The following is a 125,178-nucleotide window of genomic DNA, read 5'->3' as shown; positions in this document are numbered from 1 at the left end:
GATGAGGGCTCTCCCAGAGACCTGCTGTGGTTGGAGGGCTGCTCTCCCCTAAATCATCCTCCCCTGCTCTGCCCAGCAGCAGCTTCCCGGCCCCAACAGTGAGCCAGTTGCATTAGGATAATAGTATGAAATCCCAAATACTCTGGGCCGTGGATGTGTCTCCCTGGCCTCCATGTCCTGTGGCAGTGACATACAGTGTGTCCTTATCCCGACCAGAGAGTGGGCTGAGGGTGGGAAGGGCTAATTGCCTTCTTTGCCTGGCTGGGAGGGCACAGGGATGGGATGGGATGGGATGGGATGGGATGGGATGGGATGGGATGGGATGGGATGGGATGGGATGGGATGGGATGGGGGTGGGGACAGATATGGGGATGGAGATGAGGATGGGGACAGCGATGGGAATGGAACACGGGCAGGGATGGGATGCGATGAGTATGAGACAGGGGTAGGGATGGGGATGAGGGTGGGGTTGGGACAGAGACAGGAACGTGATGGGATGGGAATGGGGAAGGGGAAGAGAATGGGAACAGGGATGAAGAGAGGGTGGAGATGGGGATGAGAGAGGAATAGGGATGGGATGGCATGGGGACAAGGACAGGGATGGGGGCACAGCCACGCACTCGGAGCTACCCCGTGGCTGTGGCTGCAGCCGGGGACGGCGGCTCCATTTGTCTTGTTTGCTCACCCGCCGTAACGGCGGCGCCGATATTTATGGCGTGGCGGGAGGGGACCGCTCCGTCACCGGCTGCGAGCGGCTGACAGCCGATCCAGGGAACAAAGAGAAATTGGGACAAAAGGAAATTTTCACAGAGGTTAATGTTACTGATGGGGGTGCCACTGCCTGCCTGCGTGTTAAAATTAGTCCGTCTGGAGGAAGATCTTCGCTCAGATCCTTGTCATTAAAGAGATGCCACATCAAAGGAATGTGAGGCTGGAGCGCGGCGGGGCTGGCGGGTCCCTCTGTGCTGGGCAGCCCCTCCCTGGGGGTCCCCCAGCGCCCAAGGGGGGACCCTCCCGAGGCCGTGGTACACGGAGCTGCACTGGGGGCTCCGGGAAAAACTTTGCTCCACCAGCAGTGCCCGTGGGAGGGGGATTCATTAGCGCTGCCTCCATCAGATTTCCCAGCTCGCCATAAATCAGGACGAGCGGCTGCGAGCGACGGCGCGATCCATCTTGCAGGTCTCCAAGTCATTACATTTCATTAGGAGGTGCGCGGGGTTTGTATTATTTAGCAGGTTAATTCTCCCCTCAGATCGCTCCTCTGGAGGAGGATTTCGCTGTGCACGGGGAGACTTCAGCTGTGGAATGCAGAATAAATGGGTCCCTCCTTGGTGGTTCCTGCCTCCAGCTGCAGTGCCGGCCCTGGCGGGCACAGGTGGGCACGTGGGGACTTAAAATGTGACAGGCACTCCTGGGAGATGGAGCAGGGACCACCGAGGTGCATCCCAGCACCCAGGGCAAAGCTACCACAACCCATCACCCTCCCACCCCTGTGGGGCCCAGCTCCCCATGAGGGCTGTGGGAACGTGCCAAGGTAAATGATGCTCTTTCTGGTCTGCAAATATCTTCCTATTCAAATAATAATAATAATTGCAATAGTAATAAAAATTTCTAAGGCAGGTGTGCATGAGGCTGATATTAAACTTAGCGGCTGCCTTTGCTGTTTGGGAGCGAGGAGAGACAAGCAGTATAAATTGCACGGCTGCAAAAGGACTTAAAAAACCCCATCTCTCATTTTGATTGATATTAGCTTCACAAATTAAGCTTTAGATTTATCTAAAAATAAATTTGCTTCCGCGCTCCGCGTTCTGGATGACAAGTGCTTTTCTCTTCCCTTTGTTGGGTTTGTCATCCCTGGCAGGGCGGGGAGGGAAGGGGTGGGAGGGGGCCAGGACCCAGAACCCCCTGCTCGCCGGCCCCCAGGGTGCCCCCAGCCACCCCAGCTGAGGGTGCAACAGCTCAGGGCTTGGTGGGGCAGGGGGTAAAAGGGCCCTGCAGCCCTGAAGGCAGCAGAGGTGTCCTGTGCTGGGATGTCACTGTGATGGCCACAGTGTCCCCGTCCCCACCGAGCCACTGCAGGGTGATGGTGCAGGGTGCTGGGGCGCAGTGACAGCCACCCTTCCCACACCCCAAATCCTTTTAAAGCACACTCACATGCAGCCCCTCAGCTTCGTAACATCAGGATTTGCACAGGAGGGGAAAAAATTGGTTTATATCTAATTTTACTGGAAAATCCCATGTCTGGTGCTGCAGCCCAGGGCAGCTGCAGTGGTGAGCCCATCTCCAGCACGCTGGGTGGCTGAGTTCTCTTCCAGGACTCCTCCAGCCACCCCACATGGCCCAGCCGGGACTGGCCACTGGACCTGTGGCCACCCAACCAGGTGAAAGCCAAGTGTATCGTTTTCACCCAAGAACTGGCCTGGAAGGGGAGCAGCTCAGCTCCTCATTCGATTATGCAGCAGGAGCTGCCACCTCCGCCTCTCCCAAGGAGTGATAATGAAACATATTCATCCCTCACCCTGGGGAAATACTTAAACCACAATATGAGAGATGTATGTAAATCACATTTAAACAGAGACGGTGCCGTTAACGCTGACGGCGACTCATCACATTTGAAGATGAAGTGTCCCCATTGCTGCTAAAGCGTTTGCTGAGCGAGCTGGGCTGCCCCCAGGGCCCCGGCCACGGTCTCTGCCACCGTGTCACTGTTGCCCACTTAAATCGCTCCTTCACAGCTGCACAACGTCCAGCTGTTAAAGGAAAGCACACCTCTGAAAGTGAATGGAAGATGAGGAGGAAAGGACTTACAGAGGGGCGATGGATAGGATGGGATGGGAGTAGGGATTCACGGGGTTGGGATAGGGTGGGGATAGGATGGGGAGCACTGGTTTGTCTCTGGTTCCACTCCCCCACCCCGGATACCCAGTTCCCCCGCCTGCCCGTCGGGTGCGGGTCGGGACCAGCCCGGGCTCCCCGCGTTGCCGCCGCGGCCGGTCCCGCATCGCGCGGTGTGTGGTGCCCTCCAGTGGAGCGGCGGCCGCGCAGCCCCGGCCCCGCACCGCAACCGTGCGCTGCACCTGCACATCCCACCAGTGCACTGCACCTGTAATCCCATCCCTGCACTGCACTTGCAATCCCATCCGAGTGCTCCACCTGCACATCCCATCCCTGCACTGCTCCTGCACATCCCATCCGAGCGCTCCACCTGCACATCCCACCCGTGCACTGCACCTGTAATCCCATCCCTGCACTGCACTTGCAATCCCATCCGAGTGCTCCACCTGCACATCCCATCCCTGCACTGCTCCTTCACATCCCATCCGAGTGTTCCACCTGCACATCCCACCCGAGTGTTCCACCTGCACATCCCACCCGAGTGCTCCACCTGCACATCCCATCCCGAGCACTGCGCCTGCACACCCAGGCCCTGCACCACATCCATGTACTGCACCTGACCTCAGTGTGACGAGTGGCCACTCACTGCCCATGGCTTGGCACAGCACAGGCTGTAACCGGCTCCTCCATCCCTCCCCAGGACCTGCTGGCAGAGCGGCTCTCCCAGCCGGATCAGTCAATGCCAGGAGGAGGCAGCGCTGGCGGGTCAGTCTTTATTACTAAATAAATAGTCGTATAAATCCTGTGCAAAAATCTGTGGCAAAACCATTGGCCTTGGTGGGCGGTGGGGGTCGTGTTTCCCACACCCAGCCTGCGGCCGAGGCTCCCGGCACGGCACAGCCGATGGCCCCGGCGTGGTGAAGGGAAGCGGTGGCACTGGAGCTCATCGGTGAGAGCCGAGACCTCCAACACGGCCAGGGCAGGGCCAGGACCCCCAATCCAGGCTGGACAGCCAGCAGGACAGCAGCTGCTGGAGGGACAGAGGCTGCACGAATCCCTGAGGAGCAGACAAGCACCATCCAGCCCAGTCGCAATTCCGGAGCTGCTCCGGGGGCCCAGGCAGAGTCCATGAGCTCCCAGCACCACTGTGCTAGAGTGGGGAGGTCGGGGCCTGGCCGTGCCGCCGCTCCCGCGGCTCCGCTGTGCCCATGGTCCCCAGCGGCACCACCACCTCCTCCGGCTGGCAGCTCTTGTTGAGCTCCACCACGCGCGGCACCACCGTCGACCAGCGATCTGCAGGGAGGGTGGGAGCTGGCAGAGCCAGGAGCCTGTGGCTGCTCCCTGGTCAGCCTCATGTCACCTGGCCCCCAAATCTGCTTCCAGGGCCCATCAGAAGCTGCAAGCAGCATCCCAAGGGATGCTCCCAGTTCACAGCACCATGCTCACCTTCCCACAGATCCCAAGGGATGCTCCCAGCCCACGACACGGCACTCACCTCTCCGCAGCCGGCCCATGGTGTGGGAGAAGCCGTAGTACTGGTATGTTTCATTCTTGCCTGGATCCTCGCTGATGATGCCCAGATTCTGGTTCCAGTGGGACCAGTTCACCTCGTCCACCCTGGAGGGAAGGTCAGATCCAGAGGGGCTGCAGAGAGCTCCTGGGAGCCAGAGCAGCAGCTCCAGCATCCACCAGCAATTCCACCTGCCTCCAGATGAGAACCAAGGACCCCACAAAGGAGTGCATTGCACTGGCTCCCCAAAACACTGCTGGCCACGGTGGGAGAGGCTTGGCTGCTCCCCAGCCCCTGAGGGCACCTGCCTTTACCTGAAGCACCAGCGGCGGTCCGGTGTCCCATCCGTGCCCTTCCCCACGGTGACCATCTCTCCCGAGCGGAAGGCTTTCCGCAGGAACACCGGGAAGGAGCGCTCGATGTCCAGGATGGTGGTGGCCCACTGCCAGGGACACCAGGGACTGCTTGAGGATGGAGGTATGGAGGTGCCTTGCCCGTGGTGCTTGGGGCACTGTGGTGTTGCAGCCCCTCGAGCGCAGGCAGCTCCTGGAGCCCCTGCCCAGCAGCCCCTGGGGTGGTACCTGCAGCTTCCAGATGTGCTTGCTCTCCTTGGAGACTTGGCCCACGGTCTCACCCATGAGGGCGATGAGCATGTTGAGGAGGAGCACGAAGGTGAGGATGATGTAGGTGACGAGGAGGATGATGAAGACGGCGGGGTACTTGGCGCTCTCAAGCATCTCCAGGTCGCCCATGCCGATGGTGAGCTTGAAGAGGTCAAGCAGGAAGGTGCTGAAGGTCTGGCTGTCCCGGCAGGATGGGTAGGTGGGCACGGTGCAGTTGGACTTCTCACTGCAGGACTCGCTGCTGGGACATGGGTTGAGGAGGGACACCAGGGCTGGGGGAGGGGGGGAAGAGAAAATGAGTCTGTGGGGGCAGCAGCAAGGACGGGGTCCACAGTGGGCCCCAATGTGGTTCTGTGCCTGCTGAGACCCTCCCCACCACGGGAGGAGGCAAAGGCTGGGTCCACAGGTGGGTGGGATGAAGGGGGGGGCTTTCAGCCCCCTGCCCAGCTGTACTTATAGGGCTTGTCCTTCCCCCAGGTAGGACTCACCAGCCAGGCCCTACCTGATGCGTAGCCAATCATGAAGAGTAAGTAGACCAGGAGGAAGCGGAACAGGTCTTTGAAGAGGATCTGCAAGTGATGGAGAGCAGGGTGAGGTGTGCTGGACTGTGGCACCACCACTGAACTGTGTTGCCAGGCAGATCGGGCTGGGAGCAGGGCAGTACTGAGCCACAGGAACCCTACAGAAAGCCTAGAGGACTCTCTTTGGGCAGCACATCTATGGGAGGAGCAGCCCTGCTGAGGGAGGAGAAGACCCCGGACCCCATCAGACCTTCTGGATCATGATGCTGTAGGTCCCTGTCAGCTTGAGCCCACGGGTGAAGTACAGGGCATTCATCCAGCCCAGGACCAGCGCAAAGACCATGACGGCCAGGTACGCCTCGATGCCACCCAGGTACAGCCCCGCCGTGACAATCACCAGCACTGAGTAGATGAAGCTGGGGGAGAGTTGGGGTCAGACCCTGCACCCACGAGCCCTGGGGTGTGGCAGCTCGTGGTGGTCCCAGGGGTTCCCTACATACTAGAGCAGCTGGAAGGAGCCATCTATGAAGAAGGAGTTCACACCTGGGCACTTCTTCATGAACAGGTCTTTGATCTGCAGGAGAGAGGGGCAGGTTGGAGGGGCCAGGGGGAGCGAGCCCTGTGTGTCAGGGTCCCTGTGTCTGGGGCCACCACAGCAGGAGCAGGTGCCTCTCAACAGGCCCATCACCCATGGAGACCCCAGGGGCTCAGTGGCCCCATGGGAGGACCCCCTGCCTCGCCACACTGACGTTTGTGCAGAAGAAGAGGATTCCAGTGAGGAGGGTGATGATCTCCCCGGCCAGGCGCAGGTAGTCAGCGGTAGTGGTGTAAGGGTAGGGGGGCTGTGGGGAGAGGACAGAGCTGAGCTGCTGCCCCATCCCCATCAGACCCCCCTGCCAGGCAGTGCTGGCCCGTGGGGCTGTGCCACGGTGCCAAGGGACTCACAGGGCCTTCCATGGGGCGGTAGTAGGCGACAAGGGTGAAGATGATCATGGCACTGAGGTAGGAGACCACGCTGATGTAGAAGGAGACGGCCCCGAACTTGCGCCACTTGTCGCGCAGCAGCTCATTGATGGGCTCCACGGCCAACATCTCGTGGCGGTTCTGGTGGGAAGTGGGTGCTGTCAGAGGGTATCTGGTCGCCCAGTCCCCCCCAGCCCCCTCCCGGTCCCCCCAGCCCCTGCACACCTCAATCTTGCTGTTGTAGACGAGGATCTCCAGCACAGACACCTCCTCCCCACAGGTGTCCAGTGAGGAGAGGTCGTAGAGGGAGGAGTAGACGGGGCCGTACGCCCAGTCCTTGAACTTCCGCGAGAGGTGCCGGGCGTCCTCGTCCGTGATCTCCCGCCGGATGATGTGCTGGAAGATCTGCCAGAGGGAGGACTGCTCGCCAACAGACCTGGCCCTGACCTGCTTGGGACACCCCACTTTCCTCCCATCCCATCCCATCCCATCCCAGGCACATCACCCAATCCACCCCTTCACCATGGTGGGCCTGGGGTGCTCCCAGGGGGGTTCCCAAGGTGCTGCAGGGGTGCAGGGACACTGCCACAGTGGGAAGTTCCCCAGGATGCTGCAGCTTTTTTATTTTTAATGATGTCCCTGCCCACCCCATCAGAGGTTGAGGGCAGGTCACGGGAGAGGATGGGCTGCGCCAAAGGCCTGGGGTTAATTAAGGAAGGGCTGGAATGCAATAGGGGTTTCCACCAGCATCTGCGCAGAAGCTGTGCTGCCAGCAGGGACATGCCCCAAGTGTGACAGGGCTCAGCCCGTGCTGTGGGGATGGCAGGAAGACATCTCCCCGCCGCAGGGGGTCACCGTACCCCGATCTTGCCGGTCTTGGCTGCCATCATGAGCGGGGAGAGGCCGTCGTTGTTGAGCAGCGCCTCCAGGTTGGTGTCGGGGAAGAGCTTGGCGCACTTGACGAGGAGCAGGTCGTACATCTTGGTGACGAACTTGGTGTTCTCGCGGGTGTTGTCGGCGATGGCCACCAGGGCGTGCAGCACCGTGTTGCCTCGGGAGTCCTGGCGCCGCAGGTCCGCCTGCTTGTGCCCGTTCTCCGTCAGGTAGTGCACGATGTGGGGCTGGTTGGTGCAGGCAGCCAGCGAGAGGGGCAGCTCACCTGCCGGGACATCGGGGCTCCCGTCAGCCCTGCCCTGCTGTGGGGGCATCCTGAGGCACGGAGGTGACCCCTGGGCTCCCTCCCTGCTCACCGAAGTAGAAGTATCCGCCCTCATCCTTGGGCTGGAAGAAGCGTCCCCGGGCCTGGGCATGGACGTCCGCTCCCTTCTCCACCAGCAGCTCCACGTAGTGCTTGCAGCGGCGCTCGATGGCGATGTGCAGGGCGGTCTGACCTGTGACGCCAGTGCCTGTCAGCTGCTGCTCCAGTCCCAAATCCCCCTGGAGCCCCCCAAGGTCCCCACTGCCCCAGTCCCCAACCTCCCCAGCATCCTCCATCTTCCCCAAAGTCTCTGCTGTGCTGCTCCCTGAAACACTGCAGTGTCCCCCATGCCCAGGCAGGGCCAGCAGTGGTCCCACATTCCCCCACCTCGGTAATAGACGTCCCTGAAGGGCGAGTTGATGAACTCCCTCATGTTGCCCGTCTTCTCAGCGATGTCAAGGAGGACGGGGATGGTGTCGTTCTTGCCCCCGCTCAGGTTGAGCAGCGCCTTGGGCAGGCAGGTCTTCCCCGTGGAGGGCTCTGCAATGGGAGGGTGCTGAGGAGGATTCGGGACCAGCCCCCGTGGCCACGGGGGTGCCTAATTCCACACCCTGCACTCCCTGGACAAATCCCTGGCTTCTCCCACGCCCTGCACGTCACAGCTTCCCGTGTCCGGGCTGCGCGTCGCCATCCCCCCAGGAATACAGGGATCAGCAGGGGCATGGCACAGCTCACCTCGGAACTCCTCGTCTGTGAGGCGCTTCTTGTGGGTGAGGAGGAAGGAGAGGAGCCCGTCCAGGCCGGCCGGGGACCCCCGGGAAACGATGTCGAAGAGAATGGGTCTGTTGAAGACCTTGAGGACAGGGGGCGGGTTGGGAGCCGGCCCCTTTGCCGGTGCCTGCTTCCTGTGGGAGAAACCCCAGCGTTAGGAACTGGAACCGCTGCCTCGGCTTCCCACCACTGCAGTGAGCTGGAGCCTGAGCAGCTGGGCACAGGCACCTGGGGACACACCGGGGACACCCCCTGGCTGGGGTCACCCCCGGGGCCGGGGCAGCCTCCGCACCCACAGCAGCCCCGTGCTCCCGGCATCGCCCACGGGAGGTGGTGGGCGCCTTGCCGGCTCCCACCGGTGCTACAGCACTTTGGGTCCCCAGCTGTGCCCCCCAGCAGGGACGGGCCGCGGGTTTGGTCACACTCCAGCACCACGGGCGAAGCTAAACCGGTCGGAGCAGTTGGCAGCAGCGGGATGGACTGGGGACAACCGGTCAGCTCCGGGCACCGGGAATTGGGTCAGGAGGGACGGCGGCTGCCCCAGAGAGGGATCCCCAGGCTGAGGGCTCACGAGGCATCCCGGCCCCCCTCCACCCACCTCCACGGGAGGACATCCTGCTGTCCCTGCCTGCTGCACCCCTGGGTGGGGACACTGGCGGGGGGCCACGGTGGCCGCCCCAGGTGCCCGGCACAGAGGAGCATTGTGCGTCCGGCCGCGGGCTGCCCCCCCCGGCTCCGGTTTCCTGGCGCGGGCAGGGCGGAGGCCCTCCTGAAAAGCCCTTTCATGCCGGAGCCAGACGGCCGCACCGGCCAGGGGAGCGGCCGGGCGCACAGAGCCTCTTTCATGGCGCCGGTAAGGGGGAAGGGGGCGCGCTCCACCGCTCCCGGCCCCAGTGGTAAGGCTGCAGACCCTCATCACGGCATGGCACGGCATGGCACAGCCCAGCGCTGCCCCTGGGACTCACTGGGAGCTGCTCCCTGTTCGTGGCACCCCTGCCCAAGGCATCCCAAAGTGACACTCGAAGGGCTGTCCCCGCCCCCAGTTGCTGAGCATCTCCATACCCACCCGGGGGCCCGGACCCCAGAACCCCCCGCCGCACCGGGGGTCCCGTACTCACTCCGCGACCCTCCTGCGCCAGCGCTTGTTCTCGCTAGGATGGTGGCGGTAGGTACCGTAGTCGAAGAGGGAGTCCATGGGGGCTTTCTTGGGCGCGGGGACCACGGGGGACTCGTAGATGGTGGCCTCCAGTAGCTCCATGGGCTTCGGGGCGCCTTTCCGAAAGGCCCCGTGGAATTTCATGCGGAGGTTTTGCTTTCCATCCACCGCGCCGGGGGGTCCCCGCGCTGCCTCTGCGGGCGTCGGGGTGTCCTCGCTCTCGAACAGATTGGCCAGCGAGGAGAGCGGGAAGGAGTCGTTCTGGAGGGAGCCGTCCTCCCCCGCGCCCTCCCCGCCATCGCCCACAACAACTCGCGGGGGGTCCTCGGGGTCTGCCATGGTCCCCGAACCGCGGGACGGGCACGAGTGACCTGCCTGGGTGGCTGTGACCCCCGGTTCCTTCAAGAGAGCAGGAGACCTGCCAACGAAAACCCCAGTGTCAGCCCCTAAAGACCCTCCCCATTCTCTCCCCGGGACACCGAGCCCAGCGGCGGGGCAGGTCCCACACCCACCCTGGCAGCGGCTGGGGCCGGCGGGACTCCCTGTAACTCAGCGTCCCGGCTGGTCCTGTCTGTCCCTTGCTCTGCTCGGCACTCACCTACGCGGTTGCGGGGACCCCTCACGTCTGCAGGGTCCCCTCCGGCTGCGGCGCTGCCGCGTTGGGCGAGGGCGAGCCCGGCCCCGTTGCGGTCAGCCAGGGTGCAGCCCAGGACAGGGCACAGAGCAGACCCTGTGCACTTCGATCTGCCGCCCAAGGAAAGAAAACATTCCTTGGGATACTTCCCACGTCAAGGGAAGTATCCAGGGAAGCGCCCAGAGGCAGCGGGAGCTGCCACCGCAGCAGGGCTGGGAAAGGGGCCAGGGCTGCTCGCGATGCTCCACAGCTCCCGCCGCACTGGGGGGCTCTGTGGGACGCGGCTCTGGGCACTGGGAGGGGACAGACGCGGCACGGGGGGGCTGCAGCCCGCGGGAGGGCCGGAGCAGCGGTTGGGAGAAGAAATTACGGGTTTAGTTTGCCCAGAGGGACGTGGGGCTGAAGGAGAGCTGCACCACCAGCGCGGCCAGCAAAGCTCTGCGCTGTGCCACCGTGTCCTGCCCGCACATCCCTGCCCGCACGGACAGGTGACCGACCCCAGCGCTCCCCCAGCCCCGCTTTTCACCAAAACCCACCGGCAAACCCCGGCAGCGTTAGGGCTCGGCTCGCTCCTGCCCCCGGCGAGCTCAGCCCTCCCCGCGGGTCCCGGGACAGAAAAAGCAGCGGGAAACGTGTCATTTAGTGCTGGGCTACAGCTCTGTGCAACAAGCCACAGGGGCAGGCTGGGCCCTGCCGGGAGGGCAGCGCAGCTGGGAACGGTCTCGAATTCGGCATCGGGTCGCACAGCCGCGCCGGCAGCCCCGCGGTGCTCCCGTGGGAACGGGGGATAGGGGTGACAAACGGCCCCAAAACCCCGCAGCGACTGGGAAGGAGCTCAGGCAGCGGTCCCTTCTCCTCACCGCCCTGGGAGACACTCGACAGGGACAGTGCAGCCCTGGGGGACACCAAGCTGAGACGGTACAGCCCTCGGGGGGGTTGTCCCGGGGTAAGCCACGGTCACACGGTTTCTCCTCTTTGCTAGCTTTCCTGCCATCCCCAACTCTGCAAGAAATTCCACAAGCACCTGCCAAGGCCCGCAGGTCCCACATTCCGACCCCACGCAAACGGGCGGCCCGTGCATGGCCGGTTTGACCTTGGAACACGGAGAAGAGGGAATTGCCAAGCAACTGATCCTGCGGTCTGAGAATGGGGACGGAGCACCCGACCCCTCCGAGCTGCGCTGGGATCCGGGAAAGTGCAGCTTTAGGGAAAACCCGCACACGGCCGGACTGTCACACACCTGCTGTCACCGGCCAGGGCTGGAAGGTTGTGTGGGAAAAGAACGGCTCGGGGCAGGCACCGCCAGCCCAGGCACTTCCCCGGGCACGGCCGCTGCCAGGAAAGGTGCTGTCAGAGGGGTTTGATTTGGCCCGTTAGTTATTTGGGTTTGGAGTTCTCAGACTTCCTCACCTCATGGAATAACTGAGTCAGTGTGCAGCTCTTGCATCCAACACAAACCCCACCTGTGCTCCCACCTCTCCCCAGCTTCCCACCAAGGTACCTCCCAGCCGGACCAGTATCCCCAGTGAGTCCCCACTCCAGCCCACCACGGGGGCACGGACACTGTCGCCGACACCGGGATGTGCAGCAGGGACATGCCCTGGGCGGGCGGCAGGGATGGTGTCCCATGACATAAAAGTGTCCCTCAAACTGAAACCGGAAGGTCTCTGGTGGGAGTGAATCACTGAAACCACAGGAGGGTCATGCTGGCAATGCTTATCCGGAGTGATGCAGACACTTCATAAAGCCATACACACACCACTGAGGCCGTGCTTACCTGGGCGAGAACCGGGACCTTGGTGTGGGCAGCACTGGGGGTTCGGAGCCGGTGGGAACCCCCTCCTCAAAGCTCCCCCTGGGAACGCACCCGGCACCCCACCCTCAGAGCGTGAGCCCCCAAACTGTCCGGACACGTCAGGACCCCGCGGGGCCAGGAGGCCCTGCCCAGCTCAGCCCACGGCCCCGGCCTCACCTGGCGGCTCCATCCTGTCCCGGTCTCCGTGTGCTGCTCCAGAGGCTGCATCCTGCCCTGTGTCCCCCGGCCCGGGGGGCTTCATCCTGCTCCGGTCCCCGTGTCCCGGCCCGTCCCACCCTCGGCCGTGCCCCCCCTCTGCCCGCTCCCCCCGGTCCGTACCGCGAAGGGTCCCGCGGAGGGTCCCGTCGGCTCTGGCGCCGCCGAGTCTCCGCGGGGCCGGTCCCGGAGAGCTGCCCCTCCCCGGCCCGGCCCCGGCTCCAGCGGCGGGGGCGGCACCGGGACCCGCCCGCGGGATCGGCCCCCGCCCGCCCCTGCGGCCCCCGGCACCGGCTCGGCCCCGGGGGGAGCCCGGAACGGCCCCCCGGGAACACCCGCTACAAACCAGCCCCCAGGAACAGCCCTCCAAAATACCATCCCTGAAATAAACTCCCCTGGAACAAACTCCCTGAAACAACCCCCCCCCCACAAGGAACAGCTCCAAAACATCCTCCCCAAAACAGCTCCCTCAAGAACAGCCCCGAGACACCCTCCCCAAAATACTCTCGCTGACACAGCTTGCCCAGAACAGCCCCAAAACATCCTTCCAAAACAGACCCCGCAGGAACAGCCCACCTCAACACCCTCCTCAAACACCTTTCCCTAAAACAGCCCCTTCAGGAACAATCCCCTGAAACAGCCCCAAAACACCCTCCCCAAAACAGCACCCCAAACTCTCCCACAAACAGCCCTTCCTAGGCACAGTCCCCCCAAAAACCCTTGCACCAAAACAGCTCCCTCTAGAACAGCCCCAAAACACCCTGTGCAAAACAGCTTCCCCCAGGAACAGCCTCAAAGCACTCTCCCAAAACAACTTCCCCGGGGACAGCCCCAAATGAGCCTCCCAGGCCGTGGTACCGTCAGTTTTTATTGAGAGCTGCTCCTGCCCCATGCAGGGGATCGGCAGCGCCGAAGGCGAGGGGGCTCGTAAGGCACCGCAAACACCGCCGGGACAGAGCCGGCTGCCTCATCCCGGCGGAGGGACTCGCTCCAGTCCCTCTGCCAGCACCAGAGGAATTGGGGTCACCCGGAAAGTCATCGGTTCCTCTGCTCTGGGCATCATTCTGGATGATCCAGTGCCAATCGGCACCGGTGTGCCACGGGATCCGGGCGCAGTCCCAGTGCCAGGCAGGTCCCAGGTCGCATCAGCAGGATGCTGCCATCACCACACTTCATTCCCTGCCCCACTGGAGACAGGAATCCGGGAGCTGGGACTGGAAACACTTGGTTTTCCTCTTGGGAAATCCTACAGTGACACCCACAATTGTTTTATTGCCGTGTTCTTAATAGAAAATTAATGATTATTATTTTTTGGTTAGAAAACAGGTTATCCACTGCAGATCCAGACAGGAATCGAAGTCATCGGAGAGCCGGGAGCCACCCTGGCTGCCTCAGTGATGAAGCACAGGTAACAGCCATCACACCTGATTTAATCCATGCCAGTCCTCTGCCAGCTTTAGGCTTTGTAGCTCAGCTCAGCATTCATCTTCGTGTACATCTCATAAATGGCATCCAGGATCGGGGTGACCCTCGTGAGAAATTGATGGATTTTTTCTATGCTTTCCTCCTCCTTCACTTCTCTACCTTTCTCCAAGGCCTTCAGCAGATCAGATTTGTAGGGAAGAGCATAGACTGAGCCCTATAACACAGGGAGAAGGCATTAAGACTTCCACACACCCATGACACAGAGACCATGGGTTGGGTTGTGCCGTGGGGTCTCTGGACGCTCATCAGCACGTGGGAACAACCTCAGGGATGGCATTTGGATACTTGGAGCAGGGGGAGCGCTCACCGTGAAGAGCTTCTGCAGCATCCAGCCATGGTATTTCTTCAGTGCGATCTCATAAGCCTTCATGGCGTTCACTCGGATGAGGTTGGGATGCTCCTCATCCCGCTCGCCGTCAGAGATGCTCTGCAGCAACACCAGCATGAATTTCAGGCCCCTGGGGGAAGAGCAGAGATGTTGGAGTGGGGAAAGGGAGTGCTGCTTCCCAGCTTCCAGCCCTGTGTGTCCAAGCATCCCAAAAATCCCACAGTCTCAGCAGCGCATTGCAGCCCTTGCAGGGCTGGTGCCCGTCCCTGTGGGTGCAGCCAGGGAAGAGAGAGAGAAGGGCAGGATTGAGCTCCCCAGGAAGGAAAGGGACAGGATGGCCCCTGAGGAAGCACACAGGGATCTGTGTAGGATGGAGCCCTGTGGGGTAGCACATGGGGATTGGAGCAGGATGGATCCCCTGTGGGAGACATGGGGAGAAGGGCAGGATGGAGCCCTGAGGTGAGGCTGGGCCCAAGGGCTGAGCTGGGCAGGGCCAGGTTCAGCCCCATTGGGGTCCCCTGGCACCACAGGGTCCTGACCTGTCCGGACAATCCGAGAGCTCATACTCTGAGGCTGAGTTTTCACATGTGTTCCCAGGGGAGCTCGGAGAAGGCAGTTCCCAACAGCTGTGCTCCCCAAAACAGCCAGACCCCCCAGCTCAAGGGAGCAGCTCGGCCTACGCAACCTCCAGTCGGCATTCACCGTCTCCCCACGTGCTGGGACAGGGCCCGGAGCAGCTCCCAATGCCGTGAGTCACCTTTTCAACCACATCAGCGCAAGCGTCGCACCCGTCTTGGGCCAGGCTGAGCCGTGCAGCTCCTTCTCCACCTCCAGGATGTTCTGCAGCGTTTTGAACTTGGCAGGGTTGGAGTCATAAACGGCCCGGATTTTCTGAGGGCAGAGAAAGGGGTTGGCTCCCAGGAGCTGCCGAGCAGGGTGGCACCAGAGTGGAGAAACCCGGCGGCTGCTCATGGGGGTCTGGGCAGGAGCCCCGGGAATAAACATGACACTGAATGAGCCGCCACTGAGCCCGCAAGTCCCCGTGGGAAGAAGAACCCTTTGAAACACCTCCAGGTCCTGTCTCTCCAATCCCACAGCATCCCTGCCCAGGGGTTACCCCCCTCCAGAGCCCTCCTGAGCCCCTTCCTACCTTGATATTTCCAGTCAGGTCTGCTTTGACTGGCGAGTAGACGATGGGAGTCCCCAGGCAATCTATGGAAAGGTGGAGGGAAGATGCTTAGACGTTGGTGACAGAAGGAGACACACGAAGTCCCCTTAACCAACAGGTTTGATCTTATAAACAGCCTGGGCGCTGAGACACAAAGCCAGCGGGGCTGGGACGGGATCGTTGGGTTGCTGGCCCTTCGGACAGCCCTGCCACCCACTGCGGCCTCAGCAGCGACCTCCAACCCCCCCTCGGCTCCAGGACACAGCCCTGTCAGAACGTCCTGGAACAGCCTGACAGGCTCTGGACACGGCCCGTCCCCAGCCCGGCAGCCCCACGTCCTGCCCTTCCGGGGCTGCCACACAATAGCTGACATTGTGGAGGGCAGCGGGCACGCCGGGACACGAGGGCGGCCACGCCGACACCCATCCCATGTCCCGACACGGGTGGGATCCATGGCTGGCACGGGAGAGCCCCTGCCCCGGGCGGCGCCTCTGGATGGGGTGTTCCAGGACGCTCCCCAGCGGCGCTGCTCGGCGGGTTTGACGGGACCGTGATGCAACCCCGTCCCAGGCAGAGCAGCCAAGCCCGGGGTGAGCCCCTCGATGGGGCTGTGAACCAGGTAGAGGGGGTCACCACCCAAGATTGTGGAGGGGGGGGGCACCGCGGAGCAGCCGAGCTCGCAGCAGGCCTATCCCAGCCCGTACCTCCCAACCCCGTCTCACCGAAGAACGGCGGCAGGTGCGCCACGGCCTCCAGGAAGGGCAAGGTCTCGATCTGCTTGTCAGCCGGCAGCGGCTTGAACTCATGTTCCAGCAGCAGCGCCATGACCGGCGATATATCCCCTCGCCCAGCCTCCCCCTCACCGCTCCCCGGCTGAGGGGGCTCTGAGGGCAGCGGGGGCCGACTCGGCAGCGCGCCCACACCACGCTCCGCCCCCCTCCGCTCCGGCCAATGGCCGCGCACCGCCCATACGGGCGGTGCGCGGCCATTGGCCGGAGCGGAGGGGGGCGGGACTTGCTGCCCGATGAGGAGGCCACGCCCCCAGAGCCCCCTCAGCTGAGGGGAGAGGCGGAACTCACAACCCCGCTCTGCCCTGCCCGCGCTCCGTGTGCCGGGCGGGCCGCCCTGAATTATTTACGGGAGATGAATGTTTCATGGGGAGCAGATGGAAAACAAACCTCGGCGCGCGCGGGGGGCGGTTAAATACCTCAGTGGAAGGGGTTGGGTGGGAAAATGACACCGAGCGGGGGGGACACGGAGAGGTGAGGCGGGGGGAACGCGTGGGAGCGCAGGGAGGAGCAGCCCGTCCGCAGCGCGGGGAGGGATGTTTGCTGGCGACAGAGCCCCAAACGCGGTGTAATTACCGGTTATTCTGGAAAAACAGGTCGTGGGGCGATAGCGATCGGTAGTTCGAAGGGAGGGTGCGGGTACAAGGCGGGTGCGGGGAGCTGCTGCCACCGCTGTCCCCGATGCCACACAACCCCCACCCCGTGGTGCCTGGAACCCACCCCGGGATGCCCAGAGCTCATCCCGTGGTGCATTGAGCCCCTCTCGGGACGCCCGGAGTCCACCCCACGGTGCCCATCCTGTCCCAGCGTGCCCAGATCCCCTCCTGGGATGCCCGGAGTCCACCCCACGGTGCCCATCCTGTCCTGGGTCACCCAGCCCAGCTGGGCGACGCGCTGGTGCCAAGGCGGGCAGAGACAGAAACCTTTAACCCCTGGGATATTTACAGCGCCATAAACCCCGCGCGTCCGGGCGCTCCGACCCGGCACAGCGGCGCCTCCCCGGGCCCGGCTCGGGGGCCGCTTCTGCGCGTCCTGCGAGCGCTCTGGTCGCGGCGGCAACCGCCGGGTCGGATCGGCATGAGCATCCTCTCATCTCCCCCGTCCTTCCACCCTCGCCTCGCTCCGTCCCCGCCTCTCTCCATCCCGAGTCCCTCCCTCCGTCCCCGCCTCCCTCCCGTCCCGCGGAGCCCGTCTCGCCGCGTCCCTCGGCGCTGCCCGTAGCGCCGGGCGCGTTGCCGAGGCAGCGGGCGGCGATGTGGCTGCCGTGGGGCCGCAGCCCGGAGCGCCGGGCGGAGCGGCGGGAGCGGGAGGAGCGGAGCCGGCAGCAGTGGGAGCGCACCAGCCGCTCCTTCGCCCGCGCCGCCGTGTGCTGCTCCCGCCAGGCGCGCTGGAGCGAGCCCCGCGTTCTCCCGCGCAGGTACGGCCGGGGGGCCGGGCAGGGTGCCCGGGGGACCCCGGCGTCCCCCTGACACCCCGGTGTGCGGCAGCGCGGTGGCGGAGCGGCAGCAGGAGCGGCGGGAGCGGCTGGAGGAGCGGCGGGAGCGGCTGCGGCGGCTGCTGAGCGAGGAGGGGGAGGCGCTGGCGGCGGAGCTGCGGGAGCGGCGGCGGGACGGGATGCGGAGCGAGGAGCCGCGGGACAGCCGCGAGGAGCGCAGGACCAAGGTGAGGGCGCGGCCCGACCGGGCTCGTCCTGCATCCCTCCCCGTGAAGGGCCGCTCCCGTGTTTCAGCTGTGCCGGCGGGACTTGCTAGGGGTCCCCAGGAGTTCCCCGCTGTTCAGCACTTGGTACTCTGAACCCTGGGGGGGTTGGGATGCTGAGCCTTCCCGTGTCCTGACCTGACCCAGCTCTCTGTTCCCAGGTTGCCGGGCAGCTGCTGCAGGAGCACTGGAAGGAAAACAATGCGGAGCTCCGGGAGGTGATGTTACTTTCCATTTAGTCCATGCTGCCTTAGACTTATTAAACTAGTTTTTAACTGGAAAGTCACTCACATTTTGTTATCACTCATATCACAGCAACTGCCTCAAGTTCATATAAGTAAAAGGCAAAGTGAAATTGTTTAACTGTGTAAGAAGCCCCCTCAAAGGTGGTATTTTTAAAAAGTCAGAAATCTGTTCACTCAGCGCAGGTTTTCAGATTCCACAATGTAAATATCTCAGGTGTTTTTTACAGCCGTTCCTGCCATGCTGTGGTACTTTCTTATTTTTCATTCCACCCACCTGCTGCTCCAGCCCTGTGGTCAGTGTCACACTGGTGTTTCCCATGTGACACTGACCCTCAGCTTGGGACCTGGTGGGCACTGTGGACACCCAGAGGAGCTCACCTCTGCAGAGGCACATCTTGCTGGGACTTCAGGGCTGTGGCTGGGCCAGATGGTGCTCCAGAGAGTCTGGAAGATCCCAGAGGACAGGAGAACCTCCGGCACTGATGGCCACACCACATCTGTTGTGTCTCCAGGCGGAGTCGCAGCTGCACAAGAAGCACGTGATAGAGGCCTGGGGTGATCAGCTAACAAATAAAAACAAGGTATGGAGGGGCAGCCCTGGCGTTTCTGTCAATGGGAGGACTCAGGCCTTTTGCCCTGACTGGCAGACATCTCGTCTTCCCATATGGACACAGCTCAGAGGCAGAAGGAACAGGCATTGCTGTTTGTTTGTTTTCTTTCAGTCTTGAATCAAATAATGACCAAGGGCATGGAGCTCATTCCCACAGCAGTAGAGTTCTGCAGGGAGGGAACTATTACCAAACCATCCAGCTTGCAGGAGGATGATTTGTGGATCTGAGCCAGAAGCTGTTTGTTTGCATTAGTCTAACCTGAGATGCTGTGTTTTCTTTTGGCTGGGAAAGGAAGAGGTGACTGAACTCGAAGAGAAGAAACGTTATGAAAACAAGTACGAAACAGCACGAAGGGAAGAGCTGGAAAGAGTGAGACAAGAGGAAGAGAAGCAGCAGCTGGAGAAGAATCAAGCAGAGATGTTGCTGCAGCAGATAGAAGAACTGAAATTGCAGGAGGCAGAGGTAATCTTAAGTTTTTCCTCATTTGAGGCAGGAATTCACTGCTTCACTTGGAAATACAGCAAGCTGACCTCTTCCTTCTGGGTTTGCACTGGATGAAATCTGGGATGAAGATTCTGTGACACAGTTTCTGCTGGTAGTGCAGACCTCTGTCTTGAATGCTGCCATATGGGCTGAACCTTTGTAGCTTGTTTGCTGCTCTTGAAGTGTTCAGGGAAGGCCCTGAAAGTGTTCAAGGCCAGGTTGGATGGGGCTTGGAGCAACCTGGTTTAGTGGAAGGTGTCCCTGCCCATGGCAGCAGGTTGGAACTGGATGATCTTTAAGGTCCCTTCCAACCCAAACCAGTCTGAGATTCTATGAAGTGCAAGCGCTGTTTTGTGCTGCATCAGATGAGAAAAGGATTTGTAGGAACTTCTAAGTGTGGCAGGCCCAGGTCAAAGGATTTGCCAGCTGGAGCTCCTCTGTGTCTCTATGCTGTGAGCCACAAGGCACGAATTAAATGAATGTGGAATACGACTGCAGGGGGGATTTTCCCTGCCTGCAGAGGAGCAGAATGGGGCACAAACTCTGGTCAAACAGGCTCTCTGGGATGTTGCAGCTCTCTGATGTACTCTGTCCTGGTGGTTGTTTTTATCTTTTTAGACAAAAAAGCTGAAAAAAGAAAAAGAGAATTTATTAAAGCAGCAGTGGGAGCTGGAGAACTTGGAAGAAGCAAGGAAACAAATGGAAGAGCACCGAAGGCAGAAAGACCTTGGGTATGACACCAAGTGGAGCTTGTTCTGGATAGAATCTGTTCCTGAGTCCACAGCAGTACTTGAGGCATGAGGAGATATTCCAGCTAGCAGTGGTAGGATGTAAATGTTTGGATTTTGATGGACTCACCCACAACAGCCACGGAGCAGATGCACTGGTGCCTTTTCTTCTTTTTGTTTGTTGCAGCAGGTTCCTCTGCTGTTTCTAAGTCATGTTGTCACACATGTACCTCCTTGAGTGCTGGTGTGGGCTTATAGAGTCAGTTTGAATGTTTGGTTTTTATTTTGCCTTTTTCTTTTCCCCTTCAGTCGCTTTTTGAGGCATCAGTGTTGTGCCCAGTTAAAGAGACGAGCGCAGCAGATACAGGAGGAGCTGGTAAGGGGTTGAATTATACTTTACTGTGTGGTGAAAAACCTTGCTCTGTGTGTTGTTTGTGTCTGCCTCCGATGTCTCCAGCTAATTAGTCAGGAGGCCCCTTCCAGCTTGTGCACAGCGCTGGGGCACAGAGCTCATGGGGAAGGAGCAGATGGAGCATCTTGCTGAGCCACCCTTGCCACTGTCACCAGTTATGCCTGGAGAGGAGCCCTGCACACGGGCTGGAAGCCTGCTGGACAGTTGTTAATCTTGTGGTTTTTCTCCAGGAGACAGACAGGCAAATCTTATCAGCCCTCCTCGAGAGAGAAAATGAGAATCACCTCCGGCAGTCGGGGCGTCAGGAACAGGCGGTGGCAGACGTGGCCTGGATGAAGCGTGTCATCGAGGAACAGCTCCAGCTGGAAAAGGAGAGGGAGGCAGAGCTAGAGACTCTTTTTACGTGAGTCTGTCCACCTCTGAACGTCCCCTGTGTGTGCCGAATGTTCCTGGCCAGAGGGCCTCAGAGGCAAAGGCTGGTGGACACACCAACTGCCTGAAGAGAACAAACATGAAGAGAAACCCAAATGCTTCTCTAAAGCACAGGGTAGCCCCTCTATGCCTGTGGAGTACACAGGGGTTTTAACCTCCTCTCTCCTTTAGGGAAGAAGCTAAAAAAGTGTGGGAGATGATGAAAGAAGAATGGGAAAGGGAGAAGGTGGCCAGAGATCATCTGATGAAAGAGGTGATGACCCTTCTTGATGAGGTTTCTCCCTTGTCACGATGAAACCGTTGTTGCAGTTGTAACCCTCCACCCTCCAGAGGGTCAGAGCCTTCTGTACCCAGGGCAGAATTTTTCTGCTTGTGTGATGTGTCTTCTGGGAACTGCTTAACCACCATCCCTCCATCCTCTGCCTTCACACAGGTCTTTGCAGGCAGACAGCACCAGATCCAAGAGAAGATCAAGTTAAACAGACGTGCCCAGGAAGAGACCCTGAAGTATCGAGAGCAGCTGATCAGAGAACTTGAAGAGGCAAAGGAACTGAGTCGGAGGGAGAAGGAACAGGAGGAGGAACTGAAGACAGCCCACAGGCAGGAGCAGGAGGCACAGGTAGACTGAGGTTCCCACAGACACACAGGAATGGTGAAGGTGCCAAATCTCAGCCTTGATTTCTCCATGTTTAGGGGACAGAGCGCCGCTGGCAAGAGGAGGAGGAGCAGTGGAGGGAGGAGGAAAAAGAGGAGAGATGGGCCCAGCAGCGCCACAAGGAGCTGGTGCAGCGGGAGGGTGAGCGCAGGGTACGGTGACCCAGGGGTCACCCTGACAACACAGGGGTCCCCCTGGCCACAGGGGTCACCCCAACACACAGGCCACCCTGACACAAGAGCCCACCACAGAGGGTGATGGCATCAGGGTACACAGTTCTCGCTGTGCCTGATCCCCACCTTAGCTGTCACTCGGTGCTAGGGCAGAACACTGGGCTGTCCTGTCCTCTAACAGAGCTCTGTAGTTCTCTCTTAGAAACTGCTTTCCTCTTTTGCTGATGTTGATACTTTAGCCCCTAGTTTTGAAACAAGGTTTGAGGCAGATGCATTGCTAGTGCCTCAAATGTTATTCAATGCCGACAATAATTTATGGGCTGCATTAAGGCAGTGGGGACAGCACATCTCCACTGCTCGCTGTCTTTGGCGTCTGTCCTGCTTTGCCTGGCTCTATAAATGGAGCTGAATTTGAGTAACCCTACCTAACCACCCCCTACCCAGCAGATCACCTCTGCTGCATGTTGAAGAGTGTGTGTGGATTAATTCTAGAGCCCATAAACCAGTTCTGGTCTTTGTTCTGACCCCATTAGGTCTACAGTTACCCAAAGGCACCATGGACCTGAGGAAAGAACACTAAATGCAGCTCCAGATTACAGAAGGAGATCTTTGAAGACTCGAGGAACTCTTGAAATAATGGTGGCTCTGGGACAGGCTACAGTAGATTTGTGAAAATATTTAGCTGTGCCCCAGTTGAACAAGAGGAAAATTTCTACTGCCTTCAAGAATGTGGGGGCATGAGCACCCTCAGAGAAGTGTGCTGATGTGTTTTTGTAAGAGCTGGGCTGGGGCAACACAGCAAATAATAGGGCCCTGTGGATCTCAGCCATGAAAGAATACGAGGAATGGGAGCTGCAAACCAGGATGTGCTGTGTCAGGCTCCCACCTCTGAGGATCAGGATGTGCCTGAGTGCCCAGCTGGCTTTTAGGAGTTAATTCATAATGCACTTTGCACATCAGTCAGATACTGTGTGCTGTGGCAACAGTTCTTAATTTATCCAATTCCTCTCCAGAAGGTGCTGAAGACTTCATTAAATGTTGTTTTTCACTCTGTAATAAAGAATGAATGGAACCTGAACAAGGATTTGTTTCTTTTCATGAGCAAACTACTGAAACAATAGGAGGGGAGACTGAGTTATTACACTTGATTTCTTGCCGTTATCATTGGCAACTGCACCTTGAAATCAGTCCTGTCACAGCACAAGGAGCTGATACAGGACTGTGACAAAGATGGGAGTCACCCCAGCACTTTTCTCAACTAGAGAAACCTTTTCCAAGATCTTTACAGAAGCAGCAGTCAAATAAGCCCAGATTATTTCACACAAAGAAAGGGTTTTAGCATTTTATAGTAATACTGTAAACAAAAGATTAGGTCAAAATATTGTACAGACAGAATGACACTGATAAATACAAGGTTTTAAAAAAGGCAAAAAAGCTTTTCCTTTGCAGCATTTTGTAAAGGAAGAGCAAGTTTGTTTACAGGGGAACAAGAGGAGATCTAGTAATAAAAGCAAAAAAACACCTTTGTTGTTTCAGGTGCTATAAACTTTGTGACTGCAGTGCTGTGTGCTGGGAGGGTTAATGAACGTGCTGCTCGTGGGCTCCCCCGCTGGGTTTGAACCCCTCTGATTTCAGCATAGCTGGAGCAAGGGCTGGCAGTTACCAAAGTGTCCCTTGGGTTTGGATCAAAGGCAGGTTTAAATAAGAGATAAATGACACCATAACTCAGTGTCGCCCTGCTTTGGAAAGCAGGTAAGATATGTTAGAGAACAGCACACAATGGAGTCCTGAGAGACTGAAAAAGACCAGCTGCTGCCTTTCAGTGATTCCAATTTAAGGAGAAGATCCTAGAAGATTCTTACTATTTAATTGCCAGGAGCATGATTTTGAAGGAGGTTCCACAAAGGTCTTTTGCAGTTCTAATCTCAGCCTGCCTGTGTTCCCATCAGAGATGCTTCTGGGAGTCAGAAGGGCAGAAAGAAAATAAAACCTCACAGTGAAGAACATTAATTTACTGAGTTGTCATCTCCCTTCTCCATTCCTTCTCCCTCAGACTCTGGAAGCCAGTTACAGCATCAGGAATCCAGCAGTGTTATGGCACTTGTGTTTGGATATCCATGCAAACACACCATAATTTAAAAAGGAACCACCCTCTGCTGCAGCTCCTGGGCAGTAACAACACACTTCCAAATGGGACACAGGCAGAGCAAAAATTAGTGATTTCCTCTCCCACCTGAAATTCAGATTCCCAAAATGTCTCATTTTTGAAATTATGGACTGACACACTTTTGTGAACTGTTAAGAACGAAGAAACCTGGAGCATATGTGGCCACTGGGGACCACCCACCCTTGGGCCAGGTAGCCTGGCAGGGGTTACTCAGTAAGTTGTCAAATTCTGAAGGAGTTGCATAAAAAACTTTGGAGCTAAAAGAAATGTTTTCACATTTGGATATGTTGAGGTACAGAGGTTATATACCATGGCAGACTCAGCTGCTCTTGCACTGGCACTCTTCTAACTTCCTTTTTTTTTGTTAATTAGAACAGAAACCTTTAGTGAAATTGGATGTGGAGTTACTGAGCAAGGCTGCTGCAAACAAGACGGTGTCTTGAAGACGACGGGAAAATTCTGTAGGAAACTTAAGAATGAATTACTAACTCAGAAACAAAGGATAATATTTAAACCACTAATGCCCTAAAAGTAACATCAAACATATATATTAATGGCATAGTGACAACTAAAAGAAATAACTATTAAGTTTCAAATTCCTTCCAAAACAGATAAAGTGACAAAGACCTTGTAGAGTTACACGTAACAAGCTCGGATGCCCACAACTACTATTGGTTTAGCAGACTAAAAACGTATTGCACAACAGTTGATATGGGAAGAGAGAATATTCGGCTTGTACCCCGTTACCAGAGCGACAAACCTCCTTCCTGCTGGTTGGCAGTGAGGGTCCCGGAGCCTTCGGAGCCTCATCCAGCGGGATCCTGGCAGGTGAGGCTCCAGGATGGACGGAGCGAGGCGGACACTGCCCTCCCATCCGTGCAGGTGGTTCCAGAGGAGTCCCACAAGCAGGACCTGAAAGCAGAACGTGGCCCCCAAGGAAACATCTACAAGAGCTCAAGACAGCGCTGGGACGTGGTATTGGCTCGACAGCTATTTGCAACATGCTATTATCCATAACTACACTGGCAACACAGGCACAAAATAAGGCAGTGGGTTAAATTAATCATAAGATTGTTAGAAAACATGCAAAAATAATACTGAGTTTAAAAAAAAAAAAAAAAAAAAGTTTCTTGCCCCTTTAAGTTTTTCCTCATAAAAATTCAAATAGTCCCACACCTAGGTGTCGAAATCCAACCTTTAAAAAAAACAAGCCTAAAAAGCCCCGAGTGACTCAGTTGTTGTTCTCTTTGGTTGTGATGGTGACGAGCTGCTTGGCAGCCTTGGCGATGTCGTAGGCGCACTGGATGACCTGCTGTGTGACCAGCTGGATGTCCGTGCTGGGGCTGCTCTCCACGGGAAGGGCCTTCCTGCACTCCGACTGCAGCCGGTAGGCACTGGAGGTCAGCAGGCGCAAGGACGTCCTCACCAGCTCCGACTTGGGCTTCTGGGGAGGGAAAGCAGAAGCTGAACTAGGCAGAACAACAAACCCTTTTCAGCAGCTGGGAGTGCTCACAAGGGCTCTTTGACGGGGGACATCTGCTGCCAGGCCCTGCCCTTCTGCACAGGCCTCCTGGCGCGGCAGGAGACGCAATTTCTGCTCTCTCGTCTCAGGGAGGTTTCAAGCCCCTGCCAGGCGGTGCACAGGGAATGCTGCTTCACTCTCCCATAGGAAGTTACTCATACACATTTTCTGGCTCCTGTTTCCTGCTCCCAGCCCATGTCCTGGCTGGCAGGAGGGGACAGTGTGTCCAGGACGATCAGTGCAGACGGGCACAAACAGCCTTAGATCTTTGCTGGCAGTTTCAGAAAGGTAGGTAAGGCTTTACAAGAACTCAGTCATGGAGTAACTGATCTAAACATGCCTGCAAGTAAGAAATCTAGGCACCAGCACTCAGATGGAAAAGGAGGCGATGAGACTGATGAAATTCCCACATAACCCCACAACTCTTCAAGCTCGATCCAAGTAGCCTCCAGTTTTGGAGGACCTCTGTACCATTCTTAAGAATTTTAAGTTCAAGAGTGCAATTAAAGGCCTGGATTTGCACTTCAGCCCTTGCCAGTTGCCATGTTAATAAATGCAGAGATGCAAGGTGTAAAACACCTCATAATTTCTCCCTTCCTTTGGCTTTTGTCTTTTATTCTGAAGGGAAATCTACACACAGGGAACGAGGCCAAAACCATTTTGATGCTGGCAGGTACTTACTTTTGGGAACAGAGCTGCCATTTCTGTTACTGCCACATGTATTCTCTCGGAGCACGGTATATAGCTGCAAAAAGATGCACTGGGTTATTCATTATGGAGAGACTCTCCTTGCTCCTCCAGTTCACTAGTCAGTGGCTATTACTCTAAAAACAACTGTGTAACTTCAGAAAAAGCAAGAGCTTAACCAACAGGGCAAAATTAGTTCTTAAATTTTCATCGTTCTTCAGAGTTGGTTTGAGGGAATAACTGTTTGCACCTGTTATACCAACTGTTGTCAGGAAAGTCTCCATTTGTATGCATTTATGGAAATGTGAATATTACAGAATCACAGACTGGTTTGGGTTGGAAGGGACCTGAAAGCCAATCCAGTCCCACACCCTGCCATGGGCAGGGACACCTTCCACTAGCCCAGGTTACTCCAAGCCCTTTCCAAGGGCCTTGGACACTTCCAGGGATGGGGCAGCCACAGCTTCTCTGGGCAACCTGTGCCAGGGCCTCCCCACCCTCACAGGGAAGAATTTCCTCTGTATATCTCACCTAAATTTCCCCTCTGTCAGTCTGAACCCATTCCCCCTTGTCCTGTCACTGCAGTTCCTGATGAACAGTCCCTCTCCAGCTCTCCTGGAGCCCCTTCAGACCCTGGAAGGTGCTCTGAGGTCTCCACACAACCCTCTCTTCTCCAGGCTGAACAGCCCCAGCTCTCCCAGCCTGTCTCCATAGGGAAGGTGCTCCAGTCCTCTTACTGACCTCATGGCCTTCTCTAGACTTGCTGCAATGGTTTATTAACTGCATATTAATGATTACTCACATTTCTCAAGTTCCCCCCCCCCCAACTGTTCAGATGCTGGAATTCATCTCCAAACTGTACAGAAAGTGGCTCAGCTCACTGTTTGGTGGATTACTGCTGTGTGCAGGACACCCACGCCCAACCAAACTGGTTCATGTCAGTCAGGCACAACATAAAGTGAGATTCTGCAGCTTGCAAATATTTAAACAAAATCTGGTGATACAGAGGTGCTTGGGGGAAAAAAAAAAAGTAATTTTTTTTGCAGTCTTGACAACCAAAAGCAGACAGAAAAAATAAAAAACATTTTGTATGTGGGACCTGAGTAAATTTATTTCCACCCCTGTGTCAGTTCATGACCAGGTGAAGCCAGGAATGCCAGCACCATGCATTTCCCCTTTCTCATTTCCCAAATGGAAAGGCCAGACTCCTACTGAGATGGGGCTGCACCCAATTTCCCATATGGAATTCCAACCTGACTTTTTGGGTGAAGTTTAACTAAAGGTAAAACATCACATGAAGGCAAATTCAGAACACCAAGATGCCTTCCTGGATTAATTAATACACAGTAAACAAACAACACACAATTCTCACACAGCAGTTTACACACACATGCATCCCCAAACTACCAACTGCTTTCACCACGTATGAGTTTGAGGCTAAATATTCCATAATTCTGGTGACTCTTCAGCATTTGTAGGTTATGGTAGGTCAGTGCCCTTTCAAGCAAAAAGAGCCCCAAAACCCACTCCCCAGTCGTTATTTATTCAGTCATCTTGCAACACCAAAGGTGCAAAAATCAGTCACTTGCAAATGCACTGAGAGAGAAGCAACACACTGGGGTCATTTTGGCAATGCAGGAAAATTGCTGTAAAAGGAGTATTTCCATGTGTCTCAAATGTGTCTCAAATCACATGATTTGATTTAAAAGTGGAGAGAGGTCTTCCAAGTGTACCATAGCTCCCATTCTGCTGTTAATGATTAATCTGCTCCCTGACCAGCCACACTGACCAGCACCCCACCTCATAAAAGGGAAATTTGATGATTAAACCTCTTGCTGACAAGGCAGAGAAAGCCCTCAGAGTAACCTGAATGAAAGACCCAGGTTAATGATGTGTTTTATTGTTATGTTCTCTAGGTCAGCTGCAGTGTCCTGGAGAAATGGCTTTAGTTTATCACCTAAACACTCACTGTGAGCTCGTGAAATACTCTGACGTGTGTTGGGTTTACACACATTGCAGTGAGGCATCACGAAGATATTCAAGTAGTGACAGCTTGGAAAAAGAATCCATCATTACCAGTAACTTGTGTTCATCTCCTCCTCTAATCCTGACCATTTGTCAGCTGGGGTTTGAACCTGAGAAATTCTTTTAAAGAGCATCTCACTTAAACATTAGTTTTATGTGAGGCACTTATAAACAGTATTTTGGTCAGGTTGGAAGATCCTATATAAACACATATTTTTTCACTGATTTGAGATACAAATGATCTCATCTGGCCCCCAGCTGTACAAACACTCAGCTGTCAGGTGTGAATGTTCCACACTGGGGATGTGAAACTCCTGCTGCTTTTGCAATGGTGCACAGAAGCAACAACCACATGTTGTGCTGTTAGTTCATAAAATCACAGAATGGTTTGGGTTGGAAAGGAACATAAAACCTCAAAGATTTCTTCCTAAAGGAAGAAATTGTTCCCTGTGAGGGTAGTGAGGCCCTGGCACAGGTTTCCCAGAGAAGCTGTGGCTCCCATCCCTGGAAGTGTCCAAGGCCAGGTTGGATGGGGCTTGGAGCAACCTGGGATAGTGGAAGGTGTCCTTGCCCATGGCAGGGGCTGGAATGGGATGGTCTCTAAGATCCCTCCCAAATCCAACCATTCTGTGATTTTATGGTTCTGTGATCATCCAATTCCAACCAAGTTGTTGTAATTTAATTTATCTCAAAGGACAATAAATGGAACAGAGAGAGGAGAATCCTTTACACCAGAGCCATCTCCAGTTCAGGCTGTGATTATGTTCCCCACCAAATCAACACTGGGAGCTGTCACTGCAGGTGCTGTCCCAGGTCTGCAGGTCCCTGATCACCCAGAGCACTTCATGCATCGCCCTCCATGACCCCCGTGCAGACGGAGCGGGAGGGAAAGAGGCAGCAGAGAGAAAGAGAAAGGACACTGTGCCTGGGAGGCAGGGACAGAGGCCAGAGTACCAGGAGGCAGGGCTGGGCTGCTGCATGGTCAGAGGCTGCAGGGGAGCTCTTTCAGCCCAGGGGAGCCGCGTGCCGGAGCAGCCGAGGCTGTGTCTGAGCTGGAGTGTGCCTGCACGCTCCAAGGGTCTGCTCGGAGCATGGGAAAAGGGGTGGGAAGAGAGCGAGGAAAGAAAGGAAGAAGTTGTTTCATTAATAGATGATATTCTTGCATAATTTTTTTACTCTCCAATTACCTACACAGCACATGATTTCTCCCTACAGCATTCCCACCGCCAGCTTGGAGGATGTATTATTACATCCCCAGTATCTCATTTTGGTAAGGAAGCACTCCCCTGTGTTAAGGATGCCAGGGAATAGGAAAACAAAGAACAGCAGTTTCACAGTTCAGTGTTTTGCAAGATGACACTCATCTAAGTAGAGGCAAACACCCCACTCCATACATGGTACAAGAAAACAAAAATGAACTTAACAAGTTGTTTAAACATCTGATCAGTTTAACAGTGAAAGCCAGGTGTGTTCTATTGTTTCTTTCAATGATTTTTTTTTAAATTCAAATACTGTAAACGCTGATATACAAAAAAACTAAACTCATTTAAAGCTTCTCTTACTGTTGCTTCTCTGTGAGAAACAAGTAACAAGGGATTGCAGTGGAAAAGGTTCTGGCCAAGCACACTGAGCTCAGCACAAGCACGTTAGAACTCACCATTCAGCGTGAGGGGGAGAGGCCGCCCTGGCCCTTCTAAAAATAGAAAAGCACAAGGAAGAAAAAACACAGAACCAAAGTGGCCCCATTGTTGTGCACTTCTCTGAGCGAGGCAGGAAGTGAGGGCTCAACCCAAACTGCTGCTGCTCCTCACAGGCACAGAGGGCAGAGGGCATAGGGGCCGGAGCAGAGTGGGGACCCGCCCGCCTGCAGGGTCTGACTTCCTGGAGACCAAAGTGTTCCAGCTCTAAAATGCACTAACACCTGGGAATATGTAATTCTTATTTACAGCCTTCTAGACGAGCTGTGCGGGAGCACCACCTGATGATCAGCAAGGGCAGTATCACTTTTACTCATGCACAGCTACGCTGGATATTAATTATTCAGGTGGATCCAAAGTTCCCTGAGGGAGCAGAAGCTGCTGCACCCTGACATCCTGAGTCAGTGTCCTGCTTACTCATCTGTATCTAAACTCAGTAGTTCACAATACTTTTTATTGGTACATTATCTGTACTAACACCTCAGAAGAAAGGCAATTTCTCCCTCCTTTGCAATTTTCTCCTAAAATAAGCCTTGGTCTACGTATCAAATTTGTGTGGGGTGTCCTTACCTACAGACACGGAGGTATGAAGATCCAAGAGGAACTTGCAGCAAATTCTCCATAACACATTTGATTTTTATCTAATCCAACACTTATTTTGCAGCAGGACTGCACAAGTTAAGGGTAGCTGCCAGGGCAGGGCAGGGCAGGACAGAACAGGCAGAACTGCATCCAGAACACACTCGCAATGAGGCTGGTCACTCGTTCCCACTCACCCTGTGGTGCAGGGACTAGGACACCAGGAAACACCAGACCTACGCATTTTATAGGTGTAAAATGGAGGGGCTGTACTTTTCACCTTCCTGTGTACTACAGGTGAAAACACCAGAAGAATTTTCCTTGTTTCTCACCAACTGCAGAGTTTTTCCAGCACTCACCCCTTACCTGTCATGCTTGTTCTCCTGTGCCGCTCGCAGCAGCTCCTGAATGTTCTTGGTGATCTGCTCAGTTTTCCGAATCACATCTTCTGTACTGGGCAAACTGGAGCTGGGGGCTGGGTCTGTGTCCTCAGGGATGGATCCCTCCCCCTGCCAGACGACGCTCCGCTGTCGGCCCTTCCTGCCAGACCTGCAGAGGAACAGAGGCAGAGGTCAGCCTGGGGACACATCTGGCTGGGGGCACACGTGGAGCCAGGTGACAGCCCAGTGTCACAGCACCTACCCTGGCTCCTCCAGCTCCACAGGGGTGGTGGGGTTGTCATAGTCACTCTCAGACACGCTGCTCTGCTTCTCCAGCTTCGAGGCCTGCAAGGAACACAGACTGATTTCAGCCTGTGCAGGGAAGAGCAGCCCTGGGCTATGCCAGTGCCGTTTCCGTGTACATGGGCTTGCTCTCAGCACAACAGCTCCTGCACCAGCTGCTTCCCCAGAGCCTGCTGTGCCCCTCACCCCATGCCAGGCTCCTGCTGCAGCTTGTACCCGAGGCCCTGGGCACTGCCAGCACAGAATGGCCCCACCAGCCCGAGCGCCAGGAACCCAGCAGGGCAGGACAGACAGACACAGCTCCTTCCCCTGCCAGTGAAACTGCCCTGAGTGCACACAGGGAGAATCCCATCAGGAGGAGAGGCCAAATGGAGAGGGTAGGACCATGAAACAGGAGCCTGAACAGTGAGCAGGAGCCCACTGGAGAGGGGGAGAACCCCAGGGAGAAAGAGGCCAGACCAAGAGTAGGAGGCCCACAGCAGAGCAGAGGCCAGAGCCCACGTGGGAGGCCAAACACAGAGTGGAAACCAAACCCAGCGTGGGAGGCTGAAACAAGAACTGAGGCCCCACACAGGGCATGAGGCTGAACCAAATGAGGGAGGCCATGACAAAACAGAGGCCAAATCAAGCACTGGGGTCTGACATCAGAGCAGAGGCTGGCCCTGGGAAGCCCACTGCGAAATGGAAGACCAAAATGAGGGTTGAAGACATGGTAATGGGAAAGCCAAAATAAAGACAGGAGACAGATGGTGGCTGGAGGCCAAACTGTGGGTGGAAAACCAAGAGGTACAGAATGGAAGAGACTTGGAGCCCATTACAGTTTGGAGGCTGACACAAGAACAGTTAAGCCCCATTGCAGACCAAAGCCCAAAACGGTATGGGGAGCCAAAACGTGAGGAATTGAGGCCACTGAAGGCTTGATACTGATGCAAGGCTGGGAGGCCAAACAAGTGAGAGATGTGGCCCAGAGCAGAGCACAGGATGCAACAAGGGTGGGACGCTCAACGATCAGGAGTAGTTGGACATGGGAGAATGGTATCAAAAGGAGGGCAGGGCAAATTTCAAAGTAGAAGCTGAAATGAGGGCAGGGGGGAGGAAGGGAAGCTGAGACTGAACACTGGACAGAGCACTGTGGGCCCATTGCAAAGTGGGAGACTGATCCCAGAGAGAAGGTGGAATGAAGAATGGGATACCAAAATGAGCCTGGAGGCCAAATCCGCAGCCAGGCCCCAGGATCACCACACATCCACCTACTGTAGTCTTTTAAAAACTGCACAGCCCACCAGAAGTGCCCACTGCAGCTTGTCCATTTGCAAACAAGTCACACCAGACATGTCACTCTGCACAGAGATCAGCAGCTCAGGGTCCTCTACAGACCCTGCTGAACAACCAGTCTTGGGGCTCTACAGAAACCCTGAAGTCATGAGGAGGGAATCTCAAGTGTTGGACTGCAAGGGACACCTCCAACCTGTATCCCTGATCCACACACTTAGGAATCTGCTTACGAAATAATACTTCTACCTCAAGAACAGAGCAAAAATGTGAACAAGAACTGGTTTTCATTGGCTCAGATCCAGTAGGTTTGTTAAGCACTCATTCAACGCTAAACCCAGCAGTTCTCACTGAAGTACCTGGAGTATGAACCCTTTAAAGTTACTCTGCACAGAAAAAACCAGCATTTTTTGAACACTCGCTAGAACAGCTGGGAAAGATCAACTGTAAAAGTGACACATGTTTTGAAGATAAGAAACTATAGTATGTAGGGTCTGACCTTTCCCCTCTCCCAGATGTAGAGACAACAATACCAATAGTGCAGAGCTCTATTATACATGGTCAGAAAAACAAACCACAATGAAGAATAGGATAATGTGGGAATCACTAATACAGAATCAGCATAGAATAAAAAAACCACAACCCCTCTGTAAGTTTCTAGTACCACACAGCACTGCTATCGGCTGGAGACAAACCCAGATTTCCTTTTGACCAAGCAGGATATTCCCTTGAAATTTTTATCATCCCTCCCTACTTGCAAATCTAATGTTTTCTGCAATGATATGTCCAAACACTGTACAATCAAAATAAAATGGGGACAAGAAGAAAATAAAAAGGAGGTTCTGTGTCCTGGCAGGGAGAGGTCAGAGTATGGCCATTCAACATCTAAACCCCCAAACTTGTTATCCATAAGACAAACAGTCAATCAGGCCCCTCTGGATTGGTGCAAAGTGCAGCCCCCAAGGAAAGCAGCTTTGAAGCTGGGCCTCATGCAGTGCTTTTAGTCAGCAGGGAGAGTCGTACATCGGCTTAGAAATACCAGCGAGTGCCTGGAAAAATCACTGTCCAAGCAGCAACCAACTTGTCTTCTGGCTGCTGTGCAGCTGAACAAGTGATCTGAGAATGGTGCGTGGTGTTAAACGCCAGAGATTGTGAAGTTAGAGAGAGGCAAGTGCCCACAGTGTGTGGCAGAAGGAATGAAGGGATGAGTTCTGCTCCATGCAGAAGGCCAGGCAGCGGGAGAGGGGGAAGAGAGAGGCATCTGGCTCTGGGGAGATGTCACCTCCTCCAGGGAAAAGGTGGGCAGGTACTTAACCCTTCGTGTGCTCTCATCCCTTGACCAGGAAAGCGTGGAGGGGAAGGAAGGTAGAGATGAAGAGGAGGTCACAAACGCACTCCTCCCGATCTAAAAATGGGAAAGAGAAAAACACTCGGGAAAAACCACAAACAAAACACAAATAAACTCTTAACTGAAATAAAGGAATTCTTAAAACCATGGAGATGACAAAGCAAGAATGATTTTGAGAGTTCGGCTCAGCCTGAGTGGACTTAATTCTTTCAAAATCCAATCGATTTCACCCTAATATTGACATTCCAGAGGTGCCAATTTCCACGGAGAACAAAATATATTCACCACAATGCCAAATTAACTAACTCCACATAACAAATCAATGTTCAAACCAAGTGACCAAAGGACCTATACGGGGCACTGTCATGTTTTGCAAACACTATCACACATAAATGAATTTTGACATTTCTTGCTGCCAGAACTGCCTTTGCATCAACAGGCCAATATAATTCAAAATGATCCAGATGTCAATAGTTTAAATTAATTTAACTGGAGGTGGGGAAAAACCCAGCAGACAAATTTCTGCACTGATTCCCTGGTGAATTCAATTGTCCTTTTGGAATGTGCATGGAACATTTGCCCTCCCTCATTTCATAACTTCAAAATATATTTTAAAAGTCTTAATCAAATAACTGGAAGGAAACACAAGACAGCGCTACCAAGAGGGAAAGATACTGTAACAAATCCACAAATTTTAAATATGTGTCTAAAAAATACTGTCCAGTGGTCCTGCCCATGGGGAAATCTAAAAAGATACAACAAAAAATTAACTGTATTAGTTAATTAAATGCACTCATTAATTAAATGCACCAGTGTGTGTTGGGTCACTTATGCAAAGTGTGAAAACCTCAGCACAAAATTCCTTTAGTAACAGGGAGCTCCCTCTCCACTATTTGCACATCACATAGGAAAACACTAAACCAGAAGAATCTGAATGACAGATCTAAACCATCTCCAGCCTCCAGTTCCAAACTCAGAATAAGAAACTGGTGGTCTGGGGAAAATTCAGCTTCAATTTTATTTTTTCAAGGTGGTTCTGCAGTACCACAGATTGGCACCTGCCTGTGTATCTGAAGAAATCCATGAATTTTACCTGCTTTCTTGGAATACTATTTTCCCCCCTTTCTGGTTTTCAAACAGTCACATATTGATATTTGGCATATATACTGTGGTCAAAAAAAACAACCAGCTGAGCAGAAGCCAAAAGCTCCAGTTTACATGTTCCAGAATTGCTATAGCTTCTACTTGTCAAACCATCAGGGTCCTGCAGACATGTTAATACAGCAAACATCAACAATTCTCACAGTTCTTATTCCCTCTTGTTTTTTAACCCTCTGAGGCAGAGCTGAGCAGCGTCGGTGATCGAGCAGAGGTGAAAGAGCCAGGAAAGCTGAACATGAGAAGAAATGCAGAAGCAGCAGCAGTTTTACTCACGTGTGGAGGGAAGGGCTGCAGCCTTGGGCTGTTTTCCTCTGGGTAGGTGACCTCCCCCATGGGCAGGTAGGGCTTCTGCCCCGAGCCAGTCTCGTACATGGACATGGGCCTGCTGCCCCGGGCCGACGGGCGCCGCTTTAAGGAGGAATTGGTGGTGGGGTCTGGGTACTCAGAACCACTTTGGACCTGATAGATATTGGTTGTGGCCTGTCTTCTGAGGTTGGTATTTTCACTCTGTAGCGTTTGAAGCTGAAAGAAATGTTTAGCAGTGTTTGTTTCCTAACAGCAAGTGCCAAGAGCAAACTGCCCATGCAACACACGCTTGTCAGCTTTACTACCAAATCCAGTTCCTGGTAGCTGGGAGGTTATTTCTGTTTCAAAATCTACTTGACTTGCTTGGTATAAGCACAGAAACATCTGTGTTCCAGATGTGGAAATATTTAGGTGCTGATTTCCAGCACTGCAAGCTAAGTTAGATCTTAACATTGGGTGCTGTAGTTCAAAACACACGATCCATTCCTTCCAGTCTGCTGTACTGGCACAGGAATTATGGGATATTATGAGGTTGTGAGGGGAAGGACTGATAACACAACAGTTTTCCAAGCAAAGTGACCCATTTCAGCAGCCAGTACAAGAACTTAGTAGACTTTAACATAAGGCCCATGAAATGTGACAATGCCAGAACTGCAGCACAGACACTAGAGGCAGCACAAAGGAACTCGAGCTTGCTCTGCAAAGCAAGGAGAAAATTTAGCTTATGAAAATTAAGCATCAGCTACTGCTTTCTAAGAAGCCAAGAAGAAAGCCTTTTAAAGCATTTATTACTTGACTGATAGTAAAAATGCACCAATTCTGGTTTATTTGGTGGAGTTACTTGGAGTAAGTTTGCTATATTAACACATCAGAAAGATTCAGTAAAGAAAACTGCAGCACAGCAACGATCTTCCCTCTGCTACACCACACAAATAAAGCCTCATTAATTCATAGGCTCTGAAGGCATTTTTTACCCTAAATACACTATATCTGCTTAAAGATATTCAATATAAGTGGAAAGTTAATTCAGTTGATGGAAGAGAAATGTTCAACCAGTACAAGCTGTTAAAAGACCAAGGAAACACCGCGAGATCCCCCAGTATTCACCATTCCAGCAGATCTGAACACAACAGAAGAGAATGTTGCCCTTAACAAACAAGGATATTCCAACCTGGTGAATTAGCCTGGCCTCAGGTACAAAGAGCTGAACAGTCCCACCACCCTCCAAAGCATCAACCTCTGCACAGAACAGCAGGTTCACCTGCACACGCACAGCCTGAACAACTTTCTCTGTGTGTCACTCTTGCAGGATTTTAAGTCTTCGAAAAACAGGATTTTTAACACTAATTAAAGGGATTAATCTGAGGAAGCAGGCAGTCCTTTCTAGCTACCATGTCAGGCAGGAGATTGAACTCAGTACAGACAAAAATTCTCCTTAACCCCACAAAAACCTCTATTTGCAAAGCACACAACACATTGTTGATTTGTTTAAGTAAGGAATTAGAGGTCTGGCTTCCAAACTGAGATTTTTGAGCTTTTAATTGAGGATTTTAGCAAAAATGCTCAGTTTTCTATTTGTATCAGACCATCTACGCATAGTAACTCATACTGTAAATGAGACACCTCTACTTCATCTTTGTCCAAACAAACCCACAGTGTAGGTTTAAGGCTGGAATTGAGTTTACCACTATATCCTGTAAGTGCTATTTCCCACAGATTCAAACACAGGCAAACAAATAAATCTTGGCCTCCTGGTATACAAGAACTTCATACTGTGTTGACACATTGCAGACTATTTTGTACTGCCAAACTAGGTTGGATTTTAATTTCTCTTCATTCCAGCTAGGCTTAGTAACAGGAAAAAAATCCCAACATATTTACTGGGAAAGTTGGAAGCGCATTACATAGATGGTACTTACTTTCTCACTGTTTAAAGACAATAAATACCTACAAGACTTGCAAAAAAAGTGACTTGTTTTGTGACTTGGAAAACTCATGTCAAAGTTTTGACATAAGTCAAATCATCATCATGATTTGTTGGGTCAGATCAGCATCAGCTCCACAAAAACAACATTCAAAGCATGTGTTGCACAAAAATATTTATAGTGCTGTATCTGACCCCAGAGTAGCTCTTTAAAATGAGTTTTCTCACTATCCCAATATTGGGTTATTGCATCCTCAGTTCCAGCAGTTTTATTCTAATAACTTCAGACACCCCAAGAGCTGAGGGGTTACAGTGTTGTGCCTGTTACCTTTTTCTGCATGATCCTCAGCTCATCGCTCAGGTTGATGTTCACTTTCATTAACTGCTGAATCTTCACCTCAGAAGCCACCAAAGCATTTTTAACTTGCATATATTCCTGGGCTGTCACTGGTCCATCTGACAAGTCTGAATCCAGGCTCTAGGAAGAGGAACAGAAAAATACTTAAACCATTGAGAAAGAAGGAGACAAAACAATGACATTTCTACAGCTTTTCATGTATTTACTTCAAAAGAATCACAGTTCAATCTAAGTTAAATGAATAAGATCCATTAATTAGCATCATTTTAGTCCACTATAAAAGAAATCTGCTGTCAATCAACTCTTAGCTCCTCTAAAAACATTTGTCTCAGCATTTCAGAGAAAAAACACTCTTTTCATAAGGATTTTTTTAAGTATGCAATAAAGAACTGGAAAGTCATAAAAGACAGATTGCTAAATATCCAGTGTGCATATCACCAGGGAAAAATAAAGCAGAATTAATAGGTCTATTGTCCCTTTTTCACCGTTCTGCATTATTTTCAGGAATGGTTTAAACAACTTGTTCAGGTTGGTCTGCTGTAAATATTTCTTCAGTAGGAAGCAGTAACTTCATGAAATACAATGGAACCACCGATTGAGGGTGTTTTGGTACATGCAATTATTTCATCTCTGCAATTTGGTCTCTGTCTTATCTCCAGACATACACATTACTTTCCTAGAGAAGCATTTTTTTCTACAATAAAAATTCTTCAAGTCACAACACTTAATCTTATTAGCAAATTCACAGACTGAGGCATGATTATGAAATTAATTTGAAAATTAATTTAAAAATCCATTTTCTAATCATTTATGCAAGTTAAATCCCTTCACAAGGGGAAGGATTGACTGCAGATTCCCTTTATGAATAACATTTAGGGTGTGTATCACTATTTCAAGCCTACCTTCTGTCTGTTTGACTTAGCTGCATTTGTTTCCAGATCAGTGTCCTCATCTGAAGCAACACTGTCATAATCAGGCTGGTCGTTATCCTGACTCTCACTGCTGTGCTGATTGCTGATTGATTTGAGTATCAGTTCCACATTTTCTGCAGATCAACACATTAAAAAAACACACAAGGGAGTTTGGAGAAGAAATGGAAGTGCACGTTTAAAAAAAATTAATTTAGATCCACCTAAGAGGTATGAACTACCATTGTCCAAAACTAGTTTGATGGTTTTGCCTTTTCATTTCCTCTAAGTGTTTAGGCAAATAAAGTAAGTGGTGAGAATCATGCTTTAACAGTTTAATAAAATTCACACATATTAAAAAAACCCAACAGACTATACTGGACAAATGGATGTCAGCATTCAAATGAAAAACATAGGGAAAAACTAAAAGTTAGAAAAGATTTTTTTGTGTTTTCTCTCCAGAGGGAGAATTAGTGCTCCAATGTTATTTCATACCATCATGGCTAGAATTGTAGCTCTGTCTTGTTGTTAATGTGAGTATTTGTAATCTTTGCTATCTGTCATGCTCAAGAAATACAGAAAATAAACATTTTTATGAGGTGAATTAGCAATAAGATCTAAATTACAGCCAAGTCCTGCATGTAGGGAGCAGCCAGAAATTCCAACATCTAAATCCCTGCCATTATCCCAGCTGCCAGCCAAAACAAGTATCACTCTTGCACTGTTCAGGAGTATTCCAGAAAATATTATCAAATCGTTACAAAAATCACAACCATCACAAAAGAGTGTTCCTAAATTGCACATATCCCCCATGATTTGTGTTACAAATACCAACTTTAACAGACTAATCTTCTGTATTTGGGCATTATTTTGGTGGTCTGTTGTCAGTAGTCTGATAACCACGAGGTAGTTTCTATTTATAAAAACAATTTCTCTCTCTCTCTCTCCATTGACACAGCACTGCTGAAAGGGTTCTGGGAGTGACTGAACTACTGAGGAACTGCCTTCAGAGGAGCTGACAACTCACCTTTGGAACCAGTGAGAGGATTCCCTTGTTGTCTTCGTTTGGCATCACTTAAAATATCTATGACCAGTGTAGCAAACTCATGGGCATTAAATCGAGCCAGTTTCTGTCTTCCCTAAATTTCAGAATAATGCAGGGAAAATAAAAGTACATCCTGTATTAGATGAACAGCAGAGTTCCCAGAAAAACTAAGACTATACACTTAGAGTGAGTTGACTATTCAATTACCTTTATTGCAAAAAGTGTGATTTAAAAGCAAAATGTAAATTACTTTCACCTCTTTCCAAGTACATGTAACTCTCCTATAGTAATGAAATATAGTAAAGCAATATTCCTTAGGCCTACTAAATTACCTGGCCTATTAGGTTATTTTTACAGTATTAAGAAGATTTCATACCTGATTCCTTGTTGAGGAATATTCAGGATTTACGGGAAGAAAAGGGACCACTGTGGTCTCTGTCACAAGTGTGCTGTGATTCTGAGTTGCAAGCCAAACTGCTCCAGAGGGAAAAAAACAAAAACAGGGAATAAGCTTCCTGTATTATTTGACAGCATTTCTTGTCAAAGAATAAAAGACTCCAATTTCAAACACAAACACAATCAATTCAGAGGAAGGCTTTTTCCCCAGAGAGTTCCCTACTCTGTGAAAAACACGGGATTTTTCGAATTAACATCCCCTTCACACAATGCAAGACAAAGAAACTCCCATCAGCAGTAATTACTGAATACAGAAGCATTTCAGCAGAACATGTGGCTGGATTAGCATCCTTTTTGTAATGTAACAATTCAGATTTATTTTATTTCATTCCAGAAAGCCTCACGCACCTGCATCTGTTTCCCTCCTGTCAACTTCATCATACACATCCATGGCAAGTTCTTCAAATAAGTGGTTGCTTAGCTAAGGGTGGAAGAGAATAATTACAGCTTGAAAATAAATTAAACCCAGTAAGATCTGTGCAACAGAGAAAATGTAAGAGCACAACTCTGCTCTCTTTTCTTCAGCCTATATAATTCATAGAAATGCTCCTTTCTCAGCCTGCCCAGTGAGGTAAATCCATGGAGCAGACTTGGATCATCACCCAGTTTCTGGGTACAGAGACAACAATTGTGTTCTACACTTTTTACTGGTTAATGGATTTTTCTCTCCTATCTGACCACAAAAAGATCCCATGTGTTTGGGTGAAGCAGAGCCACCGTGGGAATGAAGTACCAAACACCACTGTAGATTTGGGCTTAACTGAACAGTGAAGGTCCACAAAATATTTGTGTTTCCAACTGTTCCTGCAGCGGGTGCTTCATGAGATCCTTGCGCTAAGAAGCCTGAAAGATGAAGTGAGAAGTTTGCCATGTCTAGAAAAGGAGTTTTACTTACAGACTGAAGCTTCTTCTTGGCTGCTTTTGCCAGTTCTGATACATCCAGACTGCTATGAAAACAAGATGTGATCATTAAATCTACAGCATGTCATGGCTTAAACACAAATTCTACGTTCCAGTAACTCAGTGATTAAAATGTCACTTTTATTTGAGACCCCTTAACATTTTAGTATTTTTAGTATCACTTGTAACACACTCATGTTATAATACAGTATCACAATTAGCATATTTATAAGCTTTCAAACACAAAAATCTTAAATTTAAAACAAAAGAATCACAAAAACCCTTTGGAATATGAATACACACAAGTTTTTACCCATATAATTTTAATTTTATTAAAGCTCTTCATAGAAATTTTGCAAGCAGTAGGTTGGACAGTAGTTTACTTACAGCCGTCTTATTTCCAATTGCACAGCAAGAAAAGAGAAACAGGGACTTGTAATTAATACTTGATATGTTTGGTACAAATATTATTTCATTGATTCACAGCCAAAACTTAAGAACACTCAAATGATCAAAAGTATAAATATTTCCAGAGGAAAACACAGCTTTCTTGTAAGTACTACTTTCAAAAATCAGGAAACGACCTCAATTGTTCCTTAAATTATTACACAATCTGTTTCTTAGGAATTCCCCTGTGTGTTCCTTTAATAGAATTGTCTCACCTTCCCCCTGCATTTTAACAAATACAGCAAACTTCTATAATTTTCTGATTTTGTTTGTTTGACAGTATTCTTTCTAGGAAAAAAAAAGCTTACAAGATTAATAAAGGCACACATAAAAAGTTGGAATGGCAACAAGCTTAAAAGGTGTTTCAGAAAGATAATGAAATTTAATCATTAGGGTTTTTTTATTTTGATGTTTTCAGACATTCCATGGAATCAGCAACTTACCTGTCTGCCATCTGAGGTATAACAAAGTGCTGCCCATTTTTGTGCTCTAGAGTTGAAAATAAATTGCACTTTAATAGGCTGCTACTGGTCTATCATTTTCAAGAATATAAGCAAAAGGCAAACACAGAATAATTTATCTTACATGCAATTACCCAATTTCCAATTACAGAGAGTTAGCAAGTCTTAAAAGCAGGCTCCTACAACAATTTCCTGGTGTTATCAAAGATTCCATTTAAGGCTTATTATCTGTATTAAAATTCTATTAAAAAAGAATATTAAGTTCTAAACTAGGTAACTTTATGGCACCTAATGGCTAAAAACTTGTAAGTGTGCTTGTGTTCAAAAGGAACCCATTTAATTAACACTCCCTTGCCTTTGCATTTCAATTGCAAGAAACTACTTGGAAGAGTTTCTACAGTTTATACGTAGAACATGCATTTGTGACAAAAGAGAAAGGAGTTTAATTTTAAATCTAGGTATCTTTAAAACCTTACAGTTTTAACTGAAATTTAAATGCATCATCACTAATCTTGCATCTTATACTTTCTTTGGTATAATTTATAGAGAATATAAATATTAGAATATCTGAATATAAAAAGTGCATTAACACTGACACAAACATCATACACCACAGGCTGAACTATCCTATAACTAAACAGACAGATCTCAGAGTGCAGTTTCTTGTGCTTACCTGGTTTTCTGCCACAGAGATAAAAAGCCAACCTGTCTGTGAGCTCGTACTGGATCTCCACCAGCCGCTCTGCCAGCTCGTGGTGCCCCCCTTGTCTGGGTCACAGAAACACAGAATTAAAAATGGTCAGAGAATTTGATTTAGAACAACCCAGCACAGACCCACAACCTGGTTCCACCTCATGTGCTCTGACCCATCTGTGCAGTTCAGTCCTTTCCCACAGCAGTTCCCGAGTTAATCCACACCCCTGGAGCCTACTCAGCTGGCTGAGCTTGCAGAAACTCTTCTCCTCAGATCGCTTTTCTGAGAGCTGCTAGACTGGCACAGCACAGCCCGTGTCACTGAGATCACAACTGTCTCAAGCACCCAGAACATGGGCTATGAAATGATGAAAATGCCTGTTTATTTTCTTTATGCCTCCACTCTTTCTAGAAAAAGTATAATTAGCATTTAACATTCAGATTATTTTCAGGACAGAAATGTATCTAAGCAGGTTCCTCATGTGATTTATGAATGTCAGGTAATACATGTCAGAGCTTCTACCTTGCATAGTCAACTGGAGTTTTTCCATTGGAATCTTGCGTGCCAGGATCAGCACCGTAAACCGTCAACAGTTCTGCCTGCAAAGTCTGTCCCGCCTTAGCAGCAACGTGGAGAGGGGTGTTCCCTTTCTCCTACAAGGGATGAGGAAAGTATCTGCTTAATCAACAGGCCTGAGTAGAAGATTGAGCTATAATTGATTGTTTATCAAAACAATGAAAAAAAGTGTTCCTACGGGATGAAAGAAGTTGGCTTGAGCTCCTAAGGAGAGCAGTCGCAAACAGGTCTCCAGGTTCCCTGTCCTCACACTGGAATGGAGTTGCTGGAAAAGAAGCAGAATTATATTTAATACAGCAGCAACAACTGTGAATCACCATTTGCTATTCAGCAATCCTTAAAAAAACGGTGTGCAAGAGTTCTTCTCCAATTAACCTAAATTATTGCCTCTCAGTCATCACCTCCAGTATCCATACATATTACCAAAAAAAAAAAAAAAAAAAGTGGCTTCAAGGTGAAGTTAAGCTCTATTTATTTATGCAATAGTGCAGAAAAACTGCAGTAGTTGAATCAAAAGCAGCTAACTGAAGTGAGTCAGGTTTGCTGTGCTGTCCCTGCAGGTGCCCCCTCACCTTGCTGAGGTCTTTGGCAGTGACACTGTCGTCCTCCCGGCACGGCAGGCGATGGACAAACGCTAACATCTGATACTTAGCTCTAATGAACTCGGCTTTGTTGGGACTGCAAACAGAAACCCAGGCAACAGAAGGGAAAGGAAAGAAATATTAGTGCTTTCATAGTAATACAGCTGCTCCAGAAAAAAGGAAAATCCACAAGTGAAGATGGAATCAGATCTTTGCCAGTGGCAAAGTCAGACGTGGAAAAATACTTTCACTGAAAAACAACCCAGTGCAGATTGTCTGACTATGCAGAGCAAACTTCTGTTAAAAATATCAAAGTATCTGCAGACAGACCATGGCATGTGGTGTGTATTTCTTAAAAGAAATTATGCCCACTACAGATCTATACTTGCTATATGTAGTTATTTACATTTTAAAATGAAGCACTGTAATCAGTGACAGAAATCTCCCAATTTTTGCTTAATTCATCAGCCAAACTCGGTTTAGTTGGCAGCATTCAGATAACTGAAGCACATGGCATGAGAATTAAGAGTCTTTTCATTCAAAGACTATTCACTATTTAAAGTGAGAGGTCAGGAAACAATAGTTCAGGGAATTCAAGCAATGAATTTTTGCAATAAATTTTAAAAAATTAATCCTTGGAAAGTAAAGAAAAAATAATAATGGGTAAGCAAATAACTAGTTTAGTCTTGTTCTCCTCCAACAACATAACACACACAGTTTCCCACGGACTCCTTGCTGCTCTGTCACTGCCGAATAAAATAATTACAGCTCTATAAAATAATAATTCTGCCATTTCCCACTTACTGCACTTTGTCCTGCGGGCTGGCCTTGCGCCGTCCACTCATGACAGAGGCAGGGTCCAGCAAAGAGTGCTCCCAGATGGAATTAGCACCATTGTTGTACAGCGTTTCCACCATCTGAAACCCAGGATACACACACAGGCATTGACATTGTGCTGCTGGCTGCACTAATCAAATATCTGTAATTATTTCCAAGCAGACATCAAGCCAACAGATTCCCATGTTGTGTGCCAGCATCCAGAACCTACTGGGATATCAGAACTGGGCACATGCTGAGGAGGTTATGATGCGGAATGTAGTAAGAAGCCCCTTAAAATTCCCTGCTCTTCCCAACAGCAGCTCTACTGAAAACCTTGCCATATATTGAAAATTTAGGCTGATGCAGATCTGTTGCAGAAGTGTGAAAGAAAAGCTGAGGTGACCTTCCAAAGCAAAGGCATCAAATTAAAAAGGCAGAGACAATTCTGATTTCAGTGGTCTGGTATTAGTGGTCCATCACAGGAAACAAGAGAAACAAAAGGAGACTAACTTAGAAAATGAAAGATTAAGAGGACCAGCCCCTCTCAAACAACAGCTTAGTGATGTAAAAAAAAATCAATATATCCAAAGGATATATTAAGGATATTTTAACAAAGGAAAACAGTTTTCCTTCCTACCTGCAGCAGCGTTGGAGGCCACGGCGTGTGTTTGAGGTGCCTCACTTGGGAGATGTGGCGGCCCAGGCTCCGGTGGACACTGCAGCACTCGTCACAGATCAGAATTCCCCTGTTTATGGATGCCCAGCAAGGATCTGGAAAAGAACCCATTAATTACAACACAGGAGGCAACACGACCTTATATTTCAAACACAGACTCTAAAAAGAGGAGCTCTGCCTTCTTCTCTGCTTGGCCACTGTGTGAGCCTGTAAATGCTACAGCCGGGGGCTCTGGGTGCTGGGAAAATGGGAAACACCAGCCCTTGAACTCCTGGGGCACGTGGGAGTCCCAGGACAGCGAGGAGATATGTTGTGGAAACTTGGGAAAACCCCCACTGCTTCCAGTTCTTCCTATGAAAATAGTTTCCTTTCCAAGTATAACAGGACACTGAATTTATCACCGCCTTGAAGTGCTTTACTTGGTATTTCACAGAGTCCAACATTCCTAACAACAGCACCTACCTATTCTTTGGAAAAACTCTAGTTGGTTTATTTTGGGGAAAAAACCACCACAAACCTGTCACAAAAATCTTTATTTTTTTTTAAAATCACCCAGTCCATACACACAAAGTGGGAACAGCAGTCAGGCTTCTTCCCCTACTACTCACTCTTCACTTCTATATTATTACAATGTTCCTTCAACTTCCACTTTAAATAATAAAAACACTCGAGAGTGTCATAATCAAAGAAAAAAAGGTACATATGTGTCAAGTCAAAGGCTCAGTAAAATCCCAAACTGTCAAGCAAAATAACTTCATCTCTCGTTAGATCCAAACTGAATCATCTCACAAGCAACGCAGAAAGACAACTGAGGGGAGGTGAAGTAGTAAATAATACATATGAGCAATTACGGAGCTTCAAACATCAGAAGGCATAAAATCGAGCAGGAATGGTACATCAGGCTGAAACAATAAATGCCCAACAGGACACCAAAGGGGTCCCTCGGCTGCTCGGAGCTCAGTGTCCAGAAGAAACTCCAATTTCTGCCCGTGACACGTGAAACTCAACGTGCCAGAACTCTGCAGGAGCAGGCAACTGAGCAGCCAGAGCTCCTGACCTAGCACATCGCAGAAGAACAAAAAAGGAAATCAAGGAATTCTCTTTTAATTTCTTAATTTCAAATGCAGAGATGAGTCTGAGGCCAAATAAGCGAGTACAGCGTGAGCCTGGTATCTGATGAGAGGGCTTCTGAGTGCTGTCAGAACACATCTGAGCAATGGTGCATCAGGGAAAAGGCTTCTCTGACCCATGCAACAAACTGGCTGAATCCTTGAACATGAGATCTGATCATAGCTGTGGTTTCTGAGCAGAGCTGATGTTGCCTGTGCTGAAGGCAGTGCAGGCAAACCTGTTTGGACCCCAGGCCACGAGGGACGGGAGCGCCTATTCACCCACGATAACCATCACAGCCCAGAGTCCAATTAAAGATGATGTTTGAAGGAAAACCCTAACTTAATTTCAAAACAAAATTAATAACAAGCATACAACCTCCTTGTTAAATCATTCCATTATTTCAACAGCTTTCACTTCCAAGAAGGAAAAAAAACAGCAATGAAGTGAGAGGTATCTGTTGTAACCTAAAGACACAAACTGAGGCAGCCTTCCAGATTAATGAGCCTGGTCCCTTCTTGTTAGAGCCCAGCTCATCACACATAGATCAGATCCTTCGGGATCCTTTCCTTTCCTGTTCCTGTCACTGCTCCCAGGCTGCTCCTGAGCATCACTCACTGCACAACCAACAATCAGCACTGGGAGTTTTCTTTACATCCAACCCAGTACCCAACTCAGCTGGCCCCAAACAACAGCAACTCACCCCAATAAATTCAGCCACTGTTTATTTGGTCATTTCATAGCAGAAAAATACACTGCTGAAGAATAAAAGCCAAGGCCTTGCTTGTGATTTCAGCTTGTACATTGTACCTACGGGAAATCACATCGCTAAAAGGGTTTGTGTTTAGGTAGAGTCTGTGAAAAACAGGCACTGCTGGAAATGCAGAAGGTGGGATGCAAATAAATGCAATAAAAGGAAAACAAAAGGAAAGACAACAGATGGATTCAGCAAGGAAGCTGAGCAGCTGAGCACACTGGGCCAAGAGAAGGCTCTTTGCTCCTGCAAAGGCTCCAGGAGCCCAAAGGACACAGAGCAGAATGGATTCGGTACCTTGTCTAGTGGAGAACATTGATCAAAAAGAGGGAAGTAAAGCACTGCAACCCTGTTTCCTGCATCTGTGGCCCCTCACTTCAATCCATACCCGGCTTAGCACCATTTACTCGTTCCAACGAACAGATGGGGATGGGAAAGGGAGAAGGAATGAGGTATTAGGCAGGCTGAAGAAGCAGGAAGTGCTCTTAGTTTACGGGAAAATGGATATTTCAGGTTTAAATTTAATGGCATGAAGCATCTGTGCTGGAAATTATTTGAGTCATTTTTAAGAGAGATACAGTTATGGACTTGATCAGAATATGCTTAAGCCAGTACCAAAACACACAGAATCCCAGAATCATTTAGGTTGGAAAAGTTGTCCCAAACCATCAAGTCCACACTGTGACTGATCCCCACCTTGTCACCCAGCCCAGAGCACCGAGTGCCACGTCCAGTTGTTCCTTGGACACCTCTGGGGATGGGGACTCCACCACTTCCCCAGGCAGCTCCTTCCAATGCCTGACAACCCTTTCCATGAAGAAATTCCTCCTCATCTCCAACCTGAACCTCCGCTAGCACAGCTTGAGGCCATTTCCTCTCATCCTGTCCCTTGTTCCCTGAGAGCAGAGCCCAACAACCCCTGGCCCCACCCTCCTGTCAGGGAATTCCAGAGAGCCAGAAGGTCCCCCCTGAGCCTTCTTTTCTCCAGGCTGAGCCCCACCAGCTCCCTCAGTCATTCTTGGTGTTCCAGACCCTTCCCCAGCTCTGTTCCCTTCCAGCCCCTCAATGCCTCTCCTGCCGCGAGGGGCCAGAACCAGACACAGCAGTCGCAGTGCCTCAGCAGAAGGACGATCCCTGCCCTGGTCCTGCTGCCCACACTGGGTTTGAGACAGAAGACATGAGGGGAGAGGCTGCAGAGCCGGGGCCGAGCACTTTCAGGAACCTGCAGGGTGATTCAAAACAGGAAGCGCGAGATGAAGACAAGCCCAGCCGCGGATCTGAGAGTGAACTCCTGCCTGGGATAGGAAGTGCACCAGAAGGGCTCCGGCAAGATCAGCTCATGTAAAAGAAACCCCTCCACATTCTGCCACAGAAACAAAGGGAGTATTGAGGAAGTCCCAGGGGAAGCACTAATTAATGCAGGTGTCAGGCACACCCGAGCTGGTGCAGCTCCCAGGGCTCCTGACACAGCCCACACGCAGCCCCCCAGCATCCCCCGACAAACCCCTCTGCTTAAGGGAAAGGAAGGGTTTCATTTATTTTATTTAAGAAAGGATTAAATTAAGGTTTCTTTACATCCATGGATCAGCCAGCCGATTTGCACTAAATAAATAAATACCAGACAATGCTGTCATGTCACGACATGACACAATAAAGGGATGGGTTTCAGGATTGTCCCAACACTGATTCTGATCCCCTGATGAGCTTAAGGAACACAAACAGACCCACAGCTTTATCTGAGTCAGAACACCCTGATGTTTAAAAGCATAGATAGGCTCCCTTGTGTGACAGGGACAAGTGCCTGCGTGAGAGATGCCAGATCTATTTACTGCAGAAACAGAACTTTCATCTGTGAAGATACAAACAGAGTCACAGAATCCCAGATTGGTTTGGGTTGGAAGGGACCTGAAAGCTCATCCAGTCCCACTACGTGACATAGGCAGGGACACTTTCCACCAGACCAGGTTGCTCCAAGCTCCGTCCAACCTGGCCTTGAACACTGCCAGGAAACGGGCAGCCACAGCTTCTCTGGGCAACCTGTGCCAGGGCCTTCCCACCCTCACAGGGGAGAATTTCTTCTCTAAGAAGACTGGGATTTTTACTATTCTATATTTTTAAACATAAGTCCCATTTAATACAAGTTGTTCTTCCCTTTCCCACATCCTATCTTCTGGCCATTCAAACATTATCTACTTTACAGTGTTTTAATTCATTTCAGTACATACATAATTAATTAATTATATTGGAAAAACCAGCACAGAACACAAACAGCAGAAACTACAGAGAAGACAACCTGATTAAAAAAAAAATAAATTAACCAGGCCAGTTTTAGATGTAAGAGCAGCAGAACTACAGATGGTCAGGAGATGGAACTGCCTTTCTGAAGACAAGATCCGTCTCCATAAGCTCCAAACCAATCTGCAGTGAGAGACGTGTCAACACACGGCAGACGCTGCTCTGAGCCTGCTCGACCCGCGTCTGTCAGAGCCCTCAGCACCACTTCCCTTGGCAGTCCGGGACACCAACACCCAGCCCCGGCCATGGGACAGGGCTCAGCTTAACCCCCCCCGACCCTGGAACACGGGAAGGGCGGAATGGCCCCAACCCCTGCCCCGCTCCCACCTCCCCAGGACAGCCCCGTCCCTCCCAGGGACACACTCCCAACCTGTCAGCCGTACCTGGGAGGGGTATTTCTGCCAGCCCTCATCCCTGCCGAGCTGGGGAGCCCCAGGTCTCCCCCTGCTCAGCCGGATACCCACAGGACCTTCCCGGGGCTCTGCCCCCTCAGCCCCCCGGGAGGTGCCGGCGGCACCCGGGCGCTCCAACACGGAATTTATCCCACCCCTGGAGTGACCGGGGCCGGGCTGGACGGCGCTGGGAGCGCCCCGCTCTGAGGGGAAGGTGTCCCCGCCCGTGGCAGAGGGTGGGACGGGGGTGAGCTCGGGGGTCCCTTCCCACCCAACCCACCGCGGCCCCCTCACGGGGGCGATGACACCCCCGGCCCCGGGAGGGGCGGTGCCGGGGGGAGCGGCGCGGTGCTCACCCTGCGCGCTGCAGTCGGCGCACACCTCGCTGCTCCTCAGGCGCTTCGCCATCGCGGCCCCGCCGGCAGCGGCAGCGGCAGCGGGGCCGGTAACGGGCCCCGCCAGCCCCGCGCCGGCACCGCGCATGCGCACCGCCTCACCCGGCGCCGCGCCGCCGGCGCTCGGCGCCCCGCGCCGCCATCTTTACTCCTGGCACTCCCCGCAGTATCAGCCCCTCGCAGGGACCTGCCTCGGGCGGAGCGCTGCCTCAGCGCGGCAGCGCCGAGCGCTCCCGCCGCGCCCTCCCGGCTGGAGGGCGAGAGAGACGGCGCTTCGGGAGCCTGGCGGAAGAGGCCGCTCTCCGGCAAGCCCTGCCCTCAGCCGCAAGACCTGCCCTTACCCGCCATGGCGGGCGGGTGGGCCAAACCAACGACGGGAGGAGGGGGGATGGCAGCTAGCGCAGAGCGCCGCGTCCGCCCCAACGCCGCGGTACCCCCGCCCCCCCCTCCCGCGCGGGGAGCCGTGGGACAGCTGCGGGCGGGACGTTCCATCCGCCCGCCCGCGGAGGGGGGGGGAAGGAGTAGGAGCTTCCGCTTTCCGTGCGCTCGCCGGTAGCGACGGAGTGAGGGGGACTGTGGGCAGTCCCCCCCCGCGCCGGCCGCGCTGTGGTTCGTCCCGACCTCCTTGGAGGGCCGGAGGGGCGGCTGAGGGGGGAGAGCGGGGGGACCCCGGGGGTGACGGGTGTGGGGCACGGGGGCAGGGGAGAGCCCGGCAGTGACGGGTGTGGGGCACGGGGGCAGGGGAGAGCCCGGCGGTGCGGGCTGTGAGGGTGCTCAGGGCGAGGAAAGACCCCTCCAAGAGTTTGGGCTGGGGCGGTGTCTCCCCAGGGGAGACCCTCAGGCTGCAGGGGGTTGCTCAGGAGCAGGGGAGCCCCAGGAGCGGAGGAGAGCCTGGGGAGCGGGGGGCTGTGAGGAGGCGCTCAGGGGCAGGAGAGATCCCCAGGGATTCGGGCCCGGGGGTTGCCCAGGAGCAGGGAAGCCCGCCAGGCGTGTGGGGATCAGCAGGATCACCGGGAGCAGGGGAGCCCGCCAGGCGTGTGGGGATCAGCAGGATCACCGGGAGCAGGGGAGCCCGCCAGGCGTGTGGGGATCAGCAGGATCACCGGGAGCAGGGGAGCCCGCCAGGCGTGCCGGGTGTGAGGTCTGGGGGGTTCCCCGGAGCAGGGCGTCCCCAGGGGTGGGGTTTTGCATGGGGCTCCCCTTGGAGCGGGGTGAGGGGTTCACAGGGGCCGGGAGAGAGGAGGAGCTGCGGGGAGTCAGGACTTGAGTAACTGGGGGGTCTCCCGAATCCAGTGAGGGCCCCCGGCTCCCCCTGCCCACGTGTGAGCCGGGATGAGCTCCCCGGCAGGGCCGGCAGCGCCTTCCCCCTGCACGTCCTGGTCTGGAATAACGACTACAGGCGGCTGGAGCAGGAGCTGCAGGACAAGGTGAGAGGGGCCCGGGCACTGGAGGGACCGAGGCTGGGGGCGGTGATCCCGAAGAGCTCCTGCACAGTGCAGAGCTCGGTGCTTCCCACTCACTGCTGTGCCAGGGAGAAGCACCTTGGTGGTGCTGCCGGGCGTGTTGAGGGATCCCTGCACTGCTCTACCTGTTTATTTGTGGTGTGGAAGGGATGTAAGAAGGCTCAGGAACATACTTTATTGTAGATAGTAAACATTGGCTTTGCATCTGTTAAACGCTGCTCGGAGCATTCCAGTGCAGCTGCTGAGAAGCTCTTTAGAAGGAATTAGCAGTCTCTGAAACAGCTCAAGGAGAGCAACTGTGATGAATATTAGTTTATTTATTAAAGCAATAAATGCTGCTTATCCCAATGGGAAGTCAACCTGCAGCAAAGGTGCTGCTGCCAAAGATAAACCAGCCCCTGGCTCGCTGAGCACCAGCAGTTCTTGTAGATTTGTTGCTGTCCAAGACTGAGGACAGAGTTTTTATGCTGGCTGGAATGTTTTCAGCATCTCTGGTGGAAAAAAAAAAAAAAAGAAGGATCATTGTTCCATGCTGGAGAGTAGAAAACACAAGGCTGTCCCCTCTCTGGGACATAATGACGTAAGGAAATGGCCTGAAAAGCTGCAGCAGAGCTCGAACAGCAAAAACCCTCCTGTTGTGGGAAAGCTCTGACAGGGACTAGCGTGGGGTGCAGTTACTGCACAGAGCTTGTTAATTAATTATACCTGACACCACAAGTACGTGAGCCCCAGGCCAGCCGTGCCACCTCCTGGCTGTCACCTGCAGCGCTAACGGTGCACCTGAGTTACTAACGCCTGCTTGGAGCATGTTCCTGCCCTGCTTTGGGAGGATCTTCGGAATGCAGTCACTTTTTATCTAATTTACTTCATCTTATGCCTTAACAAACTCTTCAACCTCACTGGCACGTTGCGCCTGCGTAGTTATTTCTGTTCACCGGCGTTCTCACCTGGGAGGGTTTGTCATTAAGCACAGCAGCTCCAACCCGGGGAGTGCTGCTCCTCCCTTCATTCCCCGAGGAAGCCAGCAGCGTGTGGAGATGGGACGTGTCTGTCTCTCACTTCCTTTATCTGCTTCTAAACACCTTCTGTTTTTTAAAGTGTTCCAAAGATACGTTTCCTCCTGCTTCCCTGGGGTAAACTTCCTCCTGCTGGAGGGGCGTGTGAGGGGATTGGAGCCACTCACTGAAACGGGGGTCGGGCCTGTGGGGACCACGAACAGCAGCAAAGACAGTGGGGGGGACCCTTAGAGCCCTTTCCCTGTTGGTGCTGCAGGTGTTGGAGCCGTAAGAGGTGGGGAAACAAATTAATTAACGTTCCACCACAGAAGTGAAGATGCTTTAAACCGAAGCTTTCCCCACTCTGTGTGTGATATTCTGACTTGCTGCTGTCAGATAACCCTGTTAACATGCACAATAACCTTCTTTTCTCATTCTGCTATTGACTTTCCCCTTTTCCTTTAGTTATAGATGCTCTTCTGTTTCAAATCTCTAAGCTAATAGTGAAAAATGTGTAAGGTATGAGTATGTTGTGCTTGCACGTTTTGGATGTTTGTGCCTGTGTAATTTGTTTTTTATTCTAGTGACTTGTAGAGAATGCCCTCACCCCTCATTGTGCTGTGTGTGCTTTGTGAAACACCATCTGCTTCTATCCTCTCCTAGAGTGCTGTCCAAAATCCGTGTTGTATGCCCTGTTGCTTCTTTTTCCCCCATTTTGTTGTACAATTTAAGCCCTCTGTGGGGTCTCAGGCTGTTGGCTGACTGCGGGGTGATGGACACTAGAACTCCCATCTCCTCCTGAAACCAATCCTTCTGGAGGGAGACAGAAATAATGACAGAAAAAGAAATGAGAAGCGAGAACTCGCGTCCCACACTGATGTTTTTGCGCCTTTTATAGGCCCCGCTCTGCTTCCCTTTTTATTTCTGTGGGGAAGCGGGACGGCCCTGCAGAAGGGCAGTGCAGGAGTGTTTGGGAATGGGTGCGTGGGAATGCCAGGGAATATTGACTCCTGGATTAGCACTGTGTTTGTGTAAGCCCTGATGAGCTGCATTACTCCTCTCTGGGACACCCAACAGGATGTTGACCAGCGGGATCCACGGGGCCGGACCTTGTTGCACTTGGCTGTTTCCCTGGGTTACGTAGAGTCTGCCCGAGTCCTCCTGCAGCACAAGGCAGATGTGACCAAGGAGAACGCACAGGGATGGACAGGTGAGGCCAGCCTGGGCAGCAGGAGCCCAGGGTGATGCTTCTCAGCAGCACATGCTGTATTTTTTGCTGTTACGGGGATCTTGGTCAGAAAGCGAAGTGAAACGAGGCAGTGTCTGTGTTTCTTTCAGTTTTGCACGAGGCTGTCAGCACAGGGGATCCAGAGATGGTCCAGATGATCCTGCAGCATCGGGACTACCAGCAGGCCTTCATGACCCTTGGAGGAGTTCCTGAGTTACTCCAGAAAATTAATGAGGTAATTATTTCATGTAAACCTCTCACTCCAGACTGAATTCACTGCTGTTCTCGTTCAAGTAGTTCAGTTGAACTCCAATCAGCTGGATAAGTGTGTTTTGTTCCGACCTGTGTATTCCACAGTGCTGAGGGAGATGGAGGTTTTTCCTTGACTTTATTTACTTCAAAATCCTTACTTGTGAGGATTAAGGATTGCAACACTGAAGGCTGAATCTGGAAGGTGTTGCTCCCTCTCTAGTGTAATAAGGAAGAACAGCCCCCCAGAAAGCAGCAGGGGCAGCCAGTGGCTTTTGCGTTTATTTGCCAGTTTCAATTTCAGTTTTAGCATTCACTTAACATTTCTCCAGTTCTGCTCTTTTTTTGTTTTCCTTCATCTAAAATGCTCATGAGAAACACTGCACTGAATGTCAAGCTATTTCATGAAGCATTCATCAAGTGTTTTCCTTCTCCAGACTCCTGACTTTTATGTGGAAATGAAATGGGAGTTCACTAGCTGGGGTAAGAATAATCCTGCTCCTCATTACCTTTTACAAGCTGCAGAAATGAGCTACAAACGTCCCACGAAATACACAGGGAAATATCTGCTCCTCAGAATCCTCCTCTTTTCCCTCTCAAAGTAACCTCTTGTATTTTTGTTGCACAATTATTCTTTGTTTCCTGTTTATTTGGTTGGCTGTTTTTTAGTTGAGAGTTTAGCTGCTGTTGCAATTGCTGAAGACTTTCCTTGGGGTTTGTTTACCTGTCCCTGGCCATCCATGACTAAGTGATAACATCTCATCTATGGATGCACAGGGTACTTGGGAGGTACCTGCTTTTCCCTTCAAGGAATGAACTCTAAGCCTCACAGCTGATTAGATATCTCAAATATCAAACTATTAGACTGCTAGAGATGGGGTTTATGTCACTTCACATATTTTAGTCTCAACAAATGTTTGCTTAAGTTGTTCCTGAGCTTGTTCCTGATCTCACCCCCTCTGGAGTAATGATCCCAGGGCTGAGCAATCCTGTGTCAGGGATGTGGCTGCTGCTGGAGTCCTCTGTGCTGCACCTCTTGACTGTTTCTCTCTCCTGACTCCCTGCAGTGCCCCTGCTCTCCAGGGTGTGCCCGAGCGACGTGTGCCGGATCTGGAAGAGCGGGGCCAAGCTGCGCGTGGACATGACCTTGCTGGGCTTCGAGAACATGACCTGGGAGAGGGGCAGGAGGAGTGTCATCTTCAAGGGAGGGGGTAAATACTTCAGCCTCTCTGGTCCCCAAGCACTGCAGGAGCACAGTGAGGAATCTGATTTTGCACAGAAAGACCTCTCGAAGCTGAGTTTTGTAAGAGTTTTATGCGAATATTCGTAAGAGTCTCAGAGGGTTACTGGTTTGTCATGGCTTGATTTCTTTCAGTAAATCCGAGGTAAAAATTTGTTGATAGGGCTAAAATTTGACTTCAGTATTTTACTCAGTTTCCCCCCAAATAAAAAATAATTTTAGCTCCAGCTCCAATTTGATCCCAGCTGAGTGCAAATACAGTGAGTGACACCCACCCGGGTTTGATACATGACATAATCCCCCCAGCTTTTCGTTCTGGAACGCTCCTGATGAGGTTTTTAACTTGAAACGTGGTGTTTCCCACAGACACAGGGGGCTGGGCAGAGGTCATTGTGATCAACCACGACGAGAAGTTTGTTATGACAGAGAAGTTTGAGATTTCCCAGCACATGAAGCGTTTGATTTTGGGATCGATGACACCAAACAGAAAAGGTGTGGAAAGACGCCTCACGTCTCCAATTATTAGCACGTGCCTTGATACCAAAAACATTGCTTTTGAGAGGTAAGGTATAAAGTTCATCTTAACAAATTAAAAGTTTGATACTATGGATTGAAAAAAAGCTTTAAAAACAAACTCAAAAGCTTTGGTAATAAATTTTTTTTAGGGCTAGATTTGAAATCACTTTACATACTTTTAGATAAAGAAATTTGGTTTGGTCAACTTGCCACTATTGCTTGGCAGAAAGTTCCCAGTAATCATTTGCAGAAAGCTTCCAGTTTATCATATTAACAAGATAAAATCATTAAGGTTGGGAAATACCTCTAAGATCATTGATTGACTCAATGGCTCATTACAAATTTGCATTTCACCCAAACCCGTGTGCTGAAACCAATGGACAAGAACTTGCGTTTTGTGGCTGACAAGTCCAGTCTCACATGAATGCTGTAAATAAATGTGTATAATGTGTCTTCCTTGATTACTGCATGTGTTTATCCAGTTATCTGGGGTTAATAATCTGTCAAATGTTGTTTAAAATCAATTTTAGAAGAACAGGCCGGGGATTGTGTAGAAATGTAGCTGTTTAGACACTTGTGGTGTTCACTTCTTGTCAGAACCACATCTGGATTCTGGGTCTGGAAGACAGAAAAAGCTGAAGGTGTCAGTGGTTATGAAGCCAAGGTAAAGCCTGTTCTGTTCTTCTAAGAGGTCTTACAGCAAAATGAAGTGGGGTTGTGTTTTGCCTGTATTTCCTGAGTATGTCAGGTCTTGAAATTCCCACTGAGAGATTTATTGTTTTGCCAGCAGAACTGGGCAGGGGTGAGGAACTTCCAGGCTGCCAGGCTTGTGGGAGGGGTTGGAGCCTGTGTGCAGGAATGTCAGCGGGGATATAGAGCAGAGGGGGGATCAAAGAGGGGAGAAGAGGGACAGAAGACCCAGCAGAGCTGCCAGTGCTCCTTTGCTTCCAGAAACTGGCATTAACTCAGTCTTGAACATTGTCTTTGTTTCAATGTGTAAAATATGAGGAACCTGTTGAAGTGCCCTGAGCACTCTCTGATAACAGCATTGCAAGGCACCAGCAGCCTCCTGATGCCATGAGTTGCATCATGATTTCATAAATTAGCCCCTGCCCCTGAGTCACAGCTGCTTAGAGTGGTTCCATCTGACACTGGTTTTGTCCTTGATCTCACCTCAGTGAAGTATTTCTGAAGATGGCTTTACCAGCCTTACTGTGGTAGGAGTTTGAGTTCAGAAGCACAAGGTTTAATTTTCCTGATTCATGAGTCTGTGTTTACTCCAGGTTTGGGAATTTGTGCAATAAATTACATTTTGTAATTTCACTTAGCAGAAGAATAAATGCTGACTAGCTTTTACATTTATGTGAAGGCTTTTCCTGCTAGGAGTGCAGGACTGCTCAGTTGGAAGGGGGTTCATTAGTGTTCCTGCAGAACTAAACTGTCACTAAATGTCATTTGGGAGGTCATATAAGTGATCTCTGTTTAGAAAAAGCATCTGATTTTCTTTCTCCATTCCCTCTTAAAATCTCTTCTTTACAGCAAGCATGGAAATACCTAATTTTGAGGTTTGTTTAGTCAGTTCTGTGCACAGGGGGTTTTACTGGAGAAAACTCCCTTGTTTAACCTGTGGTGCTGTTTGGTTTTTGTCCCTGTGCTTCCTCAAGGTCTACATGGCCAACAATGTGAACGTGGTCACACGAATCCGCACGGAGCACTTGACAGAAGAGGAGAAGAGGAGATACAAAGGTACTTTTCCCACGGGACAACTGGAAACAAGTAGGGCCTTTTGGCTCTCTGATAGCTTCTCTGTGTGACTGCACAACTGAGCAGACAGACAAGGGAAATTCTTTTCTTGATGACTTTGTTTTACTTTCCCATGTTGTGTGTCTGAGGGAGCTCAATACTCGACCCCTGACCTACAAATGTACTTGTATTTATCCCAGCTCTATTTAGAGGAGAGAAAAGCCCTGAAAACCTGTTGAAAGTTTATTGACAGTTTTAAAAGGCTGCACTTTTCCACTCTGGAATGTATTCCTGCCTTTACTTTGCTTTGGCCGTGGTTACAAGATTCATGGAGGCCTTGTTTGCTTGGAATTTTTGGTTTGTTTTGGTCCACTAGTTTCTTCTGGCATTTAAATTAGAGTACAGGGTGACCAGCCAGTAACTTTGTATGGAAATTCTCCTACCCTGAGGCCACTGTGAGACACTGGGAATCATAAAGGTGTCTGCTGATCACAGAAACCACTAAAATCTATGCCTCTGTTCTGTGTGTTGTACCTATTTCATACTGACAGCTGTAGGTCCTGGGCTTGCCTGGCAAAGCTCACAGGAAATAGGAACTTATTTCACTTTGGGTTGGAGGCCTGGCTGTTAGCCTGGCCTGTATGCAAATTTTGCTACTAATTGATAGTAATAAATGCTTTTGTTTTTGCTCCTCTTAGCTGAAGCTGATAGGAACCCCCTGGACTCATTCCTGGGGACAGTGGAGCATGAATATGGTGCTCAGGTGAGTGTCTGATGTCAGCACAGGTCACTGCAGCCCAGAGATCTGTGCCAGTAGGAACTCCAGGTGTGTGGAATCACCTCTTGTTTCCTTATTTTGGCAGCAGTTTTGATTATGAGGTTTAAATTTCCCCTGAGGATGTTTTTGTTTGGTTTAAGCCCTCAAATGTTCTGGATGAATAGCAGGTACCTCCTTCTTGGAGGAAAAAACATAATCCCTGCTGCTCTGAAATGTGTGGATAATGATTCCAAACTGAAGGGGGAAATTTAGGTGAGATATACTGAAAAAAGTATTTCCTGTGAGAAGGGTGAGGCCCTGGCACAGCTTGCCCAGAGAAGCTGTGGCTGCCCCATCCCTGGAAGTGTCCAAGGCCAGGTTGGACAGGGCTTGGAGCAGCCTGGGATAGTGGAAGGTGTCCCTGCCAATGGCAGGGGATGGAACAGGTTGAGCTTTAAGGTCCCTTCCAAACCAAAACCATCCCATGATTCTCTGTGGCTTTAGAAACTCCCCTGCATCTGTATATGCTAAAGTAGGTAATGGATTTGGTGGCTCTGTGTCAGGATTACACATTTACATGGATCTAGAGACTTCAGTTTCAAACACCCCATCAAAGTTTTGCCTTTAGTACAGGATTTGGGGTCTGGAAATCCTGTGGCTCCTGCGTGCATTTCTGGTTGGTTTCCAGCTTCAAAATATTTAAGTAGATTCTTCCTGTCTCTAAAATACTTGGAGATTTTTGCCCTCAGTAGAAACCAGTCTAATAACAGCTTGTATTTATGGCTGGTGTCACTGGTGTAGAATATATAATTGTATAAAATGGAGCAGAAGAGTTACTCCACAAGAAGAAACTTAGAAGTTTCTTGTAGTAACCACTGCCTGTTTCTTCTGTACTTTTTGGATTGTTTTTTTTCCTCTCTTTCCTTCTAGAGTACGACCAAGACAACAGAGTGTGCTGCAACAAACAATCCCACTGCTATTACTCTGGAGGAATACTTTGACCCAGAATTTGATTTGAAAGGCAGAGACATAGGAAGACCAAAGGAAGTCACCATTCGAACACAGAAGTGAGAAGTACCATTTTAACTATTTCTGGTTTGTCTTTTCCCAGTTATCCAATCTCTGGAAACCACGTTTACAAATATCCAGTCTGGTTTTTCCCAGCTTTCACCATTAATCATAAGATCTTTAAGTATTCAGCTGTAATCTATTTTTACTTCCTATGAGTCAAAGAAAACACTTGGGCTAGTGCTGTAACGTGTTAGTAACCTCCTGTTACTGCCCAGCTGCCTGTTTTGCTCTGCATATGTTCCTAAACTGTGAATTTAGGATGTTTTTGTGCTGCTTTCTCTTTCAGATTTAAAGCAACCTTGTGGATGAGTGAGAAGTTCCCCTTGTCTCTTACGGAACAAGTCACCCCAATCATCGACCTGATGGCCAGAACTAGTGCTCATTTTGCCAGACTTAGGGATTTCATCACTCTGGACTTTCCACCAGGATTTCCTGTCAAAATTGGTAATATTTAGCAATTTTTATTGTAGCATCTTCATGAATTCTGAGTGACCAGTACAGAAGTATAATTTCAAAGACAGTCTCATTTTAGGGACAATGAGCTGTTGCCAGACCTTTCCTCTTAACTTTGATGCCTTAAATTTGGCAAATCTTACTATAAAATAAGAGATTTAGAGAGAGATTGGGAATAACTAAGGGCAGCTTCTTGGTGAAGTGAGTTACTATGTGCTTTCTCATTACAAGAATATATCCCATAAACATGTAAGAGTCTGATGTAGAAGTGAATGAGAGTTCTCTTTTTGACAGAAATCTTGTTCTCTTACAGAGATTCCCCTGTTTCACGTGCTGAATGCCCGAATTACATTTGCAAATGTCAACAGCTGCAGGACAGCTGAGAAAAGCTCCTCACAGATGGCTGGAGGTGCACAGTGTGAAGCAGGTAAGGAGTGGAAAGGCAGTGAACCCTCCTTTTTACATCTCTGTCAGTGGAATGCACCGAGGGAAGAGATGAGAAGTGGCAGGGAATGAAACATTGACAGGTGAGGGGGAGCTGCACTGTGTTACACAGCATGTGACACTGATCCTGCTGACCCATCCTGCCACTTCCATGCCTGCCAGACTGGCTAAACCCCACTTCAGAAAGCTCTCCTCAGTGTTTTGAGCTGTAAATTCTGGTGCAGGTTATTGCTGTGGGAGGTGGAATTCAAAATTGCTGTAAGTGGCTTCAGAAGGAAGTTGATTACATTTGAGTAAGATGCTCATGGCTGTGTATATCCAGTGATCCTCTGTCCTGTGAGCTGCTGCAGGTCCATTCATGAGGAGTAACTTCAGAAGAGCCACTGTAGAATTTATTTTTTGTATCTTTTCTCCCTACCCATCTGGCTTTGTCAGAGTTCAGGCACCTCAGCGCTCTGCTGCACCATAGCTTTATTAGGTGTATCACTTCCCAGCATCCTGAAAAAGGACTCTGCACTCTGTTTTGGTTTGCCACAGGCTTTCAAAGCCTTTTGGTGTATTTAGCCAGGCGGTTTATCTGGATTTTTGCACTTAAATTATGCATAAACATTCATCAGAATTCTTTATGCCACGTTTGTAACTGTGTTTGGCTTCTGTAGGTGCTGGTTTCGAGGTGGACCAGTCGGTGTTTGAGATCCCAGAGTCCTACCACGTCCAGGACGATGGCAGGAACATACACGTGCCGGATGAAGATTATGAGATCATGCAGTTTGCCATCCAGCAGAGCTTGTTGGAATCTGGTGGAAGTAGAGTAAGTGTGCTGGAATCTGGGCAGTGACAGCTTTGACAAGGACTGTGCAGATACAGCTGAAGGAAACCAGTGTAGGACTTGTTTCTCTAAGATGAAAATCATGTATTTCAAAGAAGAAATAAGAGTGATTTAAGGGTGGCTTTCAGTGAGTTGCTCTGCAGATCTGGTAACTGCTGTGGAATTGTCTCTTTCCCCATCTGTAGGAATTGGGGGCAGATTCCAATGGAGCGGTTGCATATTCCCAGGACTTCGATATACAGTATCAGAGGTAATTCACTTTTTTCACATCCAGCCAAGCAGTGACAGAGCAAAAAAAAAAAAACCCACCTCAGTAGCATGAAGCAGTATGGCAGGGTTTTTTGTGTATGAGGGTAGCAGATGCACAGAATCTGAGGTGTCTTACTGTGCTTCTTCCAGCTTTTACTTTCCCAGGAAGCAAGGACTCCAAACTGGACCTCCCTGGTTTCTGCAGCTCTTCTTTTCTTTTAAAAACCTTTATGTAATCCTTCAAAACTTAACATATATTTCATGGACGTATGAGAATATGCTCTGGTGCAAAGAAAACTTGGTGCACACCAGGAACCTCTGGGTTCTTTTGTACATGGGTTGCCTTTAAACCAGGTGAGGATGCTTTTAGAGGCCCATTGAAAACACAACTGTTGGTATCTATGAAAGCTTCAGAGAGCAGGTTTGACACTGGGAATTTGACAGATGTGGGAACAGCTGCTCTCTTATCCTCAAGCTGTTTTCTGTCTTCTGGGAGAGACTTTCAGCTTTGTGGGTCTAAAACAGTGGCCAGGAAGGATCAGTGCAGTAAATGTCACATGAGCTCTGTCTCTTTTACTTATCAAAGTTGTTTTTCTCCATCAGGGCACTTCAGGAGAGCCTTATGACAAGCTCGGGGAGCTCCCGCTGCAGCAGCCCCAGTGAACCTTCCAGCTTTGAGAAGGACTTGCAGCTTGCCATGGAATTGTCTGTCCGGGAGCAGGAGGAGCAGGAGAAGCAGCGCCAGGAGAAGGAAGATGCAGAGCTTCAGCAAGTGCTACAGCTTTCTCTTGTGGAAAAATAACTCCTCAGTGACCTCCTGAAGTAAGGATGACCAAATCCGTGCAAAACTGAAGGTTTTCGGGGCTGTCAGTCTGAAGACCACTCTTGGATTGCTTAAGGAGACATTTCACCTGCCTTCTAAGTTGGCATCAGCAGCTACAAAAAGCTGATTTATTTTTGTTTGAGGGAGTTTCAGATCACAGGACTCTGCATTTGGCTCCTCAACCATGCAGTCTTAGCTTTGAAGGAAATGCTTTTATCTAAACTTATTTATTGAAGAGCAGATGGAAGTTTTGCTTTAGCATCAGGATATAGGATTGCAGTAAAGCTTGAAAACCTGATTTTTGGGGAGTTCAGGAGGGAAACTTCATTACTTACCAAAGAAATATTCATCTGCTTCATTATTTCTCAATAATTCAAAGCCATTGCCTGTTTCTTCCAGCTGTTAGAGAGAGCATCTCCCTGCCTACACACACACGGTAGTTCTTCATGCTGACAGATGTTTTCTGTTAGTTTTGTTTATATATGCGGTTCTCTCTCCTGTAGTTACTGGGATTTTGGCACATGCTCCTGCCTAAGAGGGATAATTTTATACTTGAACAGCTCCAGATTAAACTAGTGCTTTCTGAAAAAGGGCAAAACAAGTAGCCAGTAAAATTTTAGATCCTGAAATGGGACCATCTGCCCAGTAAAGCAGCAGTTCCTGCAGTGATTCCAAACCAGCTCGTTCCCGTGGTCAGAGGGCAGCAAGAAAATAAGGGATAGATACAGGTGCTTCTTTGGGATCACTTGGTGTGTACCTGAGTGTGGGTGCTAAATGCAACCAGGAAAAGAATCCAGGTGAGATTTTAATGTGTCCTTATGGGAAGAGAAGTTTTAATTCTGTCATCTGCAAGGGAAACGTGCGTTGCTTTTTAAAACCCCGGCGCTCACCCTTCATGTGAATACATCTATTTTTTTATCTGAATATTTTTATTGATTTTAAACCAAGCCACTAGGCCTACACTCCTGAAACTGGTCTCGTAACGATTCCCAGGTCAGTTTTAACCAGCTTTCCTCAGGTTTTTGGCCATACAGGATGTTTGTAGCTCTTTTATCTGCACTTCTGTCAGTGTTTACAGTACTCACACTGTGACTCTCAAGTGCACTCCACAAGTACACGATGAACAGCCACAGGAAAGCCTTACAGTTGTTAAATGTGAGCAATATTCCTCTGCTGTGGCTGGCAGGAGTGGAGGAACCTATGGTACCCCTGCTCTGAGCTTGCTCCTAACCCCGCTCCTGTTCCTCAGGCTAAACAGGGCACTTCTGGGTGACCAGCTATTAATTAACCAGTATAAAATCACTATAAAATGGACTTGATCATAACCAGTGGGATAGTTGGTAACTTGGAACTCCATTTTAAACCAATAATCCATTGTTTTACATAGGAAATTATTAAAATTCCTTCAGTGTGCACTAGAACTGGCCTCTCCATACTGGTGGTGTCCCCTGGTACAGCTTGATTCCCTAAAACCAGCTTCCTGGGTGCTGCAGGAGTGGGGACTGTCCTGCACAGGAGCAGTGGGCTGGGTTGGAATTGCACCTTTCTTTGAAAAGGGGATTACTGTGACTCTCACAGTTGGGGAGAAAGGGAATAATCCTCGTGTTGAGCTCCTGACAAGGTGGGAAGTAGGAGATGGAACCCTGGGGGTTTCCTCCAGAGGGAATAAAGAGTGCTGTTGCCTTTACAGACCCAGCTGTCTGGCAGTGCCTGTCTTCTGTTAAGCATTTCACAGGTTACAGGAGAGGCAAAAATAATCATTTTTCAAGCTGACTTGTTCTGGGTTTATATTTAAGCTAAAATACATTGAGCACTTTCAGTTTAAGTTTTGTTATGCTACTGCTTCTTAGTCTGGGACTGTAAAATAAATGGGATTTGCTTTTGGTTTTTTTGCTTCCTATCACATTTGTATCATTCCAGCTAAACTAGAATGCCCTGCTTCCCTCACCTAGGTGCTGCTTTTCCTAAAGCCTGACTTTCAACCCATACAGTGTAAGATGAATCCTCTGTGTGTGCTGGAAATACAGCCGAAGGTACAGCACATGTTACACCACACACAGGGAATTTTTTCTAATGTGGTATCTGGATTCTGTTTTAAGAAGTATTTTGTGGCATTTTTGTACATTAAAGTGACATCATCATCTCTGAAATTCTTGAGGGTAGTTCTGGTTTAGTCTGAATCAGGCACACAATCCCCAGAATCACTCTTGAGACGTTTTTAGCCAAGTTTTGAGTCTCCCTGTCTTGAAAAAGGGGATCAGGTCAACACAGATCTAAGGCAGTGAAAGGCAGGGGATTAAGATTATTTTGTTTGCATCTTCTTGTGAGTAACAGAGTTGAAGAGAGGGTTCAGAGTATGTTTAATATTGATGCCACTATTGCTGTGTACCAGCTGAATAATACAATTTCTGAGGAAGCTGGAGGCTGACACAGCAAAGAGAAGCTCAGCACTACAAATACTTTGAGCTTGTTCTAAAACTATAACCAGCTTTAAAAATTCTTTAATCTCATGCTGTTTGCTTCTGAAAGCAGGACTGAGACTGTGCTTTTCCTTGTGCTTTTGACTTGTTGTTTCAAGGCTCTTTACGACAGTAATTCCTGATTTTCTTTATTTGGAAACCCTTCTTACACTGCTTTGGCTGAGCTTTGATTCATGACTGAACTGCTGGTAACTGCACGACGCTTGCAGGATGAGCTTTCATTGCACTGATAACAGCTCCTTGCTAACAAACATCCATGGAAAACTTCCCCCAGCACTGACCTCCCCTTCCCTCACTGCTGAGAGCAGGGTAGGAACTGTGAGGTGACCGGAGGTGGGAATAGGGGCAGCCTCCTCCCCTGTACAGTGCAGGCCAGTTAATAACAAACAGCACATCCATGAATAAATAAGAGTCTGGATTGTTTACTGAGCTCTTTATTTGTACAAAGAGGCATGGCAGGGAGTGGAGAATGAAAGCAAACAGGAATGCTGCTCCAGGGAACAAGGAGTGTGGCTGGGAGCTTCACCATCCACCCCTGTGAGCAGCACAGACAGCAGGCCAGGCTTTACAGCAGATGAAGGACTGAGAAAAATCAAGGATACAGGAATCAGTGAGCAAAAAAAAGGAGCAGAAAGCAATAGAACAATGCTGCCTTGCTTCCCTACTGTCGTTTCACTTGGATTAAGAAATCAATCTGTTCTAGGGAAGCTTCCAACTGTCATTTCACCAACCAGCAGCAAAGAAATTCCCCCATTCAATGCCAGTGGTCCTTCAACTGGAAGGGAAAACACCTCAGATGCAGCACAAGGGGTTAGAGAAAAGCTCAACACAATTGTTCTGGAAGTTACATTTTAAAACACTAAATAAATTACTAACAAAAACACCCCTATGTTAAATACCAAAGTAATAATTAGTAAAATCCAGTTACTACTCGTAGCAGTGCAAAACAAAATAGCAGCATTTGTATGAGTGGGATTCAGTGTAAACACTTGGATTTGTTACTGAAAATGCATAAATGGGTCTGGCTGGAGCTCAAACAATTCCAGAGAGCCTGAGCCTGGCAGGTCCCAGCATCTGCCTGGCTTGCAGACCTTTGGAGGCTCCTGTTCCCAGGAGGACAGTGACCAGCACGTGCTGGAAACCCTCACCGGCACCCCAGTTCCAAACAGGTTCAGCAGGGCTGGTTTGGTGTGAGGCTGTTTGGGGCTATCTAGCCAAGAGTTAAAGCAAATAGTGTTGGGAATGACAAGCCTAGCCCTGAACAGCTACACCAGGACAGGGTGTTTCTGCTCAGAGGGGAGAACGTGCCAGACCCCCTCCACCCCGCCCACTGCTGTGGTGGGTCACTGAGCCTTTGCCTTTGGACCATTTTTGATTGCTTTGGGTTGGAAGGGACCAGAAAGCTCATCCTGTTCCAACCCCCTGCCAGGGACAGGGACCCCTCCCACTAGACCAGGTTGCTCCAAGCCCTGTCCAACCCCCGAGACTCAGCGTTCAAACCAGGAACTGAAATAATGGGAAAACAAACGTGGCCGTGGCGTGACCGAGAGCGTGGAGCTGCTCCTCGGATGATGTTCTTGTGCTGACCCAGGCCCCGGGCGCCCACACGCCCCGGGGATGCTCCCGAGCGCATCCTGCAGGGCCATCCTCGCCGAAACGCTGCAATTTGGGAACAAGGGGCGTTGCTCCAGACACTCCTCGCAGCCAGCGGGGTTTGCTGCGAACACGCTGCCGGGAGCTCCGGGAGTCCCTTCGCTGAGGGCTGGGGTGTGATTTCCAGCCCCTGGACAGGCCCTCGCTGAAAGCAACGTCACGATGGAGCCGCACGATGCAGCGCGGGACAAGACGGGCGAAAAGCCACCCCCGCGTGGTCAGGGCATCGCCGGCGGCGGTGGGACAGCGGCTACCACAGGGGGGAACCAGAGCGGGGGTGGGACGGTGGGTACCAGACGGGAGAACAGGTGGGATGCAGCATTCCCTCGATGCCCCGGCAGGTCCCGCTCCGCTACCGCCGCCGCACGGGCCGGTACACGCAGATGGCCATGAGGACGATGGTGAGCAGGAGGGCGCTGAGGATGCTGCCGAGCAGCACTGCGGCGGGAAAAGAAACGGCGTTAATGAAACACTGATAACTCACTCCCGAGCCCCGGCCGGGCTGTGCCCCGTGCCCCCCGCTCCTCACCCAGGTTCTGGTGCTGCAGCACCGCGTAGGGCCGGCTGCGCTCCGCCGGGCCCGGGGACAGCGCCCAGCCCCGCGCCGCCGACAGCCCCATCGCGACAGCCGCGACACAGCACGGCCCGAGCGGCCCCGGCCCCGCCGCCCCTCGGGCTTTGTGCGCCGGGCCCGGCCCTGCCCCTTCCTGCCGCCCGCCCCGCCCCAGCTCCGGCCTTCCGGGGACCGGCCGAGGGAGCGGGGCCGGGAGTGGGATTGGGATTGGGGTCGGGAACGAGAGCAGCTCCGCCCCGCCTGTGCGCTCCGGCGCGTCCCTGAATCCCTGAGTGCAACTCCCCCAACCCTTCCCAGCTCCGTGTCCCTCCAAGCCCCATGTGCCCCCCCAGCCTCCGCCGCTGTGAAAGTGAGTTCTTGGAAGTGTTTAAGGGGCCCCAAGGCGCTGAGGAACGTCGAGGATGCACTGCGAGCGATAGGACGCGACTGGGAAGCCGCCGCAGGTGGCTGGTTCACACCAGTCCGGGGCTGCTTTACCCCGATCTAGGATTAACCTAGGATTGGTTTTAAAACGAGATATATAAAGGTCTTTAATTTTTGAAATGCCGGAGGCTGCCAGTTCTCTGGATGCCCCCGGCTCAGCCGTGATGGGATGTCAGGAAGCACCGACCTGCCCGGCTGAGGCAGCACCTGCCGAGACCCAGCCCAGGAACCCATCCCGGGGCCAGGCAATTCCTCTGCTGGGTATTGGACCATTGTAGCAGAACAAGGTGTTGGCGTGTCAGGACAGCGGCAGCCCCCGTGTCCCCCAGCCCATCCCGGAGCTCAGCCACGCCCGGTACTCCATGAACACAGAAAGGTGGGCTCCGGCTCCTCTCCCTCCAAGCATCGAGATCAGCTTTATTTTCCGTGTCACAGGACAGCTACAGACATGCACTGCTCTCACCCTGCGGGTGTGCACGGCCAGGCTTTGGGCATTTCCAGTGAGGTAATTCCTCCTCTGTCTGTGCTGGAAATCGGGGTTCTCCTCCAACCTGGGGAGTTTGGTCCCTTGGCTTCCAGCCCATGGGACACAGCGGTGGGTTCCATTCTCCCTGCTGTGAATCAGAGGAATCCCTGTAGTGGGTCCCATTCTCCCTGCTGTGGATCAGAGGAGGATTCCCTGATAGAAGTGAGAACAGGCTCCAGTCTGCCAGGACGTGCCAGCGGTGTCACTTCCACCAGGATGCTCGGGCACAGCATGGAGCTGCCGCTGGCACCGGGGGAGACACGAGGGGCAGTTTGTGGTGAGGAAGGCGGTGGCAGCTGCTCTCCTGCTGCCCCAGCAGTCCCTGTGTCCCCCGGCCATGCTGCTGCTCTACAGGACGGGTGCCAAGCCCACCACCTCTGCCCGGGGGGCTCGCGTGGTCTTCTCCGGCCGGATGCAGACGGCGAGGCGCTGAGGGAGAGAGCAGGAGAGGGAAAACACAGTGGGTTTCCTTGCTGCCATGGAGCCCTGCTCCTCTGAGTGCTTCCCAGGCAGCTCTCCCAGTGGGATTTAATTGCCACGTGAACAAAGATGCTGAGGACACATCAACCACCTGCCCAGCTCTCTGACCCATGTCTCGGGCTGACACGAGCAGGGGTCTCTGCCCACCCCAGCCCACCCAGGAGCTGTAGGATTGCCTATCATGCTCCTGACCTGCTTGAGAGACCCCGGTGTCCAGACGAGCTTGTACACCATGTAGAAGGGGATGCAGATGAAGGACGATGCTCCGATGAGGTGTCCCAGCGAGGTGCTCCACTCAGGGTACTGGTAGTCAAAGAGGGTCAGGGGTGGCTGGTCCAGGAGGGAGCTGATGACTATGAACTGTAGTGAGCAGAGCAGAGCTGTCAGGGACCTCAAATCCTGTGAGCAGGTTGGGCCCCTCACCCCAAGACAGACATTGAGAGGCTGGAGCATATCCAGAGAAGGGAATGGAGCTGGGGAGGGGGCTGGAGCACAGGTCTGATGAGGAGCAGCTGAGGGAGCTGGGGGGCTCAGCCTGGAGAAAAGGAGGCTCAGGGGGGAACCTTTTCCCTCTCTACAACACCCTGACAGGATGGTGGAGCCAGGTGGGGGTTGGGCTCTTCTCCAGAGTAATGAGTGACAGGACAACAGGAAATGGCCTCAAGTTGTACCAGGGGAGGTTTAGGAAATTAGGGAGAATTTCCTGTGCCCTGGCACAGGCTGCTCAGGGCAGTAGTGGAGTCCCCATCCCTGGAGGGATTTAGAAGCCATGTGGATGTGGCACTTAGGGACATGGGTTAGTGGTGGCCTTGGCAGTGCCGGGGAATGGTTGAACTTGATAATCTTAGAGGGCTTTCGCAACCCAATTGATTCCATGATCTCCTCAGCCCCACACTGATGGCAGCTCATCCCACGGGTTATCAGGTTAAGGGGGTGGAACGAGATGATCTTTAAGGTCCCTTCCAACCCAAACCAGCCTGTGATTCCATGATTCCATTAACACCATCCATGTCCCACTGCTACCCCCTGCTCTCCCAACCACGACAGGCCAGCGTGGATGTGTCGATGCCATCTCTCAGGCTCCCCCCCTTGCTGGGTGAGGGCTGGGGGTCTCTGTCTAACGACCCCCCGTGAGACAGTGGCCTGTGAAGGCTGCGAGTCCCCGTGCTGAAACAAGATCGTTTGCTGTCTGCTTTGATGATAATACTCCTCTCTTAATAACCAGGGCAGAGCGCTTAGAGTCATAATTAATCCTCACAAGGCCTCTTCTCCTGCAGATCCAGCGAGATTAGACCCCTCTGCCTCTTGCCAACGGCAGCCTTTGAAGTGCCGGGGGAGCTGGCATTTCAAAGGGGACGGATCCAGCCCCATGCACGGAGATGGACCTGTGGCCAGCCCTGCCAGGGACACCGTGACCAGGAGGATGGAACGAGGCTGCACTTGTGAGCATCCAGCTTTGCCCTGGAGCTGTGGAAGAGGCTGGAAAACGTACTTCCAGCTCCTGTTCTTGGTGAGACCCGCGTTCCTGGGGCCATGGGCAGCATGGCATTGCCCATGGCTGGAGCAGCAGCACAGGGAACTGGCAGGGAGAGCTGGCACGAGATCCCACAGCCCTCCTGTCCTCCCTCCTGGCTGCTTGGTCACCTCATGCAAGTGAGAGGGGAGTTATCCACGTCACAGGGAGCTGGGCAGCAGAGGGGAGAGTGGCTCCTGTGCAGGGTGTCCAGAGGGAGGAAGATGACCCTGTCTGTAGTTCTGGCCGTGGATACTCACTGCTAGCAAGGCAGGGCTGACAGCGACCCAGCACAGCTTCCAGAACAGCCCTGGGGTGAAGCCCAGCATGGCTTTGACATCGTGGGAGAACCTCTGTATCCCTGCCAGAGGAGAGAGCTGTCACAGCCCCGGGGACCCGCTGGGAATGTGGGTACGGGAACACTGACAGCCACATGGACACACCATCCATCCCCTTTCCAGGAGTCTTCCGCCCCTTAATCCCTGGATTTACTCACCTGTGTAGGGTTACACACCTGTGTAGGTGCCCATGGGATGTTTTCCATGACAGAGGCAGTTTCTTACCGTAAAACCAGGACACAGCTATGGTTTCCAGGAGCACCACTGCCAGGATGGAGCAGCCAGCACCGAACTCCTCCAGCAGCTTCACCACGTAGGCTCCCCCCTGGAGCAGCACGAGGAGGGAGGGCAGCTGCAGACCCCGCAGGGGTGAAGGAGTGGGAGTGTGGGCATCAGGGATAGGGCTGTTCCAGTGGGGCTGTTCCAGGTACTCACATAGGTGAGGGTGCTCAGGGAGCCCAGGAAAGAGACTGTGATGAGGCCGAGGACAAAGAGCTCCCGTCGCCCGGCCAGGATCTGGGGATACTCATCCATCACGGCTGTGATCACGGCCTCCAGGCCCCCAAACTGCAAAGGAAATGCTGGCATGGAGTGGGGAAATGGGATGTGGGGACAGTCCTGCTCTCCAAGAAAATCCACTCCCTCTGTGGCAGAGTGGAGATGTCCCATCCCATCCCATCCATCCCTCATCACCCTGCTGGGGACATGGCTGGGCTCTCCCTCTCCACAGAGGCACCTACTGTGCTGTCCAGCCCCAGCGTGATCATCATCAGGAAGAAGATGATGGCGAAGAAGGTGGATCCCACCATGTTGGCAATTGCTTCAGGGTAGGTGATGAAAAGGAGGCTTGGCCCTAGGAGGGGACACTGGCTTGGTTGGCTGCCCCTGGCACAGCCCCGTGTGTGGGCGGGAATGTGCTTGGGGAAGGTGCTGCTGGAGGGATGAGAACCTTTATCTCTGGCTACATCCTCCACCTCCACGTCCCTCATCTCAGCCATGTAGCCCAGCACGGTGAAGATGACGAAGCCTGAGAGGAAGCTGGTGAGGCAGTTCACTGCACTGGTGATGAGAGCATCCCTGGAGGGCACAAAGGAGGGAGATCCCCCCCTCCAGATTAGCCCTTGCTACAGTTCAGCTGCCCTGGCCACCTTTCCCCCCATCCTGTTCCCTCTTCTGGCCCCTCACACCAAAGTCATCAGTGAAATGGGGAAAGATGCTCAGCCTGCAGCCACGGGGACCAGGAGCTGTCAGGATGTGCCCCTGCTGCAGCTGTGCCCGTGCAGCACCTGTGACCACCGGGATCCGTGGCTGCGGAACTCACCGGTAGCAGTTGTTGTGGAAATGGTTGTAACTGGCCAGAGCAAGGAGTACTCCAAATCCAGGACCCAAGGAGAAGAAAATCTGTGCAGCAGCATCAACCCAAACCTGGCAGGAGGAGCGACAGGAGAATGGGCAGGGCAGGGGGTTCTTGGGGCTGGGATGGGGCTGGGAGGTGCCCCCCGGTACCCACAGCATGGAAACCCCATGGCACAGGGATGGGGGCTGTGATGGCACATGTGTCCAGACCTCGTCTCCTGCCTGCCCCATCCCCTCAGGGAATGTCACAAGGTGGAGGGAGCTGGTATCCACCCTGGGGTCCTCCAGCAGCAGAATTAAGCAGTGTCAGCTGTACTTGCCCATGCTTGGAGGGGGATGGAGTTGAGGCGAGCCCTAAACCCCCATACCCACTCCTGCCGGCAGGTTCGGTGCTGGCAGCACAGCCCTCATTACCTTTAATGAGAATTCTCAAGTGCTGCCTGGTAATTACCCACAGGAAGCCCATTGTCAGGCTGGGGCGAGAGCACAGCACAAACAAAACCCGGTGAAAATGAGATGGGTGATTCAATTACGGATTTACATTTCCAAGAGCCTGTCCAGGGCACCTTGTTTCTGTGGGAACAAGTGGCCCCATCCCCTGTGGCGGGGCCGGACCCGTGGGCAGGGGTGGGTGGGTGTCCCAGGGAGGGTGTCTGTGTCCTGCCATCCCCGGGGCAGTGGGTCCCCCCGCCGTGCACTCACCGCGGTGCTCAGGAGTTTGCCCCAGTCCGGCCGCAGGTAGAAGACGACTCCTCTCCAGGCGCCGGGCAGGGTGGCCCCCCGGATCAGCAGGATGAGGAGGACGACGTAGGGCAGGGTGGCCGTCACCCACACCACCTGGGGGGACACAGCCCTCATCCCATGGCACCTCCGAGCACCCAGCCCCTCCCTGTGTCGGGCACAGCTCACTCGGGGTGCCCTGAGGGGCAGGGGCTGGTGGGGAGGGAGGTGATATTCTCTCTTCCTGCAGTCAGGTGAGTGGGAAAACCCCCACCAGGTGATGGGTCCCTCTTGCCCAGGGCTCTGGCACGTCCGTGTCAGGGCAGGGCTGCTGCTGGAGCCCTCCTTACCTTCCCAGAGGTTTTCACCCCTTTCCACAGGCTGAAGTAGACGATGGCGAAGATGAGGAAGAGGCAGAGGAGCAGCTGCCAGTGGATCCCCCCTATGTCATACAGACCCCTGGATTTATGGATCTCCAGGACCTTCCTCCTGCAGGCAGAGATTCCCACAGCCAGGGAGCAGAATCAACTCCGGGCAGGCAGTCCTGAGCTTCCCAGGAGCATTCCCACCTGACAGCCTGCTCCCAGGCACCTGCTTCCAAGCAGCAGACCCAAGTGCCTCCATAGGGACATGCCCAGCTTTAAACACACCACCCACATCCGTGGACTTACGTGTAGAACTCCTCGGCAGGGGACCTGGAGAAGTTGGTCCAGGTCACGTTGCTCCTGCCGAAGTAGTTGGTGCAGTCAGGGGTGTTCCAGGGGTTGTCGCAGCTCGCCCAGGGCAGGGTGCCCGAGAAGGACGAGTAGAAGTAGTAGAGAGCCCAGGCAATGATGGTGTTGTAGTAGAAGGAGACGTAGAGGCCAATGATGCAGATGGCAAAGCCGATGCCTGGGAGAAGCCAGGAGCAGGCTCAGCCCCTGGGACACGGCTGTGGGGACTGGCACTGCCAGCACGGCCCTGCTCCCCAGCACTTGGGCTCTGGGCTGGGGGGCTCTCACCTTTAAAGATGGGGCAGATGCGCTTCCAGATGGGGATGGCTCCTGTCCTGTGGAACTGCCCCAGGGCTAGCTCCATGTAGAAGAGGGGCACCCCTCCAAAAACAGCCATCAGCGTGTAGGGGATGAGGAAGGCTCCTGTGGGGTGGGAGCAGAGCAGGGTCACCACCGGGCTGCCAGGGGAGGACCATGGTATTGTCACCTTCCTCCCTCACGGTGCTGCCCCAGTGTAGAACGACAGGTTTGGGTGTGTTTTGTGAGATGCTTTGGAAATGATCTGGGGCTCAGAGATGTGAGCTCCTGCTTGGAGTCCCAGCTTCTTGGGCTTCCCAGGACTCCCCTGCTGGCCAGGATGGTACAAAGAGCCACACAAACCATTGGGGTGCAGGGGAGGGGACATCAAGCACCCCTCAGGTCTAGAAGTATTTTGGAGAAAATCCCACTGAATACGCGCAGCCACCCCAAGATGCATAATTAAGCTGTAATCTGCATTATTCATAACAGTCTCATTTTTACCAGGGCTACACTCATACCCCATGGAGGTTTTGGAAGTGGAGCTGCTCTCTGAGTTCTGCTGGGACTAGTTAATTTAACCCCCACGGCTCCTCTGTCTGAGAGCCCTCTGTGTGCGTGTGGTGTGGCATCCCCAGCACTCCCAACATTCCCAGTATCTCCAGCACCCTCCTGCATTGCATTCCCCACTTGCCAGGCTGGACTGGCCCAGCAGGGCGATGTTTTCTCCAGTGTTTCCCTTCCAGGCAGGTCCCAGGCTGTGGGTGAGCCCAGTGCTGGTCATCCTGGTGCTCCTGTTCCACAGGGACTGTGGCTGTGCTCCCCCAGAGCTGCTGCCTGAACTCCTCACCCTCCTGTGTGCGTGGGGTGGGTGGAAATCCGCCACCCCATCCACAGCCACACAGAGGGGCTCAGCTTTGGTCCCAGTCCCACAGGAGCAACTCACAAATAACTGTGCTTCAGCGTGGGCACCTGGGATCCACAGTTTTGCCTTGAGTATGGAACTAATTACCTCTTTCTAATTTTCCCAAGCAGTAGAAGATGTTCCCTGAAAGCTGACTTTGGCAATTAAATCCGCTGCGCTTTCCCAAACAGCACAAAATTCTCATCCCTCCTTTTTGATTTCCATGTGAGGGGGGTTTCTACCCTGCTCCATTTAAAGCAATTTATTTAGTTGTCATTTACTGAAAGATTTTTCCTGCACAAAGCTTTTGTATCTTCATTTTCCATTGATCCCTCAAAGGCTGAACCCCTCGGAGCCAGGGCTGTCCATGGAGTCCAGCACCGCTGGCCAGGATCCACGGCAGGAGAGTGGGATGCTTGTGAGGATGATTTTAAACCAAGCCACCCCAAAGGGCAGCTTCCCAGAGTCCCAGGATCGTAAAGTGTATGAACCTCCCACCCCAGATTTAGAGATCTTAATCCTTTTTCGCAGTTCAGACCATGCTAATTTTCCCTTTGTGATCCTAGAGCTGCTAACACACCTCTAACTCCATGGGGAAAGGAGGGAAAGACACCAGGGAAGGAGGGGAGGACCCCAGGGAAGGAGGATGGAGGGAAGGGAGGAGGATTTTGAATGAAGAAAGGCACAAACAGAACAGAGACAGATGTCAGGAGAAGTTGGGTCGGTTTCTAAACCGCCCTGTCCAGAGCAGAGCAGCTGGAGACAAAGAAAGAAAAGAAACGGGGAGTTTTTCAGGGTGGGAAAGATGGAAAATGAGAAAAAAGGTGTCTTTTCTTCGAAAGAAGACTTAAATAACCCCAGTGGTGTCCTTACCCCCTCCATTCTGGTAGCAGATGTAAGGGAACCGCCAGACGTTGCCCAGATCGACGGCAAATCCGATGACCGAGAGGAGGAAATCCATCTTTTTGCTCCACTTGTCCCTGGGGTGGGTTTGGGGGTTTAGGGGTGCAGGGCTGGGGGGAGGACCCGGGCAGGGGGTCGTGCCCTGCCGGGCAGGGCTGGCAGGGGGACCCGGGCAGGGCTGCTCTGCCATCCTGCTGCCCCGGCAAATCCTGCAGGATTCAGGCTGAGTAACTTGGGGCCGGGGAGGATTTTTCTGTTGCTGATGACAGATCCGAGGAGGGGAGGGTCAGGCTGACTGCGCTTCCCCACCTCCCGCTGGAAACCCACGGCACGGAGAGCAGCCGGCAGGGAAAGCAGAGCCATGCTCTGATCAAAGGCAGGAGGGGAGAGCAGCCCCCGAGCACGAACCAGCCTGATCCCGCAGGGACCGCCAGCTTCATCCTGTGGGGACCCACCTCACCCCGTGGGGATCAGCCTGACCTCGTGGGGACCAGCCTGACCCCACAGAGACCATCCTCACCCCACAGGGACCACCCTCACCCCGAGGGTCCCGTCCCCTCAGCACCTGCTGGGTGTGTTTTGGGGCTGGGCTGGTGAAACAGGACTGTGTTTCCTCCTGAAAAATCCCTATTTCTCCATCCCTGGTGTTTTGCTATTACCACTCTGCAAATGATGACACCAGACCCAGCGGAGGAAGTGACCACTCACTTTTGCAGGGAAAGATCAGGAATCATGGAATGATTTGGGTTGGAAGGGACATTTAAAGGTCACCTTATCCATCTGGGCTCGCTGGGCCTCTCTGGGGTGTGAATTGTTGGGAATAAGCCACATGAAATTGAAATAACTTTCACAGCTGAGCTGTGACCAGGAGGGGATGGCAGTGTCCCCAGAGCCACCGCTCTGCCCTGTGTCAGTTTAACAGCAGATTTTATTGCAGTGAAGCGTGCCTGTGCAAGGGGTCACCGGGTGCTCCCAGGGCTCGGGAGGCTCCAGCCCTGGCTGTCCCAGCCTTTCTCATCTGTAATTAAAAGAAACTACAGGAAAGACCACGAGAGCCGGAGCTGGAGCTGCGGTTTCAGGGCCAGGGTGAGCAGGTTGCTGTGATGACGTGATGCAGCTGCCCGGTGTCTGCCTGGTGTCTGCCCAGCATGGGAAGCCTCTGGACACTGTTAATCCCTCAGACACACACATGGAGACCCGTCAGAAACCTCCAGTTAAAAACACATTTTATTTTTTTATTATTCTGGCCCCGACTGTTTGGGCTGTCATGGGATGGAATCAGAACCATGGAGTCACTGAGGTTGGAAAAGCCCTCTAAGACCATCAAGTCCAACTGTTCCCCCAGCACTGCCAAGGCCACCACTAACCCATGTCCCTACGTGCCACATCTGCACACCCCTGGTTGTGGAGGAGCAGCAGGGGACACAGCTCTGCCATGGTGCATCACCCACCTGCACAAAGTGATCCTGAGAGCCTGGGAAGGGGATGTTTTTGTCCGAATGAACCACCCCACCTGCATTTGGCTGCCCCCTCCACCTCACCATGTGCCCCTGGGTGTCCCCTGACCCGGTGTGGGGAGCATGAACTGGAGTGACCAGCCCTGGGCTGCCCCCTCCCAGTGGGCAGGGACAGGTGTGGGTTCTGGTCCCATCAATCCCCACACCGGGTGGGCTGCACTCTACAGGCTTCTCCTGCCGTGCTGTGGAACCCAAAGTTACTGTTCCTTTAACAGGAAATTATTGTTCCTTTAACACCTCTCCTTTGAAATACAACAGTTTTCTGCTTATGGGTTTACGAGGAGCAATGAGACTTTACCCCAAGTGAAGGGGTTGGGTTGGATGGTGTCAGGATGGTCTCTGCTCTGAGTGGAGAGCGAGTGAAGGTTGGGGGGGTCCCACCACAGCCAGACAGAGCCCCTCCACCATCAACCCCCCCTCCATGAGCCCTGCTGCAGCTCTCCCTGAGCTAAGCCCCAGCACACAGGTGAGGGACAGTTAATCTCCTGCGGTTTATACAGGATTTGTGTCACTCCTGGGACTTTGCAGAGCCGTGGATTCCAGTCCCAGTCCTTCAGTGCAGGTGTGGAGATGAAAGCCAAGGCTGTGCTCAGCGGTGGGGGCCGCGGGGGCTGCCAGAGGGGCTGCCCTTGTCCCAGGCTTTGGGATGAAGGTGAGAAATCCCTGCTGCTGGTGTGATCTGCCTGTGGAGCGTGCTGGGGGAGCAGGGTTTAACACCCTGACCAAAGACCAGCTCAAGCATGAATGACAGAACAGAGGCAGCTGGTGCCATAGCAACTGTAAAAAATAATAGATAATAGCATTTTCTCCGTTGCTGACCCTTCTTTTCTCTGTGTGGTTTACATGGAATGGCTCTGTGTAACGAAGGGGGAGACTCTCCTGTCCCCTGGTCCTGCCCCTGCTCAGGAAGGCTCAGCAGATGGACTCAGTCACTGCCAGGCCTGATTGAAGGAGCTGGCTGAGGGGTCTGAGGGGAACTGTGGGTGTCTGTGGGGGTCTGCAGGGGTCTGTGTGGAGCAAGGACACCCTCAGCACAGGTTCACACCTTTCCTGGTGTGAAGAAGCAGCTGTTCAAACTTTGGCATCTTTTAAAACTGAACTACTTTCTCTCCTGAAGAGCCCCCTTTATTCCCCACACTGATCTGTTGAATCACACGGGATGGGCTTTGTCCTCCCTCCTTGGGCAGAGCTGGGTGTGCAGGAACAGTGTGAGCCCTGCACAGCTGGAGCTGTTCCCACAGCAGCTCCAAGCTGGAGCTGTGCAGTGCTTTGCCAGCACAGGGATGTGCCCGCTGCTGTCTGAAAGCTCCCTGTGCTGAGGCGCTGCCCGGTATCTGTTTCCCAGGCACCGCTGCTGCTCCGCTCCAGCCCAGGGAGTGTGCTGCACCGTCAGTTCAATGCCTCCATCCCTGATAGATCCCCCAGGTCCTCGCTGGGGAATGAGCCATAAATGCTCCCATCCTGCTCCCCCAGCTCCCACCCTCTCCTGGGGCACCTGGCCCCCCACCCGTGCCGCCGTCCCTCCGCAGCAGGTCAGGGCTGCGCTGTCAAAGCAATGAGGGCAGAGCTTTGAAATCTCCCTTTGTTTTAGAAGCTGCAAGGTGGAAAGAGCAGTGCAGGTTCTCATGGCTGCTGGAGACGGGAGGAGGGCGGGGGAGAGGTGTCTTGGGGAGATCATGGAATGGTTTGGTTTGGAAGGGACCTTAAAGCTCATCCCATTCCACCCCCTGACATGAGGAGTAACACCTTCCACTATCCCAGGTTGCTCCAAGCCCCATCCAACCTGGCCTTGGACACTTACAGGGATGGGGCAGCCACAGCTTCTCTGGGCAAGCTGTGCCAGAGCCTCACCCCCCTTACAGGGAAGAATTTCTTCCAATATCATGCTGTCTCAACACAGACACACTCTGTTTATTTCTGCTTTTCCCTGTTATTTTCCTTATTCAAAGTGCAAGTGACCTTAGACTGAAAACAGTTTGAATCCAGCTCAAATCAGATTTAAATTTGAATATCCACTGCACTAGAAGTTGCTTCCAAACACCACAATGACTTGATTAGCAGATTGCTTTTATCCCACCTGCTCATCCGTGCAGGGAAATGCAGAGGAGCGAGTTGTGCTCTTAAAACAACTATCCTGTTTAAGGTGCAGAGGCAGCAGTGGGAAGTTTAATTTAATTAGCATGATACTCAGAGATGTAACTTAATCCCATTAAGTATAGATCAACGTGCTCTCATTTAAGCTCTCCAGGCTCCAGAAAATAGGGGCCAATCATCTCCCACCTGTCCTTAATCCAGGGAGAAGAAAAATATTCCAAGGGAAAGGAATTAGCAAGGCTTGGGGAGAGCTTGTCCTTGTGCTTCTTTCAGCTGATTTTTCCCCAAAGGAAGGTAATAAATTAGTGATTTACTACCCCTGTGTAACAGGGCTGTTCCTGAATGGCAGGTTTAGGTCAGACCCTCATCCTGGGCTGGAGAAGCTTCATAGAGACTGGAGCTGTGCCAGGCTGTACCTGACACGGTGCCGTGCCCAGCTCCTCAGGAACCTGGCACCTTCTCCGTGCCAGCATCTGCAGGTATGCAGAGCCACAGCTTTGCTGTGCCCCAGGGAAAATTCAGGGCCAGGGGCGTGAGTGAACTGTCTGTGCCTTGGTAATTGCACTCACTGCTATCTCATGGTGCTCCCACACAGTGTTTGATGAGGCCAGGACACGTCATTATGGGTATTTATTAGTGTGTATTAATTGCCTGTCCAGACTGTGGGGCCTGTGGTCAGCAGTAAGTGACAGGCAGGGTGGCAGAGCTACAAGCAAGGCTGGAGCCCCTGGTCGGGGCCAGCTCCTGACTGGGCTGTGGGTCTCGGGTCAGACCAGGAAAGCCTTGGGCTCCTGTGTCTTTGGTCCTTCTCGTCCCACACCCCTTTTTGGGGAAAGGGGACCCCAACCACAGGGCTCTCCATGGACAGACCCCTGGCACAGGCTGCTGGGCAGAGGGGATGTGCTGGTGCAGCTTGTGAGAGCGGCACTGGGCTTGCTGCCCCGTGGGTCCACAGCCAGTGTCCATGGGGAGCAGAGCCACAGCCAGTGTCCATGAGGAGCAGAGCCACAGCCAGTGTCCATGAGGAGCAGAGCCACAGCCAGTGTCCATGAGGAGCAGAGCTGCAGCCATAGGGACAAACCAGGCACACAGTCCCCAGCGTGGCACAGCCTTAGGCCAGGGTGATTCTCTGGGCTGGGATCAGAATTCTGAGGGTCAAGTAAACACTCAGTGATTGCAAAGGGGAGCTGTGACCCCACCAGCAGCACCCAGAGCTGCCCAGGCCAGATTCCCATGGATCCTAGAATCTTTCTGGGATCTATCTGGATCAGGGATCACATGCTGCCAATCAAGCTGTGCCTGTTGCTGCAACTTAGTAACATTTGTACAGCCACCACCTTTGTTAACAGGTACTTAACAAGGAAATAAACAGTGAAAAGCAAACAGAGGACACGGAAATAGGTTTTCCTCTTCAAGTGATATGACCCAGGTCTCCTCCTGGCCCCTATAACATACAAAAAGGACTGAATTCAGATTAATTCTGAGTCCAGAGGTCCCTCCTGTTCTCCTGCCAGTCCAGGCAGTGGAGGGGAACCATTGGGAGCATCATTTCTGCTGTCTTCAGAGCCACCAAGCATCAGCACAAAGGGAAAGCCTCCGAGGCAGAGGGTGCAGCCCAGCTTCAGGAGCAGCAGAGCAGATCACAGGGGGATGGCAGAGGTGGGAGCACATCCCTGCTGCCCATGCCAGGATTAGTCCCCATGGCAGAAAGGGCCAGCGGGGCTGTGCCAGTGGCCCTGTGCCCACGTGCAGCATGGCCAGGCACCGCTGCCCTCGCAATAATACAGTTTGTAGTTATTGGAAACTGGACTGCGGAGGAGCCGGGATGCTGTTTCTATGGAAATGTCCTGGAACACCAAACGAGGGAAGAGGAAAACAGAAGATGGAGCTGCAGGCAGGGCACTTTCCGAGGAGCTGTGATTTTTGAGAGGAGGAGAAGGGGGTCTCTGATGACTTGGTCTCCTCTGGTCCCTGGAGCATGCCTGGATGGTGTGGGGCTGTGAGCACATGGGTGTTTCCCCATTCCTTTGGACTCACAGAGCCCTGACCCCCAGTCCAAGGATGGACACTGCCCCAGCAACCCCGTGTGCAGGGACACCCCGAGGGCTCTCCCTGTCCCGTGTCACCCAGCTGCCACCTCCTGGGGGCACTTCGGCCTCGGGTCCCCTGGGGCCTGGCTGGGGGGAAAGGGGTCCAGGCTGGGGGGTGCCTGGTGGCGGTGGTGTGCCCTGGGAGCTGGAGGATGGCTGGGACCCCAGTGAGGGTACGGTCCAGGTTGAGCCGCTGCCAGGGGTGCTGGTGCCCGGTGCTATCGGTGTCGGTGCCCGGTGTCGGGGGTGCTGTGGGTGCCCGGGGATCGGTGCAGGGAGTGCCGCTGCCGGGAGTCCTGGGGATGCCGGGGGTCCCGGTGCCGGGGCTCTGTGCTCGGTGCTGGCTGTGCCGGGGGTGCCGGTGCCCGGTGCTCGGTTCTCGGTGCCAGGCGCGGATTGGCGGCGGCGGCGGCCCCTCCCCAGCGGGGCGGGCGGTCGGGCGGCCCGTCCCGGTGTGCCCGGCAGTCTGCGGGCGCTGCGGAGCCGAGCAGGGCCATGGCGGCGGCCCCGGCGGGTGAGGATGGGAACGGGGGGACCGGGGATGGGGGCGGCGGGGCCGGACTGGACTAACGGGCCTCTCTCTCCTCTTCTCCCCGCAGAGGCGGAGACCCGGCAGCGGCTGCTGCGCACCGTCAAGAAGGAGGTGGGTGCGGGACCCTCGGGAGCAGCCCCCGACCCCCGGCCCGGTGCCCCGCGGGGACCTCCCCGTGGGAAGCCCCGGGCCCGCCCGCCCGCGGCATCCCGGGCTCCCTCTGCTGCTGACGCGGGTTAAACACCCCCCCAAAAAAAATCCCAGTCCCCACCGGGGCCGAGAGCCCACCCCGGGGCTATCAGCCCACCCGGGCGCGGCTGCGAGTCCCGGCGGGCGGAGGAGCATCCCTGCGGCGTCAGTGCCCGGCATCCCAGCGCCCCGCATCCTGGGAAAATCGCCTCTGCCTGGGCGCAGAGCACACCACAACTTGGGATTTTCCGCAGGGAAAAAGGGGCGACTCCCGGTGCTGCATCCTTCCCTCGGGAGCGGGGATGGGACGAGCCCTCCCGGCAGGGCGGCGGGTGCTGGGGACCCTGGCCGGGATAAAGGGGGGTGGACACGTGTGTGCCCAGTGCAGCGTGATGGCATTTTGCATCTCCATCTGCTCCCTCTTCTCAGTCATCTCTAACTCTGGTAGTTTAGACCGTGTTTTATGCTGGGCTGCCTCGAGCTCCTCCGCCAGCGCAGAGCTCCGTGTTTATCCCCTGTGGTGTTACCCCGAGAGCCCACAGTACGTCCAGGAGCCGAGTCCTGTCCTGTGCTGGAGCGCTGGGTCACCGGGAGCAGTTGTCACCTCCTGCCCGTGATCTGTCCCTGCAGGTCATCCTCCCGGGATACCGGAGAGGGGATGAGTGATGTTTTGTTTCTGCTTTTATGAGCATCTCAATACCCACCCTAGGGGCTCCGGGAAGTGGAAGACACTGCTCGGGGTCATGTGAACCAGACCTGTGGGTGGTGGGTCTGGGGAAGGTGACAGTGTTGTTCATCCAGACCACTTCGCACCTTTAATCCTCTGCCGGGTGTGGTGCTAAGGAATACTACCCGTTGCCTGGGCAACGGCTATTAAAGCAGGAAAAGGGTATGACATTTATTTAGCGTCGAGGATGGAGCTGCCATCTCATTATTACTGTCTGTGGCTGCTCCTGAGCGCAGAGACACAACGGCCTGAGCGTCGGCTGCCGCTGGGGGTGGGAGATGAGGGCTGTGCTCCCAGCTGGGAGCTTCTTCCAGAGCCCACTGTGCCTCTGTGGGCTCTCGCTGCCCGTGAGCATCTCACGTGCTGGCCTTCAGTGCCCGGCTTCCCTCCCTCCCAGGGCCGTGTGCTGGGAGAAGGTGCAGCTCGTGCCTCAGGGAGCAGAGCTGGGCTTGTGACATGCCCTTCCCACGGGCATTTGGGGAGGTAAACGTGGGTTTGGTGAGTTGTTAGTAAAGCCTGAAGGAGGGAGGGGTGCATGGGGAAAGCCCTTCTGCCCTGGTGCTGTGGTGGGGTTGTTTGACACACTCTGGGATCTCTCCAGCAGCCCATTAGTGCTCATACAGAGTACAGACTTTTTCCTGCTGGTCCCATCACTCTGGGCTCCACCTTGGGATGTTGGTGTGGACGTGGGTTCTCTGCCTACACAGGTACCACATGGTTAACCTTTCTTTGGGGGTTTCTCCTTGCCTGGTGTCCACAGCCACACAGGTGGGGAAATTCCACAGGGGACCTATGCTCTGTGCTCTCCACCTGGGCTTTGTTCTGGTAGGAATGAAAAAAACCTGGGGAAACATGATCCTGTAAATTATGTAATTAATTATTTAGCAGCATCTCTGAAACTGGGAGCAGGTGGGACATTCTTGTGTCTGTTGCTCCCTGCTCATTAGGCTTGTTTTGCTCATGCTTTTGGTTTTTCTTCCTCTCCTAGCCTGACCCCACATTAAGTCAGGAGCTTGTGCAGACTCCAAGGAGCAGTAGAAAGGACCAACTGCAGAAACCTCTGGGTTTTTTTCCCACTCCCAGAATTTTTACCTTTCGCAAACCTGTGTGTTCTCATGTTGCTAGACCATGTCTGGTTTTGCTTCAGTCATGACTCTCTGTGAGCTGCTGGGGCCCTCAGTGCAGGTGATCTCTGCTGAGACAGGGGACAGCCAGGGATCATCCTTGGGGAGCTGTGCCACATCTGTCATCCCAGTGCCATAACTGAGTGAGTAAAACACTGGGAAGGCGAGGTCTGATCTGAGCAGGGAGATGATAAACAGTAAACTGACATTACCCAGAGCACTGGGTGAGCCAGCAGCCCTCGGTATTGGGCTGTTGCCATGGTTAATGCATTTTATTTTGAAGCAGTCCTGCGCTGCAGTGGATGTACATGTTGAGATGAGTTGTGTTATCTCTCACTGTCTCCTTCCTCTCCCCCTTCCCATATGGTCACAGTAAATCAAACTAAGCCCGGAAGCTGCAGAATTGACTATTTGTCAGCAGGCTGCAAGGAAGGGAGAGAAGACTGACTTTGTAAGGAATCCTGTTTCCTGTTATGCAGTGTAAGAAGCATAACCAATATTCTCTGATTTTTTTTTTTTTTTTAGAGCTTTTATCAGATGGAATGAGGCTTCTTTACAAACCAAGAGCCTGAAATACCCAGGCTTGAAGGGGTTTGGGTTTTCAACTACAAATATTCTCATTGAGCCTGTGCTCCTCCTCTTCTTTTACAAGTTTCATTTTTAATAGAGGAGGTCTATTTTTAACTGCCTCCAGGTAATTGCATTGCACAGAGGAGTGGGTGGGGAAGCAGGTGTTACCTGTGCAATACACCTGTACTGTGTGTGCCTGGAAAATGATTTGAGTGAAAAGCTGAATGGAATATGAAAGTAAACAGTCATCTTGGTTATTCTTCTGCAAAAACTTAGTTTATGTTTAACTTGCCACTCAGCAAGCAGCTTTAGTTCTTTACTTGTCAGAAACTGCTGAGCTTGGATTGAACATTTTGCTGCCTGTTCTTAGAATTCTTTTAAAAATTGTATTTGACCACAGCCTGTTTGTCTTCCATCAGATGTATTGTTTGTTTTTAATAGCTTGAATGGTTGTCACTGTGTAGCTGTTGACTAATTCCTTCATCATGTATCATGGGGACAACAGTGAGTCTCTTCCTCCCACCCTTTAAATGAAGCCCCCGCTTCGCAACCACATTGCCTGGTTTGTGGCTAAATAACACAAATCACTGGTAAGAGCAATATTTTTGCAGCTTGGGTTTGTTTTTCTATGTGCCCGTGGTTCCAAAATAGGAGATTGCGGGTGTCAGTGCCAGCTATTTCATTCTGGATTGGTAGAAAATTGTAAATTAATTTAACGCTACTAGGATTTGAAAAATTAATGTTGAGAGCTTTAAGTGTTCTCAAGGCCAGTTCATGGAAAAAAAAAGAAAAAGGCTTTTGTGTAGCTGTCAAAAGTGCTCAGGCAAGATGGAGATGAGGATGAAATGAGGATGATGAGCTGCAGGTTGGTAGTGAAAGCTGCTGTTTGCAGAGGGACCTTCTGATGTCTCCCAAGCACCCAGGGCAATCCTCTTCAGCTGTTCCTGAACCAGGAGTACTCAGACATCCTTCATGCAGCATTTCTGGATTGCCTGCTTCGATCTGCTCTGAAGAGCATCACTGATCACTGGGGACCATTTCCTCTCCTTTTAAAGATAAAAGCAAAGGGGTGCACGAGTGCTCTCATGCTCCAGAAACCCCTGGCTGGATCCTTCATCCCCAGAGCAGGTTTTGTGCTGCTCTTTCCCCTTCCTCACATCTCCCTTCTCAGTCCATATGCCTCAGTCCTCCTTCCTCCCCACCCAACCTCCCCTCTCTGCTGCCAAAATATCATCCCCTCCCCTCCTGGTGTCCTGGCCGTTGCCATGGAAATACCTGGGTTTGCACAGATTCAGGACTTCATGGCAATTTGGAGCTGGAAGTTGCACTTGATTTTGATACGAATAGTGTCAATGTTTTGCCATGTTTAATTGAATCCAAAAAGCTTGTCAAGGTGACATCATCTGGGAAAACAGGAGCCTTGGGATGAGAGCGGAACAGGGCAAAGCTTCGAGGTCAGGTGCTGGAAACACAGAAATGACTAAAGTTTTCCTTAAATGTTTCCTTAAATGTCTGTATTGAGCATTTACAGCAAGCAGTGCCGGCAGTGCCAACAGATGGCTTGGAAATGTGTGTTTGACAAGCACAACAGGAATAGAACCAGCTATAACATGATCTTAGTGAGCTTAAATTAGTGTTGTAAGCATGGATTTTTTGGCCAAAAGTTGATGCCCTATGAAGAAAACATGGTGCAAAACACTATCAGGAAATACCCATCTCTGGGATCATTCCTGTGTCCCCCAGAGTGCATTGTTACCTTATGGATCCTTCCATTAATAGCTTTTAAATTCACTTTCCAGCAAACTGCCCAAATATTCAGAGTTCTTCTCCCCCTTCCCCTCCAAGGAGCCTCATCCCAATCCCCAGCCGTGAGCACACGCTGTGCCTGGGGAAGGCCTGGCCTGGAAATCCCATGTGTGTCACGTGGAGGGTCCCTCAGCTGCAGAAGGTGCTATGTTTTATTCAGCAAGCAGTGATAAATAATTAAATAAGACTTTTAGAAAAGCCAAAGGTTTCCGTGGGTAGGACTGCGATCGATGTTTCTGTGGCAGCGAGAACAGGGAGCTGCCAAATGGCTTTGAAGGCAAGTGCCTGGTGCCCTCAGAGCTGTCCCCAAGCTGTCCTCCCATGCCAGGGGGACATCAAAATGTCTGGTGAGAGCCCTCAGATCTCTGGGTATGAATAGTGCATGTGCTCTGCAGCTGGGGGTGTTTTAACTGATCAGAGCCCAATTAATTTGGATTATTTAGTGGTCAGCCAGTAAACTCTTAGAAAAGTGCCAGAGTGTGGCTGCAACTCGTGATGTTGCTGAGCAGTGTGTATGGCACCTGCCTTTGGATAATCAGGGTGTTTGTTGCTGGATAGATAAGAAACATGGTAACGCATCAGAAATGTGGAATCTTTCAACACTGTTTGATAATGTGAATTTTATAAACAAGTCTGCTGAAAAAAGATATTGTAGCAACAAGACAGGCAACAGGCAGATGTTTCATTTTCAAATGAGAAGATAAATCTGGTTGATGAGAGGTTTTGGTCTGAAAAGTTCTGCTTTAGCTGAAAAAGTGGTTTTTGGCTCCAGCATGAGTGGCGTGATCCAATGTCCCGGAATTTCCATCTCCCATTCCCAGCACACAGAGACTTCTGTGGGTGCTGGGGTGGGCAGTCCAGAAGGACCTGGGGTCTGGGGTAATGTTTTCATGTCTTGGAGCTGGAAAGAGATTCTGCTCTTGCTCTGCCTGAACCGCCTTTGGCACACCCAACCAAACCAGGCTTGTGCCCCTGCTGGGAGGTGTTCACCTGTGGTGCAGGGGAATTGTGTTTGTCACGTACATCTAAAGTGATCCTCCAGCATTTTATAACACCTGAGAAGTGACAGTGCTGCAGTGCTACAGGGACACATCTTGTGCAGAGTATGGGGAGCTGCTTCCTGTGGAGCTTAACCAGAGCCTGTTCCTGGAAAGGGACCTTGGTTCAGAGAAGCAATTACAGCAATGCTCAGATTACAGCAGGGGCTGCCCACGAGGACTTGTTGCGCCAAAACTGACGTGGAAAATGGGATTTTAAGTGTGAGAATTAACTTCCAAACACATAATTAAAGCAGCACTTACGCTGTGATGAGAACGAGAAAACTCCAGCTCAGGAAAGAATTTGAAAATGAAAGCAAACCAAGTTTAAAGCCTGAATCATCAATAGGTTGGGATTTTTTTTTTTACTGTTGTTGTTTTGGTTTGGTTTGGTTTTTTTTGTCTGTTTGAGGACCTGTCAGTTGAATCTGAGGTGGATTGAAGAGGAATATTGAGCCCAGCAGTGCTGGCTTAATGGGCTTGATGATATTGCAAGTCTTTTCCAACCTAAACAATCCCATGATTCTGAGGGGATACAGCCAGAGCAGCTTCTTGGCTCTGGTCTTGCATCTCCTCATCCCACCCAAGTCCTTGACGCCCTATGCAGAGGTGGCTGTTCAGAGGGAGCAGAAAACATTTTCCTCTCCACTCTGCTTTTTACTGTAAATCCTTTGTTTCAAGGATGTGGGTTACATGGACATTCAGCAGAAGGTCTTACCATGTCTGCCCAAAACAGATTGACAGCAGTTCCTAAAACCACACTTCTCTGAAGATGAACTCAATCACCAGAACACTTATTTTATTGTAGCTTTTATTTACATGAAGGGAAGACCCACTCCGAGGGCTGAAATCAGACCTGGATCTGCTTTCCCATTGCTTTGGCTTCAATGTCTGTCTGCTTTGCCACATTTTTTGCTCTGCCAGACGTTTTTTGGTGCTGGATCTGGTGACCAGGCCTGTGCATGGGAGCGTCACCAAGGCTGTACCTCAGAGCTCGCTGTTCTCAGCCTTTGGCAACGTGACCGAGCTTCACCTTGGAGCAGGACTGGGAAAAGGATCACACTGGGGACTCTGTTTGCATCTGGATTGCTGTAAACAATTTCACAGAGTTATGAGCATGGCCAAATATAGGGGAGGTGCTGTGCTCCCATAGAAATGACTTGATAACCAGCAAAAGGCTTTGCAAGAGGCATGACAGGAAAACAGTGACTGCAAACATCCCTGAATAGAAGGATGGCAGGAAAACAGTGACTGTAAACATCCCTGAATAGTTCTATAGGAAAAATTCAGCCAGGTAAAACAGTTGTGAGTCAATATTGCCTTAGACTAATTAAACCTGGAGTTCTTGGCTTGCTCTTGGTCCCTTGCACCTCGGTGGTGGCTGTAGCTGTGGTGATATTTGGCTTGTTCCAGCAGTGTAAATGACAGTGGGGCTGGGTGACAGGAAAACTGGACTGGGATGGACTGTATCCCTGGGAATTTCATAGCAGAGAGGTCTAAGTCTTCATCCATCACTGGGGTCTGGGGTTGCTGGATAGGTGAGGGATTTGGTTTCCTTTTTAAGGGAGAAAAAAGCAGTTAGTCAAATTAAATTCTAATAGCAGAGTTTGGGCTGGGATGGAGCTTCCCAGGGTGAGGGGAACAACAGGAGGGGCTGAGACCTCTGGGATCAGAAGCCTCCCTGGAGGAATGGGATGCAAGCTCAAATCCCTGGTCTGAAGGAGGTGCACCAGGATTCCTGCTGCCCCTAAGGAATGCCAGAACCTGGGCTCCTCTTAGTGCCTGTGGTTCTTGGATCTGGCTTTGGAGATGGGACACAGAGGAGAAAGAGTGGTTTTCCTTGTAGTTCAAACACTCACGTAAATCAGAGCAGGACCAGCTCAGGATTCAGCGATTCAGACTGTAGTGGTTCAGGTATTGTTGAGACTGGCCTGCCTTTGGTTGTGGCTTTGGATTATAAATTATTAATTAATGCTGTTGAGTTTGTGTGGACACCCTGTAGTGGTCCTGTCACCCTGCTGTGGTGTCTTGTCCTGTGCTCACAGCTGGAGCCAGGAGGGTTGTTTGTACTGCTGTGGAATACTTGATGAGATTCCCCTCGAGTTTACCTACAGCTAAATTATTAGTTGCTGTTTTAATTTCCTTTCTCATAAAAGAAGAGCAAACATCTCATTTCCCTAGGCTGGCATGAGATCCAGAGTGGGCAGCTTCATCTGTTGGGATTGTTCTGGCTGCAGTTGGAGAATTAGCATTAAAATGCTGGAATGCAGCACATTTAGAGGCTGTTCAAGTCTTCTGTGTGGAGGGAGCCAAGTGTGGCTGAGCTGTTCCCCATCCCCTCAGTGTCACAAACTCCTGGTGGATCTGGGAGCACATGGCAGATGGGACCCGTGGTGTTTGTGATCCCAGCTGGCTGTGGAGGGGTTTGGGTCCAGGTGGGAGAGTCCTTTGGCATCTGCAGACAACAGCATAGGAGGAGATCTGTTAGGGGTTTTGGGGTTCTCTGGCTTAGAATTGTCTTACAGACATGCCAGACGTGTCTGTTTATGGGCAAATGTAAGATTTTGTTGGAAAACTTTCCCTACATACTAAGAAAGTTAGAATCTCTTGATTCTACTCCCTGGAAGTGTTCAAGGCCTAGTTGGATGGGATCTGAAGCAACCTGGTCTAGTGGAAAGTGTCCCTGTCCATGGCAGGGGGTGGGAATGGATGAGTTTTAAAGTCCCTTCCAACTCAAACCATTCCATGATTCCTTATTCCATAATATCCCTTGTTTTCTGTTGCGAGGCCATGTCTGTCTGTCTGTCTCCTGCCTGCTGGGACTGGTGTTTGCATTTGTCACATGCCAGGTGAGTGCCCTTGTTGCAGTGCCCTTTCCACTTCTAGTCCTGCAGACTTATTTTTAGTGCGATAACCTCGGTCAACAGAGTGCATTTTTTTACTTTTAATGAGTAATTTTCCACTAAACTCTGCCTCTTGGAAGGTTTTTTGTTCATACCTCAAGCGTGCAGATGGTTTGTGCTGTGTTGGCACCAAGATGCCTGTTTGAAGCTGGAGTCCTGCTGTCCTGGATGCTCCACAGGCCCTGGACAGGCAGATGGTCACTGCCCTGGGGAAGGCCCTGGGCCGGTGTCACTGCAGGTGTTGTGTCAATATATTCAAATTTTGAACAAATATTTGAATATACTGCCTATTGGAATATTTCCTAATTTAATTTGAAGCTGATAAAGATATAACTCTGTGCATTGGTTCTCAAGTGTATTTGGGCGGGGGGGGTGTTTAAAATGCTGATATTAACAGTTTTGCCATGAGGGTACATTTAATATCTGTGCATTGTTGTTTTCTGGTGGATCAGTTGATATGTGAGAGGGAAGTGCCATGTCCTGCTGACAGAGGAGGCTCAGCCTGGCTGGGTGAAGGCCATGAGCCATCTGGACAAGGAGAGCTCAGCCAGCTGGGAGAGCCAAATTTTGGGGAATCTCTGAGGGCCCCAAGACGTGCCTTGCCAGACCTCCCTTCCAGGGCTGCCCCGAGGGGGTGGTCGGTGAGGGGTCCTGAGTTGGTTGAGGTTTCAGAAGGGGGGACTGGCATGTCTTTGAGGGACATGTGGAATGTCAGGTGGGAGGAAAAGGAGCAACTCTGGTGTTCACCTGGGCTCTGATGCTGGTGCTTCCCATCCCTAATCCACCACGGCTGCCGAGGTCAAGGGATGTGTGGGAGAGAGGGATCCTTTCCTCTTGCTGGGACTTTGCTCTGCCCCTGTTTCTGTTTTGCAGTGTTTCTTCTGTTGAAGTTTAAAATTAAACGCTGGAGCTGGGAAGCTGAGTGAGGAATGCAGCTGCCCCTTCCCTGGTGCTCAGCACGGGGCACCGGGATGAGGGGAAAACTGTACGTGAGGTGTGAGGAAGGAGCACCAGGAGGTGCCCTGACCAGGGACAGCTGCAGTTTTGAGATACAGTAAAGCTTTTTTGGGGTCCCTGGAAGCAGAGCTTGCCACCCCTGGGATGTTCCTGCAGCTGGAGTCACTGCTCTGAGCGCAGTCGGGATGTGGGAGCTGCAGGAGCTGGAACAGGCTGTGCCAAGGGGGATTTCCCAGTGCTCTGAGCCACCTCCAGTCCTGAGGTCCACATCTCAGTGACATTCCTTGCTGTGACTTCCTGACTCACTGTCAGCTCATCTGTGCTCACGCTTGGGCTCCGTTAGTCACCCGATAGGGAGCAGGGCTGGGAGCTTTGAACCTGATGGCTCTGACACACAGAGGAGCTTTGGCTTCAGAGAGGACTTTTTCCTTAATCCGTACCCGTAAAGGATTTCCTTTATTGAGCTGTTAACTGTGCATAATTGACCTTGATTATATCTTGCAAAGGAGTTTAATTCCCCAAATGATGCTATTAAAGGTCTCTCATACCTCCAAGGTTTGCTTGGCCAAGTCCTGACCTGCTGTTTTTCCCTCCTCCCTGTGCCTTCAGAGGGAACACCTTGCTAAGCAGAGCCTCCCTTATGCACACAGCACTGGGAACCCTCTCCCCAGTGGTTTCTGAAACCAGGGAGTGAAAAGCAAAGTGTTATAGAGGCACTGGAAAGGAGATCTGGGCATGCTGGCATCTCTGTGTTAAACAGGAAAAATGGTTGGGAACTGAACATTTTAAGGAGCAAAGATTGAGCTGGACTTCTGCTAATTTCAGCTGGATTAGGGAGGGTGCAGCTGGGGATGAAGTCACTACCTCTGTACTCCCCTTACCTGGCAGGTCTGACCTCCTGTCTTCTCTTTGCAAAAATTATCCTCCTAATTTATGTGGGTTCCTATTTATTTTCATCCCCTAATCGTGCCCCTGATGTGCACCAGTGCCAGTTTCCTTTTGATCAGCTGCACTGCAGTGAGAGTCAGTGAGGGCAGAGCTGCTGGCATTGCCATGCAAATGACATTCTTGGGCACAGCTGGTGCCAGGTGATCCCTGAATTAGGCATTGATGGATAGTTACAGTCATTTGGGACAGCCATGTCACATGAAATTTGTCGAATAAAATGAAGGAATGAAAAATACTGTAAGAGCATTAAATATGAGATTTGCTTGCCCTTTATTAGAAGGCTTTTATCTAAACGATGCTCAATTCCTGTAGTTAATTCTCTGCTCATCGTTTTTGTATTTTGAAGTTTCTCAGAAGCGAAACAACCCTTTTTTTATACCTGACTTTTCGAAACAGCTGGTGATGCTCAGCAGGCAGAGCTGCACTGATCCTCCATGAGACCCCCTGTACCACTGGAAAAATCAGGGAGCAGAGGTGGTTTCTGAGTGCCCACCCCACCACAGGTCTCCTTGTGCTGGTCCATGGCTGAAATTCCATGTTTTCTCCATGTGCCTCTGTGCCACAGGTGAAGCAGATCATGGAGGAGGCAGTGACGAGGAAGTTTGTGCACGAGGACAGCAGCCACATCATCTCCTTCTGCGGTGAGTGTCCGACAGCAGGACGCTGATCTGGGCTGGGGCTGGAGCACCCTCTTGGTGCTGGGCTTTCCCTGCTGTGCCATGTACCATTCCTGGGAACACGGTCCAACTCCGGGGAGTGGTGCTGGGGAGGGGTTGGTGCCACCGGGTGAGTTGTTCTGGCAGCAGTCAGAGTCCCTGAGGCCTTTGCCCTGTGCCTAAAATATACTGAGATGTGTCAAGAGGGAGGGTTGCTGGCGGTGTGTGCAGCCACTTAGGAAGTACTAGAAATAATATTTTATTTTTAAATTCCCTGGAGAATTGATTCAACTGAAAGTCTGTCAAGTCCAAATATTTCTTTGCTATGATGGAATAGGAATTTATGGAAAGGAGTCTGCAGTCTGCCAGGGTGCGGGAGCAGAGAGGCTGGAGGCTGATAGAGAATTTTAGATGGAGTTTGTGGAAGATTTGCTCTGATACTGGACTGGTTTGGGGCTTGTTTTCTGGCAACTGTGCTTTTTACTAACCTGCTTTTCTACCTATTTTCTTCCTACTGGTATAAAAATTTTGTAAATGTGGAAGTGTTTCAGAATCGATCCATCAATACCTTGGCAAAGAGGTCTGTAAAAGTCTCCCTGAAGAGCTGTTGGCTTTGGGCTGTGAGATGTGCTGGGGGCCTCTGAGCAAGGACTGGGGAGCAGGAGAGGAGTAGTTGTATCTCAAAGGTAGTGGGGAACAGGACAGAAGCAGCCTTATTCCAGGTGGAATGTGTCACAGGTTTGGTCATCGGAGAGACTTTGCAATCAGGATGGCAAAATTAGATTGTTTCTGTTCTTTTGGCCCCCCTGTGCCACTCTGTCAACCACTCAAAGTGGAGAATGTGTGACTGGGACAGTCAGTGCCCAGGAAAGGCAGCTTCAGGTGTCCAGTCTGCCACATGGCAGCGTTTGTAGAAGTGGGGGGGACCTGGCTGGTAGACTGGGGGTATCTGATGAATTTCAAACTAATTTGAAACTAATTAGCGTACTGTGAGCAGGGCAAGCACTTCAGGCTGTTGGGTGAGTGAGGCTGGCGCATGGAACAGGAGCTCTGCTCTGACACCATGAGCCCTGGATTCCTGGGAAGTGGGGGAGCCTGTCTGGTGGCTGTGCCCATCTCCCGGCGGGGCTGTTGGCTGAGGTACAGCCACTGTGCCCACGTGCTGGGGCTGAGGGGCTGCTGCTGAGCAGGGGCTGCAGGCAGCGAGTGCAGGGAGCCTCACTCCTCCCTGTACAAAGAGCTCAAGGGCAGCTTGTTAATTTGGAGGCTGGGAAGAAAATGCCAGACGTGATGAGTCGCAGCTTTTGAAGGGGTTGCTCCAAGAAGGCTCGTGCAGCACTGTCACCATTGAACAGGATTGCAGCACCCACAGACTAAAAAGAACAAGAAGGGAGTGGTGAGGTCTCCTTTTCTGCCTTGGAGAGCAGAGGGGCTTCTGCCTTTTCCTGGCCTTGGACACTTCCAGGGATGGGGCAGCCACAGCTTCTCTGGGAAACCTGTGCCAGAGCCTCACCACCCTCACAGAGAAGAATTTCTTCCTAATATCTAACCTAAATTTGCCCTTTCAGTTTGAGCATATTCCCCCTTGCCCTGTCACTCCAGTTCCTGATGCACAGTCCCTCTCCATCTCCCTTGTACTCCCTTCAGATCCTGGAAGGTGCTGTGAGGTCTCCACACAAACTTTTCTTCTTCAGACTGATCAGCCCCAGCTCTCCCAGCCTGTCTCCACAGGGGAGGTGCTCCAGTCCCTGTATCAATTTTGTGTCCCCCCTCTGGATTTGCTCCACGAGCCTTTCTCCTTTCCTGCTGGGCCCCCCACATCAAAGACAGGAGCCAGTTCCCAGCCCTTTGTGTGGCATCGAAAGAGCAGAGCAGACTCCCAGGTGTGACTCATTCCCTGCTGTTCTGTGCAGCACGAGGGGATTATTTATAGGCTCCTGCGACATGGAGCTGAGGCATCCAGGCACGAAGGGCTCGTTGGTCCCTCCTGGCTCCTTAATGCTGCTGCCGCCCTTTCCTGGCTGCTGGTGTCTCCTCTCCTGCTCTGGCTGCAGTTCCTCTCTCATTTGAATGGAACGTGCACCTTCCTCGGTGTTGTGGCTCTCCAGGAGCCTGGTGAGCTTATAAATAACCTTTTTCCCTGCCAAGCAGAGCGTGCTGCAAGCCTGGCTCTGGCTGCCAGAGCTGCCCTTTTCCCCAGAGAGGGCTGCCTTCCTCACGGAGCCCTCCCCACCCTCTGCGTGGCCAGTGTACTGCAAACCCCTCCGGGTGGAACCAGTGGTGTGGCAGGAAAGGGCAGCAGCCCCTGGCCCCCCCATTCTCCTGCAAGCAGGGGTTTGGAGCAGACAAACACGAGTTGGCATCTGTCAGTCTGGGCTGCCCTGGGAGGCTGATGGAGGACTGGGAGCAGGGCTGGGGGCTGGTGTGAGCCGAGGGTTTGGTGTCCACATCAATGCTGAGTCTGCTCAGCCAGAGGGGTTTGAATCACACCAGTGATCTGGGGAACTCAGAAGTACCTTTAGATGTCTTTTGCCAGGAATCAAAGCTCCCACTTTACCTGGGCGTAGCTGCACAGAGCTTCTGCATCACATGGCTCTGCTGCAGATTTTATCCTGAGGGATGGGGAGAATCTCTTCAGAGTGTGTTTGGTGGTGACAGAAGTTATGAACTGAGCTCAGAAACTCATGTTTTTAGGGTTAAAAAACCTACCATTATCCCTGGATTTAGCACGGACAAGGTGCTCTTAGCGTGTGTGCTCCAGCCTTGGAGCCCCTGGGAGGGCACAGGGAGAGTTGTAGGTCCGTGTGATTTTCCAGTGCTTTGATCATCCTGTGTAATCAGTCTGTGTTTGGCACTAGACATCCATCCGGAGCCCTCCCAAGGGGTTTGGGAAGCAGGTTGCTGGTGGAGCCTGTGCCTGTGCACATATTTCTGTGGAGTCATTGCAAGCTGCTGGTATTGCCCGGGGTTTATCCCTGGGTTTCTCTATTCCTTTCAGTTTTTCAGGAAAAATGTTTGTGTGAACACTGAGATTTTTTGGGGAGAAAATTGCCCCATTTCCTGTGCTACTTTAGAAACCCTCAGTGTGCCTGAGCTTTTTCCTTGCTTGGACCATCCCAGCACAGGGAGTGAAATATCCTGTTCCAGCCATGCCCTCAGGCTGGGCTGAAGGGAAAACTTCAAGGAGTTGTTTGGTTTCTCCACAGTCTACAGGAAACCCGGGAGGAGAGTGTCAGTCTGTGTCTGCACAGGAATTAGCTTATCTGCAGCATGTGTTGTTAGTTGTCCCATGCCTGACAAGGGTGTTTTCCTGAAGGCCAGGAGGGAACGCCTCTGCTTTCAAATATATTGTCGGAGAAGCTTTAGGAGGTTGTGGCTGCTCCCTCCCTGGAAGTGTTCAAGTCCAGGTTGGATGGGGCTTGGTGCAACCTGGGCTAGTGGGAGGTGTCTTGATGCAAGGTCCCTCCCTGTCTTCCTTGAAGCCTCTTCAGACCCTGGAAGGTGCTGTGAGGTCTCCACACAACTTTCTCTTCTCTGGGCTGAACTGAACAGCCCCAGCATTCCCAGCCTGTGTCCATGGGGAAGGTGCTCTAGTGAGGTCTGTGCTCTGTTGCAGCTGCCGTGGAATCCTGTGTCCTGCACGGCCTGAAGCGGAGGGCAGCCGGGTTCCTGCGCAGCAACAAGATCGCAGCGCTGTTCATGAAGGTGGGAAGAGCTTCCCTCTGGCAGAGGAGCTCTGCAAGAAGGTGCAAGACCTGGAGCAGCTCATTGAGAACGCGTAAGGCACTGGCATTGCTGTCAGTCCTCTGGTCACTCGTGTTTTGGGATGAGGGTGTGGTTTGGGTATGGCTGGGGATTGCAACGTCCAACTTGAGCCTCAACACGGGGTATTGCTCCTTCAATGGAGCAGTGTCTTGCCCTGGGACTTTTCTGTCTTGAACAAACTGGTTGCTTTCCTAGGAGACTGAGTTATGCCTGTGGTTTAAGCAGGGGCGGGCAAGTTCTTATCCCTCTGCCCCTTCTCTTGTGCCTCAGGGACAGCTGTGTGTGTTGCTCCTGAGCAGTCATGGTTTATGGGCCAGTTCACTAAGTCAGCTGGAACCACATTTGCTCTGTCTCAGCGTGCAGGGCTTGAACCTGCAGTAACTCAACTGCTGTTTGAGGGCGGCTCGCTCATCCTTGGACAGGAACGAGGGAGATGGATGGAGCAGCTACCTGGGGCAGGAGTTTTATGCTATCCTAAGATGAGCTGCTCTGCCTGTGAACTGCTGTCCTCAGACACATGTGGAAAAGTGTGTGGGCTGGAGGCCTCTGCTGAGGGAGAGGCTCGTTTTGGGGATGTCTTTACAGTGGAAAACTAATTTAGTAAATCTGGTTCCAAATGCAGGTGTGGCCTTCTGGAGCAGGGGATGGGATAGATGCAGGGAGCATCTCCAGGGCCCTCTCCCAGGCAGTTCCCTGAGCTCCCCCAGCACCACCAAAACCCTGACCTTGTGCCCCCTGAGGTGTGGGAGTGCCCTGGGCTCCTGCAGAGTTCAGGGACGAGCCAGTGATGATGTTGTCTCTTGTCTTGCACCTCTAAAGGCGAAACCAAGTCCAGGGCATCCCAGAGAACGTGCGCAAGGTGCCGAAGCTGCCCAACCTGTCTCCTCAGGCCATCAAGCACCTCTGGATCCGCACAGCACTCTTCGAAAAGGTCTTGGATAAAATCGTGCACTACTTGGTAGAGAACAGCAGGTGAGTGCAGGCACAGACCACCCGTTTACCTGTCCCAGGTCACTGCCAGCATCTGCCCCTTTGATGGCACTGGGGGCATTGCTGTCTGAGCTGTGTCCAAGTGGGCCAGAGAAGTCCCTGGATGGGACAGGCCCATTGTGTCACTCAGTGCCCATCATGGGGACTCAGATAGACACCCTGCTGCTGGTGGCCACTGTGCACTCCCTAAAATAAAGATAGGCCACACTTGCCCTGCTGGTGTTTGGGTTGTCAGGGGCTGTATTGTCTTTGTCCTCTGGGATCTCTATGCTGAGGTGACCTGTCCTGGGGAGGATCTCCAGTGTTGGAGCAGGTTTTGTTAGGAGATGGTGATGTTTGCAATGTGCTGCAGAAGGTGTCTGTTCTCCAGGAATTTCACAGCTAGAGAAACAGCCTGTTAAGGGCTTTTTGCTCCTTTCCCACCAAGGGGTGATACAGAAAGAGAAGGGCATACCAGTGATTTAAAACCACTGTCTGTAACTTTGCAGTCCTGTTTTGCAGTGCTCCAGCTTTCTGCTGTCTTTTATTTCCTCTAGTAAGTACTATGAGAAGGAGGCTCTCCTGATGGATCCTGTGGATGGCCCAATTCTTGCATCTTTATTGGGTAACGCTTCCCTCTTACCCTACTTGCTTTCCAACCCTGTGCTCCCAGGTCTGTGATCTGGGTGTGAAATGCAGTTGTTTTCCCTGTGGATCCGGGGGGTGACCGAGGCCATGGGAACACCGATGGCTCCCATATGTTTGGGCTGTTCCTCTGTGCAGTGGGGCCCTGTGCACTGGAGTACACGAAGATGAAAACCGCTGACCACTTCTGGACAGACCCCTCGGCGGACGAGCTGGTCCAGCGGCACCGGATCCACAGCTCCCACTGCCGGCAGGACTCGCCCACCAAGCGCCCGGCACTCTGCGTGAGTTGAGGGGGGACAGCCCCTCTCTGGGCTCCTCTCAGAGCCACAGCCAGGGCTCTGCACTCCCTGTGTTTGAAAAGGGCTTTGGGGCCCTCTGATGAGGGAAGTCTTTGAGCCAGAAGTGCTGGGAGCATGGTCCGTGGAGACTGCCGGGGCACGGGGGCATCGTGGGGTCTGTGCCCCTTGGGAACATCGTGAATGAACAAAACGCAAGGGCAGCTGGAGTCTGCAATGTTTACTGCAAATAAAGCACACTCCTGGGGCTTTTCTAAGTACAGAAATCATCTTGGCCAGAGCCAGGAATCCTCTTAGAGGACTCTGAGGGGAAGAGTTCTGGTAACGACTTAAGTGTGTAAGTGAGGAGGGAATAAGCTTCAAGAGAGGCTTTTGGAAAGCCAGAGGTGTGTGTGCTCACCTCACATTTGTGGATGGCTCTCTTCCAGATTCAGAAAAGACATTCCAGTGGCAGCATGGATGACCGGCCCTCCCTGTCTGCCAGGGACTACGTGGAGTCACTGCACCAGAATTCCCGTGCCACGCTCCTCTACGGCAAGAACAACGTCCTGGTGCAGCCGGTGAGCTCCTGCTGGGGCATCTGGGCTTGAAAATGCTGCTCTGCCCCTCAACAGCTCCTTCTACCCCAAATTGCTCTTCAATGGAGGAAAGCACGGGCTCATTTTTGGTCTGGGAAGGCAGTGAGTGGACTGTGTTTGTGGAGGTCCTGGTGATAGGGATCCTCCCAGTGGAATGGGAGAGCTCTGCTCTGGTCTGAGTAGAAGCAGGCTCCTCTCCCTGCCCACTCTTTACCATAAAACTCCCCCTCCTGTCCTATCCTGCTTCTTGTAGTCAAATAAATGAAGTGCAAACTGCTTTTAGGTGGAGCTGACAAGTTTTCCTTGCTGAGCAGCTGCTCTCAGCCCTATCCCAAGCCGGGGAGGTGTCCTGGCATCTCTGCCAGGAGGTTTTTCAGGGCCACAGTGGGTTTCTCACTGTGGGTGAGTGGGTGGGCTCAGGGCAGCAGGCAAGGCTATGTGAGGGGCCAGAACTGGTTCCAAGGCTCAGCCTCGGGCAGCCTGGGGATGGTGCTTCATGTTCCTGGCGTTTTCCAGCTCACTCTGTCCCTGTACTTCTCCCTTCAAGCGAGATGACATGGAGGCAATCCCGGGATATCTGTCCCTTCACCAGACCGCCGACATCATGGCACTGAAGTGGACCCCGAACCAGCTGATGAACAGCTCTGTGGGGGACCTGGACTACGAGAAGAGGTGACTGGAGCAGAGAGGGTGCAAATGTTCCCCAGGGTCAGAGTTTGGATCTGGTGTCCAAACCAGCAGTGTTTTCCTGGTGACTGCAAAGCAAAACCATCATCCTCGAGTCTGTAATGGGAAGGGACAGGGAAGGAGGCGTGGGGAGGGTGAAGGGAGGTGGAGTGAGACACTGAGCTACTGCCCATTTCTGCTGGGCAGTGCTCAGTGAGGGAGCTGGGGCTTGTTCCAACACACACAAACTGGTTTTTGTTTATTGCCCTCGGGGATTTTTCAGGGGAATGCCCTCAGTGGTCTCAGGTTTATCCTGGTTATTGCAATCTGGGAAGATGAGGAGCTCATAAACAGGGAAGAGAATCTGCAGAGAGGGAATATGAACCATTCCCAGAGGATCAGACAGTGTCAGTGTGTGCCATTTTCTGGTGATCCTACATGCAGGTATTCAGAGTCCCTTGGATTTACTGGAGTCCCTGGAGCTTGTTCCTCCTGAGGTCTGCTTAGTTTGCTTGACAGGCTGTGTGGCCAAGCCCTTTTCCCTGGCATTGCCTGATGGACTGCTGGCATTTCCCCTGACAGCTGCAATCCTTTCACAGGTTGGATCGTGCCAGGTCCCAGTTTGCCTGAGAAACAAAATCCCTTTCCAGCAGCTCCAGTAAAGTGGGAGTGTTTAGAGTACTGATGCTTTGACCTAGAGATCTTCTTCAGCAGAACTTTGTCTCAGCTTTGTTCATTCTCAATTGTAGTTTTTTGGGTTTTGTTTACCTGTTCTTTTCATCTCCCTTTTCTTCTTGGCCCCTGGGCCATTCAGTTGTGCCTGGTACCCTCCCCCTAAAATGCTATTTTCATCTCTACACTCCTTCTCTGAGTTCTTGACTTGGGCATCAGCCTAAGTTCTAAAACTTCCCAGTGTCAAGACGTGACCAAGGAAGAGAGGAGGCAGATGGCACAGTAAGTATGACTGTACAGGGAGTGACTCTTGCACCCCTTCTGTCCTTCACTGCCTTCACAAGCCATTTTAAATGTTATTTAAGCACTATTTTTGTGAAGTGGCAGATGATGCTGCTCAGGATGTGGAAGTTTGCTTTGTTGCACAGAAGTAGGATGTGATGGAGTGCTGGCACTGTCAGAGAACAGTGCTGAGCTCTCCACAGGAATAAAACACTGGAGACATTCCCTTCCCTGTCTTCCTCCTGGCCCTCCCTGCCCCTCTGCCCTGTCTGGTGGCCACCAGCAATCCAGCATGTTCTAGATTTTCTCAGACCCCTCGAGTCTGAGGCAGTTCTTGAACAGAAGCAGCTGAGACCAAATCTATTGTCAGCTCTGAAAGAAACCCCACCAGTTGTGAGGGTTTATTTCCCCTCCCTGGAGACAAGAGCTCAGCAGAGCAGCAGCTCAGGCTTGGACAGCACTGCATGTTCCTTTGGGGCTCCAGGGCCGCTCCTGATGGATTCTTGGGGTTCTCCCAGCACTGCAACAGGGTGGGGAGTCCTTGGGGTGCCCAGAGGGAGTGCTCAGCTCTGTAAGGCTCCACGTCACTCCCTGCAATTGTAAGGATTCATGGGCGTGTTGTCTATGTTTGGGAATGGTGTGAGGGTACAGAAACCACCTGGGGCAGGTGGGACTGGACTTGCCCTGGCTGAGCTGAGGTGGCAGGGACAGTTACTGGTTCTGGAGGGATGTTGTCACTCACCAGGCTGGTGTCACTGCTCTGGGACCTCCTCCTTTCCATGGCTTCCCCTATCACCAGGGTATCTGGAGGCAGGATCTGGAGCTGATGTGGGCAGGAGCAGAGCCTCTCACATCCCTAAGGCTCATGGCTTGCCTGTCTCTGTTCCAGTGTGTACTGGGACTATGCCATGACCATTCGCCTGGAGGAGATCGTTTATCTGCACTGCCACCAGCAAGGTAAGGCCAGAGCAGGGGCTGCTGGAGGCTGTGGCACCCTGACACCCTGATTCCTTACCTCTGGGGAGTGCCCATAGCTTGGATGTGGCTCCAGGACAGATGTCCGGAGCTCTGGGTGGTCACTATGATGTAAATGCTTCCAAGAAAACCTTTCCACCAGCTCCTGGCTGCAGTACCTGGCTGGGAGAGCTCCCTGCAGAGCAGGGCGCTCTGGTTCCCAAGGGTGTGATCCCAGCAAACCTTCTCCAGGGCCCCAGACTTGTTTGGATTCTTCTCCAAGTCCATTACAAGGAAGAAAGTCCTTTTTTTTCCATGCTAGAAAGACAATTCCCTGACCTTTCCTGCCCTCTGCCTTTCGAACTGGTGCTGTTTCCCTCGCTGATGTCTCTTCTCCTCCTTGCTGTCACTGTTGCCAACAGTAGACAGTGGTGGGACAGTGGTCCTGGTGAGCCAGGACGGGATCCAGAGGCCACCACTGCGGTTCCCCCGAGGAGGCCACTTGCTGCAGTTCCTGTCCTGCCTGGAGAACGGCCTCCTGCCCCATGGGCAGCTGGACCCACCCCTCTGGTCACAGCGGGGGAAGGTGGGTTTTCTGAAACTGGGCTGTTTCCTGGGGCTCCTGCTGGTGTTCCCGAGTGGAGCTGCTGGGGAGAACCCTCTGCCCGGCATCAGTGGCTTCTGTGTTTTAAGTAATCCCCTTCCCAAAATTAATAAGGAAGATGGGCTTCAAAGTATGGTGATTTGTTTTAGCTCTTGGCTCTGACCAGCTAAACAGACCCATCGGGAAAACTCAGGGGAGTGGTGTGGGAGGGCTGCCCATGGGGCACAGCAGGTTTGGTTTTTGTGGGTTGTACATACCCTGTGCCCAACAGGGTTATAGATCCACCCTGTAATTGGAGGCTTCATCCAAAGGCTGCTCCAGCCTAGGGAATGTGCAAAGTCATCCAGGCTGGAAGGGCACATGGTGTGGTGGGGCAGGAGCTTGGGAAGCGAGTGCTTGGGTGTGGGGCAGCTCATGAAGGGCTGGGTTTGTTCCCCCAGGGCAAAGTGTTTCCCAAGCTGAGGAAGCGAAGCCCCCAGGGCTCCTCCGAGTCCGCGTCCGACAAGGAGGATGACGAAGCCACAGATTATGTGTTCAGGATAATATACCCCGGGACGCAGGCTGAGTTTGGTGAGTGCAGGGCAGAGTTTTGGGGGGTTCTCACAGGGTGTTTGAGCTGCTGGGACATGGCACTGATGGGCACATGGCAAACCGGGAGGTGGTTCCAGAGGAAGAGCTGGGGTTGTGTCAGTGCTGCCTGTTCAATGTCATCATTCCTTCCTGGGAGGGTGGGGAGGCCCTGGCACAGGTTGCCCAGAGAAGCTGTGGCTGCCCCATCCCTGGAGGTGTCCAAGGCCAGGTTGGATGAGGCTTGGAGCAACCTGGGATAGTGGAAGGTGTCCCTGCCCATGGCAGGGGTTGGAATGAGATGAGCTTTAAGGTCCCTCCCAACCCAACCCATCTCATGATTTTATCTATGGATTTTTGTTTCAACCTTCCACTTGCTGCTGAGTCCTTTGTTTCTGCAGCTGCACAACAGCCACAACAGCCTTAATGAGCAGAAAAAAAACCTCTTACACATAACTTGAGTAGGAAGATTCACTTTGGTCACTTGGGGGTCGCTTTCCACCATCACAAACCCCCAGTGCTGATTCTTCTCTTGCTGTCCCAGGCCAGCTCAGCCAGTGCTGCATTAAATCCAGTGATGTTCCTTCAGTGTGGCTTCTGCAGTGCAAAGGGAAGGTCACAGCACCCTTCTCCCATGTGTCTTCAGTCCCTGACTCATGGGGCAAGGGAGGGGATGCTGCTGGATGCAGCAAACCAGAAATGTCTCTTAATGTCTGGTGATGAATGATTTGAATTTGGATGAAATATCTTTACATTCATTCTCACTCTTCTGTGAGATACCAAGAAGCCTTTTCTGACATGTGGGGACATCATAGGTGACTTTATAGGGGAGAAAACCCATCAGTTTTAGATAGAAGACTTGTGGAGGGTTTTTTAAAAAGCTATGGAGTCTGATCAAAACCTTGTTCCTATATTTTTGAGGCTATAAGGGGGAAATCACATCCCCTGTGACTCCTCCATAACATCAGTTAAGATTATACTTGCTTCTCCCTGCCTTTAGCTGACTAACACAATTCAGTGAGTCAGATAAAAATCTGATTGAAGCTAAAACAGCAGAGATGCTCCTTTCTGTGGCTGCCTTTTGATCTACCCCTTAAAATTCCATGCTGGGGGCCACATCTTCTGTGAAATAAATTGCTGCCATCTCCTCAGTTGGCGTCATCACAGCCTGTGCCGTTCCTGTGGACCTTCCCAGAGGGGGGTGGAACTGCATCATTCTCTCTTGTCTACAGATTCATCCTTTCTGCCCTTTCATTTGTGCCCTTGTCCTCTCTCTGTGTCTCTAGTTGCCATTAATGGTACTTTTCACCCATTCTGTGCACCTGTGATCTCTGTGAGTGCTGGGAGAGGGAAGATGACGAGGACTCCAACTGCAAGCAGTATGGTGGTGATCCCTAAATGGTGTCTGAGTCTCCTCATCACGTCCCGACCTCCCCGTGCTGCTCTGGGGACCTCCCAGCACCAGTGTAATGGGACTGTTGTGGTTGGTCGTGTCTGGCACTCAGCTCACCTGTGTTGTCACTTGACAGGTCCTGCAGAGGTGTCCCTGTCCCTGCTGACCATCACTGACCCATCAGCTCAGTGGGAGGGGAAAGGAAGGGGCTTTTACAGAAATATTTCAACATTTTTTCTTGCTGTTACCAGCTATTCAATACCACAAACAGGGAGAGTATGAGACCAAGGGTGCGAGGAAACCCTCTCACAGCCAGAAGATAGAATTTCTACCATGATTTAATTTCCAAGGAGGAGTAAATAGGATTATTCTCCATCCCCTGGCCAGTGTGTGGGCAGTACCTGAGCAGGACACGAGACTGTTGCAGTAGAACTTCAAGTTTAAGCAGGATTTAGCAAGTGACAACATGCAGAGCTCCTGCTGTCCCTCTCAACCTCTTCATCCATGTCTTCATCTCCTGTCTTTTGATTTTGGTGATCCCTTCTTTCCCTGAATCTTGGATGGGATCCTAGTGTTTGAGAGGTGAGGGCTTTTGCCTGCCAATGATCGGCTCTTCCTGGGACAGCACTTGACTTCAATCCTGTTTTTTCTCATCTGTTTCAGTCTGTTGCAGCCCCTTCTCTGGAGTCTCGGTGTTGGGTTTCTGCACTGGTCAGCACAAAGCAGTTTAAGACCAGCTTTCTGAATGAGCTTGTTAATTAGCAGATGGTTCTCTCATCAATGCTCTTTGTTCCCTTTCCTTTCTCCTGAGCTCACCAGTGCCGGTGCTGTGATTCCCTGCAGTGGGCCCTGCCTGGTTGCTGGAGCCTCCTTGGGAAGAGTGGGATGCTGCATTTGCTAATCAAAGCTCTCTGTTGACACCCCTGTGTGTCCCGGGCTCCAGGGGCAGTGCCAGGCGGTCCCTGATTCTCCTCTCCGCTCCTGCAGTGCCCCAGGACCTGATGGATGGGCCGGGGGCTGTCCTGCCCCCCATGTGGCAGCCCAGCACCCGCAAGTCCTCCTGCTCCTCCTGCTCCCAGAGCGGCTCCTCGGACGGGGGCCCTGCCAACGGCTGCAGCCACGAGAGGTACGAGGAGCTGCTGCTCCCGTGGGACGCGTGGGCGTGGCAAAGCCAGGGCATCCCTGCATCTGGGACATCTCAGCTGCTCTGTGGACGTATCCTGGCAGCAGGAATTGCTGCTCTGAGGCTGAGCAGGGTCCTGTGATGCATCTCTGCAGGCACAGCCGGATCAGTCAGATCAAAGCCAGGCTGAGGGGATGCACGGGAGCATTTCCTCTTCTGACATCCCCTGTGTTTTTGTTGGCAGAGCTCCGCTGAAGCTCCTGTGTGACAACATGAAGTACCAAATCCTCTCCCGGGCCTTCTATGGCTGTGAGTACCTGTCACATCCCTGCTGCCATGAGACGTGTGATGGGTGAGGGATAAGGCCCTGGGCTCCAGGCTGGGAGTGGTGCTCAGGCAGCCCTGGCAGTGACCAGGGCTCTTGGGACCAGTCTGTGCACATGCTCAGGATGGGGAGCAAACACCTGGACTCTGATCCTTGGACTTGAGCCCAGCAAGCAGCTGGTCTGGTGGTACAAGATGATGATGAGATACTGACTTATCCCAGTAGGACTCCCTGCTTTGGGATGTGGCTTCAGAGGGTCTCCCTCAGGGAACAGACTCATTAGAGCTTTCTTCTGCTCTTCACCCTCATGGCTCCCTGAGGTCCAAGGCTGAATGTTTGGTTTTCCTGCTGCAGGGCTGGCCTATTGCAGACACCTGTCCACGGTGAGAACCCACCTGTCTGCGCTGGTGAACCACAACATCGTGTCCTCTGATGTCCCCTGCAGTGCCAGCTCGGGGCTGACTGTGGACATCTGGCAGAGATATTTGCAGGACAGCACGGTAGGGCCAGGGCTCTGGGGACACACCAGCTCTGGTGCACCCGGGGTGTCCAGGCGGTTGTAGCACAACAGGGTCAAGCACTTTGAGAAGTTCCTCTTCTTCCTTCCTCTGGAAGTCAGCCAGCCTGTCCCAGGCTGCACAGAGCCAGGGCTCCTAATCCTTGGCACATGGGAGCTGGGGAATGAAAGCTACTCTCCTAGACTTGCTTCTGTTCAGAGCCCGCCTGGGCAGTGTCTGTCACCCGATTACTGTGGCCTTGAGGGGAGCCTGCTGTGCTGCTGGGCTCAGAGGCACTGCAGTGACCCGTGGTGACTTTGATGGGCCAGCTTCTTGTGTGGTGAGCTAAAATGTCCACCCACAGCAGCCTCTGGATCTACCTGAGCCCAGGCAGGGATCTGAGGGATCATCTGCAGTAGATGGGCTGTGGGTTTGGGAATAGTTAGGGTCTGGACAGTGTTCCAGGTACTGAAATGTGGCGAGGCTGGGCCTTACACCCAATGGCCATGTCCTGGCTGTGTCTGTGCACTGACTGAGCTCTTCCCACAGAGTTACGAGGACCAGGAGTTGCTGCGGCTGATCTACTATGGTGGGATCCAGCACGAGATCAGGAAGGCTGTCTGGCCCTTCCTGCTGGGCCATTACCAATTTGGGATGACAGAGGCGGAGAGAAAGGAGGTTGGTGTGGGTGTGCTGCCTGCTCAGCAGTGTGGCACTGATGTGTCCTGGGTACTGCACAGCCTAAAGGATCTGTTTGCAGAGCCCACCCTGTGAGCCCAATCTGGACTGGGCTGTAGGTAGGAGTGGGAGAAAGACTTGGATCAGCAGGAATTGACAGGACCAAGCTTGACGCTGCCCTGTGCAGCTGCTGATCCCTCATGTTCAGTGCCCTGCAAACCTCTGGAAGCCAGGGAGGAGATGGATGGGCATTTCCCATCCTAATTTTGGCCAGGTTTTGTGGGTCAGGCACTGTGCAGCAGATGGGTGACTGTGTCCCATCCAGCCATAGTTAACACAAGTGTTCACTCCTCTGTGCAAAGCTGTTTGGGGTGCAGGAGGGGCTGGGTTTGGGCTCTCTAGGGACAGCCATTCCAAGTCCCTGTGTCCCCCCACGCTGCAGGCTGACGAGCAGACCCGTGCCTGCTACGAGCACACGATGGCAGAGTGGCTGGGCTGCGAGGCCATCGTCCGGCAGCGCGAGAAGGAGTCACACGCGGCTGCACTGGCCAAGTGCTCCTCGGGGGCCAGCCTGGACTCCCACATCCAGAGGATGATGCACAGGGACTCGACCATCAGCAACGAGGTGAGGCTGTGGGTGCTCAGGGGAGCTGTGTTCAATCAGGCTCCCTGTTGGATGGAGACACAGGTCTTGCCCATCCTCCTTCCCTGACTCTGCCCTGCTGTGCCTCAGCGCTCACTCATCTGTGCAAGCTGGAGCTTTTTCAACTGTTTTCTTTCACCTGCCCTTCCAGAGTGTTTGGCAGTAGGAGCAGGGATCTCTTGCACTGTGACCCAGTTTAAACTCTGTTGTATTCACTGACCAAGAGGTTGTGGGCTGCAGCTGAGGGACAGATTAGGGGTCTTACCTCCAATTTGCTTTGGCTGCCACAGCCTCAGTGTCCCAGCAGCACTGAAGAGCTCAGATCCAGGACCCCATGGGGGGGCTGGATACAGAGGGACTGAAACCGGGGCAGCAGGGAGAGGGCAGGGACTCCTGGCAGAGGACCTTGTAACTCATTTGTGGGGCCACATGGCCAAATCCAGACACTCTCACCAGTCCTGTGAAATACTTCTTGTGGGTATTTCTGGAGAACGAGGTACTCATTACCTGATGCACTCCTGGTGCACATCAGGTATAGCTCCATGAACGACTGTTGAAGTAGGGGCAGGGAAGACCATGCTCCTGGCACTGAGGGGCTGTGAAACAGGGCAGTGGGCTTGCTGTCTCCCTTTTCCATCAGCTGCTCAGCACAGAGGAACCTCGGTATACCCTTGGTACACAGTGCCATCGTGGGACAGAGCTGGGAACACCCAGCTCCGTGGGACTGGCTTTTAGGAGTTAGATCCACAGCCCAAACCAAAGGGTGTGGAGGGAAAAACCTGTTAAAGGAAAGGCAGTTCTGGGAACAGTGTCCAGGGAGTGTTTCTGTGAGAGTTTAGTCCTTGGAGGAGCAGAGCCCAGCACAGACAGAGCACATGGTGCTGGGTTGTGTGACCTCAGGCTGCCACACTGGTGCCAAGAGGAGGCCCAGATGAACAGGGCCTGGGAGCTGAGCACTGGAGACTTGATCTGTTTCTCTCTGGGAAGTTTGTGTGGGTGCTCTGGGAAAGAGACGAGCTCAGCTCCAATCCTGCGAGCTACGTGTATGCACAGAGAGGGAGAGAGGCAGGCAAAGCAGGTCTGAACCAGGAGCTGTTTGGAACTGGATGATGCAGCTCTCACAGGGGATGAGCAGAGCTGGGCTTACACTGTTAGTGTGGCTGTAACCCCAAGAATCAATCCCTTCCACTCAGCGTCTCCACCGTGGTTCTTTGGTACCCACACGTGCCTGTTCTGGGAACACGTGCTGGGAGGGGAGCTGGCAGAGTTAACACAGGCAAAGGTTCACCCTTTTTCCATCTGAACCTGAAATTTCCTGTTTTAAGTGCTCCCATGGTAATGGAGGAAAGCTGTCGCCCTTCCTCTCTCCATCAGAGCCCTGCCCAGCAAACACCCACAATACGAGGGTGGGGACAACTTCTGCTGTTCTGAATGTGCTGTATTTTCTTAAAATCCTATTGTTTGTGTGTAATGTCATTCCATGCTCTGCACATCTGCTCAGATAACAGGGAGGACTCACTCTGAGCGAGGGCTGGTGGCTCAGAGGAAATCCACAAGGCTGAGCGTGGAGCTGGTGCTTGCAAAGCCCAGCCCTTCCCTCTGTGCTTCAGCTGGAAGCCAGAACAGGGTACTCGTGACTTTGAGAGGAGCTGCCTCTGCTAAGTCTGGCTTAAAACATCAATATTTGTCCTTTAAGAAAAGGAAAAAAAGCATGAATATGCTTGGAGGGGCTGTTTTATAGCCTGTGACTTCATCGTTTATGTAAACTGAGCTGGGCTGAGCCGCATTGCTGCCAAATTAGGACAGAGATTTGTAGAAATTTGCACTCCGGGAGGCAGCGTGACCTCTCTGCAGGCCAGAGGAAAGCAGCTCCTTTCAGACCCAACAGGCAGCTCTTGACAACTGCCCTGGCCTGAGACTTTGGCTCTTGTCACCTTGCTCAGCAGTCGGTGATGGTGGCTGAGGCAGAGCACTGCCCTGGGGGACTCACACGGCGGAGTCAATGTTGATAGGAACGTCCTTCACGGGTCAAATAGGAGAATATACTGCATGCATTTCCTGCTTGCCCTTCACCTGCAGAAATACCACCTCTGCTTGAGCTCCCCCACCCACACCCTGTGCCCTCTGCCTTCTCAGTGCCCTTTTCCCTCTCCCTTGCAGTCCTCCCAGAGCTGCAGCTCCGGCCGACAGAACCACGCCCGGCTGCAGAGCGACTCCAGCTCCAGCACCCAGGTGAGCTGCAGCACCTTGTTCCCTCCTTTTCATGTCCCCACAGCTCTGCCCTGGCTTGAGCTGACCCCTCAAGCATAACCACGGGGATCTCTGGCAAACAGAACCAGTGTTGGAGGAGGTAAATGAGTCCCCAACCTGCTCCGGAGCCACTAAAGTCAGAACTGGCCTCTGCTTGTGGTGTTGAATATTTACCTGCCTGCTCTGCCCCATGGCTGTCAAACTTTAGGGTCTGTGGCTGCTCCCTCTGTTACTGCCCAGGTGTTTAATACCTGTTTAAATCACTTTCTGCCCAGTGTATAATGCCAAGCAGAGCATAGCCCTTCAGAGCAGGGATTTGTGGGTTTGGAGTTGTGCAAATGACCAACTGCTGACTCAAATCCAAGGAGAGGAAGCTAAAGGGTGATTTTCCTCCCTCTCCACCATTGTGAACGTGGGGTCTATGAGTACACAGCTCTTGGGAATATGGGGACTATGTCCCCAGCAGTTTGCTGAATTACCATGATGCTCCCCTGTGTGTCTCTGCTCACACTTTTACAGGTGTTTGAATCTGTGGATGAAGTGGAACAGACTGAAGTAGATGCTCAGCTGGAAGATGGCAAACAAAGCAAGGTCCCCAATGGGACAGTTCCCAATGGCACTTGTTCCCCTGACTCTGGCCACCCCTCTTCCCAAAACTTCTCCATCACATCAGGGTTCTCAGAGCGCAGCTTCAGCAATGAGGACAGTGCCCTGGAAACCAACAAATCCTCATCCAGCTCCCAGGGAAAGGCTGGTGGGTCCGATGTGCCAGCCCCAGCAGACACAGATGGTGTCCAGCAGGAGAAGCTGCAGGGCCAAGACAGCCTGGAAGGTGAATTTCCCAGCGTTGGAAGTGTGGACTTTGTTCCCGTGGGTGAGGGCCCGGCGGGGGCTCTGTGTGACACCGTGGCCCTGACTGTGGTGGAGAGCTGGGCAGACAGTGAGGCTGAGAAGCAGAGCTTGGTGGAGAGTGAGGACAACCTCTCTGAGGAGCCAGAGATGGAGAGTCTGTACCCCCAGCTGGATTCTCTGGCTGTGGCTGTGACTGATCTGACCAACAGTGAAACATCTGCTCTCTCCTCCACAGGTGTCACCTACTCTGTAAGTATGGACCTGTTCAGGGTGGGTTTCTTCCTGGCTGCCTCGCTATTTCACAGAACCACAGAATCCCAGAATAGCTGGGGTGGGCAGGGACCTCTGGAGATCATCCAGTCCAATCCCCCTGCCAAGATTGGGTCACCTGGAGCAGGTGACACAGGAATGTGTCCAGGAGGGTTTGGAATGTCTCCAGAGAGGGAGATTGCATGCCTTCCCTGGGCAGCTGTTCCAGGGCTCTGCCAACCTTCATTGAATGAATTTCTTCCTCATGTTGAGGTGGAACTTTTTCCATTTAGTTTATGGCCATTGCTCCTTGTCGTGTCACTGGGCACCGCTGAACAGAGTCTGGCACCATCCTCTGACAACCCTTGGAGATATTTGTATGGATTGATGGGACTCACCTCTCAGTCTTCTCCTCTCCAGAATAACCAGTCCCAGCTTCCCAGTCTCTCCTCATCAGAGAGATGCTCCAGACTCCTGTGGTCTTCACTGGACCCTCTCCAGTAGCTCCTTGTCTTTTTTTGAACTGTGGAGATCAGAATTGAACACAACACTCTAGATGTGGCCTCACCAGGGCCAAGTAGAGGGGCAGGATTTACCTGCATTTGCCCCATGCTGATCCCACAGTTGGGCGTAGAGGGGCTCCCACCTCCCACCCAAACTCTGCCCTGTTGCTCCGTCACCCTTGCAATCCTCTTCTTGCTTTTTGTTTGAGAACAAATCAACTTTGCTCTTGTTTTGGGCAGCCAGAGCTGCTGGACATGTACACAGTGAACCTGCACCGCATCGAGAAGGACGTGCAGCGCTGTGACCGCAACTACTGGTACTTCACCCCGCCAACCTGGAGAAGCTCCGCAACGTCATGTGCAGGTGGGAGCTGTGGGGGTCAAGGGGCTTTCTGGAATTCACCTTGAGGCTGGAGCACTGAACTTTGCTCTGGCTACTGAGTTTTACCTCCCTGATTTCTGCTCCCAAATCCCCTCATCATCCCAGCAGCGGGGCCACCGCTCCAAGGATGTGGTGGTCCCGAGACCAAGGTGTCACATGCCTAGAGGTGTCCAGCTGTCCCTTGACTGCCATGTGCTGGGTTTTTGGCCAAGGTAGATGCTTCCTGGGCACCCACTGCACTGGATTTATGCCTGGAAAAGGCTTTAACAAGGATCAGCTCACAGAGCCATAGTGCTAATGAGGAAGTACCTGAAGCGCTGGAATGGTTATTGCCTACCCAAAACCCCAGGAGAGAGCCAGACATGGGTACTTTTCTGAGTGTCTTTGCTGAGTCCCTGTGACTCAGAGCTGGCTGAGTGACACTTACCAACTCAGACCTGCTCCAGCTCAACCGCTGCTTCATGGGCAATGAAGGATAAAATATTATTACTCATCCTGCAAACATGAGGAGAAGCTGCTGTTCTATTAGTGCTGTCGCTTCATCTGACAGCCAAAGCTGGAGATCTCTGCTGAGATTAGACCTTCAGTACAGCAGATTTTGGAAAACCAGTGGGCAGGCTGGAAAAGGTCGTTCCCTTGTGCCAGCAGCAGATCCGAGCCCTTTCTGAACGCATTTTGACTTGCTTACCAAATAAGGGAAGATATCCCTGCGAGGCTGGGTGCTTCCTGGGACACTGGGAATGGGAAGGCAAGGCAGGCAGTATTGTGCACAGAGAACCAAGAGGATTATTCAAGGGGGAAGGATGAGAATGAGAAATAAATTAACAAATTCCATCAGTCTCTGTCCTTTAACCAATGACCCTACTGTGCTGTGCTTTCCCATTTTGCTTTTCCCTGCACTGGTTTTCCACGCAATGGCCATGGCACAGCCCTGAATGGGCACCCTGAGACATAGCCATGGCAGGGTGTCAATGCAGGACTGTGCTGTGCATGCCTGCCTTGGAATTTAATAATTTACAGCACAGGAATAACAGAATAAACAGGTGGGATTTCCCCTCTCATCCCGGGAAGGGAGGCAGGGCACGGGCAAAGGAGGTGCCAGGCAGTGGCACTTGGTCACCTCTCCTGCTCTCTCACACAGCTACATCTGGCAGCACATTGAGATTGGCTATGTGCAGGGGATGTGTGACCTGCTGGCCCCTCTCCTGGTCATCCTGGATGATGGTGAGTGGGTGGCTCTGCTTTCCCTGTCCCTTTGTGGGATCATGTGGGGGAATCTGCCAGGCTTGTGGTGGCTCTTTGCATAGAGGGGTCCCGTGCTTAGAGGTGGGGAGCAGGATCCCCTTTGTCCTTGGTGCTGTCTGGCTCCCAGGAGCCCAACTTGGGGGACAGGGTGGACCTTTTGGAGGGATGTTCCTGCTGCAGGTGGCTGTGGGAGCAGGTGCAGCAGAGCCTGTGCAGCCCAGCAGTGGTGTCTCTCCTCCCTGCACAGAGGCTCTGGCTTTCAGCTGTTTCACCGAGCTGATGAAGAGGATGAATCAGAACTTCCCCCACGGAGGAGCCATGGACACCCACTTTGCCAACATGAGGTCGCTGATCCAGGTAAGGGGTCCTGGCATGGGGACAGTGGCTTCTCACACCTAAGGGGGAAAGCTGGTGTTGGGATGGGGGTCTTGGAGGGGCTGAGAGGAGGTTTCAGTGGTGGGAAGCAGGAGGAGACAGCAGGGGCTCTAAAGACAGCCTGGAGTAATGCGTGCCAGGAAAGGGAGGGATGAGCTGGTGCAGTAGGAAAGCAGTGGGAGCAGAGGGAAGCGGGCAGAGGGATGGCTGGGGCCTCCTGTGGTGCACTGCTGAGTTTTCTTTTGCTTTTCTTGACAGATTCTGGACTCTGAGCTCTTTGAGCTGATGCACCAGAATGGGGATTACACTCATTTCTACTTCTGCTACCGATGGTTTCTCCTGGACTTCAAGAGAGGTGTGTGCTGAGACCACCCAGGCTGGGGGTGGGCAGGGTCAGCCAGGCTCCTCAGCACACTCTGCAACTTAGTAGTTTAAACTTAACTCTAAATTCCTTTTTGCTTTTCCCTGGCTTGTGTGGGGCTGTCTGTTCTGCCTGGATACAGAACCTGTTTTTCCAGAGCTGCTGCTGAGCCTCACCAGGAGTGTGTCCTGAGGCCTGTGCCACCTGCTGCAGGCCAGAATGTGTCTCTCTACAAGTGACTGACTTATTGCTTCCAGCTGGAACAGCTTCTTGTGGGGAAGAAGCCTCCCAGCGAGTCTCCCCAGCGCTGCTGTGAGCTCTGTGAGTCAGGATGGTGCGAAGCCACGGCTGGTGTGGTAAGTGCTGGGCTGTTCTGTTCACAGAGCTGGTGTACGACGACGTGTTCTCCGTCTGGGAGACCATCTGGGCCGCCGCGCGCGTCTCCTCTGCTCACTACGTGCTCTTCATAGCCCTGGCCCTGGTGGAGATGTACCGGGACATCATCCTGGAGAACAACATGGATTTCACAGACATCATCAAGTTTTTCAACGGTACAGCTTGTGTTCTGTCGGGCTGAATTTGGGGCAGCTGCTCAGATGTGTGCAGCACGTGGCTGGGTGCAGGCAGTCATGTCTGGGCTCTGCTGTAAATGTTTAACACACACAGAGCAGTGTGAGGTTGTGGAACATGGTGGTAGAGCCCTTGTGCCCCTAAACAGTTGGGCTCTGAGGGGTCTGGTGGTGCTGGGGGAATCCACATGCCATCCTCCAGCACTGACCCACCTGGACATGTTGAAGGGAGCTGAAAATGTAGGCTGTGCTTCCTTCCTGCTGGCTATCATCATCCTGAGGAGCTCTCCAGAGCCAGGTGTCTCTGTGATGGATGGTGCTGGGAATGTGGGCAGGAGCTCACAGCTTCAGCTCTCACCTGGGGCTCAGATGAGGAGCTGTGGGGCTGGGCCTGCTCAGCTCTGACCTCTCTGGGTTCCTCTGTCTGTGTTCCAGAAATGGCCGAGCGACACAACACCAAGCAGATCCTGAAGCTGGCTCGGGACCTTGTCTACAAAGTGCAGACTCTGATCGAGAACAAATGAAGGACACGGGGCAGACGAGGCATCCAAAGAGCCAGGACTCCCCTCCGATGCTTCCTCCCTTCTCCTCTTTCTCCAAGTGCCACACCTGTGGAACTCAGGCAGTGGGACACGTGCTGCTGGCTGAGCTGGGAGTACCCTCAGCTCCCCAAGTGCTGTGCCAGGGGCTCCAGCTCAGACCTTCTGCAGTGACTCAACCAAAGATCCATCCAGGTGTGTGTTACCCATCGGGAGCAGGACCAGGCAGTCACTTCCTGGCCTTGCTGCAGCAGAAGGGCAGCAGGTTTGTGCCCACCACAATTGCCCAGGCATTGCCAGCATCCCAGGGCAGAGTTTGGGGGCTGGGAGAAGCAGAACTCCACATCCTTTGTTGCCCAGACATAAAGCTGCTTCCTTGGGGCCATTCCTGGCGGTGAGAAGGCAGCCAGTCTGTGAGCCCAGACAGCACAGGGATGCTGCCATTCCTCAGCTTCTTACCAACATGATGAGGTTCTGCCAGTAACAGGGGGGACTTTGATCACAGAAATTCCTCTTTTGATCTTGTCCCTTGATGCGTTGCATCCCCTTCAGTATTTTATTTTCTAAGGCTCTGTTTTGTCCCTGGGATTTTACATCAGTTCCTACAATATCTGAGCACACAAGAGTTTCATCTCTAGATGGATTTTCAGAACAGCTCCAAATTCAGCACTGGGTTTGTTTGTTGGGGTTTTTTTTTTTCAAAACCCAGCCTCTGTAACCCTTTCTGAATACTGGGAAATCTGGTCCTGACCTCCTTTGGGAACTCTTGGCTGGAGGTTTTCTTACCTGCCTTACTTTAGCTGCTTGTGGTAGAAGTCCGGTCTCCCTGTCATTCCTTTGCAGCCCCTGTGAGGGGAGGGCTCCTCAGAAGGCAAGTCAGAGCTCCTGATTATCTTGGCTTTTCCCTCTGATGGTGCCTGTCTTCTCCTCTGTCCATTAAGACCAGCTGCTCAAAGCTCGACAGGGCAAACAATCTCCTTGGTGCCTGTGGGTTTTCTGTGTGCTGCCAAGCCCCCTAAGCCCACAAAAAGTCTCCAGTTAGGTCTTGGTGGGCTTTTCCCACATGTCTATGAAGAGAAGAATAGCCCAAGGTCTCTGAGTGGTCTTTGCTTTGGGAAGATGCACTTGTGTGGCCACTTTTCCTGCAGTGACTCCAGTGTTGGAGCCTGGAGCCCACTGCATGAAGTGCCTCTCAGCTGCTGTGTCCTCAGCTCTGCGGAGGGGTCGGAGTCATTTTTCAACTCAGGTAAAAACAAAACAGGAAAAGGAGAGGTGTGGGTGGTTGGAGGGTCCTGCCCAGATTGCGGGGTGCTGTGCCATGGCCACAGGGCAGGCACTGGGTTGGAGCCCTCTTTCTCTAAGGGTACTTTCTCTCAAGTTTTGCTGCAAAAATTTGTGTTCTCCCCTCTGTGCAATGTGTGATGTGTGTGTGCTCTCCTCCACTCCTCTGCAAGGGAAGACCCTGCTCCTGCCTTGCTGCTGGAGTGCTGCCCACGGAAGGGAAAGGGCCTTTCCCTTCTCCCGTGGAACATCTGTCTGTGCTGTTTTGTGTTGGCTCGTGGCATGTGTCAGATGTTGCTTGCAGAAAACAGATGTCAATCTGCACAAGAGAAAACTGCTGCTTCAGGGAGGCTCTGTGGAGCGTGGTGAAGTGGTTTGCTGCTTGAGCAAATCGGGTGGAAAAATGAGCACTTTCTGTATGCTGGGACATGGATGTCACAGCTGGAAAAGGCAGGGAGAGTAGCACATCCTGAACCTTTGGGGGAAGAGCCTCTGGCAAGGGGGAGAGCAAGGGGCAGCCCTTTGCTCCTCATAATCCCAACAGATGTGAACAATGATTTAGGAAATTCCTTGCAGGAGTTTCCTGCAGTAAATCCCCAAAGAGTGCTGTCTGTAGTAGTTCAGGAAACAAAGAGCTTCATATCTGCCAGTTCCTCTGTAGAATCTTCCATCTTGCCACCAAGCAGAGAAAAAAACTCCTGCCCTCCCTCCATCCCAGGCTGCTTCTGTTCCCTCAAGGTTCTAGGACAGGTAAATGCCTGTGTCACCTGTCCAGAGGGGAAGGGAAGTGCTCTGCCCTCCTCTTCCTGAGGGACAGGAACCCACAGGTCTCCTGAAACACAGTCTGACCAAGCAACAGCTCTTACAACTTTCAAGCTTCTTTCCTTGGTTTTTAAACAAAAACAGCCAAGAAATTCTGCACAATATTTGCTGTCTGTATTAACTGAGAGTGTCTTTGGGCCGCTCAATAGCAGTGTTTTTTGAATAATTTTTTTTGGGGGAAAAAGTATTTATTTATTGGTTGTACCTGACTGTGTGTCCTTGTGTGCTGGCGTGTGAGTGTGTGCTGTCGTGCAAATGGAGATAGACATTTTCAGTGTTCTTTACAATATCTTGTACATGTTTACCAGAGAATCGTGTCTATATATAATATATATATACAGTATAGAGAGAAAATATGTGAATTAAGTGGGTTATTTTTTGAGGGAGGGGGTGAGAAATCTTTTGCTTCTAAGAACTGTGTGGTTTCTATAGCACCTATTCCATGATGTGCCAGTCTGATGCTGGGAGAGTTGTGGTGGTGGTGGGGCAACAGGAAGCTCAGAGCAGAACCACCATCATGACCTCAGTTTGGCTTCATCTTAGTTCTGACTTTATAACTGGAAAAGAAGAAAAAAAAGGAGGAAAAAAGGTCTGGTGCTGAGTGTGCAGGAGATGCTCCGCTTGAGCTGTGTGGGGTCTTGTGTCTTGCCTGGGGATTTGCTGGGTTAGAACAGTTGCAGAGCAGGGGTTTGGTGTGCTGTAGAGAAATTGGATAGTCCAAAGAGGAGTCTGTCATTTAATTTGGGACTAAAAGTGCCTGGCCACCCTGTTTGGGTAGGGAGGGAGTGTCCCTGGCCCATGCAGAGCACTGGAGCTGACTCCTCACCAGCCCCTGCTGCAGGCAGAGCCCTGTGTGCTGCTCCACCCCAATCCCTACAAACATCAGGGAAGCCATCTGCTCACTAATATTCCTGTGAGCACTTGAGTCTGAACCTGGAGGTCCAGCTTTGTGTTCCCAGGAGGTCAGAATCAGAATCAAGCTGTGACAATCCCTGTGCTCTGGCCCCATCCATGCCTGGTCCCAGCTCTGCTTTGGGCGTCTTTCCCAAGGCTCAGTGGGGGCAGCTGTGCTGGGCCCTCCAGGGCAGGTTCTTGTGCTTGTGGAGACCCACAGCGAGGCACCCCCAGGTTTGGGGCTCTGATGGCTATATGCTCCTAAAATGGAAACCAAGGGTTTGTTGTGCAGCTCTTTGGGGGCCTTCTCCGGCCCAGCCTCTCCTGCGTGGCTCTGCCCCCAAGCTAGACCACCCTGAGATAAAGCCTTGTCCTGGCGTTCCCACAGTGGGAATCGTGGCCTTGGAATCCAGCGTGGATCTCTCCCAGCTGTGCAGCCATGGAGGAGAAGCCTGCCACCAGGGAATGTTTGTCCATATACAGCAATCTTGTCTGGCTCCTTGGGGGAGAGGAATGTCTCACCCCAGCAGCTCTGCGCAGCTGAGCCCCCCCCTGCAATGGCACTGTGAGCTGGGGACTATCTTTAGCCTGTTGTTGGTTCTGTGGGACCAGGGACTGGAGCTGCTGTGCCTTAAACTGACAGAGGGCAGGGTTAAATTGGATTTTAGGAAGAAATTCTTCCCAGTGAGGGTGGTGAGGCCCTGGCACAGGTTATCCAGAGAAGTTGTGGCTGCCCCACCCCTGGAAGTGTCCGAGGCCAGGTTAGACAGGGCTTGGAGCAACCTGGTCTAGTGGAAGGTGTCCCTGCCCACGGCAGGGGGTTGGAATGAGATGAGCTGTAAGCTGCTTTCCAACCCAAACCATTCCATGCTTTCTGATGAGACTGCTGCATTCTTTCCTGGGGCGCAGCAAGGTTTGCATCCCACTTCTTGCCAGCCCTGTTCTCTGCTCTGGGTCGCTCCAGAGCTGAACCTGAGGAAGGATGTGCTCCACAGGCTGAGCTGTTCAGCTCCCATCACACCTCGCTGAGCATCTGCAGAGCTGTGGGGTTTGGGGTTTATCTCATGCTCGAGCTGCTCAGCGCAGATAATCTTGGTGTGTTTAAATCCAGTGAATGTTTGTGTCCTGGCCTCTCATCCCCCTGAGGGAGTGACTAATGGATTCTCTGCCTGCGTTTGAGCTTTCTGCTGATGCAACCTTCCAACAAGCTCCTGGTACCCATCTCTTCTGGTGTTAACTCATGCAGACCCTTTAGAAATTGTCTTTGTTCCTAAAACGTGTGATTTTTCTAGGAGTTTTTCTCTTGCTGTGTTGAGTCTCTGAGTTACTTTGCTGTGAACATTTTTCGTGAGGACTGAGAGGGTTTTTTGAATGGCAAATTCTTGCTGCCTCCCTGCCCTGCTCTCAGCCAGCCCCTGACATGGTGAACATCCCTTAGCTTATCCAAATGCACCTTGTAGTGCAACTGGAGCCAGCAGTGGAACTGCAGGTGTCAACCATTGTCTTATTTTTCACTCTATTTGGGATTTTCCCCCAGTACCGAGCAGTTCTGGGCTTGTCTTCAGCATTTTACTATTGTATGAGCACAAGTTGATAGAGAAAGAGCACAATGTAGAGATGGAGTGACAGCTTTTTAGCACTGTGGAAGGGCTGGAACTCAGCAGAAGCTGTGTCAGAAATTCCTGTAAAAGTTTTTTCAGACACCCTGAAGTAGATCAAATGTTCCTCTAATCACACTCACGGTCAATACACTCGTTGCCTGCCCCAAATAATCCTATTTCACTGATTAAGGCACCTGAATTGTCGTGATCCCCAGTGACACCATGCTTCTGTTCTCTGATGGCCACGTGGGCCACAGTTGAGGTCGTTCCAGTGCTGTTTACACAGCTCAGTGTGTGGGTTCCTTTTGAACTTTGCCCGAATTCTGAACTTCCCAGAGAATGTTGACTGTTGGAATAGCCATGGAAGCCTTCTAATGTGTCTAATTTTAGATTAATGATACCTTAAGTTCCTGTTTGGTAGTTTAATAACTTCCTTTTATGAATGGATTTTGCACATGAAGGCTGAGCAGAGCCCAGATAGGGCTGCAGGTGATGGTCCCTTCTCCACGGTGGCTCCTGAGCCATAAGCAGTAGGACATGACTAGGAGCAAGGGTACTTTGCATCAGCTCTTTGGTAATGGGGAAAAAGCACCATTTAACCTTTTATTTTAGGTAATTTATTTTTTTAATCATAGCTAAAATTTAAACTATGCACAAGATCTTAAAAACATGAAAGTTTTAGGAAGGGGTGTGGCTTTGCTGCTAAGGACGATAAAGAACTGAAAATTCTGATCCTGGATACTGAGAGAATAAAGATTTCATTGTCATGGCTATGTAAGATTGACTTAAGTTCTCAGAAATTCAGTCTTTCCTTGGAGAGTAATTCCCAGGAGCCAGGTAAGGAGAATGTGTTTTCCCAAACAGAATTAATGAAAATTTTTGTTGAAAATCCAACAACCTCAGACCCATGATTGTCACTTCCCTCATGCACGGAGTGTTCTGGAGAGCTGGGCAGGATGAGTGGGTGCCACAGCCATCGCAGGGGGACATGCACCATCCCAGGCTCCGTGGGACAGGGAATTGCCCCTCAGTGCAGGGATTTGAATGTATCTGATGTCCTGGCATTAGACTTTTCTGTTGCCCTACACCGAATTGCTGCTTTTCTCTGTTTTGATGCCATTTTGGTCTCTGGGAGTTGCTCTATCTGAGCTTAACGAGCACTTACAGCTTTTAATCTCTTTGTAGAAGTGCTGCTAATGTTCTTAGATTATCTGAATTCCACACTGTGGTATAATATCTGTTTTATATTACTTTATTCATGCTTTTGTTTTTTTATGTACACTGTTCCTTATTGTTGTTCAGAAAGAAAAATTAAAGCTCTATGCTCTATGGTTAATGTATTTTCCAATCAATAAGATCCTGGTTGTTCTTTCTGACTGCGTGGTCCCTGGGAAGGGAGGGAAGGGGAATACCCCAAAAAGGGAGCACCAAAAATGCTGCCTCTGCCAGCACTGGGGGTTGTCTATGCTGCACCCAGAACTGTTTGTTTTGAGGGAACAGGGGGGATGCTCAGTGCTGCTATCTTTGTTCTGAGATCCAGGTCTCTGCCTGGGAGGGTGATGCCGGATTCCACAGGGCACAGGGCATCCTGTGTGTTGTGCCAGGAGGGATCTACAGCACCCCAATGTCAGGTTTAAACAGCACCAAGTTTAACTGCATTTCTAAAAATGGGAATGCAAGATTCCTGCCTTTACATACTTATGAGAAGAGGCTTAATTAAATAAAGCCTGGTATTTAATTAATCCTTAATATGTTTGCTTCTTTGGGGCATGTTTGCTCTAATGGCCCAGCCCCAGTTTCCAGTGCAGGCTGAGGGTTTGCAGGGAGCTCACAGCTCAGAACTTCAAAAGCTGATGAAGACACTCCCCAAACATGCAGCGTTAGCAAAATGCCAGGGTGGGATTCAGCCAGCCATTGTGAATGTGTTAATCACTGATATTAATTGGCAATCTAATCACCAGAGGCCAGGTCCCCAAGGTGCCAAAGCAGGAATGCTCTGTGTTCCCCATGTGGAGAGGCTGGCAAAAATCCTGCTGTTTAGATGGAGGAAAGTAAATGATCCTAAAAGTGAATTTCATTAATTTTTAACTGGGGATACTTTCTGACAAAAGCAGATATCCTGAGGTAGTGCTTTGAAGCGCACGGAAATTTCCATCGGAGTTGCCACCTCCGTGCAGCAGAGGAGACAGCAGCCGGAGCAGCTCTGGAGAGGCTGCAGCTCTGTGTGCGGTGCAGGAAGGAAAACAATCCCAATCCCTTGCAAACAAGGGCTCTTTGGAGATGTCCACTATCAGCCGGAGTCAGAGGACAGGAGCTCCCCAAAGGGGCGGTGGCAGCCTCTATACTTTTCATAGGCAATTTTGATCCTTTCCACCGTGAGCCAGAGCCTTCGGCTGCCCATGCGACCATGGTGGATGAACCAGCTCACTCTGGCATGTGCCAGGGCAGCCCAGTGGTGGCTGGGGGGATGAGGGGCACTGGGAGCTGTGCTGGTGACCCCGGCTGTGAGTGCTCGTCCTCACACACCCTCCTGCCAGGCTCAGGCGCCGGCGGCCGGGGAGGACCCGGAGTATTTATAGCCCGTTGTTAACATGCATGAATGGACACGCTGAATCCTGGCACACGCCGCCGAGGACTTGGAGGCTGAACATCTGCTCAGGTGTCCTGGCAACACCCTTCATACCTCTGCCTTCTTAAGGTGTTCCAGTATTTCAGAGAGGCCTTTTTCAAAGGAAAATAAAGCCAAAAATACAAAGGCCAACCCGTAGCTGGGGGTAGCAATACCTGGGCCAATCCTGCAGAGTCCCAGTTTGCACAGACACCACGACCTCACCCCGACACAGCCTTTCTTCCCTACCCAGCCCAGCAGCACTGGGAGTCGGAGGACTGTACAACTGGAATGGGCTTTGCCAGCCTGGGCTTGGGAGTCCCATGGTATCAGAGTGGTTTGGGCTTTAAGGAAGGGACCCTAAAGCTCATCTCTCCACACCCTACCATTTACAGGGACACCTTCCACTCTCCCAGGTTGCTCCAACCTGGCTTTGGACACTTCCAGGGATGGGGCAGCCACAGTTTCTCTGGGCAACCTGTGCCAGGGCCTCACCACCCTCACTGGGAAGAATTTCTTCCTGAAATCAAATCTAAACCTCCCCTTTGTCAGCTTAAGTTCTCCTTTTGCTCAGTTTGAGTGCTGTGCCTGAGGTGGAGCACTCTGTGCTCCCGCATTTCCAATGAGCTTTGGGTGTACCTCACAGCCATGAAAAACAAGCTCAGATCCAAGAGACAACAGAACTGGGAAGTGTTAAGCCAGTCCTTAAGCACAAGGAAGTAGCGTGCTTTTTTCCTGGAACGTCTCTCAGGAAGAGAAAGCATTTCTGCAAGGCCTTCAGCAGCCGTGTTGGAATGACATGTGAGCACTCAGGAGTTATCAGAGAGCTCTTAGATGTGATAGTGCATGCATCGAGATCATCCATGCTGGTTCTGTGGATTTTCCAAGCGCATTCCAGGAGTTCTGCGAGGCTGTTCCTCGGAAGATGCTGCTGTCACTGCGTGGGACTCGGGGTTCAGGGCATGGTCTCTGCTTTAGGGACCAACCTGGCTCTTGGGTGGATGAGTTTGAGCTTTTTATTAGTTCAGCAATTGGAACACGGATCCTCGGCTTTATCGCCGTGACTAAGGACGTGTTGTTGTTGGCTGAGTTACAGGAGTGCACTGAAATCTGAGTCACTCTTCTGCTTGGGAAAACAAAAGCAGACTCCCGGGGAATCTGCATCCCTTTGTTTTCCCCACAGGCCCCCACGCCTGACCATGTCCCCGACAGTGCCATGACCAGGATGGGGCCATGTCCTCATCCAAACCAGCACAGTCAAAACCACCAGAGGCTGTATAATTAGCCAAAATCCCCCACCCACTGGTTTTTATCTCTGGTGCAATAAAACCTCTGTGACAGTGCAATCTAACAACCCCTTCCTACTGGAGAGCATTATACATACAAATTTGATGCTCAATTATCCTTGGTTTTTTGTCAAGGATTTCTTGGCTCTGGTTGCTTTCAGCAGCTGAGGTTTGACAGCCTCTGCCTTCCCAAATTTCTCCTATCTGGAGGAACAATATTTTGTGGACACCGTGGTATAATCCTACAGGCCCTGTCGGAGTGATGATGCTCCTTCTAGGGCCTGGCGGAGCTCAGCCTTCACAAGGGCACAACAGATGCTCTAAGACATCAGACTGTGTGTTTCACAAACTCTTCCCTTTAAACCAGGACACGCTCTCCTGTGTTCCTTCTCCCAGTTCTGCTCCTGAGTCAAACTTGGGAATGGGAGAGGCAGCAATGGGAGTCCTGTGGCCGGTGGGGTCTTATTGGGAAGGCAGTGCCAGGGCTGCACCCTCCCTGTGCTCTGAGCCAGGATGCTCTCTGTAGCTCTGCACTGATTTCCATTGTGTATGAAGAGGAAGAGGTGGGAAAGAGGCTTTTAAGGTCTGCTGCCTTGGTGGTGATGGGGAGTGGGAGGATTTCCTGCTTTCCTTTTTGCAAATTATCTATAGTGGGCACGAAGCACCTTCCTGCAGTGCTCAGTGCCTGAAGAGTGTGGAGAGCTCCTGGCTGGTTCCTTCTGTGGCTCATCCTGAGCCGTCACGGACAGTTTTGGCTCTGATGGGAACAGTTCTCTGGTGGAGGGTTGCAAGGCAGGACACTGAAGTGCTTCCTGCTGAGGGCCAGAGCGTTTCAAACCCACAGAGGCCTGGGAAGAGCAGTTCCCCTGATCCAAACAGAGTGTTTTTGAATACACCTCCACCTCTTCAATAACAGGAGCAACTGGCTCAGCAGGAAGAGACAGAGACTATTTGTGGCTGGAACAAAGGAGGGGATCTTGTCATTGCAGCCAGTGTGGTCAGGCAGAGGTGGGACAAGAGCAGCTGTTCACCCCCATGGCAGCAGAGGAGGGGCTGTGGGGTTTGCCTGTGACCTTCCCACCCGTGTTTGCAGCTGCCCTCAGGTTTGCAGGTGTGTGATGGGTGTTTGGCAGTGGCTCCATGTGCCATATGCAATTAACCCATTTCTCCACTGCAGGGCACTGACAGACTGTGCGAGAGGAACTAGATCATGGAGCAGCCCTGCTGCTGCACGGAACGTTCACTGTTATTCACTGTTTTATGTTTTATGCAATTCTTAGCTTAGTTCTGAAGAGATCCCAGCCTGAGAGTTAATTGTATGGTGGAGAGGAGAAACAGGGGCATTACTCATCCGAGAAGCGGAGCCTTTTGTTTGAAAACTGGGTTTAAAGAATGGAAACTTCTCACAGATAAGGGGCCTGTCATTTTTTCCAAGTGTATATTGCTGCATATCATCACACCAACGGCTCTGGTGGAGTCATAAATCAAAGGGTCAAAGCTCAAATGTCTGTGAGGTGGGTCTGGCAGCATCAGTTGCCATCCACACTGCAGAGAGCAACTACAGCCCTAATTTGCATACATGGGGTAGGGTCTGGAGCACCATGAGCAGCTGAGGGAGCTGTGGGGGTTCAGCCTGGAGAAAAGAAGGCTCAGGGGGAACCTTCTCGCTCTCTTCAACTCCCTGACTGGAGGGTGGAACCAGGTGGGGGTTGGGCTCTGCTCCCAGGGAACAAGGGACAGGACAAGAGGGAACAGCCTCAAGCTATGCCAGGGGAGGTTTAGATTGGATATTAGGGAAAATTGGTTCCCTGGGTTGTCCAGACGTGGAATAATGGGCTGCCCAGGGCAGTGATGGAGTCACCATCCCTGGAGGGATTTAACAGACGTGTTGATGTGGCACTTGGGGACATGGGTTAGTGGTGGCCTTGGCAGTGCTGGAGGAGCGTTTGGATTTTATGGTCTTAGAGGGCTTTTCCAACCCATAATTCTATGATTCTAAAAGAGCCAAAGTGGTGGGTGGCAGTGGGGTGGCAGTTCTGCCCTGTCCTGGAGCTGGGGTACCAGAGCTGACTGTGACAGCCAGGGGGGTTCCTGTCACTGCAGCACTGCAGGTCCCACGGTTGGCCTGCACTACAGCCATTCCCTTTCCCACATGTTTGGGATGTCCCCAGGTCAGTAAGAGCTGGGTGAGGATACAGCCCCTGTGGGTCTGCACCAGAGGCTGGTGGAGCCCAGGCCTGCTTGGAGCTGCTGCCTCTACCCTCGAGTGCTGCCATCCCGCTGGAGCAGCTCCTGTTCCGGGCCTGCCGGGGCTTGAAACATCCACAGTTTCTGTGGCCACTTGGAAGCTCCCAGGTCTCACCTCCCCAGGCCTTTGCAAAGGCACAGCAGAGGCTCCTCCTCAGACAGTGGGAAATGAGGCAGCAGCTTCTTGGGAACATGACTGCTCTTCTTGAAGTCTCCATTTGAATGGAGCCTCCCAGGGGCTGTGGAACCTCTGGAGCCTGGCTTGGCTAGTTCTCTGGCTCTGTTGCTGCGTGTAGGTGTTTTTGTTTGCCATTAAGCGGCTCCTGAATTACTGATCAGATGGTTTCATTGCTCCCCAATACTTGCTGAAAGCCCCGTGTGCTGGAGCAGGGGTTCCCAGCCATGGGTGGAACAAGAACCACTTCAAAGAGGTGTAAGAGGCAGTAACACCCTCTTTGCAGAAGCACTGATCCAAACCACGGATCACCCTCATCCATATAGGAGGTGCCAACTGCCAGCCACAGCCTGAGCTGCAGGGAGGGTGCTGGGGGGGGTGAAAGGTGCCTGATGGGATGGGTTATGGCTTGGCTTCTGGAAAAGAGAAAGGCAAATGAGTCATGGAATTGGGATCCCTTTGTGTGGTGAAGATAAAAGGGTTGTTAAGGCGGGGAAAACACCTATATTACCCTGATTTGGGA

At 52.0% G+C, this 125,178-nt stretch overlaps 8 protein-coding genes across 14 annotated transcripts; 3 read left to right on the top strand and 5 right to left on the bottom strand.

Moving 5' to 3' along the window:
- Window positions 1–3,535: 3,535 nt before the first annotated feature.
- On the bottom strand, window positions 3,536–9,950 carry TRPV4 (transient receptor potential cation channel subfamily V member 4). The gene is made up of 15 exons (XM_050318365.1): window positions 9,540–9,950; window positions 8,386–8,555; window positions 8,038–8,190; window positions 7,703–7,843; window positions 7,313–7,611; window positions 6,678–6,857; window positions 6,435–6,593; window positions 6,239–6,331; window positions 5,990–6,063; window positions 5,740–5,905; window positions 5,471–5,537; window positions 4,927–5,240; window positions 4,660–4,787; window positions 4,331–4,452; window positions 3,536–4,128 (listed from the first exon to the last, which is right to left on the bottom strand). The coding sequence occupies exons 1-15, from the start codon at window positions 9,914–9,916 to the stop codon at window positions 3,986–3,988; spliced, it is 2,586 nt and encodes an 861-aa protein (XP_050174322.1). The 5' UTR covers window positions 9,917–9,950; the 3' UTR covers window positions 3,536–3,985.
- A 3,127-nt stretch (window positions 9,951–13,077) lies between these two features.
- On the bottom strand, window positions 13,078–16,111 carry GLTP (glycolipid transfer protein). Its single transcript, XM_050318382.1, has 5 exons — window positions 15,926–16,111; window positions 15,186–15,247; window positions 14,793–14,926; window positions 14,015–14,165; window positions 13,078–13,861 (listed from the first exon to the last, which is right to left on the bottom strand). Exons 1-5 carry the CDS (start codon window positions 16,026–16,028, stop codon window positions 13,679–13,681), a joined length of 633 nt encoding a protein of 210 aa, XP_050174339.1. The 5' UTR covers window positions 16,029–16,111; the 3' UTR covers window positions 13,078–13,678.
- A 1,103-nt stretch (window positions 16,112–17,214) lies between these two features.
- Window positions 17,215–22,509, top strand: TCHP (trichoplein keratin filament binding). 2 transcript variants are annotated; one of them, XM_050318377.1, is made up of 12 exons: window positions 17,215–17,408; window positions 17,479–17,653; window positions 17,851–17,907; window positions 18,447–18,515; window positions 18,837–19,007; window positions 19,647–19,759; window positions 20,066–20,132; window positions 20,399–20,571; window positions 20,772–20,853; window positions 21,034–21,219; window positions 21,294–21,396; window positions 21,962–22,509. In XM_050318377.1, the coding sequence occupies exons 1-12, from the start codon at window positions 17,245–17,247 to the stop codon at window positions 22,006–22,008; spliced, it is 1,407 nt and encodes a 468-aa protein (XP_050174334.1). In that variant the 5' UTR covers window positions 17,215–17,244; the 3' UTR covers window positions 22,009–22,509. The 2 variants fall into 2 exon arrangements, with proteins under 2 accessions (XP_050174334.1, XP_050174335.1); XM_050318378.1 differs by having other exon boundaries at window positions 17,218–17,408; window positions 21,294–21,407.
- A 247-nt stretch (window positions 22,510–22,756) lies between these two features.
- On the bottom strand, window positions 22,757–49,781 carry GIT2 (GIT ArfGAP 2). 5 transcript variants are annotated; one of them, XM_050318367.1, is made up of 21 exons: window positions 49,628–49,781; window positions 44,682–44,815; window positions 44,030–44,142; window positions 43,217–43,322; window positions 42,823–42,909; window positions 42,591–42,721; window positions 42,048–42,142; window positions 41,357–41,402; window positions 40,462–40,513; window positions 39,915–39,987; window positions 39,487–39,584; window positions 39,093–39,204; window positions 38,060–38,202; window positions 37,128–37,277; window positions 34,843–35,091; window positions 33,376–33,465; window positions 30,748–30,830; window positions 30,472–30,654; window positions 25,799–25,862; window positions 24,791–25,039; window positions 22,757–24,507 (listed from the first exon to the last, which is right to left on the bottom strand). In XM_050318367.1, exons 1-20 carry the CDS (start codon window positions 49,752–49,754, stop codon window positions 24,827–24,829), a joined length of 2,349 nt encoding a protein of 782 aa, XP_050174324.1. In that variant the 5' UTR covers window positions 49,755–49,781; the 3' UTR covers window positions 22,757–24,507; window positions 24,791–24,826. The 5 variants fall into 5 exon arrangements, with proteins under 5 accessions (XP_050174324.1, XP_050174323.1, XP_050174325.1 ...); XM_050318366.1 differs by having other exon boundaries at window positions 22,757–25,039; XM_050318368.1 differs by having other exon boundaries at window positions 22,757–25,039; window positions 40,462–40,510.
- A 417-nt stretch (window positions 49,782–50,198) lies between these two features.
- On the top strand, window positions 50,199–63,626 carry ANKRD13A (ankyrin repeat domain 13A). Of its 2 annotated transcripts, none has more exons than XM_050318374.1 (16): window positions 50,199–50,275; window positions 50,960–51,093; window positions 53,202–53,334; window positions 53,463–53,587; window positions 54,039–54,084; window positions 54,669–54,812; window positions 55,208–55,403; window positions 55,955–56,021; window positions 57,022–57,103; window positions 57,799–57,863; window positions 58,788–58,924; window positions 59,215–59,372; window positions 59,695–59,808; window positions 60,485–60,636; window positions 60,840–60,904; window positions 61,507–63,626. In XM_050318374.1, exons 4-16 carry the CDS (start codon window positions 53,498–53,500, stop codon window positions 61,703–61,705), a joined length of 1,515 nt encoding a protein of 504 aa, XP_050174331.1. In that variant the 5' UTR covers window positions 50,199–50,275; window positions 50,960–51,093; window positions 53,202–53,334; window positions 53,463–53,497; the 3' UTR covers window positions 61,706–63,626. The 2 variants fall into 2 exon arrangements, with proteins under 2 accessions (XP_050174331.1, XP_050174330.1); XM_050318373.1 differs by lacking the exon at window positions 50,199–50,275 and adding an exon at window positions 52,590–52,643 and having other exon boundaries at window positions 50,497–51,093.
- A 998-nt stretch (window positions 63,627–64,624) lies between these two features.
- On the bottom strand, window positions 64,625–66,553 carry CUNH12orf76 (chromosome unknown C12orf76 homolog). The gene is made up of 2 exons (XM_050318384.1): window positions 66,389–66,553; window positions 64,625–66,297 (listed from the first exon to the last, which is right to left on the bottom strand). Exons 1-2 carry the CDS (start codon window positions 66,477–66,479, stop codon window positions 66,212–66,214), a joined length of 177 nt encoding a protein of 58 aa, XP_050174341.1. The 5' UTR covers window positions 66,480–66,553; the 3' UTR covers window positions 64,625–66,211.
- A 699-nt stretch (window positions 66,554–67,252) lies between these two features.
- Window positions 67,253–80,804, bottom strand: LOC126641749 (sodium-dependent serotonin transporter-like). The gene is made up of 14 exons (XM_050318764.1): window positions 80,542–80,804; window positions 74,577–74,683; window positions 72,791–72,925; window positions 72,461–72,680; window positions 72,140–72,278; window positions 71,772–71,906; window positions 71,035–71,138; window positions 70,663–70,790; window positions 70,454–70,566; window positions 70,149–70,280; window positions 69,939–70,038; window positions 69,636–69,736; window positions 68,055–68,222; window positions 67,253–67,811 (listed from the first exon to the last, which is right to left on the bottom strand). Exons 1-14 carry the CDS (start codon window positions 80,802–80,804, stop codon window positions 67,731–67,733), a joined length of 1,926 nt encoding a protein of 641 aa, XP_050174721.1. The 3' UTR covers window positions 67,253–67,730.
- SGSM1 (small G protein signaling modulator 1) lies at window positions 80,752–119,694 on the top strand. Its single transcript, XM_050318360.1, is given in 27 exon segments — window positions 80,752–80,821; window positions 80,907–80,950; window positions 91,666–91,741; window positions 95,373–95,459; window positions 95,462–95,534; window positions 96,341–96,493; window positions 97,048–97,115; window positions 97,274–97,419; window positions 97,863–97,994; window positions 98,560–98,684; window positions 100,522–100,589; window positions 101,009–101,172; window positions 101,631–101,760; window positions 104,138–104,276; window positions 104,518–104,582; window positions 104,953–105,098; window positions 105,645–105,773; window positions 106,216–106,398; window positions 108,577–108,648; window positions 109,186–109,767; window positions 110,511–110,598; window positions 110,601–110,634; window positions 111,794–111,876; window positions 112,145–112,254; window positions 112,531–112,627; window positions 113,017–113,184; window positions 113,638–119,694. Coding segments are annotated over 27 exon segments (3,270 nt in total). The 5' UTR covers window positions 80,752–80,802; the 3' UTR covers window positions 113,727–119,694.
- The last annotated feature ends 5,484 nt before the right edge of the window (window positions 119,695–125,178 follow it).

Source organism: Myiozetetes cayanensis, unplaced genomic scaffold (genome assembly GCF_022539395.1).
Source record: "Myiozetetes cayanensis isolate MyiCay16 unplaced genomic scaffold, myiCay2020 scf21, whole genome shotgun sequence".
Taxonomy (NCBI): Eukaryota; Metazoa; Chordata; class Aves; order Passeriformes; family Tyrannidae; genus Myiozetetes; species Myiozetetes cayanensis.
The sequence above is the reverse complement of the archived record's forward strand: the minus strand, read 5'-3'. Positions and strand labels throughout refer to the sequence as shown.

Bases quoted from the DNA above. Each gene is read 5' to 3' on its own strand.
- TCHP (XM_050318377.1), top strand. From the start codon at position 17,245: ATGTGGCTGCCGTGGGGCCGCAGCCCGGAGCGCCGGGCGGAGCGGCGG. The intron at 20,572-20,771 runs GTGAGTCTGTCC...TCTCTCCTTTAG, and splicing joins GAGCTAGAGACTCTTTTTAC to GGAAGAAGCTAAAAAAGTGT. The intron at 21,397-21,961 runs GTGAGCGCAGGG...TGACCCCATTAG, and splicing joins GGAGCTGGTGCAGCGGGAGG to GTCTACAGTTACCCAAAGGC.
- GLTP (XM_050318382.1), bottom strand. From the start codon at position 16,028: ATGGCGCTGCTGCTGGAACATGAGTTCAAGCCGCTGCCGGCTGACAAG. The intron at 15,248-15,925 runs GTGAGACGGGGT...ACCTTTCCATAG, and splicing joins GCACCTGCCGCCGTTCTTCG to ATTGCCTGGGGACTCCCATC. The intron at 14,927-15,185 runs GTAGGAAGGGGC...CTCTGCCCTCAG, and splicing joins ACCTGACTGGAAATATCAAG to AAAATCCGGGCCGTTTATGA.
- TRPV4 (XM_050318365.1), bottom strand. From the start codon at position 9,916: ATGGCAGACCCCGAGGACCCCCCGCGAGTTGTTGTGGGCGATGGCGGG. The intron at 8,556-9,539 runs GTGAGTACGGGA...TTTCTCCCACAG, and splicing joins TGGCGCAGGAGGGTCGCGGA to GAAGCAGGCACCGGCAAAGG. The intron at 5,538-5,739 runs GTCTGATGGGGT...CATCACTTGCAG, and splicing joins ACAGCATCATGATCCAGAAG to ATCCTCTTCAAAGACCTGTT.
- CUNH12orf76 (XM_050318384.1), bottom strand. From the start codon at position 66,479: ATGGGGCTGTCGGCGGCGCGGGGCTGGGCGCTGTCCCCGGGCCCGGCG. The intron at 66,298-66,388 runs GTGAGGAGCGGG...TTCCCGCCGCAG, and splicing joins GCTGCAGCACCAGAACCTGG to TGCTGCTCGGCAGCATCCTC.
- LOC126641749 (XM_050318764.1), bottom strand. From the start codon at position 80,804: ATGGCCCTGCTCGGCTCCGCAGCGCCCGCAGACTGCCGGGCACACCGG. The intron at 72,279-72,460 runs GTAAGTCCACGG...CTCTGCCTGCAG, and splicing joins CCTGCCGAGGAGTTCTACAC to GAGGAAGGTCCTGGAGATCC. The intron at 70,791-71,034 runs GTGAGTTCCGCA...TGTGCCCTCCAG, and splicing joins TTCCACAACAACTGCTACCG to GGATGCTCTCATCACCAGTG.
- ANKRD13A (XM_050318373.1), top strand. The intron at 57,864-58,787 runs GTGAGTGTCTGA...CTTTCCTTCTAG, and splicing joins AGCATGAATATGGTGCTCAG to AGTACGACCAAGACAACAGA. The intron at 58,925-59,214 runs GTGAGAAGTACC...TTTCTCTTTCAG, and splicing joins GTCACCATTCGAACACAGAA to ATTTAAAGCAACCTTGTGGA.
- GIT2 (XM_050318366.1), bottom strand. From the start codon at position 49,754: ATGCGCGGTGCCGGCGCGGGGCTGGCGGGGCCCGTTACCGGCCCCGCT. The intron at 39,585-39,914 runs GTGCGTGAGGCT...CCTCTGGAGCAG, and splicing joins CAGGAGGGAAACAGATGCAG to TTTGGCTTGCAACTCAGAAT. The intron at 33,466-34,842 runs GTGAGTAAAACT...TCCCATTTTTAG, and splicing joins TGCAGCCCTTCCCTCCACAC to ATCGGGAGGAGTGCGTTTGT.